Here is a 144,179-nt window from a genome sequence, read left to right as displayed (position 1 = left end):
GTCAGAACAACGTATTTCTAGTAGGTTAATAACGGCAAAAAAATTCCATACAAATTTTAGCAATTTAGAACTGCCTCAGGGTCGACTAATCTGATAGAGAATAGTTGGCCTCATACAAACTAATGTCGTATCCAGATGTCGACACCATTCCGTCGTCAACGCGAATTATTCAAGCCTAAAGGCCCATTTATACGTTGCTAGTAGCTGACTTGACAATGAGCAGCTACTGACCCGGTGGACTCGCTTGACAATTGGTTGACTCGCCTTGTCCGTTCACACAGTGTGAGCTGCTGGCGAGAAACTAGATACTACGGCACGGGTTTACCAGGGATGCCAGGCGACTTTTCAAATGTCCATCAAATAGTCAGAAACAGCAATCAGGTCCGAATTTGTCAAATGATTGGTCCAAAATCGACTTCTTTATTGGCAGTTTTCATCTTAGGTTTTCAGTTGAATGTATCATCACACAATTTTATAGCAAAACAAACGCTGATCGTGTTTAAAAATACATACTTTGTGCTGAATTTCTTTGAACTGAAGGTACTATCCGAAAAAGCAGAAAGAGAAAAGGATTCGGGCCAGGAATTAGATGCAAAGAAAAGGAGCAACAAATACAATATTGAAGGAACTCTACGATGAGGATCCCCGAGATTACAGAGCAGTGTTGATAATAACACCTGAACAAGTGAAAAAACTGTTGGATTTAATTGCTCCACGAATACAACGCCAAGATACAGTCATGAGGGATGCTGTACCTGCAAGAGTTAAATTAGAAATGACATTGATGTGCCTTTGTTTTGGAATATCGTTGGGATTGTTGTCGATATTTTTTAGAATCTCGAGAACATCCATAGCTCAGATAATTCCGAAAGGATGTGATGTTATAAATGGTAGTCTAAAAGATTTTTTTTTTAATTTTATTTATTTTGTGAAATGAAAATGATAGTCGATTTGCAGGTGCAATAAATACGCTTCAAAAATTTTAATAATGAATGAAAATGTACTTTTTTAAATCGAATATGTATTCTGTTTCTTAGAACAATACTTTTTTTTGTAAGTTGTGATCTGATAATGATTCTATATTAGAGATTCTCAAGAAAACTATCTCAAAAAGAAAGCGTGCCCCGCCAGCGTGCAAAACGAAATAACAATTATTTCGTTTAGAAACTATGAGGGTTTTATTTGTTTTTCCAATAATTTTCAAGTCTATAAATATCTTCACATATTTTCAAATATCTTAAAAATAGAGACATTTCATTACATTTGGCATCACTGATTCGAACGCTAAATTCTGTTTTTGACGTTGTGAAGCATGCAAGTGCGAGTAAATTCAAAAAACTTTGAAGTAGCTCGCACGCCGGATCACACATGACAATAACTGGCATGATGTGTTCACACGGTGTGAGTAGCTGCACTGCAGTAACTGACTAGACCGACTCGTATGCTTACTCGCACCGTCTGAACCCGGCTTAAAGTGCAGTGGCATCCTCAAGCATTTGGTAACCGACAGCGAGAACAAAGAATGATACGGAACGTTGTTACGAAATTCAATTCAAGTCAACTTGGAATGTACAGCCATCAATGCCTCAGTTCCGACTCCTAAAAAAGAAATTAAACCGAACTACGGGAAGAACGGTCAAGAAAACGGGTTCTGGAATTAGACCAGAAATAAAATTATTTCAAGTTCTTATGAATAAGTTAGAGATGATACTGAAAGTGTTCACGTGTACGTTTTGCGAGCGTAATCACGAAAATAGCTTTAGTACAGTGGTAAGATATATCTCATCAGCAACGAATCCTGAGTTTATCAATAGCAACGGTAATCAGTACAAAGGGGTTTATCCATTTTAATAAAATATTTTAAAACTCATGATTTTGTGTTGGTGGTGAAATGAATGATGCCAAGATTTTTTTTTCTCAGGACGAATTTATTTCGTGTCATATTATGAGGTGATTGGTAATACTATTGGCCATGCTAACCAGATAATTATTCTGCACCATGTTTATTTTAGAATTATATTTAATGTATCTTTTAAAATTATGAAATTACAATCTTTTTTACTATCAATGTCTGTTTACTAAAAAAAAATATTCGCTCGATTAGTCGAATACTGAAAGAAAATTATTCGAATTAATCGAATATTTAAAAATTGCCCCACGATTTATCGATAATCAAAAAAAAGAAAAAAATTAGGCACCCCTAGCCGCAATCATGCAGAGAACCATTGCCAGACACACACACACACTCGCACTCACCTTCTCAGCTGTTGAAACTGTGACTCCGCGTGGTCGTGACTCTCTCACCAACTGGTTCTCTCTTTCTTTCCTTATTCCTTCTCCTGCTGTACTCTTTTCTCCTTCTTCCTTCTCGTGACTATACTCGCGATCTTCCTTTTCCCGGCCGGATGCCAGTCTCCAACTTTAGCTTTCCTCACTTCACTATTTCTCTCACTTCTCTTTGATTTGCTCTTCTCATCGGAAACTGTGCGGCTCCTCACCACTCATCTTCTTTCACACCACGCGTGTCAACCAGCTTAGGTTTTGTTCACTGCGCACTGCGTATGCAACCCGCACAACCCACTCCCAAAATGGCCGCTGGGTCGCTTCTTGCTATATTCTGTATCCGTTTCAAATTTTTTCACATCCTCTTCTGGATTTCTTCATAAGCCACTTTTCGCGAACTAATGCGCTTGATAGCAGCCATAACCAAGCACAGTTCACGCATTGAATCACCTCGATGGTGAGCGAAATCGATCTTTTTGATCGACACACAAGCGGATTCTTCACTCAACAAAAGCACACGGTAATACTCTGCAATGGCATTACTTTGGGTCGTGCCCGACAATTGCCATTGATAAAAACTCATTCTTTGGCCACACCACGTGATTATAAACAAGTTTCTTTCGCGCTCTAATGCCTATTTAAATTATTATTTTCACTCGGTATCGATTTCTTATTGATTTTTCACCCAACTGCATTTGAGCCACACCACACTACAGCAGCCACAGCCGAATCCTACACAGCATAAAAATGTCACTGTGAAAAAAAACGTCGTCAATTGAAGTTCTCTCGTACACTCTTTAGCCGCATCGGCTCAAAAACTCATTGATTTGAGCAGACCTCAACAACTATCAACCGCTCTCGACGGTAGAGATGGGCAAACCGTTCACGAACGGTACGAAAGAACTAGTTCGCCGAAAAGAGTGAACGAACGGTCGTTCTTTTTCAAAGAACGGTAGTTCTCCCCACGAACTGATTGCGAGCGAACGGTTTGTGAACGAACTGAATCCGAAAGAACGGTTTGCGAGTGAACTGTTTGTGAACGAACTGGTTCAGAACGAACTGTTTGCGAGTGAACTGTACGGGAAAGAACTGATTGAGAGTGAACTGTTTGGGAACGAACTGTTTGAGAACGAAGTGTTGGCGGGCGAACTGTTTGCGAACGAACTAGTGCAGCTGAACTGATTTGCGCTGGACGGAATGGATAAATATAACGAGAACGCTTGTAAGGAAAATAAAACGATATTGTCATTTATGAGCAAAACGCATCTAACGCAGGGTTTATTTTGTTAATGTATACTCAATTTTGGGTTAAAAATTAAATAGATTTCCGTAGTTTTAAAAGCAAAACTATATATTTTCAATTTCATATATTCTTTCAATTCCGCGTAACATTCATATATTTCCTGATTATCAGAAAAAAATCTTGGCGATCCTGGGGCGATTGATGGATTAGGTAAACATAACATCTTATAGTGAGGGCAAAGTTTTTTTGTTGCTTTCAATTAATTGTTTGGCCTATTGCGTGTACGTGTTATCGTGATTGTTTGTATGATTGATTATTAGTGAAAATCGCAGCTTATCTTCCCCCACTAAATTCCAAAAATATAATCCAATCCAACGATATCAATTGATAGCTGTCTATTGATGTTGGGTGCCGGCTAACATTCTATGTTGTTCTTCTTCTTCTTCTTCAATGGCACTAACGTTCCTAGAGGAACTTCGCCGTCTCAACGTAGTATTACTTGCGTCATTTTTATTAGTACTTAGTTGAGATTTCTATGTCAAATAACAAGCCTTGAATGCATTCTGAGTGGCAAGCTCTAGAATACGCGTGATCACAGTGCAAGTCGGAGGAAATTTCTTTGACGAAAAATTCCCCCGACCAGAACGGGAATCGAACCCGAACACCCGGCATGTTAGTTATGACGCTAACCACTCGGCCACGGGAGCACATGTTGTTCTTAATACCGCCGAACGAAAGAGCGAAAGAACGGTTCAAAAGAACTGATTCACTTAGATGAACGGTTAATGAGTGAACCGTTCATCAAAATGAACTGTTTTGCCCATCTCTACTCGACGGCGGACAACGGTAGAAGAGACAGATACCCTTAGAAAAATCCTTGGTCGAAAACTACTAAATACATTTGGTAATGCAAAATTAGTAGAATGTACAAATTTTTTGTACATATTGTCAACAAACCCGCATTCCTACCAGAGATTAGTATATTTTACTCGATAACATTAGTAAGCTTGGATATTGTCATATCTGAAAATTGGTGAGAAAAGCGCGTATTAACCATTTTCATTGTTCCCATAAGGCAATACGGAGGTATAATAAGGATATAATTCTGATACGTGAATTTTCGGCGAGAAAATGTAGCCGATATTGGGCTTCCGAATCATGGTTCTGCTTGACATATGTGTTTATTAGTACGGTCGAAAATGACTATAGATTGGTAGTATTTACCAAAAAATTCGTTATATTTACTAATTATTTCTCTCAGTGTACGAAGCCAGCTACGAAGTTTGAATATAAACCAATGAGTACATATCGAGGTGGAGCAGTAGGTGAAGTATATCTGTATTGGCAAGCAAAATATCGTGTCGTAACTATTTGCATTCAATACGGAATGTATATGCAAGAAACGAAACAATGTTCAAAGTACTCACGATTGCATGATAATTCGAGCAAAAATTCTCATGAAATCATTCAACTGTTTGTTTTTTAACAGATGGAAACTGTATTGTGGCTTATTTGGATTATTTATGTGGTAATAAGGTCCAGAGAGCAGCCGTGTGCTTAGTTCTTGAAAACAGTAACATTTCTGGTGATTTTTTTTTTAAATTAACGATTATTCTCTCACAACATACACACCGACTCTAAGAGCCTTCGAAACATCAACTTCGTAACGTTTAAATAATGAAAATTCGTTTGTTTATATGATCGTGGGGGAGTGAAAATGGCACATGGAAATACCACTTTTACCCGTCTTTTTCGACGTGATTTCACAAATATTCACTGCACGCTATCACATTCGCCTCATATTCAGCGGGAACTCTAAAAAATGTACGTTTTTAATTGATAAATTACTTCCCGAAAATAGCATTTTCACATGAATGCGTTGGGCAATCATAGATAAATACAACGACTGACGTCACTATTTGAGAAATAGTTATGGCAGCGCATGCTATGTCGCTCGAGACTCTACCATTTTCATTACCCTTTTTCCAGGACATTGAATGTAAACATATGATGTCAATGCGAGACGGAAAATGAAAGGTGGGAAGATTTTTAAATCTGTGACGTCACAGATTTTGGTTATGCATGTTACTTTTCTTATAATAGTCCACTACATAGGAAAAGTGTTGTTATTACAAGTAAAAATAAGCAGATGAAATGAACGAACAATTTTTTTTCTTAAAAACAATGTTAGCGTTTTAAATCATAAAAGCCCAACTGACAATTTAGCAGAAACTGAAATTTCAGTATTATTGAGGTATTCTAAACATAATTTCAATTCAATTTTTCTTCTCGTTCGTCGACCAAAAACGTAAATGAACAAAGTCAGAGTCACATTATCTTTTGTTCCTTTAACGGAGAAACATTCAACAGTGGATGGGAAAAAAGGTTGCAAGTTTTTTCATGTAAAATTCACTTGAAAAATAAATTTAATTGACTCCGTATGAACTTGATTGAGACGAAAAGTTTTGCGCTTGTGTCTTAGTTTTAAACGAATGAAGTGTTCAACACCCTAATTGTGAAAAAAGTAATTACAATTGCTGACAAGAGAAAAACTTCCATGAAGTTGCTCTGAAATCCAAACGTAGTAGACATTAGAATACTATTTCTGATATAAGAAGAAATCAAAGAAAAAATAAACATTTTAGTTTGTGACATGTTCTGTTTTTTATATAATGCGAAAAATATATTTTGGAAATATGTAATTAGTTTCTATATATCCTCTTTCAAATTTATTCGCTGACACACTCAATGTTGTAACATTTGAGTAACTGACTGGTATGCCTGATATGTGAACTTCCAATCTTCCAGGCTACTAATACAATCAAAGTTTAACTCAACCAAAACTCGTGAATCTTCCCACCTTATATTCTTCATCTCGCGCGTTGACGGCATTGTGCTTCATGTGTTCGAATTGTGAAGCGAAAATGATAACAGACAATGAAACATGGAAATATCAGGAAATTTATATGAAAACAGCTGATGAAGGTTCAGTACGACGTGTTTTAATTAGTAAATTAACAAGAAGTAAAATTTTTCATTCAAATTTTGACAATTTAAAACTGCCTCCGGGCCTACAAAACCGATAAAGATTAATTTGCCTCCCAAAATGGTTATCGCCACCAGACGTCGACACTGTCATTCGTCATCGAGGATAAAGTGACAGCCAAGCTGTCCAGTTGCTGAAAATGTGTATTGGGCACCTTAAGCGGACCTTACACGGTCAACTTTATTGACAATATGATGACATTTGAGAGCATAATGACAGCTGAACATGGCCGACGACGCAGAAATTCAGATTTTCTGGGCACCTTACACGATCAACCGGATTGACAATAAGTGTCTTCAATATCGTGACAGCTAGGCTTTCAACATCTGATCTAACCTCAATCAATATTTTTCTACCTTACACGGTCAATATCGCCCTCAACCCGAGACAACGAAAATATCCGCGATGGCTAGTGACGACATTTGAGTTTGGGATCCAAACTATTCTCTATCAGATTAGAAGGCTAAAAGGCAATTTTCAATTGGTAAAATTTTAATAAAAATATCTACTACGCGCTTCAACTAATTAAATAATACATTTAATTAGTTGAAGCGCGTAGTCCTAACCTTAACTTAACCTATTTCTCCTGAATTTTCAGATATTCCTACTAAAATGTATTATTATAATATAACGTCAATTTCAGACATAATTTTTGTATGGGGTTTTCCCACCACTTGCAGAAAAAAAGTGATTTGCATTCACATAGAATACTAATTTGATTCGTAAAAGTTAATTTTCATTCATAATTTACACTTTAGAATTCGGTTTTTTTTCTCAAAAATACATCATAATACTCGTTTCACAAATACAGACTGTTCCTTTCAGTTTCAGAGATGCCAGATTATTTTAGTTTACGAAAATATATGCAAGTTATTTTATCTGCAAGCAAATGTTTTTATTCCATAAATGAGACTATGACAGTAGAACCCCGATTATCCGCGAGCGGGTGATCTGCGGATTATTCGTGACTGCGAGTTCCATAGTAAATCAATAGGCCTTTCCGGAATTTGTTAGTGAGTGGTGGGCCCATGCTCTTTTGTTGTGGTCATGGCTTTTACATTATTTAGCCACTGGTGTACACGACCTTATAGATGGATAGTTGATTGATTTCTGTATTGATAGAACATAGTTTTTATGTTGAAACATCTCTTTTCGTGTTTGCATTTTCTTGCCCTTTAATGGGTCATCCGCGATTTTCGTTAATCGCGGTGAGTTTGTCCGACTATTCCGCGGATAATCGAGATTCTACTGTAGCTTGAATTAACACATGATGTTTTTTCATCTGTGATTTTCCCAGATCTTCTCATTCTCCAAATTTTATAGCGGAGTGTGAAGAAACACACAAAGAATGAACGAGTTCAACGTTAAAAAATTCCTAAAACGTTGTTAAGTTTCATCCACTCTCTCATCATCACATTGTCAGTTTACTTTGAAGTTTTGATTTGTATCGTGAAAAGTACCGTATTTTGCTATTCAAAGTATCGGTTTTCCAAACCAAAAGCTTCCATTTATGATTCCTACATTTTCAGTAGTTTATAAATTTTAATTGCAATCGCAAAAAAGACTAACAAAAATTAAATGTGCGCTTGCATATCTGGCAACTCAGTCTGGAAGTCCGTGAGGTAAAACGTCAACATCATGCATCCATATGAAATGTCTTGATATTGATGCTCGAAAATCAGAAAATCCGGATTTCTGCGTCGTCGGCCATGTTCAGCTGTCATTATGCTCTCAAATGTCATCATATTGTCAATAAAGTTGACCGTGTAAGTGTTTTCAATATCGTGACAGCTAGTTGACAATAAGTGTTTTCAATATCGTGACAGCTAGGCTTTCAACATCCGATCTAACCTCAATCAATATTTTGCCACCTTACACGGTCAATATCGCCATCAACCCGAGACAACGAAAATATCCGCGATGGCTAGTGGCGACATTCGAGTTTGGGATCCAAACTATTCTCCATCAGATTAGAAGGCTAAAAGGCAATTTTCAATTGGTAAAATTTGAATGAAAATACTACTTGGTATTATTTAATTAGTTGAAGCGCGTAGTCCTAACTCTAACTTAACCTATTTTCTATGAATTTTCAGATATTCCTACTAAAATTTATTATTATTATATAACGTCAGTTTCAGATACAATTTTTGTATGGGATTTTCTCACCACTTGCAGAAAAAAAGTGATTTGCATTCATATAGCATACTAATTTGATTTGGAAAAGTTAATTTTCATTCATAATTTACACTTTAAAACTCGTTTTTCCTTCTCAAAAACACATCATAATACTCACTTCACAAATACAGACTGATCCTTTCAGTTTCAGGGATGCCAGATTATTTTAGATTGCGAAAATATATGCAAATTATATTATCTGCAAGCAAATGTTTTTATTCGATAAATAAGACTATGACATTAGAACCCCGATTATCTCCCAGCAAACATTAAATCGTATACTTTTGCACGTACCAAGTCTTACAAGAAATCCGAATAAATTATAATCGCATATAATATCAATCAAAGTATGTATCGTGTATATTTGAAATCGCATAAATTGTAAAAACTCGATTTTATATACCCTTATCAAATTAAGTCGCAATTCGGTATAATGAACATCAATTTTATTATGTACATTGTCGTAAAATATATTTAATCCGCATCATATGCGTATATTACGCTGATGCAGTTTGTGTGTCGTATAAGCGTATAATTTAAATCGATTTAGTACTGTAGTCAATCGTGTTGCATGCTGAAGGAAATCATGGAACAGTAAATCATATTAGATCTCAATAAAGAACATATTACATCATATTGAAATGTCAATGAAATGCTGATGCACTCGAAAGTTTTAACCGCTGTTGAATTTCAGATAGTCGCGCGAGATAGCTGGTGGATGATAATCCAGACGACCGGAGTTCGAACCCACATCGGAGCAGTTTTCACCAAACATAAATACCATTGCCATTTTAAACATTCATATTCCACTCCCAACACAAGTCAATCAAACAATTATTATTTCTACAAACATAAATACTCATATATAAAAATGGCGAATCGTGAGGCTATAACAAACATTTTACGAAAAAATTGTGCGCCATTTGTTTTATTTTCTATGTCTGTAATAAATCATATATGAGTATGGCAAAAGTCGTATTTGGTGCTTTGACAATTCATGAATATATTCATATTAGATCGCAATTCAGTTTCAACATAATCGCTATTATAGCCTGTCAAAGTTGCATATTCATCCAAACAAATTCGGTAAGCATTTGGCATGTATGTATATAGCCTCCACTTTTGCATGCATATGCCAGTTAGGCGCATTATATGCCAACCAAATTTTAGGGCATATGATGTTATACATACGCTTGTTATGCGATTTAATGTTTGCTGAGCTGTATTTGTATCTGTACCCCGATTATCTGTATCTGTATCTATTTCTGTATTGATAAAACATAGTTTCTATGTTTAAACATCATCCCGACTATTCGCGGATAATCGGGATTCTACTGTAACTTGAATTAACACGTGATGTTTTTTCACCTGTGATTTTCCCAGATCTTCTCATTCCCCAAATTTTATAGCGGAGTGTGAAGAAACACACAACTTAGACTAAAGTGGCTGCCCCGCTCGCTAGCGCAGAGAATGACCGAGTTCAATGTTAAAAAATTCCTAAGACGTTGTTAATTTTCATTCACTCTCTCACCATTACATTATCAGTTTACTTTGAGGTTTTGATTTGTATCGCGAAAAGTACTGTAATTTACATTTAATGCGACATTTTTCTAATTGGACAGACATGTATGCGACACGTTTAGTTAGACATTTTTGTGAACATCGAGTTCGGGCCCAAATTATGGCCCCACATTGAAATTCGCCGCCAGACGTCGACGCTTCACCACTCTCATCTTCAATGTCCAATTACTGGTCAAATCGCCTCCAATGCGACACTGAGTGGTTCTCCGGCATGTCGCATTGAATGTAAATTACTGTATCAGTTTTCCAAACCAAAAGCTTTCATTTATGATTCCTACAATTTCAGAAGTTTATAAATTTTAATTGCAAGCGCAAAAAAGACTAACAAACTTTAAATGTCCGCTTGCAAATCTGGCAACTCAGTCTGGAAGTCCGTGAGGTAAAACGTCATCATCATGCATCCATATGAAATGTCACGATATTGATGCCCGAAAATCAGAAAATCCGGATTTCTGCGTTGTCGGCCATGTTCAGCTTTCATTATGCTCTCAAATGTCATCATATTGTCAATAAATTTGACCGTGTAAGGTCCGCTTATGAACGCACATCACCAGTCAACCGGTGATCTAAATATGGCGTGCCGTTGACGTTCAAGTAACTGGCGCCAATTACTGGTCAATGTGTAAATCAGCTATAAGGTCCGCTTCAGCAGAGAAGAGAAGTGGAAAGCGGACCTTACACGGTCAAATTTATTGACAATATGATGACATTTGAGAGCATAATGAAAGCTGAACATGGCCGACAACGCAGAAATCCGGATTTTCTGATTTTTTTATGTGTTCCGAAACCATATAAACTATAAAAAAAACGGTTACAATTGTTAATCATGAAAACAAATTTTTTTTTTCGCAATGGAAAAATATTGCCAAAAAATTCTAGCTCATTGGCTTTAATTTGATATATCGATCATCACGGTTAAAATTATAACTCAAAAAAGAAAAAAAAAACACATCTCATTTTGAGTAAAAAATGAAAATGTGTAAAAAATCATCAGTTTTCAAAAAAATTTATAGAAAATTATAGCGCCGTTGGTCCCGAGACCATCTAAACTATGAAAAATGGATACAATTAATAATTACGAAAACAAAATTCAAATTTCAAGTTTGATATTTTCCCAAAAAAGACTAGCTAATTAACTTCATTTTGATGTGTCGATCATCTGAATCGGCTTAGTGGTTCAGAAGTTATGAGTTTTTGATAAAAGTCATTTTTGGGAAAAGTGCAAAAAAATCGAATCACCCAAAAAAAAAATACAGGTTCAATGTTTTACCATATAGAAAACACGCTACCAATTTTCACGAAAATCTGAAAACCACTGTATCAGTTTGGCATGGAATGGCTGAAATAATACTGCAATAGATCACAAATTTCAAAGTAAGCGTTTTTCTTGTTGTTTTTCATGCCTTTTAGTGCGGCCATAATAATAATTAGGATTACTGCATTTGGATTGATGCTAGAAAATATAAGTATCATCAACTTCCTTTAATAGTGGATGTGATGTAATTCATTTTATGTTTGTATATATATTTCTATATATTTTTAAACGAACACATTTGTTAAACAAACTGCAAAACTAAAAACTTTTATACTGTGCCTTCATTTTTTGAGTTTAACATTCGAAGACTAGCAAAGACAAACTAGCGAACCACCAATTAAAAAACACTCTAACTAAAAAAGCGCCAATAAGCGAATGTGTACTGTAAAACTGTAAAAAAAATATAAAAAATACACAATCGAAGACTCTTTTTGTCGTTTATGAGTTTGGTTTTTTTTAAGTTGCTACTAGACATGTTTGCGGATCAATAGAAAGATACGATATGTTGATCCTTGAAATAAGTTTGAAAGTTGAGAATTGGAAAAATATATAAAATTCATGTGAATGGAGACGACTTTTGTGTACAGCACATGACACTGGGACCTATTGCTGATTAAGTAAGTAAGATTTATTCCAAAACGTCATAACTTTTAAACCATTGAGTCGATTTCAAAAATCGACATATAAAATGAAATCTTATTCTTCTATGAATCATCTTCAGTCGGTCTTTCAAACAAACTCAGAAATTAAATACTACAGAAGAACTTTAATTATAAAGCTTAGAAAATTTGCCACTTAATTTTTCACAATTCGTTCTTTCACACGTCACGTGAATTGTCAAAATGATAGGTCAAAGCACGAAAAGCAGGAAAAATTAACAAATAATGGGGGGTAAAAAATAATGCCATGATAATCATGGATTTTTAATAACCATCTCAGAAAAATATTGAAAAAAAACATTTCTTTTTTAATTTCTCTTTGAAATTTCGATAAAATTGCACTGAATAGTTAAACAACGGCAATAATTATATTCGAATAAACTTATTTAATTATACACATGTTTATATAAACCTTCCCATCTTAGCATTCTTCATTAAAGACCTTGCGTCAAGACAGCTAGAATTCAATACACTCTCAAATCAAGTGTGCCTGAAAAAATTATATTCTTCACGTAAACAAGCGATGAAAATGTGGACACTTCTTAGTTAGTGAATTGCATGGAGTTCCACTGCTCTGGCTTTAGGCTAAAACCAAGGAAAGTGAAGTGGAAGTTAAAACGTAATGTCAGAATTGCCGTTCGGACGTATCCCGTAAGTTTGAATTTATTTACATAGATGGTATCCAAACAACATGAACATTGACTACAGTTTCGCCGGCACGGTTGATTGCCGTTATGAACCAGCACAAAAAACAAAGCTGCAAATTATGCGCCAGTGGTGGTATCACGATCAAAGCATTCCCTGAATAAATCATACGTCTTTTCTAAATAGTGTAAATTACGAGCCACCTGTTAACTTCACCATCTTGGCTAAATCCAAGGCGCCTAGAAGCAAGATGCTGAACTATAGGTGTTTCGTTCTTGACACTTTCAGGACATGACGTGAGACGAGTAGCGAGACGTAACTTTCCGAATTATTTACTTTTTGTTTGGGTGTGTGGTTATGATTTCAATGTCAACTCGCTAAGGAAAACAATTGAAGGAAAAAATAAACAAATATATATTCGTGGAATATAGTGCACAACCTCCTTTTGCTCTAGCCAATTACTTGTAACGGCCCTTTCCGGATCTCCTTCCCGGTATATGCACAGCATTCTCCTCCTCCCTGAGCGAAATCAGTAGAGCCACAATCAGCGTTATTTTTTGTCACCAACGCCGTAAGCTGATAGTACTCTTTTCCCCGCCGATGGGAACCAAACAGAAGTACATTTTGCTTGGAAAGAAAGGCGAAAAGATATACTAAAACATCCTTCTGCACTGTTATGATTCGACAATATAGCGCGAGCAGCTATTTTGCCAACGAATACATTTGTCACCAAAAGATACGACTTGTTTTGTAAACAAATTTGTTTTTTCACGAGCAATGGCCGAACAGCAATTTTGACATTGCGGTCCACCTATAGTACAACGCCTTGCCTAGAAGTATATACTAAGGTGGGCCAACTTGCTAAACCCATGACGGATCTATGGTACTAGGTGAGGCCGGTATATGGAAACAGCACGGAAGAAAGTAGAAGGGGAATTATTTGCTTGTAGAGTTAAAGAGACCGACTGATCACGAGCGAGCTTCGGCAATAGCGTTTACAAACAAAATACAGTAGACTTCCAAGATGGCTGAAGAGTGGTTTTAGCCAAGGCGCCTCGAAGTATATCCTAAAGGCCCATTTATACGTTGCTAGTAGCTGACTTGACAATGAGCAGCTACTGACCCGGTGGACTCGCTTGACAATTGGTTGACTCGCCTTGTCCGTTCACATAGTGTGAGCTGCTGGCGAGAAACTAGATACTACGGCACGGGTTTACCTGGGATGCCAGGCGATTTTTCAAATGTCCATCAAATAGTCAGAAACAGCAATCAGGTCCGAATTTGTCAAATGATTGGTCCGAAATCGACTTCTTTATTGGTAGTTTTCATCTTAGGTTTTCAGTTGAATGTATCATTACACAATTTTATAGAGATTACAGAGCAGTGTTGAGAATAACACCTGAACAAGTGGAAAAACTGTTGAATTTAATTGCTCCACAAATACAACGCCAAGATACACTCATGAAGGATGCTGTACCTGCAAGAGTGATAATATAAATGACATTGATATGCCTTTCTTCTGGAATATTGTTCAGATTGTTGTCGATATTTTTTAGAATCTCGAAAGCATCCATAGCTAAGATAATTCCGGAAGTATGTGATGCTTTAAATGATAGTCTAGAAGACTTTTTAAAATTTTATTCACACGCGTCAAAAATTAAAATAATGAATGAAAATGTACTTTTTTAAATCGAATATGTATTCTGTTTCTTAGAACCTTACTTTTTTTCGCAAGTTGTGAGTGAATTTTGAATGAAAATTGTGCCTGATAATGATTCTATATTAGACATTCTCCAGAAAACTATCTCAAAAAGAAAGCGTGCCCCGCCAGCGTGCAAAACAGAATAACAATGATTTCGTTAAGAAACTATGAGGGTTTTATTTGTTTTTCCAATAATTTTCAAGTCTATAAATATCTTCGCATATTTTCAAATATCTTAAAAATAGAGACATTTCTTTACATTTGGCATCCCTGATTCGAACGCTAAATTCTGTTTTTGACGTTTTGAAGCATGCGAGTGCGAGTAAATTCAAAAAACTTTGAAGTAGCTCGCACGCCGGATCACACATGACAATAACTGGCATGATGTGTTCACACGGTGTGAGTAGCTGCACTGCAGTAACTGACTAGACCGACTCGTATGCTTGCTCGCACCGTCTGAACCCGGCTTAAGGTGGGCCAACTTGCTAAAACCACTCTTCAGCCATCTTGGAAGTCTACTGTGTTTTGTTTGTAAACAAAAAACAATACGCTAGTGCCGAAGCTCGCTCGTGATCAGTCTGTCTCTTTCACGCTACAAGCAAATAATTCCCCTTCTGCTTTCTTCCGTACTGTTTTCATATACCGCTTCACTACCAACTTAGTGACGAAACGGCCTCACCTAGTACCATAGACCCGTCTTGGTTTCTCTCTAGCCTCCGTTCGTATAATAGTTGTTTGTTTTTGTTCCGCTTGAAAACAAAAATGTTGAGTGAGACAGTAGAACAAAGAGTTATTGTGAAATTTTGTATGAAAAATGGAAATACCGCTACTGAAACTTATAATTCACTGAAGAAAGTGTATGGTGATGATTGTATGTCGCGTACCCGTGTTTTCGAGTGGTTCAAGCGTTTTCAAGCTGGCCGAGAGGACGTTGAAAATGATGAACGCCCAGGTCGCCCTATCACATCCAGAACGGAAGACAATATCGAAAAAATCGGTAACCTGGTTCGATCCGACCGTCGGTTGGGTATTCGTGAGATTTCTGAAATTGTTGGAATTGACAGGGAAAGCACACGTCAAATTTTACGTATCAATTGGAACTTGCAAAAAGTGTGCGGACAAATGGTCCCAGAAGTTCCCACGTTTGAACAGCAAGCAGCTCGCCAAAGTGTTTGTACGGATACTTTAAATGCCATCGAAAGTGAGCCAAACCTGTTGGAAAGGATAATAACCAGTGGCGAGTCGTGGATTTTTGCTTATGACCAACAAATAAAGGAGGAACCCGAGAGTCCACCAACATCACCATCACCATCACCCAAAAAAGCTCGAATCAGCAAAACAAAAGTCAAAGTAATGATGATAGTGTTTTTCGATATTCACGGAATTGTTCATCTTCACTGGGTTCCCGAAGGCCAAACTATCGATCAACACCACTATCTTCACGTTCTTGATGAATTCTGCGAGAGTATGAAGGAAAAGCGACCCGAATTGTGGACGAACAAGGGCTGGGTTCTCCACCAGGAGAATACGCCGGCTCATTCCGCATTGTCAGTCAAGAGATTTCTAGCCGAGCGCAGCATCCCAGTGTTAGACCATCCGCCATACTCGCCGGATCTTGCGCCTTTTGACTTTTATCTGCTTCCCAAAGTGAAATCTGGATTGGTAGGAACACGATTTGAGTCCGTTGAAGCTGTGACAGAGAAAGCGACAAGCGTCTTGGAGGCGTTGACACGAGAGGACTTCCGGTATTGTTTCGAGAAGTGGACATCTCGAATGCAACACTGTAGAGATGTAGGAGGATACAAATATTGTGGGTGGTTATAAATGAAGATGTTCAGAATCGAAATAAAATGTTTCACAGTATGATTCTTGTTATTTGATAGATACAATTTATGATGTCACTAGGAACTAGTGGTAATGAGACGGAGAAGGACCATAAGAAGCAAACACACACTCACAAGGAGAAACGTCCATGTCATATAGGTTTGCAAAGTGTTGAAACCGATCTTTCCGGACACGCATGTTTTTAACGATACGGGTGCATGAAACAGGAGAGAACGACGTTGTGCGTCAGATAAGGCTCAAGATCGTGTTTTTGAGCGGGGTGCAAATGCGGTTGAGTGAATCCGGTTTAGAGGCGAATGAACTGCAAAAGTTTAAAGCCTCTTAAAAACAAAGAAAGAAAGAAAGAAAGTGAATCCGAATGAGCTTGTAAATTTTGTATATCTCCTTTATTTCCTTTGCTAGTTTATTTTCTCTACCCGAGCGCGGTTGCTCTGAACGTCCAAATACAAAATATGATAGGTAGATCGGGAGCTAGAACTAGAGGAGTGAGGAAATGTAGCACGCATTTTTGGAATGATTCACTCAAATTCAAACTTCATGTAACAGTTCGGCTGAAAAGTTCATAAGGTTGACGTCTAGACGGCGCCTCTTGCAAAAATCTGCTTGACTATCACAAAACACCATCTTTCAATGGATACGTGTCAAAGTTTGACAGCAATCGGTCGATTGGTTCGTGAGTTACAACATTGAAAGCTAAACAACTTTTGTTATTGTGAAAAAAATGGAAAAATCACATCAATGAAAACGATGGCGAAATTGCATGAATTGGGTTTCGAATTGCTTCCGCAACCACCGTACTCACCAGATCAGGCCCCCAGCGACTATTTTCCGTTTGCAGACCTGAAGAGAATGCTCGCTGGCAAGAAATTTAAGACCGATGCTGAAGTGATTATCGAAACTGAGGCCTATTTTGGAAAAACCAAAAGAGTACATACTATAAAAATGGTATCGAAAAGTTGCAAGATCGCTATAATCGCTGTATCGCCCTCGAAGGCAATTATGTTGAATAATAAAACAGAATTTTGCAAAAAAAAATAGTTTTACTGTGCCCCCTTATACATTTTTCAGCCGAACTGTTATATTTATGATTACTTTCAATTAAATCAATCCGTTTTTCATCAATTCATATTCATATATCAATTCATATTTAATCCAAAATCAAGTATCAAACAATAAACAATAAGAAAAATAATGAATGAAGTTTCATAAGCAGGAGGTGTATCTATATTTATCTCATTGGGAAGAATAAAGAATACACTTTTGAAATGAAAATTATGAATAAAATTTGACTTTCCAGTACCGAATATGTGTTCTATGTATTAGAATGCTACAAAAACTGTATCATATGATGATTCTTTCATTAGAATGGAAAAACTAGCTGACCCGCCGACCTTCTTAATGTTTCTCTAGTTGAATGGGCCAAATTCGTCCCGCCCAAAATGGATGTTATCAGTACCTTCAAATTTCACGTATTCTTACTAGACGAACGTTCATGGGTCCAATCGCGGAATTGTTCATTGATTGGTCATCTAATTAGAGATGGGCAAAACGGTTCATTTCAGTGAGCGGCTCAGAGCCGTGCGCTCAATGTAAAATGCCGGCTCATTTGAGCGGCTCGACGGCTCTTTTCAAGAATTGGTTTATTCGGATATGTAAAGAATGGAAGACGTAAAAAATAAGTTTTAAAACAATAATCAGTGCAGAGAAAGTAAAAATATTTCTTTACTGAAGGTTTTCTCTGATATATTTCCATCACAATGTAAAAAGATCATTTTTTTTATTTATAAACATCTTTTCAATGTTATCTGACGAAAGTCGACTACATCTTTCACTGCAAACTTGTCTTGCTTTCGGAAAAACTCGCTCACATGGTACTGAAGTCGCCGGAATACACAATATTTTCAAAAAAAAAGATCCATATAATGTTGATCATGTCGAATTATCAGTCGGGAGAATATAGCAGTTTTCGATAACGACACAGTTTTCTCCCCGTTTTGTATCCCAAACGTTTTTAAAATATTTCGAATCGAATGTTTTCATGAATAACTATATTATATTAGTCAAATCAATTCATTCGATAACCATATGCGGGTTGGATTTATCATACATAACTGTGATTTACTAGTCAAGCCCGTTCATCTGATACCCATATGATGGGGTTTTCAAAAGAAAAGTAGTCTGTCATTTCGTGACGGTCGCTATTTTGGATTTACATTTTTCACGAATAACAGTGTTCTACTAGTCAAGTCCTTTTATTTGATACCCATATTATGAGGTTTTGACAAAATATGTAGTTTGTCATTTTATAACGGCCGCCATATTGGATTTCCATTTTACATAAATAACTGTGTGCTACTAGACAAGTACTTTCATTAGGTACCCATATCGAGGGGGTTTTGAAAAAAAAATACATATATCGCCATGTTGAGGTGGCGGCCATTTTGGATTTACATTTTTCATAGATAACTGTGGTCTACTAGTCAAGCCGTTTCATTTGATACCCATATTGATGGGGTTTTGACGAAATTAGTTGTCTGCCATTTTGTAACGGCCGCCATCTTGGATTTCCATTTTACATAAATAACTATATTCTACTAGTCAAGTCTTTTCATTAGATACCCATATTGAGGGGTTCTGAAAAAAATACATATCACATAACACAAACTTCTGCATTACTCAAGAATTAATCAAGCAAATGAAACCAAATTGGGCATATTGAGGTTTTAGGGTGCAATAAATGTTTCTATGATAGTTAGACTCTCCACCCCTTCTCTAAGGAGGGGCTGCCATACAAATGAAACACATATTTCTGAATTACTCGAGAATAAATCAAGCGAATGAAACCAAATTTGACATGTGGAGGTTTTAGGATACAATAAATATTTCTATGGTGGTTGGACACTCCTCCCGCTCTCTAAAGGTGGGCTGTCATACAAATGAAAAACAAATTTCTGCATAACTCTAAAACTAATCAAGCACAATTTGGGATGTGAGGGTTTTTGAGTATGAGGAATGTTTCTATAATGGTATGACACCGGGTCAGCTAGTTTTTCATAAATAACTGTGATCTACTAGGCAAGCCCTTCATTTGATACCCATATTGATGGGGTTTTGACGAAATTAGTAGTCTGTCATTTTATGACGCCATCTTGGATTTCCATTTTACATAAATAACTGTGTCCAACTAGTCAAGTTCTTTCATTAGATACCCATATTTATGGGGTTTCGAGAAAATATGTAATCCGCCAAAATTTACAACAGTTTACAGTTAAATGAAACCTCTTAAAAAGCAGCATGGGAAACATATATTTCTTCCACACTGCCGCAAGCCACACTGCCGGTTCGCCAGAACGAGCGTACGATTCACTGTTCTTTATCAATAAGCTGGCTCTTAAAAGAAACACGGTTCTTGTATGAACCGCAGTTCTTTTTTGAACCGTGGTTCTCAAATGAACGGCTCTTAAATGAACCGCGGTTCAAAAAGAGCCACGGCTCATAAAAGAACCGTGGTTCATTCAAGAGCCGTTTATTTGAGAGCCGCGGCTTCGTGGATCGTACGCTCTTTCTGACGTACCGGCTCAAATGAGCGGCTCGTGAGCGCTCGCCCATCTCTACATCTAATTGACCCTTCACAATTTTCTTTTACAATAAATTTCCTAGTACTTCTACCAAAACTCGTCATTATAAAATCATTATTTTCAGACAAAATTCTCGTTCAAGATTTTTAAATCACTTGCAAATAACATGTTTCTCCCTTACATTGAATACATGTTTGACACAGAAAATATAATAAAATGATGACATCCCAAATCGGACAATTCCTTCCTCGAGTTTAGCGGCTACCCCTTGGCTCGATAAGTTCTTGGGAAATGCAGAAGGGGCCTGGCTGGGTAAGGAAGTAAAAAGTGCTCCCAAACCAAAGTCATCCGGTCTAATGAAAATATTGTATAGGGTACTAAATAAGAAATTTTGACTATTGTTTTGAATCCCTTAGAGGTTCAACATAGGATATTTATAAAAAAAAACGTAGTTTTCAATGTTTTGCACGCTATTCTCGATAGCTTTGAGATAAAACAGTGAGAAATACTAAAAGTGCATCTATGATAGTGTATCGAAAAATATTATCAAAAAAAATTAAAGTAAGGTAAATTATTTTGGTTTGTCCGTTCGAAAATATGCTCATGGTTTGTCCACATTTTTGAATGCTATAATTCAGCGCACCAGTGTCAAATCAGGTATTCGAATATTTCAAAACATATTTGAAGCAGTTTTACAAGATATTTACGGATTCACATGTTTTAAAGGATTATAAAATCCACCTTCTATTGGTGCCAATGCGCCCCTCATTTGAGCTAACTTTTAATCAATGATTTTTTGATTATTTGATTATTATTTGGCACGTATTCAGACCTTTTCTGGATTATAACACTTACAAATATAGTAAACATCATGCTTGCATACCATTTGTATCAGATTTACATAGCTAAACCATTAAATTAACGCATTTTGATTAATTCAATTCTGATCATGAGTTGTCCAATTCAATGATGTTATTTTGTCCCCATGATTTATATGGCAACCGCTTGGCGCGCTGCAGTTTGTTTATGGTGTCCTTCGCGCATACACTTAGAAAAATCCCCGGTCGAAAACTACCAAATACATTTGGTAATGCAAAATTAGTAGAATGTACAAATTTTTTGTACATATTGTCAACAAACCCGCATCCCTACAAGAGTTTAGTACATTTTACTCAATAACATTTGTAAACCTGAATAATGTCATATCTGAAAACTGGTGAGAAAAAGTCGCAGGAGGGTTGTGTCCGAGACACAACCGCATAGCTGACGTAGGATTCTGTTAGGCTATTTGTTACATGCTGATTTTGGATATGTTTGAAAAATTACATTGTTAAACTCTTCGATAGTGATTTGGTGGCCCTGAAAAGGGCCGTTTTGTCTGGTTGTTAGGTATTGTTTGTTCACTCCACCAATGTCCATAACCGAGTGATAATGATAGAAAGATGGTGATTAGTAATTTGATGGTGCGTATCACGATAGAAGATGCCTAAGTGAAATGAGATGAAAGCCGCCCTCGGTGGCCCTAGGTGGCTACTGTGTTATGTATGGATGAAATAAGGAAAGAAAAAACCTCATCAATGTAATATAAGATAATTATCATTATCGAAAACAATTATCAAGTTTTCTCACCAGAAAAAACGAGTTTTATTTTTTATAGAGAAAGTATATTTGAAATGGAAAAGGTAATTTCATTTATAATTCTTACTTTCTAAGTGTTTACTCAACCCATTTCCATTTTCGCTTTAAACCTAACGGAATGCGATGCGACATGCCTCAATGCGAATTTAAATTGGACATTGATATCGGTCATTGATATGAAATTTCACGAAGTAACCAACATAAAAGTTCCAAATTTAAATTTTATTTATATTCTATCAAACATTAGTTCTATTCAGTTCATTGAAATATCATTTTTCAATTAATCCATCGAAAGATTCTTATTGGAACGAAAATAAAAAAAACACTTATCGCTCCCTACTTATTCGCCAGCACGTATGCAATCAGCAATGCCCACGCTAGTTACAATGAGCACTATCCATTTGTGCGCGTCGTTAGTCAAATATCGACCACGAGGTTATCTACATGCTGATTTCCCCCAGACACCTTGGATTTGAAATCTCTGTTAGGTAATACATGTCGGTAGAAACAAAAGCTCCCCCTACTTTCATGTAATTGCAATTGCAATGATTTCCCCCAGGCAGCTTGGTTTACATGTCTCTGTTAGGGAATACACTTCGATGGGAACAAAAGTTCCCTCTACTTTGATGTGCCGATTTCTCCGTATCTTCAATTTCGACCAATCAGAACGAGGTATTTCCGTTTGGAGATTTTTTGATTGTTTGCTAGCTAGTTTCATATGATATTAATAAATTATCAATTGTGATGGATTGTTATGGCGTGCTCAGATCGATTGATGCAAATGTCTCGTAAATCCATCAGGAAATAACTGACCAATAATTGTAAGTACATGAGCCGCCGCATGTGTCGTCAATTTCGACCAATCAGAAGTGGGTATTTCCTTTAGGATAGAGGTTGAGATTTTCCAATTTTTCGATGGTTAGTTTCATGACATATATAATTTTATTCAATGTTAAAAATTGTTATGGAGTGCCCAAATAGATTGACACAAAAATCTCAACATGCCATCATGAAATGACTGAGCAATAAGCATTTGAAATTGGACAATTTTCACGATTTGCTCGATTTTAGATTTTCAGTTTGTACCCCAATATGTTCCCGACAGACGTAATCCTACGTCAATAAGCAGTATTTTTGATCATAGTTTTATATAGTTTTTGTGGTAAGTGGAAAACAGTAAAATAAACTCTTTTGTTTCAATACAAATTGATAGTCCTGAGAAGGACTGGAATGGTTTAATGGGTTGTACGGAATCTGCTGCGTTTCAGTCGGTTTAGTTTTGGGAGCGGTAGCTTTTACGGATTCGCTGATGCTTTCCTTGACTTTGGCGCCATCGGCTTCTGTGCGTCGATTTGCGAGGGTTTGATTGGCAAGCTAAACGACGGATAGCGGGTGTGATACGATGCGATGCAATGCACTTCGCTCCTCTGTCTCCTTTGCCGCATCCAATTGTTGATGTGAAGAGGAGCGCGCCAGCAATGCACACTAGATTTAATTCGATGCTCTCCGCTGCTTCCTCTTCTTTGCTCCCTTTGCCGCACCGCATCCATCGTTGGTTGCCGATGGCTTCCTTTCCTTTGCCGCACCGTATGGTGTTGGATAATTTGTAGAGCACTGCACACTAGAAGCCCAGATGTTTGCCGATCTGAGCGTTGAACGAGAATGAGAAATCAAGGAAGGAAGGAAGGTATTGAATTAGAGAGACTTTAAACTCTGAGAGTTCATTCGTCTCTTGCCCTTGAGGGCGGGAAATTTAACTAAAGGAAAACTAAGAAAAACTATTGCAAAATTCGTTATTCTCGCTCGACTCAGTCTTAGTAACCGCTATGGACGTATGTCGTATCGCCGCACCCTACACGGCTCTGGGGCCAAAAACACAACCAAACAATTGGAGCAGGGAAAAAGCCCATTTTAGTGTGCTTGAAGAGCTTGCTTCTAAAATGGGCGTAAAAACCTGCTCATCTTTTGCTGAAAATAAAAGAACAGAAAAGGAAAATACTTTTAATGTGTATTCATTTCGTTATTATATTATTAAATTCTGTCGAATAAACCTGTATCCTTTAAGAATTTTATGGTCCGGTCCTCTTCGATGTCGTCTCTTGCTAATGCAGTTCTGATGCTGTCTCCAACCTGAAATTTTGTTCTAGAGATGTTAAAAACTGGGCAATTGATTAACAAATGCTCTACTGTGAGCCTTACATTGCACCATGTGCAGCGCGGTTGATTTGCGATCAAGAAATTATGTGTTAAGAGAGTATGCCCGATACGCAAGCGTGTCAGGCATACTTGAATGGGGCGCTTAGTACTGTCCATCCAAGGATGGGTGGTATTCTTTATCTTTCTTAGAAAGAAGTCATTAGAGGTGTTCCAATTTATATCCCAACACGATCGTAGGTTGTTATCAACCCATCTGATGATGTCTTCGGACGGGGGGATATCAGTCCATAGTTCAGAATTTCTTCCTTCTTTGGCAAGACGATCAGCTAATTCATTTCCTTGAATTCCGCAATGTCCCGGGATCCAACAGAAAACGATGTCCTTTCCCTTGATTCCAGCTTCAATGCTTTGGGTCCAGGGGTGCTTATTTTCGCCACTCTGGAGTGCAAGCAGGGAGCTGTAGGAATCGGAGAAAATCACCGTTTTCGTGTTATCATCACATAGTGATATCGCAACGAGGAGGGCAGCTGTTTCTGCTGAGAAAATTGAACAAATGGATGGTAATTGGAATTTTATCTGAGCATTGTCGGAAAATATTCCAAATCCTACTTTATCACCATCAACAGATCCATCTGTGAAGATTTTGCGATGGAAGGGGAACTGTTTATGTATGTGATTGTTGAAGATAGCTGTGACTATACTGTTGGCTTCACCAGCTCTAACAGAGTTTTTAATAGTCCAGTCAAATTTTGGTCCTTGGTCGTACCATGGACGAGGGCCTTCTCTAGTTAGAGGAGCGGCTCCCGGGAGAGTGATATTGCAAATGTCTTGAAGCCATTTGCTAGCTCTCGTGGTGGTTGATGTGAGATTTGGATATTTCTGTGAGATTCGGATGGCTCGATTGGCCAAGGCTCTGGTGATGAACATTTCGAAGGGAACTTGGCCAGCCTCCACAAGCAAAGCTTTTATTGGGCTGGACTTACAGGCTCCTGAGGCATATCTGATTACGCTATGGTAGCAAGGTTTTAAATGATCAATTGATTTCCAGGATGCACTGCTGAAGAGTTCAATCCCGTATAGCATTTTTGTGAAGACGATACTTCTACCGATTTTATAAATGGTTTTACGCGCGCTTAAGCGGCTGCGACCACTTATTACCATCGTTAACCGGATACGGCTTTTGATATCTGCTTTTGTCTTTTTGATGTGGTCTGTGAATGAAAGATTTTTATCTATTGTAACACCTAGAATTCGAGCTGATTTAACTCGTTTCACAAGTGCACCATTAATTTTGCATGGTTTGAATTTTTTCTTGTGACCTTTTAGACTGCAGCAATGAAGTATATTGGATTTTTGTGCTGAAATTTTGAAACCAATTGAATCTGCCCAGCTGCTGATAGCAGAGATTCCTATCTGGAGTCTTCTGCGTGCAAGTTCAGTGAATGATGCTCGGGCCATAAGCAGTATATCGTCAGCATATGCCAGTATTTCGATGTTTGGTGGAATAACATCGAAAACTGATTGCATTGCTATTAGGAAGAGAGTTGCCGAAAGAACAGAGCCCTGTGGTACTCCGTTTTCTTGAACTCGGCTTTCAGATATTGACCCTCCGAAGAAAACTTGAAAACTTCGGTTGAGGAGGAAACTTTGAATGATTTCGAAGAGGTAACCTTCGAATCCCCATTGGTGGAGTTGATCTATGATATTATGCTTCCAGGTGGTATCGAATGCTTTGGAAAGATCAAGCAAAGCAAGTTCATTGTGTTGTCTCTTCTGTGTGGAGTCATGAAGAAATTGGTTGAGATGGCAGAAATATGTACTTGTGCCTTTTCCTCGACGGTAAGCATGTTGTCTGGGGTCTAGTAGTTGTTGTTCTTCGAGGGTTGTTATCAGTCTTCGGTTAATCATCCTTTCAAAAAGTTTCCCTAAGCAGCTGAGGAGCGTGATAGGGCGATAGCTATTCACATCACGTTTGTCCTCTTTTGCTTTGGGGATCGGGATTACCATGCCAGCTTTCCATGAATCTGGAAAGTATCTGTTTGTCCAGCACTCGTTGAAAATCTGCAAAAGCAGGGTTTTCGCATGGTGGGGCAGGTGTCTTATCATCGGGTATTCGATATTATCTGGGCCGGCTGACTTACCTTTGGACCTTTTAAGGGCCCAGAGCAGCTCGTCCATGGAGAAAGGTTTGTTGTATTCGTGCTGTTGACCTGTAGCAGAGGGAAACACTTCTAGTTCTGCTTTGGCTTTGATATTCTTAAAGGCATTGGTGTAATTCGAAGTGGATGAAGATTTGGCGAAATGATCTGCCAGATGTTCGGCTATGGTACCAGGGTCTTCAGTAGTAATACCGTTGATCTCAATGGAATAGCAGTTAGAAGCTTTCTTGCCACTGAGAGCGTTGACCTTGTTCCATAGTTCTTTTGAAGATGTTGAAGGATTAAATTCATCAAGAAATTCAGTCCAGCTTTGGGTTTTTGCTTCGGCTATTGCTTTTCTGGCATTAGCTCTAGCTTCCTGAAAATTGGATAAAGCAATCCTTTTGCTGTTGTTTCCATCTGGAAGACGTCTGAGAAGACGAAGCAGTTTTCTTCTTTTTTTGATGGCAAGTGCTACTTCATTATTCCACCAGGGGACAGCCTTACGACCGGGGTTCCCACTTGTTCTGTAGATATTTACTTCTGCAGCGGAGAGAATGGCTTGAGTAAAGTCATCAACAGAGTAGCTTATGTGTGCTTGAAGTAAGCTGTCAATTGAAGATTCAAAGCCTTCCCAGTTGGCTGATTGGTATTTCCATTTTCTGCGAAGTGTAATATTGGGATTCCTTGTTAATGTTCTGATGTGAATTGGGAAGTGATCACTTCCTCTGAGGTCATTGTCAACAAACCAATTTAGTCTGGGTGCCAGTTCCCAAGATGCGATCGTGAGATCGAGGGCAGACGTTGATCCAAAACGTGGATCGAGTCTGGTATGTTGATGATCGTTGATGATAATGAGGTTCAGTTTTTGGATGATTCTAAGAATCGTATGACCTCTTGCGTCACATTTTTTTCCTCCCCAGGAAGTATGGTGTGCGTTGAAGTCACCCATGATAATAAATGGGTGTGGTAATTGTTTGAAAGCATTTACCAAATCAACTTCAAAATCATTGATATTGTGCTGAAGGGATATGTATATTGAAGCAAGGGTTACCTGGAAAGGTCCCTTGAGTTGGACTGCACATATTTGTAGTGGTGATGTTATGGGGATCACAGTATGAGAAAGGTGACTTAGGACAGCGAGGCATGTTCCTCCTTGTTGTGAAGATAGTCCGTCACAAAAATACCATTTGAATTTGCCTCCTAGGGCACTATTCATGTTTGTACCAGTCGGTACTTTAGTTTCTTGGAAAGCTAGGGTTAGTGGGAGATGTTTCTCTTCCGCTAACATTAATTTTATTTCGTTCATTGAACTGTAAAGCCCACGCAAGTTCCATTGAATGGAAAGTTTGCGATTAGGGATAGGGTCTCGAGACGATGGTGTATGATTAGGTGGGGGATTGAATGTTAAGATTGGAAGGGGGGAAGTGGGCTGAGGTGTGGAGGATAAATTGGAGATTGGTGGAGTAGAAATCAGTTGAAATTAGTTGTGGTTGGGTTTTTCACCCTTGGATTGTTTGAGTTTTAGTCTCGGATCATTTTTGGAAACATTAACAATTGGTTTGTTGGTAGTAGGATTGGGTTTGTGTTGGGTAGTAGGTGGATTGGATCCAATTGGTTGGGTTGAAGTGCTGGGTTGTGATAGGTAGTTCTGGTGGGATTGGGTCTTCTGTAGGGTTGGGGTCGATTTCTTATTTTTAGGTTTCTTCCTAGAAGATTCCTTCTCAATTGGTTGTTCATCTTCCGATGATTTGAATTCATCTGAAGTTGTTGTTTTCGAGATGATTTTTCTTTTGTTTGAGTAAGTTGATTCGATTTCCATTGGAGATTCAGAATCTTCCTCAGAGTCAATTGGAATGATGCTGGATCCCTGTTCAGATTTTTTATTGGCCTGAATAGAAACAGTCTTATTCGATTTAATAGGAGCTGACTTTGTTTGTGTACAGTTGCACTTGCATTGTTGGCATCCTGTGTTTTGGATATTGTCGAGCCGCTCTTTCAATTTACTAGCGTAGGAAGAACCATTATTGTTTTCACAAATGGATTTAGCTTCCTTGTAGGAGATTCCTTTATCAATCCTAACTCGTGTTATTTTGTCCTCGGCGATCCAAGCTGGGCACTTCCTGCTAGTGGAGGAGTGATTTTCCTTGCAGTTCACGCATGAGGCAGGTGCATTGCATTGAAACTTCTTCGCCTTTTCTTTATCGATTTGGTTTAGTTCTGGGTGTGCTACACCACAGTTACGGCATAACTGTATTTTCTTCATACACTTCTTGAAAGTGTGTCCATAATTATAGCATCCGAAGCATTGCATCGGGCTTGGATAGTAGTTTCTGGTTGGTGCGCGAATGAAACCGAAGTTAATCGCTTCGGGAATGACTGTTCCGTTGATGGTTAGGATTAGGGTAGAAGTTGCTACCTTTTCCTTTTTAATTGTATCGTATCTAAATATTCTTTTGACACCGATAACTTTTTGCTCAGAGAGTTCAGTAAGAAGTACATCCTCTGGCATGGAAACAACATCCCAGCAAGATACAACACACTTGCGTTGATTAAGAGTGGGATGAAAAATTATTTCAATTGGGGTCGAGTCAGTTAGCGACTTCATACCCAGTAAAGGTTCAACCTGTTTGACGTTGCGTATTTGTAGAACATATTGAAGGCGACCTTTATCATCGCGTTGAGGTTTTGCATCTTTAAATTTATCTCCGATCACACCTTGGATCGATTTCGATACAACGAAGGGGTTGGGTGGAAGAATATTACCATCAGTTGCTCTCAACAATAAAATTTGCAAATTTCCGCCAAAGGGATCAGCCCATTTGGGGGAAGTGTGGGTGGTGGGAACACCATTGTATATATTTGTTGGCCTTCCGGCGCCGGAGCTGCTGGAAGCCATGTTCAAGCCTGGCTATACCTAGGTACAGCCAGGTAAAAAGTTTTTAAATTTTCTTATTCTATGTACGTTGTGCGTCGGGGGACAATAACAGCGGGGACGAAAACGGCGGAGGACGGTAACGGCGGGGGACAATGCCAACGCAGTTACAAGGACGAACACCGCAATCACTTGGCTGAAAAACACTTGGGGCAGAAAAGCACTGTTTTAAAAACACTTGGAAAAGTCACTTTTAAATATCTGTTATATAAAATTAATTTGGGATATGTAGTAAAAATTTCCTAACCTATACCCTTTGGGCGTCCTATCTTTCACTAACTCCTGGTAAAATGAAAAGTTTGGTCACTCACCGATCGTGTTGAAGGACCTCCTCGAAGATCACCACCTAATGGTAGTGGGGTAGCGGGGAAGGGACCGGACACCGCCGACGGCAGGGCAACAGCCGCAGCGGCTCGAAACGACGAAGCGAAAATAACCTCCTTTCACACCTTACACCTCCTGAGCTGCTGATGACTGATGAGAAGAAGATTGCGCCAAAATCGCGCGTCGCTGGCAGGGGAAACGTTGCTGATGAAACAGGCGCAAACAGCGGGACACGCAAGGGGCAGTGAAAACTGCCGGTCAAAGTGGCCAATCCGACCGAACCAACTTCCTGAATGGCTGTTGGGGGCTTCTCGGCTGCTTCCTCCTTTCCTGATGTCCGGACAACTGTTGCTGAAAAAGAACGCTTTATTTAGTACCGAATACAGCTTTGAAAAAAGCTATGCATCCGGTTGTAGGAGAAAACTTTTATTTCTATGCTTCTCTTTTAGAATGGCGCTAAAAACGTAACCGTTGCGGTCGAGTGTCAGTAGCACCATGAGAAATCAAAAATGCTACCGTCCTTTTATATCAGTTGGTATGTGAGAAATAGGCGCCCCCCACTCGCTCGCCATGCAAATATTTGACTTATCGGGGAACGAAAGAAGCGAAGCAGGCGAAAAAGAAATGACGTCAATTTCGACCAATCAGTACCGTTTGGATAGGGGTTGAGATTTTTCAATTGTTTGATAGTTAATTACATGATATAAATTATTTTATTCAAGGTGAAAAATTGTTATAGAGTGCCGCAATGTTTTGATGTAAAAATCTCATCAATCCGTCATGAAATGACTGAGCAATAAGCGTTTGAAATTGGACATTTTTCACGATGCGATCTATATTCGTTTTTCAATTTGTACCCCAATATGTTCCCGAAAGACGTAATCCTACGTCAAAACGCGTATTAACCATTTTCATTGTTGCCATAATGCAATACGGAGGTATAATATGGATATAATTCTGATACGTGCATTTTCAGCGGGAAAATGTAGCCGATATTGGGCTTACGAATCATGGTTCTGCTTGACATACATGTTTATTAGTACGGTCGAAAATGACTATAGATTGGTATTATTTACCAAAAAATTCGTTATATTTACTAAATATTTCTCTCAGTGTAGCAGAAATAAAGTTCCTCTGTGTTGAATGTGTTTTTTTTCCCATTTATTTTATTTAAGGCTCATTAGCATTTTAGCTGTAACAGAGCCTAATTTTAATCGTGTACATGTCACATGGTTATCATATATCTATAATTAGCACATTACACAGTTGCCATTCGCCAGTATTCCTTCTATACCATTACATATGGTACATTCACACAGTAGCCATTCGCCAGTATTCCTTCTATACCATTACATATGGTACATTCACACAGTAGCCATTTAGGCGTTAGAGTATTCTTTCTGTTCTTCCATTATCCAGTGGGATCACCAGACAGCGGAGACAGTTGATTGCTCATTGTTGAGTTATTTATAGAACAGCAGCCCGATATGTCTTGCAGAGCAGAGCAGTTGTATGGATAAATCGATCTTATTTCGACCGTGGATCGATCTCCATCGCTGATGATTGTTGCGTGGTCGTAGCTATTCTGTAACAACACAAAGATGGTCAATGAGGGTCCTGAGTTTTGAACTCACGATCGATCGCTTACTAAGCGAACGCGCAACCAATGTGGCTACGGAGACCCCCCGAGTGTTGAATGTGTTGAGGTGGACATTTTTAAAATGCCCAAGAAAAGGCAATATTCTGAAGAAAGCCTACATTATGAATGATCAATATGATGACAGTAAACTCAAGCATTTAGAAATGCAACATCTACTTGAAAATTTGAATTTTTGACGTAGAACTACGTCTTTCAGGAAGGGTGCCAAATCAGAAGACAGGTCACGTTCTTATGAAATAAAGTTAACGGTAATAACTATTTTCACTGTGAACGAATTCTCATGGTTTGTATACCAATAGATTCGGAAATTCTCTAAGATTTGTTTGATATGCTATACATTAGGCGTCGTGCACAAATTACGTAACGCTAAAAATCCGGATTTTGGACCCCCTTTATTAGGCAATGGAATTCGGACGGGAAATAATTAAACACCGGCTTACAATCTTCCATGCCGAACCTACGAAGAAGGCTCTCCAGATACGCACGCTGAGTAATCCGCAAAACTCAATTCTGAACATCTCTCTCGATGCGCATACCAAGAAAGCTTCCGACTTGCCCTAGGTCAGACATCTCGAACGTAGCTGCAAGACGCTTCTTCAGCTGTACGATTTCTATCAAACTCCGGCCAACAATGAGAATATCGTCAACGTATAGTAATAGAAACAACTTCGAGTCACCTTCTCCTCGCATGTATAGACAACGATCGTTTTCGCTACGCAGAAATCTCAACTTAATCACTAGCTCGTGAAATCTCTCGTTCCAGGCTCTAGATGCTTGCTTCAAGCCATACAACGCTCGATTAAGCCGACAGACAACGTCCGGCTCTCCAATCAAGCCCTCTGGCAAAGTCATGTAAATTTCTTCACGAAGACTCCCATTGAGAAACGCTGTTTTAACGTCCATCTGGTGGACCTCCAAGCGTTCCTGGTTCGCAACTGCAAGAACTGCACGAACTGTATCCAGTCTCGCCACCGGAGCATACGTATCTGTATAATCGTATCCCAATCGCTGGGTGAACCCACGTGCCACCAACCTAGCCTTATACCGATCAACATCACCATCTTCCCCGCGCTTGATTCGAAAAACCCACTTGCAAGATACTGGTTTTCTCCCTTTTGGCAATTTACATAATGACCACGTGCCATTCTTCTGGTGAGATTCCATCTCTTCTTCAACTGCAGCCTTCCACTGCGACCAGTCATCGCGCTCTTTCATTTCGTTTAACGTATCCGGAAAGTTCTCTACAAAATTCATTGCGCTCAAAGCGTAAGCATAATTCATATCGTAGTCCTTATGCCACCCTGGCGGATCTCGTTTACGGACACTACGATCAGCCTCTCGTGTTTCCTCCACGTGACCTCCGGATGCCCCTGTTGAATCGGAACTTCCTCTTGCTTCTTCGCAATCCTCGTACTGATCGATCGACTGATCCAACTTGTTGTGAAAATCTTCAGACTTATCAAGAGTACCTGTCTCGTCAATGATCACATCACGCAGCACTACCACCTTCCTCCATTTCGGATCCCAGATACGATAGCCATTACAATGGTAGCCGAGGAAAATCCCTTCTCACGCTTTGCTGTCGAGCTTTCTACGGTTTTCTTTTGGTACATGGCAGTATGCAGGACTACCCCAGATACGCAATCCGGATACATTAGGTCTGCGACCCTCCCACATCTCTGAAGGAGTCTTTCCGTCTTGAAGAGCACTCGCTGGACTTCTGTTTATTACATATGCAGCTGTCTCCACAGCTTCGCACCAGAATTTCTTGTCCACCTTGGAACCTATAAGCATCGCCCGCGCCTTCTCCACCAACGTGCGGTTCATCCGCTCGCTGACGCCATTCTGTTCCGGCGTTTAGGGCACGGTACACTCCATCTGGATTCCCTTCTTGCGACAAAAACGCCCAAAAAGTTCATTTCGGTACTCACCACCGTTGTCGCAACGTATACGCGAGATCTTCCGCTCAAATTTAGCTGTTACCATTGCTTCGTAGAGCTTGAAACAATTCAAAACTTGATCCTTAGACTGCATCCGGTAAATCATCGTAAATCTACTCCAGTCGTCGATAAAACTCACATAATAACGACTGCCATCGTGGCTCACCGGTGTTACTGGTCCACATACATCTGTGTGAATCAGATCCAGTACTCGAGAAGATTTCTTCTCCAAACTTTCAGAAAACGGCTTCCTAGTCTGCTTTGCCTCAATGCAAGATTCACAGTATATTTCGCTTTTATCACTACTGCCACATAGCGACACGAATGCCATAGTAATGGTAAAGTGTCTTTAATAAACAACAACTACTGCCACTGTTGTCAATACCATTCACCATTTTCTTCTTCATTATGTTTTCCAGATTCTTCTCACTTAAGTGCCCGAAACGCTTGTGCCACAGTTCATTGCACTTCTGAATCTTCCCACATGAATACATTAACGAAGTATCACCTTTCTTTGCGTAGAAATCCATCTCATACTGTAATCCATGACGCTGACCACACGCGACTACTTCACCGTTTTTCAAAACATTAACACCACCGTTCTTGAAAACTACTTCCATGCCCGCCATATCCACCTTACGGATCGAAAACAGATTACACCGTAGGTCTGGGGCGTACAGTACGTTTTCCAACGTGCACTGGCGTTTCACATTTCCACTCGCGGCGATCATTTTAACATTACCATGAAATTTCGCTACAGCGGACTTTCCACTCAACGCAACCGCAATCTCAATCGGTTCCTGTAAGGGTACTAACGTTTCGAAGATGTTCTTATCATTTGTCATATGTTCCGAAGCACCAGAATCTGCTAACCACTTTATTTTCATTTCGTCATAATCAGTTCCGGCAGCAAAACACAATCCACCACTTTCTTCCGTTACGTTCGCACTTGGTTTCTTCTTGTCGATTTTCTTTTTCTCGCGATCAGGGCACTCTGCCGCTTTGTGACCAATCTTCTGGCACACGAAACACTTCCATTTATTTTTCGTGCCTGTCGACTTACCGACAAAAGCAGCTGGCTCACGCTTGGGGGCACTCAAACCGAAATCTGTTCCCTTATACTTGATCTCCTCATCAAGCAGTCTGCATTAGACAAACTCTAATGTCAAATTCTCCTCCGGCATCGTTTCCAACGCAGTAACGACCGTCGCAAACTTGGGTCCCAGCGTCAACAGTAGATGACAAACTATATCGATGTTGTCAATCACCGCGCCTGTCGCTTTATATTCACGCACAACTCGATCGAAAACTAAAAAGTGCTCCTGCAAACTGGTTCCACTCTCATGCCGCAAAGTAAGCAACTTTTTCTTCAAGTGTAATCGGCTCGCAATACTTTTCCTTTCGAACACTTTATGCAGAGCCAACCACATAGCCTTCGGTGTTGCCTGATCCTGTACGTACTCTAAATGGCTGTCACAAATCCGGGAAATAAGTAACGACTTGCACCGGCGGTCTTTCTTTCTCCGCTTTTCCGCCTCCTTTTCCTTTGCTTCCTTGTTGGCTGCGCTGTCCTCCTCCTTGATAGTCAACGCCTCCACTTCCTCCACCTCCTGTTCCACACATTCCTTCAAATCATGCTCCTCTAGCACGATCAAAATGCGGAACTTCCATGATGGGAAGTTTGTGCCATCAAACATCGGAATCCGCACAAGTTCTGACTCACGTTCCATTTTCTCGGATTATCACCCGCGGAATACGCACTTAATCATAAACACTTCCCTAACACGCGAATTCTGGGCCCATAACCTATTAGGCAATGGAATTCGGACGGGAAATAATTAAACACCGCGATTAATAGCTACAAAGTACAAAAAAAACGTGTTTATTCGTGTGTAATGCAAACTGTAATAATGGAACATTCTAGAAGCTGTTAAAATATCTTTTGTTCCTTTTCATCGCACCAACTCATGGGCGCCGTACTAAATGGGGGCTAAATCATACACTGAGCTAAATGCAGATATTGCTCCTCAACACCCTTCCCCCCTACGTAACGCAATTTCCTAGAGAAATTGCGCAGAAAGTAACGCAACCTCGACCCCCCTCCCCCCTTATCGCGTTACGTAATTTGTGCACGACGCCTTACAATTCGCTAATCTCTAAACGGTTTAAATTCATGAAAACTGGAAGAACTTCCTTTTTTCCCATACATTTGTTCTGCCGATTTGTGTGCTAACCCTACCCGTATTTCGAATGCTTATAACTCGAACATTTCTTAACAGATCGGAAAGATGTTTGCAACAATTGATAGGAAATATTTCTACGCATCTATCACAATTAATAAATGTTATCTAAACGCCCTAACTGCCAAGTTTTGATTGGCCCGATTTACGGTTTCCCCAACACAGACTTCAAAATCGATGTACCTGGGGAAATCCGCTTTGCAAATATACATGCAAGTCGGGGGTATTTTTGTACCCACCGAGCTGTGTTTCCCTAACACGGAAATTAAAATCAATTTGCCTGGGGGAATCCGCTTTGCAAATACATGCAAGTCGGAGGTATTTTTTGGTGTTGAGTATTTTTGTACTCGCTTGTCGTTGTGCAGACCAGAATATGTTTCCCTAAAACATACTTTTAAACTGAGAAGCCTGGAAAAATCGTCATTTGAGATACTAGGGGGCGAATGAAATTTCGCGGTTCGAGAATTACGTAAACATGAAATGTGAAATAATTTCAGAGGCAAATGTAAAATACAATGATAGTTTGACAATATTTCCGTTCATATATTTTGGTAGTCCTAGGCATAATATCAAACGTAAAAGGACGTTAATCAAATTTATTTGTAACGAAGAGCATAATCTATTACAAAAATTTCGATGCATTCTAAAATAATATTCGAAATGGTAAACAAGTGGATTGCATAAAATAATTGCGTAGTTCTACGTCGAAAATATGCGGTCGTGTCCTAGATACAACCCCTTACAATTTTTTCATTCAAAAACGGACAAACCATGACCAGAGGTAGACAACCATGATCATAATTTCTCTTTCAGGAAAATCGTTAAAAAACATAAAAGTGAATAATTCAATGCCTTATGGTAGTATTAGAAACTCGACACTTGTGGCTTTTCAACAAACCCAAACTCGTAGAGTAGTGCGGGGTAAAAATGCACACGGGGCAAAAGTGCGCATTGGCCTTTTTGAAGCAAACGAGCATAAAAATTCGACAACAGTGTATTCGTATGATAACATATTACACCAGCAGCTCACACATGTAAACAAGATACATTTCATGAAAGTGGCAAAAAGTTGTAGCACGGTAGCCAAATGTAACGCGCGAGTTCGTCGCTACCGGAGGGTTTACGCAGGTAAGCGGTTGGCTTAAGCGCCACTCCCGCGAGGGAGATCAACCGCCGTGTTTTCGCTTTGCCCGGCGATCAGACACCCAACACCTAAGGGCGGGTTTGTCCTTTCCTTCCAAACCCCGGCTTGTTCAGCGACTTTCACCTGCGCTACAGTCAGACCCGCGACACCGTTTGTCCGCGTTCCGCAATTCTAACAATAGAAAATCCTTCGACCGGTCAAATTGATACCGATTATGCCGAAAAGTTCTCCCCACTGGACCAACTTAATTATGTCCGCTCCACCCACCTTGAAAAACCAGTTTCAGAGACGTGCGCGGGGGTTGCAAAGCTTCACAAGAAGAGGAGTCCCAACCCTGGACTCGTGACCAACTGAAAAATTAATCGGTTTGTCGGGTTTTTAGGCTACACCGCCAGCCAATAAATGTAGAGCCTTTTAGATCTACTCTACTCTATCTCAACATTTATTTATTTACATAAATTAACTCATTTAAACACTACACAACTAAACTCAATCACGAAACTCATTCATAACATGAACCCAGAAAACGTTTAATGCATCATAAATTTAACTCTAAACATTGAATTTTATTTGCTACGTATAACTACTATCGGTTTCGAACCCTCGAACCATAGCGCTCAAAAGATTCAGAATGGTGCGTTTACTATCATGACTATTCGCTCATATCGATTTTGGGAGTTCTATACCGATGGGCATTGGTCTACCATCGGCGTAGTGCTTCGCGGTGTGGCATTGTTGTGTGGTTTTTATTGTTAGTGGTGTGGCTTTCTATTCTTATCCTACATGCGCATGTTCTTACGGATCAAGAAGGTTCTACTCACGACCTAGGATTTACGCTGAGTTGTTCTGCTTTATCGCCGTTCCCAGCGATGAATGGCGATACTTTGTACGATACAGGGTTTTCTTGTTCTTTAAATTTCAAAACCCGGCGAGCGCTTCGACTTGAACTGTGCTCGGGAGGTTGAAGGGCATTGCCCGCGAATGCTTGAAAGCGCAGGGGAATTTCGGTGTGAATACGGAATAGTTAACATCGTTAACTATTACGTAATTCCGGTTCCAATGAATGTTTCGCTGATCTGAGGATCTTGAGATATGCTTGCCATTCCGACTTCGACAGTGAAAACGGCAGGAGCGGATAAGTTGTTCTGCATCGCGAGTGGACGGTAAAAGGGTACTGTAGTTTAAAGGCTACATGTGCTAGACAGTGCATTGAATTGTTTAGTTTTTTTTTGTTTCTTTGTTTTCTGTATATAATTTAGTTAATATTAGGAAATAAATAGTATCCCGAGAAATCGGAAGAGGTTTATTTCCCGCTGGTGTTCCCCCGAAGCAAAACTAAGAGGTAAGCTTCGAGTTCCAAGGCACGTGGCTATTATAAAAGTTAATTGTGGCGTATGTGTGGTGTTTTTTTATTCTTTGCGATGTGTAGAAAGGAGCCGTTTCCTGACCCCATTAACGAAGTTTGGAGAGGACCACGACTTTCGTTAATCCACGTGGTCGCGCAGAGCAACCGTCGTCATCACTTGCGCATAAAGGGGAAGTGCGACACGACACCGCTACACGTTGTGCGCGCACGCGACGTCCCATCATCTACGCCTACAGACTCACCATTCATCGCCTGGCGTGGAACGGCGTAGAAAATTACCACTAACAGTGGTAGGCTACCTGGTGAGTGGCGAAGAAACAAAAGATTCTTATATTTTATTCTTTTATGCTACTTTTAGGTAGCGGCTCGTGAGAGCGGTACAAAAAAAATCAGTAAAAGCGATTTAAGGTTAATCAAGCAGATAACGATTAGAACCGACACTTGACAGCAGTACGCTGTTGTGTGACACTTTTTGGCAATGGAAAAGTGGGAGATTCCGCAGTTCAAATTTAAGCAACTACCGCGGAACAGCATCCGCAGTGAATGGCTCAAATATAAACGGCATTTTGAGTACATTGTAGCGGCGACCGGAGAGACAGACAAAGCAAGAATCAAACATGTGTTTTTAGCAAAAGCAGGACCTTCCTGTCCATACCAGGTGCAGATGTTCAAGAGAACAGAGAAAAAACAATTGACCCCTACCAAGTGGCAATTTCTAAACTCGATACGTACTCCTCACCAAAACAACACGACACTTTCGAAAGAAATGTGTTTTGGACGCTGAAACCGGATTCTGATGAAAGTTTGGAAAAATTCATGCTCAGATGTCAGGAACAGGCTGGAAAGTGCAACTTCGGTAAGACGATGGAAGAAAGTAGATCGATAAGTGTGATCGATAAGGCGAGAGTGTTTTCGGCGCGGTAAAGTAAATCATACTGGCTATGATCCAATGTGTCCAGCTAAGACAAAAGAATGCAATAAATGTAAACGAATTGGACATTTCGCCACGAAATGTCGTACTGGCTCTCTGAAACGGAATTCCGAACAATCATTCCCACCGAATAGGCGACCGAAAATCGAACGTGTACACGAAATTGCTAATAGAGAAAATGCAACCGATACCCGCAATTTTGTATTCAGTATTAGTGATGGCGACGACTTCATGTGGCTCAAGCTTAGAGGTGTGATGACACAAATGATGATAGATTAAGGGTGCAAAAAGAATATTGTTAATGAAAGATCATGGCGGTACCTGAAAGCAAATGGAATTAATGTATGGGATCAGTCGACTGTGTGTCCTGAGATATTTCTTCCTTATGGTAGTCCAACTATGCCATTAACTGTGCTGGGAAAATTCGATACAACGGTGTCGGTCGAAGATACAGGAAAAATAATCGAATGCCAAGCATCCTTCTATGTTATACAGGGTGGCCAGCAGTGTTTACTGGGTCGTTTAACTGCAACTAAATAAGGCGTATTGCACATCGGTTTGCCCAGCACATATGTTAACGCGATTGAATCGAAGGAAAGTCATCCTTCCTCTAAAATCAAAGGAGTGCTAGTTCAAATTCCAATTGATAAATCAATTACACCAGTGTGTCAGCAACCTCGTCGTCCTCCAATTGCGCTGATGACCAAGATAGAAGAGAAACTCAGGTCGCTATTGACTAACGATATAATAGAACCTGTCGAAGGTGGTTGTCAATGGGTTTCTCCATTGGTCACGTTCATCAAGGACAATGGGGACCTACGTTTATGCGTGGAAATGCGCCGAGCGAATACGGCGATTTTGCGAGAACGACATATAATGCCTACCATTGAACAGTTTCTACCACGATTTGCTTCTGCGAAAGTTTTCAGCCATTTGGACATAAAAGAGGCCTTCCACCAGATAGAGCTGGATAAAGATAGTCGTTACATCACAACTTTTATTACTCACATGGGATTATTTCGGTACAAACGTTTAATGTATGGAGTGGTGGTTGCGCCTGAAATATTCCAACGCGTAATGGAACAGATTTTAAGTCCATGCAGTAAGAATGCAGTGAATTTCATCGACGATATATTGATCTTCGGTAGTTCCGAACAGAAACACGATGTAGCTCTGGAAAAGGTGTTAAGCATCCTGAATGAAAGAGGAGTGCTGCTGAACCAATCGAAGTGAATTTTTAAAGTATCGAAGCTCGAATTCTTGGGGCACACAATCACACCAGAAGGAGTACAACTATCGGAATGCAAGGTTGAAGCTCTACAAAATTTCAGAGCTCCTTCGACTCCGGAGGAGGTCCGCAGTTTTTTAGGCCTTGTTACATACGTTTGCAGATCCCTCCCTCATCTTGCTACAGTGGTAACACCTCTTCGTGAGCTCACGCATTCAGGTGTCAAGTTTTATTGCGGCACCGAACAAGAGAAAGCGTTTGTGAAATTGAAACAAATGATATCAAACGCTGAACATTATGGTTTTTTGATAACACACTTCGAGCTAGAGCGATAGCTGACGCCGGTAGCATTAGGGGCTGTATTAATCCAATTTAAAGGAACAAACGACCATGAACTTCGCCCAATCGCATATGCCAGTAAAACCTTGACACAGACGAAGCGTCGATATTGCCAGACTGAAAAAGAGGCGCTAGCTTTAGTCTGGGCAGTGGAGAGATTTTCAATATACCTCATTGGTCGCGTGTTTGAACTGGAGACCGATCACAAGCCTCTTGAGGCTATTTTCCAACCAACGTCTAGACCCTGCTCTAGAATCGAGAGGTATGTATTACGCCTTCAGTCCTTCTCATTCGTCGTGAAATACCGCAAAGGAACAGGCAATATTGCGGACCCACTTTTAAGATTGGTCAACAATCCTACATCGAAAGAATTTGACACTGAAAGTACATTTATGATACTTGCCGTAGTAGAATCAGTTGCCATTGACGTTACAGAAATAGAGGAAGCAGCGAATTCCGACGATGCTTTGAAAGTCATAAAGGAATGTTTGCGATCTGCCCAATGGGATCATCTGGAAGCAAAGCCTTTTCTACCATTTAAAAAAGTACCAAAAGTTAGGATGCATAGGAGAGTTGGTCGTGCGCGGGAATAAGTTAGTCGTTCCAGGTAGTTTGAGATCTCGAATACGTAGACCTAGCACACGAAGGACACCCGGGAGAGTCCGTAATGAAACGTCGACTTAGAGACCGAGCTTGGTGTCCTGATATGGATAGAGACGTCGTACAACGCATTACTTCGTGTGAGGAATGTCGTTTGGTAGAATTACCTAGCAAGCCAGAACCGATGAACCGCCGTTTATTGCCTACCAAACCCTGGGTGGATATAGCTATCGACTTTCTTGGACCGATGCCATGTAGTAATTACTTACTTGTAGTGATCGACTATTACAGTCGCTATAAGGAAGTAGAAATTATGCTGAAAATAACAGCAAAAGAGACGGTCGATCGATTTGACAAAATTTTCACGAGATTGGGCTATCCACGCACGATAACTTTGGATAACACTAAACAATTTGTTGGAATTGAATTCGACGATTACTGCAGAAAACACGGCAAAAAAACTCACTTGGCAGAGATTGGAAACAAGACCTTCGAGATTACCTCATGATGTACTATACGACACCACATTCCACTACAGGCAGAACTCCGACTGAACTGCTCTATGGACACAATATTCGATCCAAAATTCCAGCTCTAGAAGACATAGAAACCGTTCCAGCAAGTACCGACTATCGAGTATGGCCCTGCGAGATTAAACATACAAACCTTAGTACTGCCCTGACCGAAGATAGGTTTGACAGTTTAGATTGGAAGTGAAGAGAATAAACGTGCCTGATAAGCGTGCAATAAATGGGTAATTATTTCTTGGCAATACCTGAGTATTTATTTATATGATATCGAATACCACACCAAACATCAAATGGACTAGCAACGCTTGTCACTATGTAATTGTAGAACATATGGGAATTAAATTTGCCGAATTTTCCCATTTTCCGTCATAGTTTTCCGAAAATTTTCAATTGTCATGTTTGGTTGAAATATGTGTATTATTTTTATGGGACTCCTACTCTCAAGGCGCCTAGAGGTATGTCCTAAGGTGAGGCCGTTTCGTCACTAAGTTGGTCAGGGGAGCGGTATATGAAAACAGTACGGAAGAAAACAGAAGGGGAATTTTTGCTTGAAGTATGAAAGAGACAGACTGATCACGAGCGAGCTTGGCTTCAAGCGTTTACAAACAAAATACAGTAGATTCCAAGATGGCTGAAGAGTGGTTTTAGCAAGTTGGCCCACCTCAGGATATGCTTCTAGGCGCCTTGCCCTCTCCAATCCGGAAGAGGAGTGTCATACCATCATACACTGGAGGAAAACATTAGTAAATGCAACTACCAAATCTTTAGTAGTTGAAACATTGGTAAAATGTACGCATTTTTTGTAAATATTACCAAAACTTTGTAAAACGGATGTCTTATGCAATACACATCCCTACTAAAGATTCGTACATTTTACTTCATAGCATGTGTAACCTTGATTGTTTTCATTTCTAGGAATTGTAATGTGCGTACTTCGCAGTCGTCATTCCTCTTGAGGAAACAAAGCTATTCGGAGGTAAGTTTTTTTTGGTTTTTATTAGATTCAAATATATGTAACTTCTGTTTCTCTTCGGCGAAAACATATTCTCGACCACAAAGATATCGAGAACTTGTTTTCGCTGCGGAAAAACAAAAGTTTAATTCCTTCTACTGAAATCTTAATACACCGAATCTTATAAAATAAACTTCAACACAATCCTTTCCCTTTTAATTTTCAGCTTCTAATCTTGGATTAAAATTGCACAGTTGACTATTCAATGTATATTAGACTGAGCATGTTTTTGAGTTTTAGGTTACATTAGCATCATTTTCTTAGTTCAAAAACAAAATCCAGATGTCTCACCGATCGTTTACATTTTGCGTTAGATCGCCAATCATTATCTCTTACAAATAAAAAACAACGTTTTCACTAATGCTGCTCCAATGATGGGCCAACATGCCACCATCCTACAAAAATAATGCCTACCAATTTCTTTTTGTAAGATGTACCAATGATTAGTAGGGTAGAAAATGACTAACGAATTGGTAACATTTACGAAAAAAATCGTCATATATACAAAATTTTCCTCTCAGTGTAGAAACATTTCTCACCCTCACACCCCAAAATGGCCCCCTTTGCTTGATCAGTCCCTTAGGGATATACCGATAGATAGATTTCAATAGAAAGTTAGCTAGGGTGGCAGCGAAATGGTCATGTCAAATTCAAAAAACCGACCATGTACATTTTGTTTATTGGCCTGTGCAAAATATCAGCTCGATCAGACATGGGGGTGCCTCAAAGCTCTCAAAGTTTCAGTGCCAAGATAGTTAGAGTGCCAATGCCCAATGCCAATGAATTGCATTGAAACGGTTCACATTGAGTTATGTTATGGCTGTCATCTGAATAAACTCGCTCCTCTTTTTGAGATTGATAAAATATGATGTAATTAAATGAAATAATATGGAAATAAAGAAATGTTCGTGCACTATTATCTGTAATACGACTGCGACGCAGAGCTCCCTAGTGTTCATTTGCGAAAGACATGATCGTGGACTTGATAATATCCAGGCACTCATCCAGCTGTTCTTCGGTGATCGTGAGTGGAGGTGCAAATCGAATAATATCACCATGGGTGGGCTTGGCGATCAGTCCGTTGTTCTTTAGCCGCAGACAAACGTCCCACGCATCGTACTTGGAATCGATCACAATGGCGTTCAGCAGACCCTTTCCTCGCACCACCGGTACCAGGTCTTTGGGAAGTTCCGAGAGTGACTCCCGCAGCTTGCGCCCCATGCGTTCGGCATTCTCAGCCAGTTTCTCATCAACCAGAACTTGCAGAGCTGCCAGGGCAACCTTGCATCCTAGTGGGTTTCCTCCGTATGTGGAACCATGCTCTCCTGGTTTGATGCACAGCATCACATCGTCGTTGGCAAGTACTGCCGACACCGGATACATACCGCCGGAGAGAGCCTTGCCCAGAATCAACACATCTGGCTTAACCTGTTCGTGATCTACGGCAAGCATACGACCGGTCCGCGCTAGCCCAGTTTGAACTTCATCAGCAATGAACAGCACGTTGTACTTTGTACATAACTCGCGAACCTTTCTCAGATAGCCATCGTCCGGAACCATGACGCCCGCCTCTCCCTGAATCGGTTCCACCATGAAGGCACAAACGTTGGGATCCTGGAGAGCTTTTTCCAGCGCAACGGTATCATTGTACGGAACCAACTCGAATCCGGGCATAAACGGACCGAATCCTTCGAAGCTCGACGGATCATTGGAGGCGGAAACAGCAGCCAGAGTGCGGCCCCAGAAATTGCCCTCGGCAAAAATGATTTTCGCCTTGTTGTTCGGTACCTTCTTGACTTTGTAGGCCCACTTGCGTGCGAGCTTGCACGCCGTTTCACCGCCCTCCACACCGGTGTTCATTGGAAGAACTTTGTCGTAGCCGAACAGTCGCGTGATGTACTCCTCATACTCGCCCAAAACGTTCGAGTAGAATGCCCTATGGAGAACAACAAAAAAAAACCGTTATAGTGCGGAACAAATGAAGCGATCAGGTTGAGGTTATCTCACCTAGATGTTAACGCCAGAATCTGGGCCTGCTCGGTGAGGGCTTTCACTATTCGGGGATGACAGTGACCCTGGTTAACGGCCGAATAGGCACTGAGGAAATCGTAGTAACGCTTTCCCTCGACATCCCACACGTAGACTCCTTCGGCCCGAGCCAGTGCCACCGGAATGGGGTGGTAGTTGTGGGCCCCAAATTTATCCTCCCGGTCGAATACTGCTTTCGATGCCGCGCCAGGGCTGCTCTTCAGGACGACATTCTTCGCGCCGCTGTACAGATTGTCGGTTTTTGTCACCGTAACGATTGAGGACATTTTGGCTATGATGGGAGAAGGACAAAAATGTACGTTAGAACAAATAAAATATAGATATTTGGTATGATTCACAGAAAATAAATTTAAAAAATCGGTCGTCATTAGATTTAGTTAAATTAGATCTATAGCTTGAGATGCATATCGCCCAATATACCGATGTCAGTTCGATTAATTTGAATACTGACTACATTAACCGGTTATTAATCAAACGATTACTAATCAAACAATAATCGAAGCGAACGTTGATAACTATTTTCACTACGAACAAATCCTGATGATTTGCATACTAATGCACTATGGTCCAGGAGGTGCATTTAAGTGGAAATTTGCATCTAGAGCTCGACAGTGATTCTCTAGACAAAAACTGTCTTCGACAAAGTTGTTACATATAATAGAGCGCTCATTTTTATGTTATCAAAAGTAGGGTGACCAAAATTGTCGATGAAATAAAAAATCTAACTTTCTTATCTTTATAGATAGAGGTAAACACAGTTCGACAATATTGTAGCTCTGGTTATTTTAAGTAACTTTGTCGAACAATATTTCTTTCTATCTCTTCAAATAACCGATATAGCGCTTTTTCTCTAGGTTGAGTTAGGGTTATCATGAAAAAAACGGTTTTTTTGCTCTAATTTTTATATGTAAAATTCTACATCAAAACTGTCTTCGAATGACTTTTAGAGCTTTCCAGTCCACGCATTTTACGGTACATAACTTGTATGTATCTTAATTCTACTCAAAGTTATTGATGTTTTTTTCCCTGAAAACACGATCTTTTCATTTGCTAGTCGTTCTTTTTGGTTCAACATCCATGTTGACTGGCTATAAGACTGAACTGAAGTGATGCTGCTTTAAAGTCTACGCTTACTATATGCATTTAAAAATTGCAACTTGTTCATTTATATGCAAAAACTCATAATTTCAAATTTAATTTACTCAAATACAAAAAATAACACTCTTTTAAAAGTTTCACCATATGTAGAGTCAAATGTGCTCTTTAAAATGCCATCAATAATTTTGTATTATGTTTGCCCCAAAAAGAACGACTAGCAAAAGAAAAGGTCGTGTTTTCAGGGAAAAAACATCAATAACTTTGAGTAGAATGCATATGCATATGCTGAATTTATTAAAGTTATATATACCTCGAATAAGTGTATCATATTTATTCTCACCCGTTTACACCTATTTTCACGTGAATAAATCCATCTATAGCTATAGATCTCCCTAATGTAAACCCGCCATAAGACTTGTTTGATATGCAATACATTACAATTCCCTCATCCCTAAACGGTTTAAATTAATGATCTGCCGTTCTGCCGGTTTGGGTGCTTACCTACCCGTAGTCGCGAGTGAGATAGCAAGCACAGCACAACGAGCGGGCATCATATGTTTATAATGCTGATTTCACACACATAAACACACGCAGCTCGATACAGGAATGAAAAGAATGGAAGATATAGGGCTCTTGCTACACATACATGCAGAGTATCTGTTGGGCAAATATCATTTGTTTACATTCGTAGCTTCTATGCAGCAGAAGCGGATTCATTATCAATCGTCGTTCTTGTAGATGATTTCAATATAGTTGCGATCTTTCTATTAGCGCGAAATATTTCATAGAACTAACAAGAACTTTGTGAAACAGTTAGGCAAGCTATTTACCGAATAAGAGCTTTTGTGTGACGCATATTGCTTAACTTACTAGCACCTATTCCGCGATGTTCACTGAGCGACTTTCCCACTAGATTTGAATCGAAAAAATAACAGGAAAGGATTATCAGCATGTTCGGACCTAGATACAAGACACAGAGGCTCGAGCTCACGTTCGAATGCTTCCTTGTATTTTCCATGAATTAGCCAACTGATGGATTTTCTTCGTTTCCGATCAATTTTCTTATAACCATATTTCACTTCTCCGCAGAGCATTCAGGTACCCGGAAATCATATCTGAGGGTTGGTTCATCCTTCTAGCTGAATATGTTCTTAATTTCAACATAATCATCTGCTTTTTTGGCGAAACTAACCACCGATTAAGGATATCTGCACACGAATATTCATTATAGTTTACTTCTTCATGAGACCTGCATTTCAGGGCAAAAAACACATGGCCTAAATTGGAGCACACTTCACCTAATCCGGCTATACAAAGGCAATGTGCAATTTGTATTGTTTCTGTGAAACTTTTTGAATACAGCAATTCCAAATGAAATCGTCCTAAAAATGCAGATTTTAAAAACTTGTATTTTTGATTCCAATGAAAGTGTGTATTCCGTTTGGGTTGGAGGAAATAAGAGTTTTTCACAGCAATTGAGAATTTTTTGACTCAAGCGTAACTTTTGAAAAGGGCGTATCGATTTTGGTAAGAGAAATCTTTGATAATTTATATCTCAAAAACTATGAGTCGTACCGAAATAGTGTCTTAGAAAGAGTTATAGCGTATTGATGGTTGAATATGGAAAAAATGTACACTGAGAAAATAAAATAGTACTCTTTTTTTATTTACAAAATAAAAATTCAATTTGCAATATCCAACATACAATTTTTTTAATTTTTTTTAAATTTTTTCATACAAAATAGAAGTCATGTAGAAATTCAAAAAATGGGCCCAAGATGGTAAAACTATTTTTGACGAACTTTGTGGAACATCGAATTTTTAGGAATTTTCGAAACTTCGAGTTTTTGTATGTTAGCAGTCATTTTTAATCACAAATTATGAATCCTGATGTTATTCAAAACAAAAAAGGTTATTATTAATCTCCTTCTAAATGCAACCATTCTCGAGATATTTAAAAAAATATTTCTGATTTATTGTCTTTTTTATAGTAAATAATCCCTTTTAATATGTTTGTCGTGTTATACCGTCATGTTCATGAAATTTTATGAATTTTCTTATAATTTCCAACAATTTTTCCAAATACATCATTATGGTTCATTTTTTGACTCAAGTGTAACTTTTGAAAAGGTAGTATCGTTTTTAGTAAGAGAAATCTTTGATAATTTATATCTCAAAAAATATGAGTCGTACCGAAATAGTGTGTTAGAAAGAGTTATAGAGTATTGTTGGCTTAATTTGAAAAAAATATACACTGAGAAGAAAACTCTTTTTTTATATACAAAATAAAATTTTAATTTGCGGTATCAAAAAATATATGTATTTTTTTATATTTTTTTCAATTTTTTCATATAAAATAGCAGTCATGTAGAAAATTTAAAAAATGAACCCAAGATGGTAAAACTATTTTTGACGAAATTTTTGGAACATCGAATTTTTAGGAATTTTCGAAACTTCTATTTTGTATGTTAGCAATCATTTTTAGCCACAAATTATGAGTCTTGATGTGATTTAAAACAAAAAAAGGTTATTATCAATCTCCTTCTAAATGTAACCATCTCGAGATATTTAAAAAAATATTTCTAATTTATTGTCTTTTTAATAGTAAATAGGCCCTTCAAATATGTTTGTTATGTTATACCATCATGTTCATGAGCTTTTATGAATTCGCTTATAATTTCCAACTACTTTTCCAAATACATTGTTATGGTAAAGACATATGTTTAGGAGTTACGTTACGAAACATCCGAAGACATGTGGGTTAATACAAAACGTAGCGAAACTAAAAAATCTTTTTTATCTAAATACAAACTTCAATACAAAAAAATTGTTGGAAATTATAAGAAAATTCATAAAATTTCATGAACATGACGGTATAACACGACAAACATATTAAAAGGGATTATTTACTATTAAAATGACAATAAATTAGAAATATTTTTTCAAATATCTCGAGAATGGTTACATTTAGAAGGAGATTGATAATAACCTTTTTTGTTTGAAATCACATCAGGATTCATAATTTGTGGCTAAAAATGAATGTAAACTACAAAAATTCTAAGATTCTAAGAAAAATAAAAAATTCCTAAAAATTCGATGTTCCACAAAGTTCGTCAAAAATAGTTTTTCCACCTTGGGCCCATTTTTAAAATTTTCTGCATGACTTCTATTTTGTATGAAAAAATAAAAAAAAATTAAAAAATAGGTATTTTGGATATTGCAAATTGAATTTTTATTTTTTTCTAAGACACTATTTCGGTACGACTCATAGTTTTTGAGATATGGATTACCAAAGATTTCTCTTACTCAAATCGATACGCCCTTTTCAAAAGTTACGCTTGAGTAAAAAAATTCCCAATTGCTGAGGAAAACTCATAGTTCCTCTAACCCAATCGGAATACACACTTTCATTCGAATCAAAAATACTCATGTTTTGCCATTTGTCGATTTCATTTGGAATTGCTCAATAATCAATCTGCTTACATTGATATGGATCATAGCCATAACAGAAATTTCTATTTTTCTCCGTGTATATGGCTTTGACGCTAAAAGTAAATATTTTTATAAAAAGAGACATATATTCGCATGTTATTTATATAGTGTAGCGCGAAATTTCTATAACTATTTCGCTAAAATAATTACTTAAACAAAGCTCAATCTTGTCGATCCATATAAATCCTATGCAGCGATCTCTCTTGCCTGCCCAACAGATCACTAATACATATGCACGCTGCAAGCGCCCTATTCATTCGTAAGTTTCTGTCATCGCTTTAAAGCCCATTTATACGTTGCTAATAGCTGACTTGAGAATGAGCAGCTACTGAACCGGTGAACTCGCTTGACAATTGGTTGACTCGCCTTGTCCGTTCACACAGTGTGAGCTGCTGACGCGAAACTAGATACTGCAGCATTGGCTTACCAGGGATGCCAGATGATTTTTCAAATGTCCATCAAATAGTCAGAAAAAGCAATCAGGTCCGAATTTGACAGATGATTGATCCGAATTCGACTTCTCTATAGGCAGTATTCGTCTCAGGTTTCCAGTTGCATTTATTATATTTAGTTGCACAATTTTATCGCGAAATACACGCTGACCGTGTATAAAAATACTTTGTGCTGAATTTCTTCGAACTGAAGGTACTATCCGAAAAAGCAGAAAGGCAAAAGGATTTGGGCCAGAAATTGAATGCAAGGAAAAGGAGCAACAAAAACAATATAGAAGGAACTCTACGATGATGATCCTCTGGAATACAGAGCAGTGTTGAGAAAAACACCTGTGGAAACACTGTTGGATTTCATTGGTCCAACAATACAACGCTATACCTGCAAGAGTGAAATAAAAAAAACGACATTGATGTGCCTTTCTTTTGGAACATCGTTCAGATTGTTGTCGATATTTTTCAGAATCTCGAAAGCATCCATAGCTAAGATAATTCCGGAAGTATGTGATGCTATAAATGACAGTCTAAAAGATTTTTTAAAATTTTATTTATTTCGCCTTGCCAGCAGCTTCGTGTACCAATTTGTGAAATGAAAATGATTGTAGATTTGCAGGTGGAATATACAAAAATTAAAATAATGAAAATTAAATTAAAAATTAAAAATCGAATATGTATTTTGTTTCTTAGAACAATACTTTTTTTTTGCAAGTTTGCAAGTGAATTTTGAATGAAAATTGTGCCTGGTAATGATTCTATATTAGAGATTCTCAAGAAAACTGTCTCTAAATGAAAACGTGCCCCGCCAGCGTGCAAAACAAAATAACAACGATTTCGTTAAGAAACTATGAGGGTTTTATTTGTTTTTCCAATAATTTTCAAGTCTATAAATATCTTCGCATATTTTCAAATATCTTAAAAATAGAGACATTTCTTTACATTTGGCATCCCTGATTCGAGCGCTAAATTCTGTTTTTGACATTTTGAGGGATGCGAGTGCGAGTAAATTCAAAAAACTTTGAAGTAACTCGCACGCCGGATTACACATGACACTAAAACTGATGTCACATTAGGCGGATTCGCCGCCGCGGATATCGCGACGGTTTTTTTCTCGATATGAATTCGCTTTCAAAACCGCCCGCTCTGTGTGACATGGCTCATTCACAATACACTGTAGATCCTCCGCTGCGGTTTTACTCGCGGAATCCGCGGCGGCGAATCCGCCTAATGTGACATCAGCCTAAGTGGCATGATGTGTTCACACGGTGTGAGTAGCTGCACTGCAGTAACTGACTGACCGACTCGTATGTTTACTCGCACCGTCTGAACCCGGTTTTACTCTCGTTTCCTGATCCGATACTATGTGTTGAATCTTTCGATCGAATCACTTTGTGAGAGATTTGTGTCACGCTCAGAAGGAAAATTAACCGCAAGGCAAACACCCAAAAACAAAAATTCTAAAAGTGATAGAACGAATAAAATACGGTGAAAATATTACTTTTAGATGTGCAGTGGACATTGACAATGCTCGAAAATGTAATTACGCACGAAAATGTAATTAGCCAAAGTGATTTTGAGAACGGACAAGGCGGAAATGCTCATATTCTGGTCAATGATGATGACGACGAAGAGAAAAACAAAAACAAATTTTAAACAGCATAGGGTGCGGTGCGAATGATGTCATCAAGCAGTACAAAGCAAGATTGAAACAGATGAATAAAATTTGCTTGACAATGCACCACAAGAATAATAGAGAACTTTTTGTGTTGCATAGAACCCTCCAACCCCGCAGGTGAACGAAACCCGTTGGGGTGTATGGTTCATCCTACAACGTTATCTGCTGAGTTATATGTGATTAAGGAACAGGGAAATACATTGGCAGCAAACTTTCCACATCAATGGAAAAAAGAATCCATAAACTAAGAACCAGCATGGCCTTCAAGACCTGTTTGTATCTTGATCCACGATTTAATTTTGCTGGATCCGGTCGATTGAGTCCATGCGATAAGAAAGATGCACAGGTAGAAATAATCCTTATAAAAATATACCACACGTTATATTCTGAATATGTTGTGACTTTTAGGAATATCTCATCGCATTGAACAAGCGACTCGATTACATGTAAGGATCGCGAGAGGAACAATGTACCAAGGCAGCAACGTTAAATAACAGCGGCTTCGTGGAGGGCCACTTGATGAACTTTTTCAATGAAGGAAGCCAAGAAGCGTTTGCATCCAGTTCAGCTGATAGTTCATCGAAGGAATCCTTAAAATTTGATCTGATGAAGCTAGAAAACTGAAAGAAAGTTAATATCATGGTCGGTAATACTGTGCAATCATCTGTTAGCTTCAACAATTCTGTCCAGCAATCCACATGTGCTATGAACAAAACTCAATCAGATGCACCTGCGGTTCACTCATTCCAAAAAAATGGCTACTGTGTAATATACAACATGAGAAAAAATGTACACGATAAATTCGGCTTAGTTACAGCTGAATAGCTAAATGAGCCGAATAAAAATAAAACTGATATATGATTTTTATATTTTTTCTCGAAAGCTGAGGATTTACATAAAATATCTCAAAATCAGATATGTGTTCTTTTTCTTTTTTATGTTATGATTTTCACAGTTAGGCGGTAGTTCAAATTATAATTTTTCCCATTCTCGAAAATTCATAGCTTTTGGACTACTAAACCGATTCAGATGATCGATAATGTCCACGTGGACACGTAAAACAATTTTCTTAAAAATACATTCATATCTGTTTTTAAAAATAAATTTTCAAGAATCTTTGAGGCGAAGGTGGAAGCTAGACACAAATGGCTGTTACAATGGCGCTCATTTCTTTCATCTCCCTCCCTCACCCCTCGCCCGAAAATCAATAATTTTGCAAAACAGTGTGAAGAAAATGATCGTTTTCGCACACTTCCCATCAAGTCATACCAACTAAACTCTAATCGATTACTCACAAGATATTAAATATTCATATGCTGTCGCACTGTAAAGTGAAAAACGTCGGAAAACTCGAGCATGTGCTCTGAAAGTTAAATTTTCATTTTTCAATTTTCAGTAATGGTTTTGTTTGTATTGGTGAAAGCATCGTTATTTTTTCGACACTGATGCCAGACAACATCATCGAAACAGCTATAAAAACTACTCAATAAAATGTTGTTCCTGAGTCATAGCGTTTCATGTCATGAAAATCAATAGAATAAAATTGTGTTGATATCAATACAATTATTATTTTTACGTTCAATGGGTCTATAATGTAAGTTTTAGCAACTTTAACATTGGGTAAGAAAATTGTATTGCAGAGCTCGGAACACTGCCACGGCTGCCTATGCTTTCAAAAACTGTAAACGGAAAAGTATTACATTCAATCAAAATGCCTCGACCAACGAATGGAAGGGTTAAGGCTCTCCAACGTGAATATGTGAAAACAATACGATCAACGAAGGAAAACATTAAGGAATTATCAACATCGAGTTACTATGCGGAAGAACTTGTCAATACCAAAAGAGCCCCAATTCGCATGTGTTATAAATTTGCTCATGTTACGCTCGCGTATAATCAAAATTTTACTTCATATGCAAATGCACCTTCTATATTTATTTATATTTGCAATTGTTCATCGGAACATATCGTTCATACATTTTAATTTAGTATTCAATTGTTATTTTTTTTTCAAATGTATTCAAAGACTCGTGTCAATGAAGCGTCACACAGTCTGATAAGTGAATTGATCTATTTACGTGTGTTTTGCTCTTCTCTCACAAACACTATTACCTTATTTTTACACGTGGGTTTACCTATACTACTACAATGACTAGCTTCCACCTTCACCTTAAACTTTCCGCCCATTTTGAGTACTCTATATTTATCCATAAAATGGTGGTTATGTCGAATATTTTTCCATATCATCGAACCTCTGAAATATGTATTCTGCATGAAACTCACATAAACGGTGAGCGATCAAGCTTCTATTGGTAGTAGATGATCATTGTTTTCAACTTCTAAGCTATGTCCTATTTAAGCATGAACTGATCTCTGTGTTATAGGTCCAGGTCAACTTAAGAGTAAATCTGACATGGTGAACTGCTGATACATTTCTATCTGCAGAGTACATGTGGGATGTTGATAACATGATGAAATGACCGGAATATTTAGAGGATTTTTTAAATAATTTGAGAAGGACTTAGCGAAACGAGTGCTATACAAAATTTTATAATACCCATTCAAAAACAGAATTCATGCGCAGTACTTTGTAATTAAACTTGACAAATCTACGTTCTATGGAATTAAACGCATCGAAAATATTTTTCTTCAAATTGAAGCATTTTTGGCACTATTGACTATTGTTTTCTTTGTTCTAATTTTCGCTTCTAAATCTGAACTGGTATCTCGCAGTCAAAGTTCAGTGAAGAAGTATACCTAAATCTAGTTGTTTCTTCATTTGAATGCTTTCGACACATTTTTTTTAAATATTACATCGATTAGCTTCAAATAAAACTACATTCAATTGCGCTAAATAATTACAGAAGTCTTCAGAAAAACTCTTTTCGAGATTCGTCTCTCGAAGATTTTTTGCAGGTGAACGATTTTATTGCCAAATACATTTTTTCAGATGTTATTTCATGCTTGACTGTAACATTTTTTGCTTGGTTGCGCAGTTTTACTGTTATACAGTCCTTTCAAGTCGCCGAAGAAATGTTTCTAATTTCAGTAGGATTTTTTAGAGTGCAATCCTAATATCGGATGGAATTAATGGCGTTTTTGTGTTCACTTTGGAAACAATCTCCACGTTCAAATAATTAAAAAAGCAAATATGTATGTGTCGTTGATTCTTTCGAATGTTCTCGAAAAGCGATTTTGAAGGATTAGTATTTTTGGGCAGTTATCATACTGGGATTATTACATAAATGATAGAACCGATTTCCATACGCATTAGAACAAATGGGATGAAAAATAACGAATTTTTGTTTTAGTAACTTAAACCCACAAATTCATACAATTGCCATAATCGAGCGTTTCCTGAAGCCAACGATTCCACATATTTTCAATCTCTCAGATATATTGGTAGTTCACCCGTAGAATGTACCACAATGGTTACTATTATGCACGAGTAGCGAAAAAATCTGTAATTCGAATTTATGTGGTGCATTTCGATTTTCACTCTTGGAAATTAAGAGCATCATCTGCCAAACTGAAGCAATAGACGCCCATTGTGAAAATGGCGCCTATATGAAAAAAGACATATCTTCGAAATTAACTGTCAAAAATTAACAATTCTCGCGTAACTTTTGAAAAGATCCTATGTAACATTCACATCAACTCGAGAAAAATGAGGTTGAAGACCGAAACATTGGTCCGCGAATTGTTTCAAAAGGAATCGATCTTTATCACTACTTTTATCACTAACAGTAAATAATAACTCTGAAAAAGCTATCGTAAATGTTGTTATGTGATTTTAGTTTGAAATTGAAGCCTCCGAGCGAAAAATGTGGTGTGGTGTGATATCTATGGTGTGATATCTATCTTCTATCAATCTATATATATAAAAATGGAGTGATGTCTGTCTGTCTGATTCTTATAGACTCGGAAACTACTGAACCGATCGACATGAAAATTGGTATGTAGAGGTTTTTGGGGCCGGGGAAGGTTTTCGGGATATTTTGAGACCCCTCCCCCCTCTCTAAGGGGGCTGCCATACAAATGAAACACAAATTTCTGCATTACTCGGAAATTAACCAAGCAAACGAAACCAAAGTTGGCATGTGAAAGTTTTAGGGTGCAATAAATGTTTCTATGATGGTTAGACAGTCCTTCCCCCACTCAAAGGGGGGGCTGCCATACAAAAGAAACACAAATTTCTGCATTACTCGAGAATTAATCAAGCAAATGAAACCTAATTTGGCATGTGGAGGTTTTAGGATGCAATAAATGTTTCTATGGTGATAAGATACTCCTTCCCCCTCTCTTAGAGGGGGCTGCCATACAAATGAAACACAATTTTTTGCATTACTCGGAAATTAATCAATCAAACGAAACCAAAGTTGGCATGTGAAAGTTTTAGGGTGCAATAAATGTTTCTATGATGGTTAGACAGTCTTTCCCCCACTCAAAGGGGGGGCTGCCATACAAATGAAACACAAATTTCTGCATTACTCGAGAATTAATCAAGCAAATGAAACAAAATTTGGCATGTGGAGGTTTTAGGATGCAATAAATGTTTCTATGGTGTTAAGATACTCCTTCCCCCTCTCTTAGAGGGGGCTGCCGTACAAATGAAACACAAATTTTTGCATTACCCGAGAATTAATCAAGCAAATTAAACCAAATTAGGCATATGAAAACTTTAGGGTGCAATGAATGTTTCTATGGTGGTTAGATACCCCTCCCCCTCTCTTAGGGGTGGCTGCCATACAAATAAAACACAAATTTCTGCATTACTCGAGAATTAATCAAGTAAATGGGCGGGACGAAGTTTGCCGGGTTAGCTAGTACTACATAAATGAAAGGACCAAAAAATAAAAGACAACCGTTACTACTAAAAAGCCCATTGGTACTATTTTTTTCAATTTAAGATTATTATCAGGGTAAAACGCTTTCAATGTTGCAGGCCCCGAAAGTAAAGCTTTTCATCTAAAGAAAAAGGGATTGCCTAGTGTCATTTTGCCTCATGAGCACTCTGGAAATCATCTGGATATTCAATGCAGAATGGTCGCTGGGAATTTGTTAATAAAACATATTTTCAAATCGCTTTTAGCCCATATATGGAATGGAACGTGTCCTCTGAAAATTTTACTAACGATGACGGGAAAGGTTTTGTATTGGGCTGACAACAACAGTCAAATTGAGGTACTGTAGCTGGACGAAGTACAGTTGAGAAGCTTTTGAACTTTTGCCTACTTATTTTTTTGAATATGTGATTTGCGGAGACGCATGAATCGAAAGATTTTTAGTCTCCATTAACAAAAAAAGAACATGTTTTTTTCTTGAATAATTTTTATCATTAAAAAACACCAAATATAAAATAAGACTGATTTAAAATTGAATATATGCACAATGCAATTATTTCCTTTTTTCAATTGAAATACATGGAAGATTGTCCACGTGGACAGCAGGGAAGGAGTATAGTCAATGTCCACGCTTGTCCACGGAGGGGGAGGGGGTAGTCTAAAATCGTGCTTTTACTGTCCACGTGGTATGTGGACAGACCCTTAGTATTTAGTTGAGATTTCTATGCCAAATAACACGCCTTGAATGCATTCTGAGTGGCAAGCTCTAGAATACGTGTGATCACAGTGCAAGTCGGAGGAAAAATCTTTGACGAAAAATTCTCCCGAACAGAACGGGAATCGAACCCGAACTCCCGACATGTTAGGTTTCACGCTAACCACGCCACGGGAGCACATCTCTACTTTTTCCATATACATAAAATTTTGATGAAAATACTACGGCGCAATATTTTTTTTTGTATTAACACGTTGAGTACCACGTGGTTTTATAGCAACTTTCCCGTCAGGCCAACAGCAATGCGAAGTGCAATACTGGACAATTTGAATTTACTCGATGGAAATATTTGAACGTATTAGGGCAATCGTTTCTTATCGTAAGCAGGTATTTCTGTCCTGCAGTTAAAGCAGTTAAATTTCTGCGAAAATAAAAACAATTTCTACTTTTGTTAATTTTGAACCCCACTGCCAGACAACAGATTATATATTGAAAGCATTTCTTTTTGAAACACTTCTCTGAGCACAGTTTGACTGTACTGCTTCCAATCACTGAATATGTCCTGCCCCCATTCCCTAAAGAACTGTTTCTAATGCCTCAAAACCACCAGATAAGTATGATTACCTAATAAGCAACGTAATATTGGAACTCTTTCACCACTATCAACGGTAAGCCACACTTCTCTTCCTATTCGCACTTCTGCTCCAATCAGCTGTTGGCGAGCAACTGAGATGACGCCGGGGGGCTGGTGTTCTTTTTATAAACTTGACCTTGGCGCTAGGGAGACCGGCCAGCCGCTCGGTGCCTATGCCATCGTTTCGATTCATAAGACGCGAAACTACCAGGAAGAGCAATCAGAGCGATTAGAAGCCTTAGAAACTGACAAACAAGAATTTGTATGTGTTTTTCTCTGGCGTTTCGATTCGACGTCAGCAATGCTGTTTGTCAATGGTGGAAAACAAATTGATATCAATTTGTGTTTCGAATGCATTCGGATGATTGCGCCGCTAATCAATGCACATGCAAATGGGTGTTTTGATTGGCTCACATGGAAGTCTCGTGATGTGCAATATTTAGTACATGGGAAACGTTGTGTTGCTGATCTCGTAGGAAGAGAGAATAAAGATCACTGATACAGTAAAATTAGCAACATTACGCATGCTGTCCACTGATACGAGAAAATCTGATGCAATCCATTAAGAATTATTAGTTAATTGGCCCCACGAGTGTTACAAATATATTGGTGAAATAGCACAATATAAACAGTAGTCACTAGTCATACTGTATCAGCTAATGAAAAAAGATTTTGAATGCATACAACTCAACCAGATAGATCGCAAAGATGTTTGCATCAATTGATTGGATATATTTCTACGCATATATCATAATAAAGAAAATTATATATTTTTTGAGATACACAATTGAATAATTGTAAAATGTCAAGGGGCTGTCCACATACCACGTGGACAACTTTAAGGGGGGGGGGGGGGGTAGGGGTTACGAAAATGTCTATGATGGTCCATGGTGAGGGGCGAGGGAGTATAGATAATTTCCACGTGGACACATTAAAAGATTTTTTTCAAATACATCTACAATACATTACAATACATTTCGAAGTAGCTAGCAGAGCCCGAAATCTTCGAAAGTGAAAAATGAAGACCGACTTTACTCTCAGTAGCTTCTCTTCGATTAGAACTGCTTCGGCAGTCGCCGGCAACAAAAAGTGACTTGACTAGAAAATGAATTGACTAGCGAGGATGACCGGTGAACTAGTGCAGTTAGTGGTTATTTTAACTGACTCGATTAATGAATACAAATCTGCCTCTTCATTCAACTGACTTCAATCCACAATACCATTTCCCCCTGACACTAATTTTACACCCGCCTACGCAACATTTTTTTTACGTCCATATAAAGAGGAACGAAAACATGATTTCTGATGCAAAAAGAAGTTACCCCATCAATGGACGGTTTATTGTCTACCCATCGTGAACCCAAACCAACGAACTTAGACATTTACCAAGTATGCTATGAAGGTGCTCGCGTTCTTCTTCTTCTTCAATGGCACTAACGTTCCTAGAGGAACTTCGCCGTCTCAACGTAGTATTACTTGCGTCATTTTTATTAGTACTTAGTTGAGATTTCTATGCCAAATAACACGCCTTGAATGCATTCTGAGTGGCAAGCTCTAGAATACGCGTGATCACAGTGCAAGTCGGAGGAAATTTCTTTGACGAAAAATTCCCCCGACCAGAACGGGAATCGAACCCGAACACCCGGAATGTTAGTTATGACGCTAACCACTCGGCCACGGGAGCAGGTGCTCGCGTTGGTATTAGTAAATAGCGAGCAGAATAGCGCACACACACACTGCACGCTGTTTTATACGTGATTTTCGTGTACGATACAAAAGAATCTAGCTCACCTGTAAGAGGAACGAATTCGTTTTGGGGGAAGTCACTTTAAAATGCAATGAGGACAATTTGACTGGGAAGAATGAAATGATATAGTCGAGTCGGTAGAGGGAGAGAGCGACTAAACGCGCGACTGACTGTTTAGTCGTTTTGGCGGAGAAACTGCGTGAAGAAGGCAGAAGTCATTACTAACTGAATACGGGTATAGTCAGTCAGATAGTTAGCTGACTATCCTCAGTTGACTATGACTATGCAGAGCCCTGATAGCTAGGATGTAATTTTCAGAAAAGATTCGCATCAATTAGAATTCGACCGATTTTCAGTTTCTGGCATTGTGTCGAGAACTTCCAAGGTTTTGCGACAAAGGAAGTCGAACAACGACCTCTCTGGAGGAGGTTTCTAGCAGCGATATTTTTATTTCTTTGGAATGTGGAAATTCCTGGAATACTTTTCTATAGGGTGGCCCGGAAAGTTCATGCATGCCGCCATTTGATTGTCATCAGAATCAAGACGTCGTTGGTACACGACAATTGAATTAACAGATTTGCTACAAAGATTAAAAAACCCATACTTGAGCATTTGTTTGAATAAAATCGCTTTTTGATGCAATTCGTGAAGTGTGATGAAAAGTTAAATAATTCACAACAATTTTGAACGATAGAATCTTGGGACAATCGATATAAACCATTAGCTGTTCCTAAAGCCGATCTTCGCGCGAAGAAAATCATGCTATGTGTCTGATGGTATTGAAAAGAAATTATGTGTTATGAGCATTTATCAAACAACCATTCGACAAATTCCAATAAATTAGAGTAACCAGATGGTCAGAGATCTAACGCGGGACACAAAAAAACAAAACGTTATACATATATGTTATGTGAACATAAACCATAGTTTAGCGAGTCTAAACTGATCTGTGTTATTTCTTTCTGAGTATCGGCACTCGATTGTGATTTTTCGGTGGTTTAGATTTTGCTTACGCCTGGAAACCACTCGCTCAATCAGAGTATTTACGTCTGGCAAGCAAGATTCAAATTCTACAATTTTCTTCAAATTATCGAATGAAATGCTCGAAAATTCCAATTCATTTTTCTTAATTTTAGTGTTAACGTATGCATTAAAAAAAAGGACTAATTTCGGATGGCGATGAAAGATAATTTAATGGAACAAATTTTCCTTAAGTTTTACGTTTATTAAGCCTATAACAAAAATGATTCAAGGCTGTTGATTCGCAGCAGCAGCACTGTCAAGCAACTTGATGATTTTTTTCATACTGAATGTTCCACCCTACAGCGAAGGATTTGGACATCCTGAGACACTTTATGTCTGCCAGATATAGCCGATCCGGTGTTTACAACATCATCTTCCTGCCGCTCCTTAAGCCGGGAGATCGAAGCAACCGGCCAAACGGTGAAGGAGAATCATGCCAAAATGGACATTTTTATGCGGAAGCATCAGACGAGACCGGCCGTATCTGAGCAGCAGGCAATCACACAGAAGGAGTAGCTTGAGGTGTTGGTTGAAAAGTTCTTTCCGGCGAAAGAAGTGAAAAACTTCTTTTTCACTGGGGAAAACTTCATTTCGTGCTCATAATGAAAGACGAGACGTACTTGATGCTAGAATTCAACGGGTACTTGGCGTATATCATCCACATCAAGTTCTCGAAGAAGATCCTTCTCTGACAGACGTGAAGCGAATGTCCAAGCCGATCTTCTTTCGAGTCATATGGTGAACGGAGAGATATATAGTACGAAGTGTTTACCGGAAGTTGCGAAGGTGATGTGATCTTTATGCTGAACCTGGGATCAGCCCATTATGTCAAAAGATCACTGGAGAATGGATCGGCTGGAGATAACCATTGTCGCGAAGACCGTCATCCTTCCCAACATTCCCCAGATGCGACCGATAGAAAACTTTTGGGCGAATGGCCAAAATGTAGAGAGGGTCGACCACGAAAAGCCACGAAAAGGTAAAAGAACACGTCGGGGGTCTTCGTAGCTACTTGGTTACGCGTTCACTTACTAAGCGATCGATCGTGAGTTCAAACTCAGGGCCCTCAATTGACCATCTTTGTGTTGTTATAGAATAACTACGTCCACGCAACCATCATCAGCGATGGAGATCGATCCACGGTGGAACAAAGATCGATTCATCCATACAACTGCTCTGCTCTGCAAGAAACATCGGACTGCTGTTCTATAAGTAACCCAACAATGATTTGCGGGACGTAATCTTACGCGGGACATTTTATTGGAATGCGAGACTGTCTGGTCAGTTTACAATAAATACAGCTCGTAACTGGACGAATTAAGGAAGGGACTCGTTTAGTATTAGTTAATATTATTGAAATCCTGTTACACCAGAGTAACGTCAGACCTCATTTCTTTTTGACAATCCGGCAAACAATTTTGGAGTTCGGCTGGGATGTGCCATTCCATCTACCATGGTCACCAGATATAGCACTTTTAGATTATCACTTATTCAGACTAATTCAGTCTAATTTTCTCAAGCACAAGAACTGCGACTCTTTGAATAATATTAAAAACATAATGACAGTTTTTGACGAAAGATTCTGGAATGAACTGGTATAAATTAAGCTTTTGAACTTTTCCTTGAAATCGGATATAACCAAGCAGTTGTTCCAAAAGATCAATGGTAGAAGAACCTATTGCAACCACTAAGCTCAGTGGCGTCGAGTGGAACTTACGCACCCGGGGTGGATGTGTCTGGCCACACCCCCTCCCCTTTTCGCAATCTGTGTATGATGTATGCCGAATGGTGCAGTATTTGTTATTGTAGGGGTCTGCACCCCATAAAATCGTGTACACGGGGACGGTCCGCACCCCCCGAACTCGCCAGTCGATGTCACTGACTAGGCTACTGCCAGGTTAATTTTTGACAAGGTTCCTTGTAGCCACTAGGCACTAGTTTCGTGTTTTGTAAAAGCAGGAGTGTACCATTGTATCTTAGGGGCTGTCCACATACCACGTGGACAACTTTAGGAGGGGTAGGGGGTAGGGAAATGTCCACGCTTGTCCACGAAGAGGGGGAAAGGGGTACAGACTGGGTCCACGTGGACAGGAAGATTTGCTATAAAATACAACCACCTATACATTCAAAATGAAATTAATCAACACATATTCAAGAATTTCAAAACTCTGTATTTATCAAAAAAACCGATTGAGCCACCTGAGAGAACTGCCCGGTCAAATGTTCATATATTTTTATTTTATCATTGATCATTGATCTTCGGTGAAATCTGTATTATGAAAATATTTCACGTAAACTGTGAATGACCAAACTATTTCCTATGATCGAACTTTTGTAGTTACGGGGTATGCATAGACCCTTATAGTCCAAAACCAATTAAAATTAAACGATCCATATCATGAAATCTCAACCATTATGAGTTGAAATTTCATGATATGAGTAAATGATTTTTCATCAAATACAATTTTCTATACATTTTGTTATATCTCGAGAACAGCTAGGATAATAATGTCTGTATAGTTTCTCATACAGAATTGCGTGTGAAATCATTGTTATAAAGTATTTTAATTTCAGAAATTTCTAGGAATCAATATTTATATTTGCATTAGATTGCCCATGCATCACTAGCCACTAGGACATTGTTGAAGTTTTCTTGAGCCTAATTTTATGTCTTGAACTGACTAAAATTTTGAAAGTACACTACATAGAATACTTATGCTGCTCATTTGAAAGATTAGAAAATTTTGCGTTGAATGCAGTTGTAGAACATTGGAATGAATGAAACCAAGTAACTTTTAGATGTAGCGAAAAGAAAAAAAATTAAAATATTGTGTTTTTTTTGTTAATTTTCCAAAAGTGCATGATAAACTGGTTTGTTTCTATCAACTAAATTAAAGCTCTCCAACCACTCTACAACTCCTTCCTTGACACCACACTGTTATCCTTCTTGTTACCTTCTACTAATTTGAATGTTTCACAACAGAATTTTATGCAAAATTTCCTCAAATTGAATTGTGATAAGCAGCGTACTTCTCGAATTAAAGTCAGTTTAAGGTAAAAACCGGCCTCGAGGAAAAGTTCAATAATTCTTTCGTAGTTGAGATTTGACCATAGGCGTGGAATATTTTTTACGATCCTCTATCACTTAAATATTCCGGATCAGCAGTTTCGTATTGCGCTGACGACTGAAGGTGAATCGAGTGTGTAAATGAACCGACATTTCCTGTGATCGACCGTATTCCGAAGTGGGCAAAGAACTACACTCGACAAAAAATAAAAATAGAGGAGCAAAATGCGACATCGAAAAAAACGCTATAACTCTGTTATAAAATCATGCATTCGTCAAAGCCACAACTGGACCTTGTATAAAATATTTTCAAGTTTGCGGTGGGTATATTTGAACATCGATTTGTTGTGCGTTCATTATTTCATGAAATATTCTTAATTCAAAATGAAAGCATAATTTTTCATTCGCTAGAGAATACCTCTGTAGAAAATAGTTCTACTGAAACTTTCTATGAACCAAATGGAAGCAAAAAAATCAGGTTGATTGGATTGTTATTGGGCATTTATTTTTCAAATCTATAGAAGCTTTGAAAGCAAGCAAAAAACGCATTATCTTTTCTTACAATGTCTTTTGTTTACAACGAATATACACATCACACAAAAAATATGTACGTACGATATCCCTGAACTAAAAATTTGTAGTCTGAAAATGCTGTATTTTTTATCTTCATGTCATCATTTATATCGAAGCTGCAGGTGTTCCAAAATCCCTTAAAAATTCGACCTTTTACTCCTCAATCTTGAGTGAGTTACAAGGTCTTTACAATGGAGGTCAACAAATAGGAAATTCGGTACATTTTACACTTTTGCTTTCATAAATGCAAAAATGCAGCCCAGGCTGCTGAAATAGTGATTGGTGTGTACGGTGTCAAAACGTGCAACTTATTTTATTTTTAAATTTTTTCAAATATAATTTTTTTTTAATTTTTCATTTCAGTGCAATATACTAAATTGAGTTCTCTACTGTCAACAAATGGACCGTTTGAAGCTAGCGATTGACCAGAAACGTTCAAAACTGGCTAACAGAAGAGGTTTTGTGTTCCATCAGAACAACGCAAGGCCACAGCTTTCCGAGAACTTGATTGGGATGTTTTTATGCATCCACCATATAATCCGGACCCGGCACCAAGCGATTACCACCTTTTCCTCGCATTGCAAAATTTCCAGAGTGATAAGAAATTGGGATGAAAAGAAGATCATAAAAATCTATTGCTAGAGTTTATCGCCCATAAGCACTCAGACCTCGATGATATAGACATTATGAAGCTACCTTTAGAATTTTGCAACAAAACGGTACATATTTGACCCAAATCGGACAATCCGAAGCATAATAAAAATAGTTTTGAATTTCACCCAAAAATAATGGATTACTTTTTCACCAACCTAATATTTCACAGTACTAAACTAATTTTAATGGAATGACGAGTCTGCGAATCAGCTAAGTAAATGGCATCCGAAATTGGCCACTGATTAATTCATTTACGATCAAGTAAATTGATAGTAAGTGGTAGCTAACTAGAATAAGCTATCATTTGATACCAAAACATTACCATATGGTTGCATTTCAAAGCCATGAAAAATTCTTGAAGCTACTGTTTTTTGTTTAAAAAAAACTAGAAGTGGGTTATGCCTGTGATATAATCGCAAGGTAGACGTAGGACTACCGCTGGCTCAGTAATTATTTATTTGAAATAGCATCTGAATCAATTCTCAATGAATGAATGAATATTTCGAAAGATTGCTGAATTTTTCTTGCTAGCGTGTGGATGGATGAGTGTAAATATAAAATTGTTATTGACATAAAATTCAACTCTTTCGAACTCGTTGCTGATCCTGAAAAGAACCGACGGGTTTGAGTGGTTTTGTAAAAGCAACTGATGATATTTGATACATGGTTCGTTTTGTTTTCGTGAGAATAATACACGAGATTGTTCATGGCCATTCCATGTGAAAGTAGAATAAAAACTGATGCTTATGGATTACATCAGGGAACACCTAGCCGAATGCGCAAATGTGTGTGAATATTCCTCCACTCGGGCGCATTCATAAGCAAACCATTTTCCAAGCTCACTTCATGCGAAAGTGAAATAGAAACTGAGAGGGGTTGGCGTCGACATCATGCATCATGCCTCAACCGCAGTCCAATCGCGACTGAAATGATATTTTAAGTGATTGTAAAATTCATAGTGATTTCGATAGTATGTTTCGAAGCAATTTTTCAGCTATTGAAACAATTTTTTCAATCAATAAGCTGCAATCATATACATCTTGGACATTTTATTTTTCGAATTAAGTGATTTTCATACCACTTCGTTAGAGAGTTATTAACGTTCAAAACCTTGCACTCCAAGCGTCACGCTCTCGCTTCCAAAACTTTGAACGAGCACCCGGTACATAAATGAAAGACTTAGTCCTACGTCAAAACAAAACAGAAAATAGAAATATGAAAAATTAATTTTCCAAAATTTCATTTTTTTCCCAAAAAAACAAATAAGAATGTCCACGTGGACAAAGAGGGACGGGTATGAAGATTGTCCACGCTTGTCCACAGAGGGGAGAGGGGGGGGAGCCTAAAATCGTGCTTTTTCTGTCCACATGGTATGTGGACATCCCCCAAGCATTATCTAAACGCGGTAATTCCCTCGTTTTGATTGGCCTAACTGGTGCTCCTCGAACAGGTCTGACCAAAACGAGCAACTAGAGTAGCCATACCCAGCCTCTTCTGGTTGACCCATCTGGTATTACTTTATTTTATACAATTGTGTATGTAACAATAACGTAAGCCTAATAAATCGTTACCTATTTTCCTGACGTATGATTACGTCTTTTAGTAATAACGCCAAATTAGAAAACAGGCCCTGTACCACATCATTTCTGTATTTAAACTGGAGTGAAAGAGGAAATGGTCGTGAAAGCAATATAAATATTGTGCTCACCCAGGCCAACCTCTGTTTCTATTATGTTACCGTATTGAACGGACTTGTAAAATTTTTCACCTCAGAATATGCGCGAAGTGAGTGTAGTGCAGAGCTTACACTGACGGGTAGAAGCGAAGCAGAAGAAAAATATTAAATAGGTGACGTTTTCATACCATTATGTGGAAATTGGTTGTGTATGATTGAGTCAAGCGTACGAATAGATTGATTTTTGAGAAATTGTTGATTTTATCCAATATCCGGTATCCGATCGAATAGCAAGTATTGGCCGGATAGGTCGGATATCCGTTTCATCTTTAGTATCAATGTTTATTGTGTAGTTTCTATGTTTGACTCACTTTATCTTCAAATGGGATTTTGTTCTTGAAACATGTTTAAAGTTATGTTAAAAGTTTTAAAAAATGCAATAATAATACCAAGTGGAAAGACCGACCAAACATATCAGGTTGAAGGCATGCGTATTTCATAATAGAATTTGTTGTGAACTTTAATACAAAACAATCTGTATATTTCTTCGCAATAAGTTCCTTCTTATTAAAAATAATCAAATAAATTCAGGTAAAACTAATACGAATCAATAAACAGATTTTCTGAAATGTTTCAATCAAATTCCGTTTGTGAAATGTCCATTCAGTACAAATTCAACCATGTATCGATATGCGTCGGAGGATTTCAGAACTAAATTAATTCAACTTTATAGAATAATTATGTTATCCAGATTGAGATTCAAAACGAAAACTGGACGTGGGACATTTATTTAAAAAGTTAGAAGTTTAAAAAAATGTGAGCTTAATTTTTTTTCTGTTACAACAAGGGTAGTACTGCCGTTCTACGCATAGTTGTCCCATGTTACTTTTTGCCAATTTTCACTTTTCTCCATAAAACGATGTTTTTATACCTAATGTTCCACAAAAACATAGAAAAAAAAGTTATTGTTTGTTCCCAGCTTTTAAAAAAACAACATCAAGCTCATTTGTCCCATGTCTTTGTTCTAGGCATAACTGTTCCTCCATGTTTTTTGTAGATCCATAATAAATGAATCGGTTCAAGTACAAGATTTTCATGGTATGCTTTCAGCAGGGCTAATGCACTCATTTCTGGTTTGGAAGAATGAACTAATTCTCAAACAAATAACACGTGTACACATTGTAAGCGGGTGCCTAATAACATTGAGATTTATATTCTGTTAGAGGTGTTGCAGATCGCTCACTTCTTTATAAAACTATGTTTTTCTGCACATTATTTCGAAAAAACGCAAAAACAACTAATTGTTCGTTCCCAGTATTAAGAAAAATAACATCAAGTTCAATTGTCCCATGTTATTATTCTAGGCATAACTGTCCCACCATTAATGTTAAGCCCGTAATCAAGCTTCATGAATTAAATTGAGGGGATCTTGTCACATTCCATTAGACAAAAGGTTGATTTTGGAACATGGGACAACTATGCGTAGAACGCATAGAGTAATAGTTTTGAAAATATGAAACATGGGTTTATATAGGACATGTTCACAATACTTTGAGAAAATGATCAATGCTACCCCATTGCACGGTACTTGTTCGTTTGAAAACTTACTAGGAACATTTATTCGAAATAATTTATACTCCAAAAACTATTTCAGTATTGTTTATTTTTAATTCTAAAACATATTAAAAAGTTACGTTATATCGAGGTATGACTATATAACGAAATAAACAGAACCAGTACAGCTTGAAACATTGAGAATCCGGAATCACTGTTCATTTTATAGCAGTTGTCGTAGTAGGCGTATTTGAAAATTTTGACGTAGGACTACGTCTTTCATTTCTATACCGGGGTGTAAAATCAAAGTTTCGAAAACGAAAGCGTTACGCCGGAGACCGAGATTTTGAGCGTTAATAGCTCCTAAACAACTGAACGAAATGGTATGATAAACACTCCATTCGAAAGATAAAATGTCTACGCGTTCTATACTTGTTACTTTTTGATCCAAAAACTTGTTTCAATAGTCTTAAAATTGCTTTCAAAACAGGCTATTGAAATCACCAATCGGTATATAAGCGAGCGCCGCTCGGAAATCCACTCAGTTCTAATTGAACAGCGATTGGAGCATGTTGTCGCTGTTGTGGTGAAGCTCTTCGTTTATCATGAAAGCGCGGATGAACGGTGTCACCAAGAGCCTGTTTGTGCACCCTAGGCCAGAAGGGAATCCATCAGGAAGAGTGATGCCACAAACGGTTCCCCGGGAAGACATCGCTACACACACATACACGCGCGGAATTCTTTCCGTTTGGATGCCATTCAGCATCGAGAAAGTTCCGGAAAGATCTAATCATTGCTGGAAAATAATCTGCCAGTTCCTCTGGGAATTTAAAAATACATTCATGTGAAAGAGTTTATTTGAATGTTTTCTATCCATGTAACACTTTGACCAAATATTTTTCAATCAAGTGCTATTAACAGGTGGTTATCGAATTAGTATTAACCACTGGTGGCCTTCCAGTATCGAGGAAAATGTGGAAATATCTAATCGTTACTGAAAATAATCTGCCAGTTCCTCTGGGAATTTAAAAATACATTCATGTGAAAGAGTTTATTTTAATGTTTTCTATCCATGTAACACTGTGACCAAATATGTTTCAATCAAGTGCTATTAACAGGTAGTTATCGAGTTAGTATTAACCACTGGTGGGCTTCCAGTATCGAGGAAAATGTGGAAATATCTAATCGTTACTGAAAATAATCTGCCAGTTCCTTTCGGAATTTTCAAAATATATTCATGTGAAAGAGTTTATTTTAATGTTTTCTATCCATATAACACTGTGACCAAATACATTTGGTTTTGTGATTTTTCAATCAATCGCAATTAACAGGATAGCTTCAGAAGATTATTCTTCCCCATCAGTAGGATATTTCCGTATCCAATATTGTATGCGCCCGCAATCGATTATTGCTCAGTCGCCGAAAGTTCCGAGCTCAGAGAGTTCATTCCTCTCTAGTTTGCCTTCCAAATTACCATCGTAAACCACACCTTCTCTCGATTCAATCACACACAAAAAGCATACTTAAGCGATATTCTGGTGGTGAGACACATTCATTTTTCGTGAGGACATCGACAAGACAACATCGTTGCCTAACGTGCTGGAGGAGTGGACGGCGAAGGATCGACACATACACTCGCAGATTTCTTTCCGTTTGGATGCCTCTCAGCATCGAGAAAGTTCCGGAAAGGTCTAATCATTGCTGGAAAATAATCTGCCAGTTCCTCTGGGAATTTAAAAATACATTCATGTGAAAGAGTTTATTTGAATGTTTTCTATCCATGTAACACTGTGACCAAATATGTTTCAAGCAAGTGCTATTAACAGATGGTTATCGAATTAGCATTAACCACTGGTAGGCTTCCAGTATCGAGGAAAATGTGGAAATATCTAATCGTTACTGAAAATAATCTGCCAGTTCCTCTGGGAATTTAAAAATACATTCATGTGAAAGAGTTTATTTTAATGTTTTCTATCCATGTAACACTGTGACCAAATACATTTGGTTTTGTGGTTTTTCAATCAATCGCAATTAACAGGATAGCTTCTGAAGATTATTCTTCCCCATCAGTAGGATATTTCCGTATTCAATATTGTATGCACCCGCAATCGATTATTGCTTAGTCGCCGAAAGTTCCGAGCACAGAGAGTTCATTCCTCTCTAGTTTGCCTTCCAAATTGCCATCGTAAACCACACCTTCTCTCGATTCAATCACACACAAAAAGCATACTTAAGCGATATTCTGGTGGTGAGACACATTCATTTTTCGTGAGGACATCGACAAGACGTTGCCTAACGTGCTGGAGGAGGTGGACGGCGAAGGATCGACACATACACTCGCAGATTTCTTTCCGTTTGGATGCCTTTCAGCATCGAGAAAGTTCCGGACAGATCTAATCATTGCTGGAAAATAATCTGCCAGTTCCTCTGGGAATTTAAAAATACATTCATGTGAAAGAGTTTATTTGAATGTTTTCTATCCATGTAACACTGTGACCAAATATGTTTCAATCAAGTGCTATTAACAGATGGTTATCGAGTTAGCATTAACCACTGGTGGGCTTCCAGTATCGAGGAAAATGTGGAAATATCTAATCGTTGCTGGAAAATAATCTGCCAGTTCCCCTTGGAATTGAAAATTACATTCAAGCGAAAGAGTTTATTTTAATGTTTTCTATCCATAAAATATCCATATAATACATTTGGGTTTGTGATTTGTCAATCAAGTACAGTTAGCAGGTTAGCTTCTGAAGATTATTCTTCAGAACAAGGTTTTTCGTATCCTATATTGAATGCATAAAACCTTGTGCCTCCAACGTAGCGCTCTCGTTTTCGAAGTCCCCCAAATATTCATTTTTTCATTCATTCAGAATGGATTTAGATTTAACTTCAAACAAATGATCTCTAAATCAACGATAGTCCTACGTCACCCTTGCGGTTATACCATAGATATAACCCACTTCCTGTTTTTGACAGTTTTTTTATATTGTTCGGAAAACCTGTGTCTTTCGACGGTAAAAATTTCACGTTGATTCGTTTTGTTTTCAAAAAGTTGTGCTGGATGGAAACCGAGAGAAGAAATTTGATTTTATCATGTACTGAAACGTTTCCGTGAATGTACAGCTGTTTTTCGGATGGATCAGAGGACGCGTGGTAGTGGAACTTATGATCGGAAGCAGTGGTTGAAGATATTGGGAACAATATACGAGAAGCGAGAAGGTTATTGTAATTTCAATGCCTGCAAGAAATCAAACTGGACGCTGTAATAAAATCTGGTGGCCAAAAGACGCACTCGAAAATTGTGCAACGTTTTGACGAAGTACGAAGAATGCATGCTGATGGATGCGAACGTACGTGAGAATGAATTTTGCACAAAATTCAATTCTATAAGACCACTGTCAGGGGAAAAGTCGCCAGCAAATTTAAGTTCGTTTTCGCTGATAAATTTGCCAGGATGTTCTTGATTTGACAAGGGATCTGCGGCTGTGGACGAAAAACAAAGGTTCTCGCCACAAACAAGACAATGGGCTCGAAAAGTATAGGGAAGAGTGCCTGGAGAAACATCTCCTTCCTCGCAAAGGTCGGATGAAGTTTTGGCCTGATTTGGCAAACTGGCACTACAATCGAGGGGTGCTTCAGTGGTACCGTGACAATGGGGTCGATAGCGACATTGGAAAAGACTTTAATCCTCCCAATTGACCTCAATTCTGCCCAATTGAAAAATATTGGCCAATGGTCGAGCGGAAATTGAAGAAGGGTGCCAAAGTGACCCGGGATGCTGCAGATTGACAAAAATATTGGCAAAGTTGTAGCTGCAAAAAGGACAGACTTCCAACTTTAATTTTCCATTTCTGAACAAGCAAATGTGTTTGATACACATCTTATTCTCAACCTTCTGCATAGATAGGACACACAATTGCACAAACACAATCGTTGCAGTGTGCAAAACATGATCGATTACATTGGACATATCTAGAACATTCCACCTATTTGACTTTTTTTTGAAAAGTACTATGATAATTGTGTTAATGGAAGCAGATTGAATAATGGTGTTGCGGTGAAATCACGCGATTTTGGAGAATCGACCAGAGACAATCCATTAAGAAGAAAACCCGAAATCTGATTACCAGCGAACCAGTGCAAATATTCCACACAACACTCAGCGTTTATCAGCAGATATGATAAGGCTAAAAAAAGAGATAATATTACCTAAATTTTCCACAGCGTGGTGCCGCGCGTTGATTGTTGATAACCCCCCATGGATTTGATTCGAATGAATGAAGTTATCAGCACTGGGGCTGAACTGATTATTTGCAATTATTTTCCCGATGCGTATGTCAATATTTTTAACTGTACCCGAGATACGCAAGGGTGGCGTTCTGGTTCGAAAATATGTTTGCTTCCAATAAATTACGCGTAGGAACGTATCAAGAACACATTCTACGCCTGATAACGGGTCAATTTAATTGCGAAACCAAAATTAGCTTTTACGTTGCAAAGGATCCCCCGGAAAGTGAAGCATCTCCCAAAATGTTCCTGATAAGACTGCTGACGGACAAAGTCGCGTGCGATTATTGACTGCTCATTTGTATGATGTAAAAATGCTGTTATCATTCCGGAGTTGGCGCGCAAAAGTCAGTGATCTACTGAACCTTTGTGAGAATTGTCAACTATATTTTAACAGATTATGCACGATAAAGTCAACTTGAAACACACAAGCAACCTTCAAATGTGAATTATACATCTATTCAGAACGAAGTAAGAGATATACACACATCCTTGCAAAAAGCAATTGCATTTGGTGATTAAAAAAACAAGATATCGGATCCAAAATAAATTCAAACGAGCAAAATAAAAACACTTCATAACGGTTCCCGAAACAGACGCACACACACAAACAGCAAACCAGTTTCCCGGACGAAAATAGATAGATTTTTTTTGCAAAACTCACCATTCTGGCTGGCGAAAGATGACGATTTGCGTTTTGGGTCATAACTGGGAGAGGTTCCATTTCGGCTCAACAAAACGGCTGCCGGTTGTCCTGAGCGCACAATTTGAGCATTCGCCGATGCAATCAGTTTGCTGAACTGCTTCAACAGTTGGATGTTTTCCACACTCTTGATCATGTTTGCTATCGGAAATGTTCCAATATTTTTTCACTTCACACTTTTAACTGATTAATTCACTTCACTAATCCCGTCCGTCCGAACGCAAGCAACGCTTCACATCAACTGTTTGTCGTCCTTAAGCTGTTGGCCACTTTTATTCCCCTGTCCGAGAGCTGTTTCCCAGTTTACGGTGTTTGTGTGCTTGAGGGGGGACAGAATTCTTGAGTGATACCAAAACAATGACGTGGGCAAATAACAATAATAATTATTCGGTAATCGCCTCCGCAAACGGACCGACCCATTGTCGTGTTGCTACTTCGATGGGATTCTTATCATCCACCCGTCCTTACCTGCTGGAAGAAAAGCGAACCCTTAGTCCACACCCGGGCGAGGCTAGAAACAAACAAAATAAGTCCAACAGAAGTGTGAACATATGCTAAAAATGAAAGTGCATATTGTTGTGATTCACAGCTCTTCAAAGATAACAACGGCTCTAATTGTGTTTGCGTTACCTGCAGTTCTGCAGCTACCCTGGGATGCACACTTGGTTAATCTTGATGATGAGTAAGCACTATCCATGACCTAGTCGGAAATCATGAAAGAAAGAAAATACATCTCATTCTAGGAATACATAGAATATCCACATAAAATGATAAACAAAAAAGAAATAGGTTCAAACGAATTTCAGTTTGAAACAAAACACCAAAATTTTCCCAACAAACGAACACATAATTCTTCGACAATGGAACTAATTCATATAATCTTATTTTATAGTAGCGCCTATGGTAGCTATATCTTTATCAAAAAAAAAAGTTTTCAACCAACCGGGTTTATCTCCACATTTCTATAATGTCTTGACATCACTTTGTTTCGAAGTGAACCTTTTCCAGTGGTGAAATTAAGTTACGAACCGTTTTGTTAGTTTAAAAAATGTTGTGTGTAATGGCGGCTGAAAAAAATTACTTCGAGCACCCACGCCGAAAATATGATTTGGTCATATCGAGATAGTAAAACAAGTTTAATTTGGATGTCGACAAATTTTGACATATTTTACACTTTTTCTTTAACAATGCGTAGATGTCAGCCAGACGGCTGAAATTGTGAATAGTATTTATGATTCCAATCCTGTAATAGTCAAACACAGGCATTTTTGGTTTCGTCGATTTCGTTCCGGTAATTTTGATGTCAAAGACGGCCAATTGAAGACAATGTCGATAACACAATGGAAATCGTTAAACACGATCGTCCTATAAGTACTGTGTCGATTACCCAAAAACTTACATTGTACAGAAATTGTTTAGGACCACCATGAATAAGGTTTGTTTATAAGGATCAAAGAGATTCGAAATGATGAAGGATGCTTTATTTATGAGTACCATACGAGTTAATGCTAAAACCTAATTGGACTGAATCTGCGAAACTCTGGTGGATTGCAACAAAACACACTCATATGCAAAGCGAATGGGTGCTGGTGATATAAAAAAAATACTTCCTACATCGGGCAGAAATGAACTGTACTGTCAACAATTGGACCTGTTCCACTTGGTCTAAACACCTTGCTCGCTGTGCTCCTTGTCATCTAGGACTCGACGGATTCCCTATGAACACCATTTTTGCAGGATAGTAGTTCGGCATACTTGTAACATGCATACCAGCGAATCCATCTAGCTTCACTACTGCCTAATCGCCTTGTCTAATGGGCTCTTTCGTACTCGGATCCGGAAGCCAGCAGACATATGATTTAGTGGCATTAAATGTCTAACTCCCTCTGTTACTTGCTTAGGTCTGGTGTAGTGTTTCGTACGAACTACGGTGCAAATGAGCCGATAACCGGCATGTGCAAGACGTTCAACAAGTGTTAGGCAAGGCGCAAATTGAGACGCATATAGCGCGAGTAACTTGGCGCGATACTGCGCCTGTTTTTGTGGCTAATGAAAACAGATAGAACGGCGCAAATTGGCCAGATGACGCGACTCGCGCGACGCTGTGGCTGAACCACAATTTCTCGTGCTGGTCATGCCGGTTGTGGTAGTTGTGTTGGTGAACAATCATATAGCGCCGTGGGTTTGACACTGTATGGCTGTACTGGTCGGGTGATTGTGTTAGTAAATAAATATATCGCGCATCTCTGTGTTAATCAGTCATTGTATGCGAGTGGCATGTTATTTACACCAAACTGCGACTCAATATGCGCTCCACCACGCTACGTTTGTGGCACGTATGAGTCGTGTTGGTAGTCTCACGTTCGCTTACGAGCGCTATACGCTTCTCAATTTGCGCCTAGCCTTACAGTTGTTTCGATTTCATTGTGTTCCGTGTTAGGCTTAAGAATTTGTTTACGGTATTCTTCTAATTTATTTATTGTTTTTGTATCCAGACCTATTTTAATGTGTTCGCGTTTAGTTTAAGATTAGGTTTAAGCAAATGTATCTGTAGGATTTTATATAGTCTGTTGATACCTAAAAGCGCCCACTTTGTTGACTTTTCCCTCCAATAAATGATAATAATAATAATGTTCTACTACCGTCTCAAATGTACTGCCGGCATTGTCTACGTTAAAAACATGCATTTGCAGCACAAATTCCCGGAAGTTGCCTCCTTCATCCAAAAATATCATCCGGACGATGATGTGGTGTTTTGGCCGGACCTGGCCTCCGTCCATTAAGCGACGAAGTCGGGGGAGATAAACCACACGAAGATAGATAGCTCCGGCCAACTGCCGGAACTTCCACCCACCGAAAATTGTCCATTTTTTAATGCAAGCGTTATCTTTCTGAAAAAATTCGAGGGATTGTATCCGAGACACGACCGCTTAGGACGTAGGACAACGTAATATTTTTTTTAATTTGTTAGTTTATCATTTCGGATATTATTGGCGAATGCGTTGAAATTTCATAAATAACTCTTTAGTAAACCCTGAAAACGGACCCTGAAAAGATTTAATAGCTTGCGTGGTTTTGTAGAATCATTTCGAGAAGCAACGATTCTCTGTTGCCTTTGCGAGAACAATACACTAATTGTGTCATATGTCACAATTTGTTTCTGTATATCAGTGCATGCATTACACTGAGTATTTAACTAAAGGCATCTTCCGTGCATCGCTATTCAACAAGCATCAAACACGCGTCTAACAGATGCACACAGTTGCAGCGGCGATTTAATGCAAATCTTCGCAAATATTCTCTTTTCGCTATCTCCTTCCGTTATTTCTATTCTAGCGATTGCATAAGTTGCTCGTTATTGACAGCTCTATTCGGGGAAGCACACAAATGGACAGAACAAATAAAGGCCGTTTTATATTATCCAGCACGTAGCGTAAACGGCACGTACCGACACCGGCAGACAAATACATGATGTATTCATATCATCAGACATAGCAACTTCTCTGTACGGACCGGCAGCGCGGACAAAGCGGAGAAATGCTACTGGTGATTGAACCGATGTCGTACCGAAGAGCGACGAACGCACCCATACCACGAACTTCGACGTTTGATTTGTATGTATGGTGCTACTCGCCCGTGTAGTTCGTGCCCGGCACCGGCAAAATATTCTTTTCGAGAAATCCTTCATGCATTTGTCTGAAACGTGCTGTGTATGTTCGGAACCGTTCCGCTATGTATACGCATACACATTTGAAACACATGCAATAATATTTGTCTTGCATGAAACGTGCCGTGCCGGTTACGCTACGTGCCTGATAATATAATATTACCTTAAAGGTAATAGGTAATACGCCTCCCGAATGAAATGATAATTATGGAATTTCAAGTGACGAACCAGTCAAAAGTGTGGAAAGTCACCATAATACAGGCATAATACTTGTAAGGTAGACACATGTTATTTGCAAGTGATTGAAAAATCTTGAACTAGAATTGTGTCTGGTCTGAAAATAATTTGATATTATAATGATGAGAAATTTGTAAAGAGTCAAAATTAATCAATAAACAGTTCTGCCATTAAACCCATGGACGTTCGCTTGGTAAGAAAACGTGAATATTTGAAGGTATTTATAACAAACAACCATTTTGGGCGAGACGAAGTTTGCATGGTCAGCTAGTGCTAAATAAACTCTTGCAGTTTGCGTAAAAATAATGTTTTTTTCCTCCGTCCCATATTTTCAAAAATTAGTGGAACCTCAATTATCCGCGAGCGGATTACATAGACATGGGCGTACGCGACCAAACTAGAGAGCGCTATATTTTTTTTTATTTTTTCTTGAAAGCTAAGGTTTTTTTTACATAACCAGGGTGGCCACTCACTTTCAATTTTTGAATTCCCGCATGATTTCAAAAAATTCCCGACTCAAAAATAAAAATTTAATAATATTGTATAGTTAGTTGAAAAATTAATTTTTGAATCAAGAATTGCGAAAATATTATATGCTTAGCAAGAACAGGAGCATATGAGACGAGATGAAGTAAATAACACGAAGTAAGTAGCACTTTTTAATGACCCTGAATCTGACTCCTTTTTCTTTAAAATGCGTTCTATTTTTACTCCAGAACCTTGATTTATTTTAAGGATTTGTTTCAACCCGTATGCTGGATCTATATTTCAAATATCAACTACTATTTTTTTTTCAAAGATTCGAATGTTTCTATTGGATGCCATAAGAAAATCATAAGAGAAAAGAATGTGAATTAATCGTATTATTTTTATTAACACTTTTTGAGCATTTTAATTTTTTCGTCCATCAACGCAGCATCTCTCTGAGCCTCAGCCAGCATCTTAATTTTTTTAACCTCAAGTTCCTTCACTTCTTTTTCTGCTTCCCGCTTTCGTTTTGCAGAAATTTCTTTCTCATCTACTTCAGTTTTCTTCGCTTTTAAGGACTCCACGTATCTTGAGTGAGCATTGTAACCATAATGGATGAGCGATTTCGTTACAACAACACCAGTAACACCTCCTGCATTCGTGATTGCATCATATACGATTCTCTGAGCCGTAAGACTCTCCTCGGTTTGGTTTACTATCAAGCACTTTTCGTTGACAGAAAAACCTCTCTCCAATGATGCATTGCCCTTGCGATAGAATCAGAAATTTTTTCACAAATAAGGTCAACTTGGGAAATTCCATCTTTGACTGAGTGAGAAGTTCAATCCAAAAATTGTACAATCTTTGATCTTTTCTTCGACATGCAGATAACATAATTTTAGCAGAAGATGTTGAACACAATTGTCCGTATTCATTCTTTGCTTTATCTGCACATGCGCCAGGTAAATGTTGTTTATCAACGAATACTTCCAGGCATAACTCCATCCGTTTCTTTGCTATATCTGGAAAGTTGGAAATCACATCCGGATTAACACACGTCAGGTAACGAGTGATGGGATATGTCAAAGGTGATCGTATGAACAATTTCTTTAAAAATCCGCAGTAGGAATCACGACAGCTGGTACGAAATATTAGGACATCTTTATCGGATATTTTAGCTGTTTTGATTGCGGATTTCGTTACATATCCAACATCCATATTTCCAGGTAGCAGTAGATTGGTTTCGGTGAGTTCAAGTTCACAAAGTGATTTAGGTTTCACTTTCAGTCGTTCGGGCTTCATAATTTTCTCCATAACAACTCTTACAAGTCCCGTTAGATCATCAAAAAGGAAAGGAACCATCGGTGCCTCTGACTGATATTCACACAAAAACGATTCAACTGTCGATGCTGCCGTAACACAAAAAGTCAACTTCCTATCATCCACAGCATTGGCGACAATCTCGAATACCTTTGACCGGAAAACTGATGCAAAACTCCGTTTAAAGTTTGGATGACTCTCCTTAAGCTTGATAACATATCCAAAAATCAGAAATCAGATTTTTGTTTCGTTTTTGAGTAATGGTTTTTCAAAGTTAACCAATCAAAAAGTAAATCAGTTTTTTCTCCATTTTTCCAAGGACGTCTTTTTTCAAATTCATCACTTTTGAGTATCATAAAAACCCTCTCTGATTTTCGAATTTGCAATGTAAAAAAACCTCAGCTTTCAAGAAAAAATATAAAAAATATAGCGCCCTCTATCCTCTATCTAATATTTAAGGGGGGACCCTTGTCCTAGCTTCGGCTAATTTTGGAACGTTAAGGAGGGACCCCTGTCTGGAAGGTCTGAAAATAATGAATTTTTGTGATTTTTTTTCGGATGTTAAGAATAGAGTGAAGTGTTCGGGTTCGGAGTTTGGGATATTGTTTAAGGTACATTTGAAGATGTATTTTCCATTTTTGAGTGCACGAATAATGATTATCACGTAGTTGACAGCTGTATGCGTAGATGCTGTCTGAAAACCGGTACCTTGCTGGTGGTATCAGTTCTAAAGCATCGGGGTGTCGCAGAACGAATTCCAATGAATATTTTGAAACTTTAGGACAATACCCAAAGCGTTACATAGGAGTTTTTAAAAATTTGAAAAATTGCCGAACAGGCAGCCTTTTTGTGTGAAAAATGAAACACAAATTTGTGCATTACTCGAAAATTAATCAAGCAAATGAAACCAAATTAAGCATATGGAGGTTTTAGGGTGCAATACATGTTCCTATGGTGGATAGACACTCCACCTCCTCTCTAAGGGGGGCTGTCACGTAAATGAAACACAAATTTCTGCATTACTCAAGAACTAATCAAGCAAATGAAACGAAATTTAGCATGTGGTGGTTTTATGGGGCAAAAAACGATTCTATGGTAAATAGATACTCCTCCCCCCTCTCTTAGGGGGAGCTGCCATACAAATGAAGTACAAATTTCAGCATTACTCGAAAATTAAACAAGCAAATGAAATCAAATTAGACATATGGAGGTTTTAGGGTGCAATAAATGTTTCTATGGTGGATAGACACTCCACCTCCTCTCTAAGGGGGGCTGCCATATAAATGAAACACAAATTTTTGCATAACTCGAGAACTAATCAAGCAAATGGAGCCAAATTTGGGATGAGAGGGTTTTTCGGTACGAGAAATGTTTCTATGATGGTATGAAACTCCTTCCTACTCTGGAAAGGAGAGGGGGTCCCATAAAAATAATGCACATATTTCAACCAAACATGACAATTGAAAATTTTCGGAAAACTCTGAAGGAAAATTTGAAAATTCGAAAAATTAAATTCGCATGTGTTCTACAATTACATATTGACAAGCGTTGTTAGTCCATTTGATGTTTAACGGTAACGGTAACGAAATTGATCTGCGTTCGGAAGTGGAAATGGATTTTAATGCGATAAAACGCACTCCTATATCGTCTTATATCTATATAAATAAAAATGGATTCATCGTCGAATGTGTTGATAAGAGCAAAACTCGAAAAAGGAATTTTCCGATTTAGGGCTATCTTCATTCTATCATTATTTGTGTATCAAACATTTATTCCATGTAACGGCAAAACATGTTATTCGCAAGTGATTGAAAAATATTGAACGAGAATTGTGTCCGAAAATAATCTGATATTATAATGTCGAGTTTTGGTAGAAGTACTGAAATAATTTTAAAGAGTAGATTAGAAGTTTTTTTTATTATGAACATTATTTATTTTATTTTATTATGAACAGTTCTGCGATTGGACCCATGAACGTGCGCTTAGTAAGAAAAGGTGTATGTGATAACGAAAAATAAATTTTGGGCGGAACGAAGTTTGTCGGGTCAGCTAGTGACAGATATAACGTGACATAATACATCAATATTGAAAAGAGATTATTCACATTACGACTGATTAAATAAAAAAAATTATAAGAGGTTGTGTCCAAGATACGACCGCATTGTTGACGTAGAACTACGCTGTAATTTTATATAAGTTGCTCATTTATACCTTCGGATATTATTCTATAATGCTGTGACATTTTAGAAGCAACTGCTTAGTAGAATAATCTCCGAAATTGTTTTTTTCATTGTAGAATCAGTTGACGGTAATTGATTGATGATTCATTCTTGCCCTCGCAAAACAATCGTATGTCGCAATTTATTTCATGTCAATGCATTGAAAATTTACCTCGAACGCTATTCCGGTGGACTTGTTCGCAATTGAGATAGACTCGGTTACAGTCGATTAAATATATGTTGCACCAGATCCATTATTCCACATCTCATAACTACATCAATATATCTTTGGCACCGCATGGAAACAACAACAATGACAACACTTGCAAGTATCAAATATCATGCTACATGTTATTTTATATTGCCTCAAAGAAATCGCACCTCTAGGCATCGCATGCCAAACAAGCGTTCGCCATAGAATGCATACAGAGCCATGCATTGGTGGCTTGAAACTACTAGAAATATAAACACTTCTCATCATTTTGCGCTATTCTCAAAAGAAACGCTCCTGTTAATATTACTGGCCTCGAAAAAAGTTGCATTACTTTCTCATGCTCGAGAGAAGCACACCTTAGTGGAGGAAGTTTTGCTACTGGCAAGCGAAACCTAATCACATATAAAATTCAATAACGACATTTACTTTCTTGGTGACTGAACACGCGAAATAAACTCTTTTTGTAAATAACAACCTCGAAAACAGTAGCAATGCTTCATTATGAACAATATTAGCGCAAATGCAATCCTAGTTGAAGGCAGGTTTGTGATTGGCACGCGAACTCAAATAACTTATAACATTCTAGTAAGACATTCAAGATGCTTGGTATTCCCCAAACAATTGTTTGGCGCCCAACCTTAACGCCTGCTTCACCATAACGTCAGTTTAATGCATTGATACATTCTCAAAGGCACCAACAAAGCCCTTATGATGACAGAAAACAAACAATGTTAATGATTTTGGTAGCTGCCTGCGTAACGGCGTTTGCATTTTCGACCGACGCGCCGAAATCGCCTACTTCGTTGTTGTTCGATGCGGCGTCACACTCGCGAAGGCTCGTTTCTGTACGAGCGCTTTTCACTGCACCAACATCGCGTGCATCATCAGATGACGCTTGCCTCGAAATTTTATTGCCCCTGGCAATGTGTTCGTTTTTTGCAGGGTTCGAGCCTGTCTTCCTCTTCTTCTTGCTCATCACACACTACGCGAAGCGTCCAATTTTTGACGCGGAAAGGAAACACACGATACAAATAACGCAAAAAAGGAATAGAAAAACCAAACGACGATATCCAAGTTGGATTACCACTGATGGGGTCCAAACTTAGATCGAAATGCAGCGAAAGCAAAGAGAACTGCATTGCTCAACAGTCCAATGCCGAATAAAAGTTTGCCTCAGCGAGATCCACTGTTTATACTCTAGGCAAGTATTCCCCTTCATTCTTCTACTTTTCCTTTGTTCACGGAGACTTTTAATCCTACGATTTCCCCTCCGTTGGTCGTCGATAAGTTGCTCGTTATTGACAGCTCTGTTCGGGAAAGCACACAAATGGACAGAACAAATGTATGGGAAAATGGAAACGCCTCAAGTTTTCATGAAGTTTAACCATTTACAAACCAGGGGATTCTAATGTATAGCATATTAAACAAATCTTACGGAATTTCCGATTCGTTTAGTATGTGAATCGCCAAAATCCGTTCGCGGCAAAAATAGTTATTAACGTTAACTTTATTTCATAAAAACGTGACCTGTTTTCTGATTTGGCACCCTTAATGAAAGACGTAGTTCTACGTCAAAAGCTATATGAATGGAATAGGAGAGGTGGGGGAAAATATTGATTTCCTTATTCCATAACTAATGTTGGATAGTTATTTTGAAAAATTTGTAAATTCTGTATGAAAAAAAAACAAAATCTGTGATTTGTATCTAAAGATTATTGGTTCTAAAAACTCTGGATAATCTGTAGAAATACAGATTTTTCAGAATTTTAAATACTTAGACATATTTATCAAATGCACTGAAAATATATGTTCTTGACTAATTGAATTTGTGAAAAAAAATCTACTAGAAGGTTGTGGTGCCACACAGTATGCGGTGATAACCACTCTGAATTTGTGAACTGTGCTCATTAAATGATGCGGTAGTGAAAAACGCGTAACAATATATCAATCTTTAGTCGAAATATCAAATAGCCCGAACGATAAATCAGGCGAAAAGGTTTGGCATGAAACGTGTTGAACAAACTCTCACATTTGGACAGGTCCATTTCTGAGCTAGCGAGACTGGGATAAATATCCCAAAAAAAATATGCCCTAGTGGCATTAAAATTCGGTTCAATTCGGATAGTTCAGAACAAAATAACATTCACAATCGTTATATCTACGTCCTAATATAATTGTAGCACTTTTGTTTGTGAGAACACAGTATCGCTATAGATAGAAGAATCATAATCTTCTAGCAAAATCGATGAAATCTGGCTTAACAGAAACTTGTTGATTCTTACACTACTATACTAAAACAATAATTGTATGTTTACAAAGCACAAAAACATCCGAATCATGAATCCTTAAAATAGAGGTGAATTATTGCATTGTTGTTCGACTTGATTTCATGCTTTCTTAGTATCCTTAGAACACTTTGTAGAATAAATAACAATATTTTGGTATGCGCTACATGCGGAGAGTAATTACGTTTAAATGTTTGTCTTTCTTGTCCTCAGGTGTTGAGCCGTGCAATCGATCATGTGTCACGTCAGTCGGCACAAAGTTCGGTTTCCCTTTCTCAAAATTCAATCAAGAAACACTGACCTGCGTTGAGAGCTAAGTTCAACAATAGTGGCTATTGATAAACGATTCCCAACTGTGGTACTCGCGATACTGTCAAATGAAATGAGGACCTTTAGTACTATTTATACCGCTTCGTTGTCTACATTCTGAACTTTATGTATATTGCAAGATAATACCAGGAGAGCATTGTACTGAGTAATGTTATTCATTTTTCATCCAACGAGTAGTAGAAATCATTCACAAAAACGAAACGTTGATACCATCCAAATCATCGTATTGATGAAGCAATACGACACCTGGACGATCGGCAAAGGTGCTCATACAAAATACAAATACGAGTAGAGATAAGCCCACCAGGATGTTTTCGGGGTTCCTCCACAGTCCTCTGTTGATATGGTGGCCGTGGTGGTGGCGGTCGTGATGGTAGTACTCGCCAGCTGGGATGACGCTTGGCTGGTCTTTTGGATCTCTCCAGACTTCGTGGCATCGCTTCGTTGGGTCATGGGTTCTTCATCGACTTCCGTCTTCAGGTGGGATTGCGGATTGGCTTAGAATGGGCAAATATTGAACGTTATTATTTTGATTTCTACAACGAGCATGATTTGGAAGCAATTAAAAGGAAGAATGAAGCGTGAAATGCGTCAAATGAGTTCTAACCCCATAGAAGATGGAGAAACTGATTTGAGGTTAAGATTGTTCAGTTCATTGAGAAGATACCATCTATCTAGTACTAAAAAATGGAGATGTTTTGTTAGCAGGGGATAGCATCAAATAAACCCCATGAAAGTATTCAATAGAATGTCTAAAGAGCTACAAATTTATCTGGATGTTGATGTTAATGATTTATAATATTTCATGACAAGGACAGCGTGTCTGGGCGTTATCATGAACATTGCATTCGATTACTGGGACCATTCGTTTAGTTATTATTTAACAAGAATAAATCTTAAGCCACCCTTATCGTCACATTCTAATTCTTCGTTCTGGTTATAGCTTGGTAGTTATTCATTTATTTACTAGCTGACCCGGCGAACTTCTGAACTTTTCTGATCATAACATTGTTCTATGGGCAGAATACAACAAACACAACAAAATGAAGACGGTTCACAAGAGACCTTTCCTTCTTTGGTTTTTGCGATTAGCAACACATTTGGCCTTCCTTTTTATTTATATAGATAAGAATGCGTTATTCCGCCAGAAAATCCATTTCCACCTCCAAACTAAGATCAATTTCGTTGGCGCAAACATCGAATGGACTAACAACGCTTATCATGATGTAATTTTCGAACATATGGGTATTCAATTTACCGGATTTTTTCGAACTTCCTTCAGAATTTTCCGAAAATCTTCCGTTTTTTCTATCCGCTATATTGATCTATGGGCCAAAACAAATACAACAAAATAAAGACGACTCAAATCGGTCCATTCCTTCTTCAGGTTTTGCGCTTAGCAACACATTTGGTCTTCCTTTTTCATTAATATAGATATAGAAGATAGAAGACATGGGAGTGCGTTATTTCACCTGAAAATCCATTTCTCCTCTCAAACAACAATTTCAATAGCGCGAATATTGAACGGACCGACAACGCTTATCATGATGTAATTTTAAAACATATGGGAAATCAATTTTCCGAATTTTCCGACCTTCCTCCGGGTTTTCCGAAAATTTTCCGATTTTTCTCTCCATAACATTAATCTACGGGCAGAGACGAATACATCAAAATAAAGATGGCTCAAATCGGACGATTCCTTCTACGGGTTTCGCGCTAACCAACACATTTGGCCTTATTTTTTTATTTAAATAGAAGATTTACAACGATGCTGTGTTCTAGTTCATAGTGTGAGGCTCATTAAGATGGGGCTTCGGGTTCGATTCCCGTTCCGGTCAAAAGCTCTATCGTCAAAGATCGTTTTTCTGGTTTGCATTGGTTCAGGGTAACTGCCTAGGGTGTGATGGGATGAGCAATGGATATTGCCAGTCTCAAAGAAGCGTCAGATCGTGGATAGAAGCGGTGGCAGAAAACCCAAATCTTTCGTGAGAAGAAGCGCCGCCAGGAAGAGGAGTGTGAAGAACTAGAACAGCTGCACCGTATCGCTGATGACGTGGACATTGTCGGCAGAACATTTGAGATGATAGATGAACATTACACCAGACTTAAGCACGAAGAAAAAAGAGTTGGGCTGAGAATTAATGCGTCTAAAACCAAATAGCTTCTGAACCCGAGCACGACAGGGTTCAATTAGGCAGTAGTTTAGTAATCGACGGCGATGAACTCGAGGTAGTAGACCTGGGCTCAATAGTAACGTCTGAAACCAACCGCGAGATCCGAAAACGGATTATCAATGGGAGAGCCCACTATGGTCCCCACAAACACTTGAGGTTGAACAGACTTAGCAATCGTGCGAGATGTTCCCTGTACAAAACGCTCATAAGACTAGTTGTTCTCTATGGGTACAGGTTGTGGACAATACTCGGAGAGAACCCGCGAGCAATCGGAGTCTTTGAACGACATATGTTAACACATTAAGGACCGCACGTTTTGGGGCAAACTTTTACGATTCATTTGTTCGGATTGAACGAATGAGATCGTTTCTTTCGGCGTGGATGGGACGAAGGCAAGCCATCGATAGGCCATGTTAGATTCTTGATACATCCGTATTAGACGAAACGTGAAACACGAGAAAACTCGTGAGCGGTCCGCAATATGTTAAGAACGATCTTCGGAGGTGTGCAGGAGGACGATGTATTGAGACGAAGGATGAACCATGAGCACACGCAACTCACCGGTGAACCCAGTATCCATGAAGTGGCCAAATTGTTGGAAGATACGCTGGGCAGAACATGTTGCAAAAATGCCGAACAACATCGGGAATCCGAATGGTACGAAAAGACGAGGAGCAATGTGGTTAGACCAAGTGGAGCAATTACGCATTTCGTATTCACCCATTCAAGGCAGAAACATGCTTTCAAGTTTGGTAACCAGTGGTGAGACGGAACCCGTGTTCCATGCGGAGGATTTCACAGGATAAGGAATGTTGCCATCGGAATCTATTCTGAAAAAATTACCGATCATTCATGTCATGCGCGAGAAAGCCGATCGGCATTGATATCAGCTTCAGATTAGCATAGTGGACAAGAAGGTATGTAGTTATGTAGAGGTAGTATTGAAAAGAGAAAAGGAAATATTTGTACTGCGCCTATGTTCAATTTTAAATTAGGCTTATTTTATATTTTATGTTCTTTATTATAAAAAAACCAAAAAAAAGGAATTAAAAAAAAAACAAATCATGTGTTCTGTTTTTTCTTTGTTAGCGGAATCTTCTCAACTTCTGTCTTCTGCCTTCTCAACTGACGGACCTCACGCCAACTCGTCTATGGGATTGGCATGACCCTCTCAGAACTTGATGAAACTTTCTGGGCGTGAAGTTTTCCGAAAGTTTATCTAGACTAACATATGGGAAGGACTAAATATTTTTGATAATTTTTTTATAATTTTTTTTTTGCTCGAAAATGGTAAGTCCTACAAAAAAGTAATCTATGGAAGAGTTTTAGGAAAATAATTGAACTTTCACAATGTCACACTTCTCGTTATTGGTAATTTTTAAACAACTGCAGACAAATTTTATTCATCTTTTAGATATCTAAACAATCCATTTCTTATTATCATATCTACAGTGACTCTTAATAGATACCTAAATCTACAACAAATATCCGATACCTGACAGACCGATCAAGAGATTTTTGGCAGATGGTTATTGATTGGGAGCTGTTGTTGCTCTCTGAATTGAAACATATTGTAATTGACTACAAAAACAAGCTGAAAACTGTACCTTTGCAGTATAAATCCATTTCTATAACTTTCTATGAGGTTTTGAAAAAAATATATATGAGGTGTACCGGTAAGTTTCTTCGATTTTACAACAGATGGCATAACTTGATTATTATTCCAGTGAATCAAATTTCCAGACATTCCTTGAAAAGCTATTGCCATTGCGCGTCTTTTTCAGTATATGTCAAAAAGTTGCAGCGTAAACAACATAGGGCCTGATTCTCGAATACACTTCACGGTGGAAACGAAAAAAAATGTATCCGCGATGACAACGGTACGGTGTCGACATCTGGATACGAAATTAGTTTGCCACTAAAACTTAAACTAAAACTTATTATTATAATTATCTTCAAATAAAACTTTTGTATGAGATTATTATACCACAGGAAGAGAACAAAGTTTTCCAATCACATTGAACACCAGTTTGATACGAAGAAGTTAATTTTCATTACCTCAATTTCTTTAGCAAATTTTAATAGTCTTGACTCGTTGTTGGATCGTAGATCTTTCCATTATGAAATGGCAAACCTTACCGAAGAGAAATGTCAAGAGAGCTGAATAAAATATGGCTTTCCCTATCGGTCTTTTGTAGCGTCCCTATTGAAATGCCCGTTATGGTGGTTTCACAATCCTTCCCCCTCTCTAAAGGAGAAGGTGCTTCGGTCTTCACCCGAAGAAAGTCATACTCTGTGTCGAGATTGGGCAGGAATTCATTCTATTATGAGCCTCCTCCACCAAGCAACCAGTAGATAAATTCCCACAAGCATTGCTCACAACTGGACACATTAAAGGCAGCGATCCATGACAAACTTCCAAAATTAGTCAATAGGCAATATCTTTATCTTTATTATTTATTCATCATTTGACATCAAGGTATTTATGAAACTTACTACATAAATTAAAACGGACACGCGGGAAATAAACGTTGACGAAATGTACAAGTAGACACATTAAAATCAAACAAATTGTATGCTACATGAAGACGTCTACTAACAAAATTAATTGGATCGTGTGAGCCATATCGGGTAGCTTGGATAATTTGCCTAGATCGCAGAACTCGTTAAGGTGCATATATGCGCATGCGACCCAGTAGCTCAGAACTGTCAATTTCAGCCCGTATGATCTTCAAATGCATGCAAATGCAATGCATGAAAATGGAGTTGCACAAAAGAGCTATACTGACTTATATCTGGGGGTATGTATAATGCACCAATCAAAATATCACCTCCTACTACCGATACTTTTACCCATAACTGCTCTATAGTTATGACATTACTATAACGGACAGCTGCAGAGCCATACACCTGCTTCACTGCGATTAACACCCCTCCACCACGTCGACGGATGCTGTTAGTGTCACAGCGATCTACTCGAAACACTCTGTAATTACTGCTGATTGGATACAGTCGTCGAGCCAAGTTTGGGTGAAGACATATATATCATAGTCCAGTTCAGCAGTAGCGAGGAACACCTGGTCAATTTTTGTTCTCAGGCCACGAACGTTCTGATAATAAATCCGAAGCGCAGGAACCAAATCGTTATTCACTGTCAGCACAGGCTGAACAGACCTTCTGTCTCTTTTGCATTCCCAGAAAAAACGACATGAACTTCCCGGACAACCCGATATGAGTAATTCTGATTTCTTCCTGAATTGATACAGCTGGCAACCCTAACTACTAGAACGCTGAATTTCATCTATATGAATGAATTTTTGTCTGTCTGTTCCTTTTAGACTAGGAAATCACTGAACCGATCGGTGTGAACATGTTTGTGGAGGGGTTTTTGGGAGCCGAGGACTTTCTTATGATGGTTCGAAACCCCTCGCCCCTCTGGAAGGGACGGCTTCCACATAAACAAAATACAAATTTCTGCAAAAATCGAGAATTAATAGAGGAAATAGAACCAATCAAGTATGGAAAAGTTCATTCGCTCGTTTCCCCACACCTAATTATAAATCACTCTTGTATCTGCTTGGAATAATCATGGCGAAAAGAATGCAGCAAGCAATCGTGAGATTGCACGATGAATCATTTTTCACTCTCCGACCATCTTCACTCGGGACTGAGAGTGAACATAACAAAACAAAGAGTGGAAAACAACATTCAATACATGAATACTCCTTTGAAAGGATCGCACGAAACAAAATAACGAATGAGTCAAAATAGACTCAATCTGCGTGTATGTATTTAATTTTCCCTTGTACTGTTTTCCTTGTCAGCATTCAAGTGCACATGAATCTACCTTCCCGCTCACCAATAACTTGTGTTAATATGGTCTTTTCCGTTGGCTTAGATCGTTTCATCCTAGAAACTAGAGATGGGCAAACCGTTCATGAACTGATCAAAAGAACTAGTTCCCCAAAAAGAGTGAACGAACTGCAGTTCTTTTATACAGTTTATATGCACTGTATACCCAGTTCAGAACGAACTGCGTACGGTAAGCGGTGCATAGAAGGAAAGAAAACGAACGGGTGATAGATGAATGGTGCTGCAAGGTAAATAGTTCTCAAATTAACGAATGGAAACAAACGATAGCCCCATGAAACAACAAAAATAATATGTCGGTATTGTCGCTTTCATAAAAAAACGCAACAATACAGGAAACGATGGTTTTAAATTGGATTGTTAAATTATTTATCACATTTCATATTTTGAGGTTGAGGGTAAATACTTCAGTCAGTTGATATGCAAATCTAGCTCACTTAGAAAATATAGTTGAAAGCGGAAGAATTTGAACAGTCTTGTTAAACAGAAAAAAATCGCGTGGCTAATATGAAATATGTTTTATATCATATTGTGTTCGATAATTTTGAGATGGACGTTCGCGGCTTGGGTACAGTACAGTGGGACTAAGTTTTGCTTTTGCTTATGTAATACATCGTAAGCAAAGCAGCACAATGCTAGTTTATGCTGAAAATAATTAATAACGACTCGAACGAAATCAAAATTTCAAAATCAAAGTTAGATTTGCTATTGTGCTAAGTTATTTCTAACAAATATCGAACGAATAATGATTAAAACGGCATTTTATGAATGAATAGTCCTACATAACATCCCACACTTTTTATACTAGCTTTGACATATCCTGCCACTATACAAAAGAGTGAGTGAACTGCTCAAAAGAACTAGTTCGCTTAAGTGAACGGTTCGTTAGAGTGAACCGTTTTGTCCACCTCTACTAGAAACAAATAAAAAATCATTTCAATAGTGCACAGGAAAGAACTCGATTTCAACTATCTACCTTTTACTGCCGCGATCGATGTTTCAATGATTGCTATTTGAGTGAAAAACGAATGATTTTACAGAGAGACTCGCTGGCTCAAGCAAAAAATTTCAATTTGATTCTCTCACCATCTAACGTCATTCCGAGAGACAAATGAGGGAATGCAAAATTCTCTGAGAATAGATGAGCGGAATCGAGACAGTATTTTTCCGTCCAACTCGAGAATGAACTTTGCAAAGATGATAGGTGAATGTTTTCTGTCTGAAATAAAGTAAGGCATAAACGGAGAATAGAAGGATGAGTTTTATCTGTGAATGAGTGTTGTTGAACGAATTTCGATGCGATTTTGCCCATACCTGGACCAATATTAGAATGTGAGGATTTCAGAGTACAAGAAATGTTTCTATGATGATCTGATACCCTCTCCTTCTGTCTTCACATACAAATGAAACAAATATTTCCACCAAACATGACAATCGAGAATATTCGGAAAACTATGAAGAAAAATGGAAAACTTCGGATAAATTGAATTCCCATGTGTTCTACAATTACATCGTGATTGTACCCCCAAAACCTGTACCAGGATGCGATCCCCTCAGACGACGCCATTGGTACGAAGAGTCATGAGTTTATGAGTCATTTTAACCATTATCATTTAGTCAAGGGGATATCTAACTATTTTGGGCAAGAGACCCCTTTACCAAACTTTAGTGATACCATCGACCTCTTTAGCCAATTTTCTTTAAAAAATTTATCTTTATTTTATTCATACAAAAATATCATCAAGCTCAATTGTCCTGTGTTGATATTCTATTTATAACTGTCCCACAATGTATTTTTTTGTATATCCATATCGAATAAATACAAGAATTTCATGTCTAACTTTCAGCAGGGCTAATGCACTCATTTCTGGTTTGGAAGAACGAACTAATTCTCACACAAATAAGGAAAAATTCAACAGAACACGTGTACACCTTGTTAGCGAATGCCTAATAACAATGAGATTTATATTCGGCAGTGCAGTGCGGTGTTGCAGATCACTCATTTCCTCATAAAACGATGTTTTTATGCATAATCTTTCGGAAAAACACAAAAAACTTATTGTTTGTTCTCAGTATATCAAGAAACAACATCAAGTTCAATTGTCTCATGTTGATATTCTAGGCATAACAGTCCCACCATGAATTTTTAAACCCGTAATCAATCTTGATTGATTTAGTGAGGAGATCTTATCACATTTCATTAAACAATAGTATAGTGCTTATAAAAACCCGGTGTATTGCTAAATTGAAATGCTTAAAGCTTTTGGTAGACAAATATGCGAGAGAACATTGATTGCGTTTTTTTCAGTTGCTGATTTTTGAACATGGGACAACTATGCGTAGAACGGCAGTACAATTAATAATTATTAATACAAATTATTTCCAATACAATAACACTTTCCACTAAAATATTAGTCATTCTTTTAACAAGTTGGTTCTCATAACTCAACATATGAGGGGCTTAGAATGAAAGGGGTGTAAGTGATTTGATCGATTTCTCTACATCGACTCTCTCTTTGGGACATAACTCTACATAACGTGGAAAATAGGTCAGAACCTCATCTATCGGATTCTATAGCAAACTTAAATTGGAAAGTTTTGCAGTTGAGTTATTAACTAAATAAAAAGTTGATGAAGAGAAAACGATCAAGTCACTTACACCCCTTGCACTCTGAGCCCCTCATATATAATATCTTGAAAGATTCAAATAAGAACATGTGTTAATTAATAGGGATCGACTCCTGGGAAACCGATATCGACGGACGATATTGACCGCTATGATAATCCCTGATTATTCCATCGTTATTTTAACATAAAAATTAGGGACAACCAATCTTGGGGCCTTCGAATGTTAGATAAATGTATTTGTCTACAAGAGCAGCTAAGAAACAAAAACACAAGCAATAAATATCAGCGGCTGATAATCACCTTTCTCGCTTACACTACTGGACTGTATCGACAAGAGATGTTAGTGATTCACTTGATTCTAAACAGAACGTATCGCCAGAATTTCAGCTTCTTCTCAACCTCTACGCGTACAGTTACACAGGAGCATTAATCAGTTCGTATACAAAACATAAACACGGCACGCCAAACGTGGATGATCCGAAATGATGAGTAAGCATCGGGAAGATACGAACGGAAATCGAGAACAAGAAAGAATGGTAAGAATGAGTTCGATTTGGGAAACAGGCAAATAAACTCCTAACGTTATCACTGGTTGACTAGCGTCCGCTGATATAATTTTGAAGGGAAGTGAACAAAGCGTCAGACTATTCGTACCTGCTTGAAGACTAGTTCGTTCCTCGTTTTTGTTTTGTGCCTGCAAATAATCCTCATTGGTAAATCCGGTCAGCGTATCGGGGGGGTACTCGAAGCCTGGGTCTCGGTATTTGTCCCAGAATTCCACCTAAGCATAGTGATAATTGCAATCAAACAAAAGAAAGCTTCAGCGCCTACTACTCACAATCCTCGTTTCGTTGTGCTTTTTCGCGGCTGCATAATTCAGAGTCGCCTTGTGCAGCTGACTTAGGAAATCGGGCATTTGTTTTCTGGCAACCCAATTTGTGATGTACTTCGGTATCGAAAGTCCCGGATTATCGAAATAGGTCAGGATGAATGATACGCCAGGTTTGTTAAATGAACTGGTTGGTTTGATGACCATGAAGCTCCAATACTCATTCACCCGCTGGTTGGTCGGTTTGGCGGGGCATTTAGGATGCTGCACACTTTTGTTCACAATCAGGATCACCTTCTTGGAACGATCTACGAAATAGCGTCTGTTGTACACATAGTCACGATTGGCGAAGAGTTTCTGAAATTATTTCCGTTCTCATTTCCTAAATCAAGAGTATTCATGGGTTTCTTAGTTACCGGCCACAACATTTCCCAATAAATAATGTGGCTATTGGAGCCTTTGGCAGTATCCTCATCGATCACTTCCAAACTGACCGCAGTATTATCCCATTTTTTCCTATACTCAACATCGGTTTGGACATGTAGGAAATCTTCCGCCGTGATATCAGGATATTCTACAAAAACTACAAAAAAAAAACAAACAATGAGTCACAATTCCAGCGAGCGTCCAATGCACCAACGAACCTTTGTAGGCATAGAGTCCCGATTTCACTTCCTTACGCCAAGTGATCATATCCTTCTGCTCGATATACGGCTCCCAGGCGGTGAATTCGTTCTGTTCCTTCGGCGGCTTTTCGGTATCATTGCGGGGACAGCTGCAGTACCGAACTCCTTCCACTCGGCAGTCAATCTCTTTCCGCTTCTGGCACCTCGGACAGAAGATGGTCTCCTTCTGCAGACGCTCCAGAAAGTTGAAATCGTCAAAGTAGTCCTTCACCTGTTCGAACTCGATTCGTTCCCGATCCCAATCAAATGCGAGCAGGGTGGCAGACGATAGGAGGAACCCCTTGGCGTGTCGTTGCACCTGAAACAATGTTACAATTGAAGCTTCTGAACTGTCAACAATTCCTAAATTTAAGATGAAACATGTCCAAGCGGCGCCGGCCGCTGCAAGCGTTATCATTACAACAATTGACGTCGTTGTTTACGTTAGCTTTTCGCTGCTAAAAATATCCAATCGCGAAGGTGTTTCCATCTGAACAGGGCTCTGGCCCTGTTCACACCGAAGATATTTCGCTATTGTTGTTAAAAGCTAAGTGTGCACGTGAGATAGCAGCAAATGCAACTCATGTACAACAAACAATGAATTCGTAGCCCGTTACGTAAAACCCTGGGTCACATTTACCTGGCCACGAAAGCGTTTCAGCAGCTCCCGGAGAGCTCGTTCTTCCCAAATTTTTGCGTAAAGCGTAAATATCTGCTGGCTCCGTCTCAACTGCTGGGCAAACACAAACTCACACTGGGTGGCCCAAAGTCGCAAAATGTTCGGCGACTGATCCTTAACATTCTTGTGCAGATATCGATTGATTTTCCGCAGCACCAGCGAATTGGTGAACAGTTTCATTTTCTACAGCAAAAACGATATCAACAGCAGCGAGCTTCGTCTTTCACCGGCAAATTGCGCATATTTTGTTTGTGGCTTGGCAGCAAATAATGTTCCTTGATGTTTGATCTGCACGACAATGAAAACACTTTCTCGAAAGTTTTGCAAAACGGCTTACTTTCTTGGTAGGAAAGAAAAAACAATATGATGAGATTGTGATGCAACGTCTCACGGAAGGTCGCTTTTTTCGTGCCTTGCTCGCTCGAAATGTCAAAGTTTTGTCAGCTGTGAAACTGTGTTGCACAATGCAGCGATTTGGTTGGGTATCAACCAAGGCGCTTATATCAATGTATAACAGGTGAAGCAACATCATCCCTTCAATAAGAAGGGTATCACGGTTTGTGGAGCGGGGGTTGTTTGTTTTGTTATTGCTAGGATACGCCATTATTGCATTTTCACATGCGAGAGTAGTGGATGAACTGGATGAGAATGAAATTCTACAAAATCATTCCTTCTTTTTCACATAAATTCGCCAAAGCCGAATTCCAATATGGCTGAAAGTGCATTTCATATGATTGTTTCACCTGGTATATATAGAGGCGCCTTGGTATCAACAGCGGCGTCAATTGCAGGGTGACTCAATACGTGCTGCTGAAATTAATTTTTATATTTTGAGTTGACGGCATTGAGTGATCCGTTTGTGTGAAGTATGATTGGGCGATCTTTATGAAAAGATTGATCTTGACGAATCGATTTTCTAAACGGCGTAAAGCTCGATGCACCGATTAAACCGGTGCTGGAGAATCGATATTTGAAAAATTCAAAGCCTTTTTCCAAATCGTCTACTTATTCTATATTAAGGCGGGTGTACAGTTCTCGTGAACGTGAACAAACACTTTTTTTTATAGTAATTCATCAGTCCATACATAAAACGCGAGGAAAACAACTTGAAACGATAAGGTGAAACATTTTGTAGTTGAAAAACGTATTTTAACACAACTCATATTAATATAAATGGATTAAGAGAGTATTCTAGTCTAGAAATTTGAAAAAATCAAAATTGTTTTCATCATATTTCTGAAGCTTAGTCATCCAAGAGTATGCCCTAGAAAGGACTTTTTGAAAATCCTATTATTTAGCGAGCTATAGCCATTTTAGTGATGTGGTATCTAACCTTGTACGGTCAAAACAATGAACTTTAAACTCGTTTTTCTCTTTTCTGATTTTTCAAGCGTTGACCTTCAAGTATCTTGGTGTCAGGGTTAATTCAAAATGCACTTGGAATACCCACATTACGTATTTGAAGCAAAAATGTCAGAAGAGGGTCAACTTTCTCCGCTCGATTTGCGGCACGTGGTAGGGAGCTCATTCGGGAGATCTCATAATGCTTTATAAAACAACTATTCTATCTATTCTGGAGTATGGCTCTTTATGCTTTCTCTCAGTAGCTAAAAGTCAGCTTCTAAAATTGGAACGAATTCAATATCATTGTCTGCGTATAGCTCTCGGCTGTATGCACTCAACGCATAACATGAGTCTCGGGGTTCTGGCAGGATTAGCTCCTCTACAGAACAGAATCTGGGAACTTTCTCTCAGAATATTGGTGAAATGCGGAGCCACGAGCATACTTGTAAATGAAAACTTTGAAAAAAATTCTTCATGCGGAGTCTAAATATACAATCTCGATTTATGAGAAATTATTATCACTATATCTCGTCAGATATTTGTCTTCCATCGTTTACTCCAGACCGTGCTCACTTCACCATCAGCAGTTCCTCAATTGAAAACGATCTGTCGATGAAACAAGCAATACTTGGGATTTCAGATCAGCTTCGACCGACTTTCATTCCCCGTATTTTTAACCGAAAGTACCAAAAAGTCAAATGCATGAAAAATACTTCACTGATGGGTCTCGCCTCAATGCATCCACTATTTAAATCGATTTTTTTTCTTCAAACGGCCACCATTTTGTCAAAAACATGTTTTTGACTTGTCCAAGTTCATACAGTAGATACATCATCACTGATTCAGAATCTGTTCGATTTTTTTGTTTTTGATTTTCAGAAGGGTTGGAATCGTGTACGCCATGGCACAACTTTTTTTTGAACCCCCTCACTTGATCAGCTTGTACCTATTCTAATTATGGATATATTTTTTCCGTTAAATTATATTTTATTGTTGAAAGACAGATGAACAAATAATGATAGAACGGGTAGTAAAAATATTCTTTTTTTTATTTTTTCGGTGCTCGAAGAAACCTCCGAAATTCGTGCCTCTACACTAGAATACCCCCTTAACTCAATATTTTACCACGATTCTGAACTTCCACCGTGGAATCGAGATGTTGGTGAATTCACCATAGTTCGCCGGCTTTGGTGAACGTGAACACGAAAACAGTGGTGAATATAGATGTCAAAATATTTCCCCGTTCATGTTCACGTTCGAATGTCCCAAGGCATTCTAAAAATTATTTTTCAAAAGAAAAATTAAATTGTAAAAGGATATATCAAGCAACTTTTGAGTTTTCAGTGAAAATTTCCATATGGATGGTCCATTCAATCGGATCTCCGCACGGATCGAAAAACTTAGTTGCTTCGGGTTGCGTCGTAAACAATTGAGGGGCTTAGAATGCAAGGGGTGTAAGTGACTTGATCAATTTCTCTTCATCAACTTTTTCTTTAATTAATAACTCAACTACATAAACGTTACAATTTGAGTTTGCTATAGAATCGAATAGATGAGGTTTTGACCTATCTCCAACATTGTTAAATACAGCTGGGAATGAGTTTGCAGTTATGACCAAAAGAGAGAGTCGATGTAGAGAAATCGATCAAATCGCTTACACCCCTTTCATTCTAAGCCCCTCAATTGTATACTTTATCCGAATTACTTTGTTGAAGCTTGATGTTTATTTACTTCACGTTTACTGACGAACTTTCAATGTGAACGTGAACGTGAACAAGAACATTCTATTCATCACGATATTCTGAGTTGTTTATTCGCAATGTCGTTCACCGTTTGTAGTGTCGCCTTTTAACAGGGAATAAAAATGACATATTTCTATTCCAACATTAAAAGCATATTGTTTTGTTTCTCAGCATGTAGCTCACGAAAATCATTAAAGACCAAAAAACATTTTCCATGGCATCATCTTGTACCTTCATGGAATCATTTAAATCAATAAAACTTGTCAGGTGGTCTTTAGTGAGATTAACACACATTTTCCGGAACCCGGACCCGGAACTAATTTTTTTTCGTGATAACAGTAAATCCCGACGTTTCATGAAATTCTAAGACATTTGGCATCAACAAATTTTTTTTTTCGAAAACCCAGATTTTCTTTATTCCTTGGGTGATTTTTCGATTTTCAGAAAACTTAAATTTTGACATCTGCGACAATAGTAAATGAAGTCCGAATGAGCTAATATTTAGCAGAGGGTATTTTATCGTCCAAATCAACATTTCGCAGTTAGTCCCGCATGAAAAATCGATATGACGATTTTCATTTCATTTTCATCCTAAACCATACGTTTTGCCCCGTATCCCGAAAATACGACAAAATCCCAGAGCGTTGATTTTTGACAATTTTTTTTTTCAAGATGACAGTAGATCTCGATGTTTCATACAATTTGAAGACATTTGGCATTTAAATTTTCAGAAAACTTAAATTTTGACAACTGCGACAATAGTAAAGAAGTCCGAATGAGCTAATATTTAGCAGAGGGTATTTTATCGTCCAAATCAACATTTCGCAGTTAGTCCCGTATGAAAAATCGATATGACGATTTTCATTGGCTCCCTAAACCATACGTTTTGTCTCGTATTCCGAAAAAACGACAAAGTCCCAGAGCGTTGATTTTTGACAATTTTTTTCTTCGAGATGACAGTAGATCTCGACGTTTCATACAATTTGAAGACATTTGGCATTAAAATTTTCAGAAAACTTAAATTTTGACAACTGCGACAATAGTAAAGAAGTCCGAATGAGCTAATATTTAGCAGAGGGTATTTTATCGTTCAAATCAACAATTCGCAGTTAGTCTCGTATGAAAAATCGATATGACGATTTTCATTGGCTCCCTAAACCATACGTTTTGCCTCGTATTCCGAAAAAACGACAAAGTCCGCGAGCGTTGATTTTTGACATTTTTTTTCCAGATGACAGTAGATCTCGACGTTTCATACAATTTGAAGACATTTGTAATCAATTTTTTTTTCGAAATCCCCGATTTCCTTTACTCCCTCTTTGGGTGATTTTTCGGTTTTTAAAACTCAAACTTTTACCGCTGTGCGACACTAGTAAATGAAGTCCGATTGAGCTGATATGTCGTGGAAATCAATATTTTTAATCAAGTTCGCTTCAAGATGTCCATTTTCATATGCACTGTATATATCTATATATATATATATATATATATATATATATATATATATATATATATATATATATATATATATATATATATATATATATATATATATATTCGATGGAGCTTAAGAACAACGTACTCAGCAGCAAGTAAGTTCTAACTAATAATACTGCTACATGTTCTAACATAATGTGACATCGTTGCACCTCAACAAGCCCGGTCTCATCGCTTGCACATGGAAGAGTTGTGAGGAAGAAAAAAATTGTAAGGAGTTGTATCTAGGACACGACCGCATATTTTCGACGTAGAACTACGCAATTATATTATGCAATCCACTTGTTTACCACTTCGAATATTATTTTAGAATGCATGGAAATTTTTGTAATAGATTATGTTCTTCGTTACAAATAAATTTGATAAACTCCTTTTACGTTTGACATGATGCCCGGGACACCAAAATATGTGAACGGAAGAATTGTCAAACGATCAAACGGTTCTCAAACCGCGAAAGTTCATTCACCTCTAGTATCTGAAATGACGATTTTCCCTGGCTTCTCAGTTTAAAAGTACGTTTTAGGGAAATATATTCCGGTCTGCACAACGACAAGTGAGTGCAAAAGTACTCAACACTAGAGACGTCGGTTAATCGTTCGATTAATTCAAATAATATAATATCTGCAATTTTATCCGAGTAATTTTGTATCGAATAATGAAAAATCAAAATATGAATACATCGAATAATTATCACAGTAATCGCGATTAATGAAAAAGGAAACAATTTTTTTCAAAAAATACAGTGCAAAATTTAAACTTTGTCGAAATTCATCGATTATGCTAAACCACTTACGATTGAAGCATAAAAATAATTCCCTGATGGTGGAGGAGACTGGGGAGAAGAATTCAGCGTCTGCAGGAGTAAATAGCGGAATAGAAGGATGTGATCTAATCTCCCGTACTAAAGTGGTAGTGTTCAAATTCAGAGTGCCAAGGAAAATACTAGTGGCCAATGATTCTACAAAAATACTTCTTTTGAACTAGTAGTTATAGGGACCAAGTAGAAATTTTCAAATAAATCTGCTATTTCAACAACATTCGAAGAACAGGTAGTTTTGAACACAAAAAATTGTATGTTGGTGCAATTAAAATATTTTGCATCATTTGCATGATGTGCTCTTTTTTCAATCGCCCGCAAAAAAATCACGAAATGGTAAATTTATCAATCTACTGAATTACCATTCAAAAACTACTATTCTGCATATTCTGCATAATTTTTTTTTATTATAAATGTCTGTTCATCTCGATTACAAGAAATAAATATTCGCTCGATTAATCGAATTCTGAAAGACAATTATTCGAATGAATCGAATATTTGGCCCCACGATTAATCGATAATCGAATAAACGAAAAATTTAGACATCTCTACTTAACACCAAAAAATACCCCCGGCTTGCATGTATATTTGCAGGTACATTAATTTTGAAGTTCGTGTTAGGGAAACACAACTCAGTGGGCAAAAAATACCCCCGACTTACATCTTTTTACAAAGCGGATTCCCCCAGGCACATTGATTTAGAAGTCTGTGTTAAGGAAACACAGCTTGGTGGAAACAAAAATACCCCCGACTTGCATGTATATTCGCAGAGCGTATTTCCTCAGGTACATCGATTTTGAAGTCTGTGTTGGGGAAACCGTAAATCGGGCCAATCAAAACTTGACAGTTAAGGCGTTTAAATAACGCTTGACATTTTACAGTTATTCAATTGTTCATCTCATGGAAAATAATATTTTATTAATTGCGATAGACGCGTATTTCCTATCAATTGATGCAAACATCTTTCCGATCGGTTAAGAAATGTTAGAGTTATAGGTATTCGGAATATGGGTAGGATTAGCACACCAATCCGCAGAATAAATGTATGGGAAAAAGGTTCTTCCAGTTTTTTCTGAATTGAAACCGTTTAGAGATTAGCGAATTGTAATGTATAGCATATCAAACAAATCTTAGAGAATTTCCCATTCGATTGGTATGCAAATCATGAGAATTCGTTCACAGTGAAAGTAGTTATTATCGTTAACTTTATTTCATAAAAACGTGACCTGTATTCTGATTTGGCACCCTTCCTGAAAGACGTAGTTCTACGTCAAAAATCGATATTCGTCTCTCGAAATATAAGCGCGCACAGGAAGTCTGCTCGCCTGGCTGCCTTCTGCCTCGCTCATTTGTTGCAGACAGCTCCCAATGACTTTGTGAGATGAGAGGCTGGATAACGCAAAGCACACTGTCTTTTGAGCCTTCTGTGCGAGATCTCGGAAAGTCATTTGGCTCATCAAGCTAACCACAAATGCCACCCTGAAGTCCCCGAAATTTTGTTTATGTTAAACCAACGGCTTATACTGGATTATACTGATCGGTTTGACATTTGTTTACCAATGTTTACGCTTAATATGTACAAATAATTCGTATTGCAAAAATTGACTAAAATTGACATGCCGGGGCCGCATGAAATATAACTTACTGTATATTGAATTTTTCCTCAGTGCATTTCCCGTGATCTATCTTTCCACGTGGTATATGGATGATCCTTCACAACTAATAGTGTTGCTTCAGCTTAATATAAACAAATTCAATTTCGCAGCGCGCGTCTTTCAAATTTCATTTATCGTTCACCCACACTCTCATCTTCTCATTTTAATTGTCGACATACACAGCCACGCTTGCAGAATTGAATAAAAACATATTTTGCACCTAGCTTGTTTTCATACATTCTTGACCAGATTCGTTATTTTTCGATTTAATTTCATTGAAGAATAATGGACAAATCAACAGATGGTGAAAACAGTACCCCAAGTAGCGGAAAATCGACCAAGAATGGGAACGGTAAGGACAAACCTAAAGCTCTTCAGCAGCAGGCTTCTCCAAAGGCGGCTATCAAGCGTAAGCGTAAGAAAATCAAGGATGCAAATGCGCCAAAGCATCCGTTGACAGGTATATATGCTAATAAGGTCCTGTTGGATGTTTTTTCACTGATTAAGACATTCATTTCGATAACAGGTTACGTTAGGTATATGAATGAAAAACGAGACGCCTTCCGGCTGAAACATCCCACGCTGACATCTGTCGAAATAACGAAAATAATCGCCGAAGAGTGGGGAACACTTTCGGATGAGGTGAAAAAGCCATATCTGGAAGCGGCGGAAGCCGATCGGACACGCTACTACCGCGAGATTTCCGAGTACAAACAGAACAGTGGAGCACCCGCAAACAAGAAGCTTAAGGCGAATGGTGACGATTCGGACCACAAAGAGGTTCCCTATCTGAATGGGAAAGAAGAGAAGCGGGAGATTCGCGTCGGGGACTATGAAATACCGATTTTCACCGAGGATTTTCTGGAGCACAATAAAGTGATCGATTCGGAGCTGAGAATGTTGCGGAAGTCTAATATCGATTACGAGCAGCAAAATTCTGTGCTCGAGAAACATGTTGAAAATATGGACAATGGAATTCAGAAGTTGGAGAATGAAACCAACAGTCTCAAATCGAGAAACGATGTGCTCAAGAATTATTTACAGAAGCTGAGATCGGTGCTGGCCAAAGCATTGGCGGGATTACCGATTGGGGCGGATAACAAGGGTGCGACGGTGGAAACCATCGATAATTACATGTCGGAGTTACATCAGATGGCAAAATCAAGCACACACGGCCATACACTGAACAAGGCGAAGGACATCATCCGGAAACTGGATCTGCAGAATTTGACCACGTAAGATAGTGCAAGCTTGATGCAAGATGTTTCTAAATATAATTATGTAATATATTATCAAAAAAAAAACATCTTTATTCCGAAACCCCATACAAATAGAATTTTGTCGGAGAGATTGGGTGGTTATATCAAAAATTTGTTTGATATCCCACGCTCATTGCAAGAGCTATATTGACACACGAATGTAGGAGTAGTCACTCCCGTCAAACATATATGATTGCGTTATATTTTAAGAGCAAAATGTCCGACAATTCTTAAGTTTCAGCACTGTTGCATAATATATTTTTCACTTTTTGAACCATAAAGCTAAATATATCTTCATGTGATTTATGCTATGTCTACAGTTCCTCACTTCTTCGACGGCTTCAGATACAGATACAGAAAGAGAAGACCGAAGCTGGCATAGGTGGCCTTAGCAACCTGGAAGAAGAGATTTTATGAATAGTGTTTTCGACCGCCCCAAAAACAATTCCTCCGAATGCTTACATTTGCCCGTCCTCTCATTGTCTCACCGTTGAAATACTTGGACAGTCCCGTCAGCTTGGATTCGTCCACATGATCACCAGCCATTCTGATAATGAAAGTTTTGTGTTTCGGTTACCCACTTCTTCCGTATTTTCACAAAAATTCACTTACTTGAGTGCAGATTCGATTGACTGTTTTCAACGCAAGAACAATATAAAATGTCAAGAGTACCAGGTTCTTTGAGGTTAAGTTATGTAATCCTTTGAGCAGTGACAGATGAAATTCAATGTTGAAAAGAGGACATCAAGCGAGTTTTCGGATATCGGGTGGAGCCATCTGTTGATGAACGGTATTGATTTGTTTAGAAACAAATTCGTTTTGACCGTTATATTTATCCGGTAATCTAAAAAAATCTCGTTTGAAGTTGTACCAAAACAATAAAATGCTATTCGCGCTGAAGGCATTGAGCTTTTTTGACGTAGAACTACGTCTTTCATTAAGGGTGCTAAATCAGAAGACTGGTCACATTTTTATGAAATCAAGTTAACTATTTTTACTGCGAACAGATTTTAATGATTTGCATACCAATCGAGTCGGAAATTTTCTATGATTTGTTTGATATGCTATACATTACAATCCCATAGTCTGTATATGGTTTAAATTGATGAAAATTGGAAGCGTTCTTATTTCCCCATACGTTCTGTTCATTTGTGTGCTTTCCCAAACAACTTATGCAACCGCTCTAAAAGAAACAACGAAGGGGGATAGTGAAAAGAGAATGTTTGCGATGTAAACTCCACCCTTGCATAGCAAGTAAGCTGTCGCTAGCGTATAATAGCGAATTCGTTTTTGTTCAGTTTCAACCCCAGTGCCGCACTAACTGCTGTCAAAACGTTTTGACGTAGGACTACGTCTAACCGGAAGATATAGGGGGTTAAATGGAAATCTAGGCACTGAACAAGTAGGAAAAAATGCAAGATTTGGAACGCTTATAACTCGAGCATTTCTCAATAGATCGCAAAGGTTTTTGCATCAATTGATAGGAAATATATCTACGCATCTATCATAACGAATAACATTTCATTTTTCTTGAGATAAATAATTGAATAATTGTGAAATATCAAGCATTGTCAAAATGCACTATGTGCCCATTTTTGATTGGTCCATTTTGTGCTCCTCAAATCGTACCGACCAAAACGGGCAACCAGAGCAGCAGCGAAATAGAATGAAGCACGATTGGAAAGGAAAATGAAAAAAATGAACGAAACATTGGTCGCAGTCTCACACATGCGTAATTCTCGAGCCAGCCAGTCAGCTTAAAAATCCCCGCTCCGCTGCCGTAACGATCATTCTCATTCAAACCGTACACCACATCGGTTCGCATCACAACACATCAACAAACCAACCCAAGCAGCCATGTCTGGACATGGTAAAGGAGGAAAAGTGAAGGGAAAGGCAAAATCCCGCTCGAACCGTGTTAATCTGGAGTTCCCCGCATGGGTAGCTAGGCCGAGCGCGTTAGTACCAGTGCACCAGTCCACCTAGCCGGCGTTATATAGTTTCGGTCGCCGAAGTGATCGAGTTAGCTGGCAAAGCTGCTCGCGACGATAAGAAAACCCGCATTCGGAACAGAACACATTCGGTTCGGTGGACATCAAGACAACAGGCAGTTGCAGCGAGTGGCGAGTGGCAAACGCAATCGCAAAACGGCATCAGGTAGCAGAAGAAAGAAGTTTGTTCTTTATACAAACTGCTTTGGTTGCAAATCCAGAACAAGGCGGCATCGAGGGCGTTCGAAATGGTTTTTTTTTCAAAACCACGAGTACTAAGTTTTCTAAATTGGAACCATTCCATAAAATAAGGCGCTTTTCAGGGCCATTAAACCTTCCAAAAAAGAGTTTAGGAAATACAGTTCAATGCTTTCTAAAACATTATCCAAAATAATAATAAAACACAAATTGATGTTTTCATAATTTGTTGGCCAGGAGCTGATGAGTATGTGAATTTGGCAGTTGTTCTTAGCTTATTGATAGTTGGGGACTTTCCTGATTATTCAATTTTCACCAATTCTTAAATCATTTCCAGATTGAAAGTACAGTAATTTACAATTAGTTCGACATTTAGCTAATTGGACGGACATGTAATGCGACTTATTTAGTTGGACATTTTTGGACATTTTTGATCCAAATTATGACCCCACATTGAAAGTCGACACTGTACCACTGTCATCGCAAATGTTCAATTACAGGTTAAAATCGCCTCCAATGCGACACTGAGTGGCGCTTCGGCACGTCGCATTGAATGTAATTTACTGTCACAAAGCTGGATGGGAAGAAATTTTGCAACTGTGAAAGCTGTGGCGAGTGGCAACAAATCGCTAAACAGGAAGGTTTAGCCGAACAAGATGGTGATATCGAGTGATAACAAAACAATAAACTCTTTAGAGTCAGATAATTTTGTGATCCTGAAAAGGACCCTTTTTAGCCTGCATGTGAATCCAACGAGCGAACAAATCGTAATGAATGTATTTTTTTGCCATCGCTCCCTTTTAACGCCCATTCGTTCGTCTCGTTGGACTCGCCCCTCTGGCTGAGTCTGCCGATTTGACTCTATCCTGTGAGTGTGTACCGCTAGAGTATAAAACACGCGGACCCCAAAAAAATATCTAAAACATCTCCTTCTGCTGGATTCCTGGTCACTCAGGAATCCGCGGAAACACAGCCGCCGACATACTGGCCGGCAAGGGCAGCAAAATAGATCCCCCAGACATGCCCTGTCCTCCATCTGACATTGTCCGCTGGGTAAAACAGCAAGTCCGTGAAAGCTGGGACATAGGCTGGATAAACAGCCGTCCCACTCATCTTCATAAAATTAAAAATTCCACTCTCCCTTGGGATGACCGCCTCAATAGTAGGGAAAGGCAAGTCTGTACCCGTCTTCGAATTGGGCACACTAACTTCACCCACTCACACTTGTTCTGCAGAGCCGAAAAACCCCAATGTGCTTGCAACGAAGCTCCGGTTTCCGTTAGCCATCTTTTACTTGAATGTCAACATACCAAAGATGCTCGAGTCCGACACAACATAGGTCAGAGTCTCCGAGATATCCTCAGTAGAGACGAGACCCAAGAAACCAATTTAATTGCGTTTCTGAAAGAAACCGACTTCTTTGGTAAAATCTAAACCGAAATACTAAATACCTTGGAAAGTGCTTATTAAAGTTCGCCACTTCACAGTCATGTATGCGTGTTTATGTGTGTATACACATGTATGTACGGGTCGGAAGGAAGGTATTCATACATGTATATACACGCATTCAATAATATTAAATAACAAATAATATAATATATACTTTCATACCCACATCTATCTTCTGTCCATTACATTATACTTTAATCAACTTCCTATTCCTACAGCCACACTCACCAAGGAGAATAAATTCATTAAATAAACCTCTCCATTTTTCAGCTATACTATATACCATTAAATTCAAAACCACTATATTTTATTATCTATTCAAACTGTATTTCATTTCATTTCACCCCACCCCACACCTACTCCTCCCCTCTTTCCTTCCCATACCACTCCCACCCCCTCCCAATCCACTAATCCCACCCAAATCCTTTCCACTCCTTTCCTTCCTATCCTCCTGAGAGGGGCCGTTTTGTTTTTTGGCTTTGGAACACGCCTTTCGCTAGGTCACTTGTGCTTCGTTACTGCTTTGGTCCTCGGATCAGTAAATTTTTAATTTTCTTTACAGCATATATCAAATATCTTATGAAGCATAGGATCCCTTCCTACCTTCTTCTTTAACCGAGAGTCGAGCGGACGGGTCTGATGAGTGATTTTGTTGGTTTCCCTTTCGCCAGTCCCCTCTGGACTGGTTTTATTGTGGCTCTTCACTGGGCTGGAGGCGAATGAACTGCAAAGTTTAAAGCCTCTTAAAAACAAAGAAACAAACAAACAAAAATATCTTATTTTCTTTCAAACCGTAAACCCGTGTGGTTGTACGGCATCGGCATCGTAACAAAGGAGGACAAGTTAAGGGAAAGGCAAAGTCCCACTCGAACCGTGCAGGTCTCCAGTTCCCTGTTGGTCGCATTCACTGATTGCTCCGCAAGGGTAACTAGGCCGAACGGATTGGTTCCGGAGCACCAGTATACCTAACAGCGATTAAAGAGTTTCGGCCGTCGGAGTGCTCAAGCTGCTCACGAAGCAAAGCTGCTCACGACAATCAGAAAATCCGCATCAAGAACAGAGCAGCTTCGGTTCAGCGCTCATCAAGGCAACAATTAGTTTCAGTGAGTGGCAAAATGTTTCTCCGGCACGTCGCATTAAATGTAATTTACTGAACAACATGTCACAAGCTGGATGGGAAGAAATTTTCCAACTGTGGAAGCTGTGGCGAGTGGCAAACGCAATAGCTAAACAGGAAGGTTTAACCGAACAAGAAGGGAATATCGAGTGATAAAAAAACACAACACCAAAGGTTCTTTTCAGAACTATCAACATATTCATAAAGAGTAAACAGTAAACTAATCCATTTTTCAGGTAGATAGGTAGGTATTCACGTAGGAGAAGAAAATAAAACAATATATTTAAAATATATATTTAACAAAAGCTGTCCCCTTTGTATAGTCCTACGTCACTCCGGTTATGTCCCCGACATTACCCACCCGTCTTTTTTTATTCACTCAGTGTCGCACTAGTTCGCCCCGAAAGCTGTTAGTTTCGCACTGAGATGTTTCACGGGTTGGCACTCGGGTTCACCAATACAACTATACTGAACTGTCAAGTTCCGAGTATTGTTTTGGAAAATCTAAAAATAGAGACTATGAAAATGGAAAACCTGCTGCTCTTGCTTTTGTATTATTTGAATCGTAATCCAATTCGGATTCTGATTTTGAAGAGTATATTCGTGTAGATGACATTAAGCTCCGTGTGCTTTCATTGGGAGGCGAAAATTATTATGGATATTCAGGAGGAATAAACATGCTCTCAAAATCAAATTAGGAATGAAAATTTACTTTAACGTATCGAATATTTATTTTATGTGATGAAATAAGAGGGTTTTTTCCGATATCGCAGAAACATTGAACGAAAACTGTGTCTAATGATGATTTTATATTATAATAGTAATTATTTGTGGAACAAACAGGAAATGCATCGACAAATGGTTAAGTGAGTGTCAGGACTACATGTGTTAGGTAATCAAACAATATGAAGTAAAAATTTTCATTCAAACTTTTATATTTTTACACTGCACTTGGCCCTTCTGATCTTATAGAGAATACTTTACCTCCCAAGCACTAATATCTCCACCAGACGTCGACACTGTACATTTGTCGTCGCAAATATAAACAAATCAGACTATACAACGCACACCAACAAACCACTTCATTCGTGAAACTGAAAACGTTTTTTTAATACAGAGTCAGTGTGGCACTGACTCAGTTTTAAAAACGAATTCGCTATAAGTATCGCATCTCCTCTGAGGAAAATTTTCAGAATCTTTCTGTGCCCGAAACAACAAAAGTCGCTCATTTTGCTCATTGTGTATTTTATGTTTCCCTTCGATCTGTGAACGCTAGCGAATATTTCACTTGAAGTGTATCTGGCACTGCAAGAGAAGAGTGCAAATTATTATAGGTCGCTTCTAGCCATCATAGTTTGGCTTTGTGTGTATGGCTTTGTTTTCGTTGCCCGAAACTTAGAACTTGTTCATTTCCTGTACATGTGAATAGCACACCTCCGATACATTTAGTTGCCATTCGTATTTGCTCTCGTGCGCATCGGCTCTGTTCTGATGCAACAAGTTCCTAGCTTTGTAGACGGTTTTGACCGAGAGTCGAGAAACGATTTTTCATAAACGGTCATTCTCGCGATGTTTCATATTTATCGCTGCAACTGGGTGCATCAGTTTGACGCGTGTTTGATGCTTGTCGAATGGCGATGCACGGAAGATGACTCTCGTTAAATACTCAGTGCATTGCGTGCATTGATATAAAGAAACAATTTGCGATATATGATCAATGAGTGTGTTGTTCTTGCAAAGGCAAGAAAAGAATCGTTGCTTCTCGAACTTTTTATTTATGAAATTTCGACGTATTCGCAAATAATATCCTCAACAAATTAAAAAAAAAAAAAGATTGCGAATTTAATATATTTGCTTCGTGAGAAAAACGTTTGAACAAATGCCATATAAGGTCAATTCATGCATTGTCATAGATTATGTTCTGCGTTACAAGTAAATTTAATGACAGTCCTTTCACGTTTGGTATGATGCCTACGACAAAATATGTGAACGGAAGAATTATCAAACCATTATTTTATTTGACATTTCCTCTGAAGTTTGAAGAGGGTCATGAAGACATGACCCTCTGAAGTTTGCATCTCTCAAGTATACGTACTTTCTAACCACAAATTTGCTTGATTTGATGAACTTCAGGCACAACCTGAAACAACTTGAAAGTTTATTCGCCTCTGTACGAATTTTACCAGGTTCCTATGTTTAGAAGACCGTGTTGGGGAAACATATTTTAGTCTGCACAAAGGCAAGCGAGTACTCGCAGTTTGCATTTATTTGCAAAGCCGATTTCCCCAGACACCTTGGTTTTGAAGTCTGTGTTAGGCAAACACATTTGAGTCGGAACAAAAATGCCCCCGATTTTGCAATGCTGATTTCCCCAGACTCCTTGGTTCTGAGGTCTGTGTTGGGGAAACACATTTAAAAAAAAAAAGACGGGTGGGTAATGTCGGGGACATAACCGGAGTGACGTAGGACTATACAAAGAGGACAGCTTTTGTTAAAGATATATTTTAAATATGTTGTTTTATTTTCTTCTCCTACGTGAACCTGAAAATCTACCTGAAAAATGGATCAGTTTACTGTTTACTCTTTATGAATATGTTGATGGTTCTGAAAAGAACCTTTGGTGTTGTGTTTTTGTTATCACTCGATATTCCCATCTTGTTCGGTTAAACCTTCCTGTTTAGCTATTGCGTTTGCCACTCGCCACAGCTTTCACAGTTGGAAAATTTCTTCCCATCCAACTTGTGACATGTTGTTCAGTAAATTACATTTAATGCGACGTGCCGGAGAAACACTTTGCCACTCACTGAAACTAATTGTTGCCTTGATGAGCGCCGAACCGAAGCTGCTCTGTTCTTGATGCGGGTTTTCTGATTGTCGTGAGCAGCTTTGCAAGCCAACTCGAGCACTCAGACGGCCGAAACTCTATAATCGCTGTTAGGTATACTGGTGCTCCGGCACCAATTAGTTCGGCCGAGTTACCTGCGACCAACAGGGAACTGGAGACCTGCACGGTTCGAGTGAGACTTTGCCTTTCCCTTAACTTGTCCTCCTTTGTTACGTCCACGATGCCGATGCCGTACAACCACACGGGTTTACGGTTCGAAAGAAAATAAGATATTTTTTGGGGTCCGCGTGTTTTATACTCTAGCGGTACACACTCACAGGATAGAGACAAATCAGCAGGCTCAGCCAGAGGGGCGAGTCCAACGAGACGAACGAATGGGCGTTAAAAGGGAGCGATGGCAAAAAAATACATTCATTACGATTTGTTCGCTCGTTGGATTCACACGCAGGCTAAAAAGGGTCCTTTTCAGGATCACAAAATTATCTTCAATCTAAAGAGTTTATTGTTTTGTTATCACTCGATATCCCCATCTTGTTCGGCTAAACCTTCCTGTTTAGCGATTTGTTGCCACTCGCCACAGCTTTCACAGTTGCAAAATTTCTTCCCATCCAGCTTTGTGACAGTAAATTACATTCAATGCGACGTGCCGAAGCGCCACTCAGTGTCGCATTGGAGCCGATTTTAACCTGTAATTGAACATTTTCGATGACAGTGGAACAGTGTCGACTTTCAATGTGGGGTCATAATTTGGATCTCTATGTTTACAAAAATGTCCATCTAAATAAGTCGCATTACATGTCCGTCCAATTAGCTAAATGTCGAACTAATTGTAAATTACTGTATTTTCAATCTGGAAACAATTTAAGAATTGGTGAAAATTGAATAATCAGGAAAGTCCCCAACTATCAATAAGCTCAGAACAACTGCCAAATTCACATACTCATCAGATCCTGGCAAACAAATTATGAACAAATCAATTTGTGTTTTATTATTATTTTGGATAATGTTTTAGAAAACATTGAACTGTATTTCCTAAACTCTTTTTTGGAAGTTTTAATGGCCCTGAAAAGCGCCTTGTTTTATGGAATGGTTCCAATTTAGAAAACTTAGTACTCGTGGTTTTGAAAAAAACCATTTCGATAAGTTTGTATAAAGAACAAACTTTTTTCTTCTGCTACTTGATGCCGTTTTGCGATTGCGTTTGCCACTCGCCACTCGCTGCAACTGCCTGTTGTCTTGATGTCCACCGAACCGAATGTGTTCTGTTCCGAATGCGGGTTTTCTTATCGTCACGAGCAGCTTTGCTAACTCGATCACTTCGGCGGCCGAAACTATATAACGCCGGCTAGGTGGACTGGTGCACTGGTACTAACGCGCTCGGCCTAGCTACCCTTGCGGGGAACTCCAGATCAACACGGTTCGAGCGGGATTTTGCCTTTCCCTTCACTTTTCCTCCTTTACCATGTCCAGACATGGCTGCTTGGGTTGGTTTGTTGATGTGTTGTGATGCGAACCGATGTGATGTACGGTTTGAACGAGAATGATCGTTACGGCAGCGGAGCGGGGATTTTTAAGCTGACTGGCTGGCTCGAGAATTACGCATGTGTGAGACTGCGACCAATGTTTCGTTCATTTTTTTCTTTTTCCTTTCCAATCGTGCTTCATTCTATTTCGCTGCTGCCGCTGGTTGCCCGTTTTGGTCGGTACGATTTGAGGAGCACAAAATGGACCAATCAAAAATGGGCACATAGTGCATTTTGACAATGCTTGATATTTCACAATTATTCAATTATTTATCTCAAGAAAAATGAAATGTTATTCGTTATGATAGATGCGTAGATATATTATCTATCAATTAATGCAAAAACCTTCGCGATCTATTGAGAAATGCTCGAGTTATAAGCGTTCCAAATCTTGCATTTTTTCCTACTTGTTCAGTGCCTAGATTTCCATTTCACCCCCTATATCTTCCGGTTAGACGTAGTCCTACGTCAAAAATTATCCCAAGGCATGTCAAGAAAATTTCCAACCCGGGAAGATCCTTGACCGATCGGGAATCGAACCCAATGTCTTGAAGTTTCCACTAGATGCTTACTCTGAGATCTCCCACAGCACAGAAAAAACCTCGTTATAACCATCTGCTAATACGATAGCTTACGAGTATTCCGTCGGGGCTATCCCAAGTTCGAATCCGGTTTCCACTGTAGACCCTATAAACTTTCATTGTATGTCGGTTTTCGCCAATGTCCAAAATCTAGGTTATTTATGTCTATTAGAACGCGCGTGGCTCAAACGTTTGTAGACTACTCATGTATATATCTTTTTTAAATCTAATTTAAAAGCAAAAATAATGCAAAAAATCCATCATCATCAGTACGAACATAGTAGCTTATGTACACGCAAAAAAAATCATAACTCAGATTTCACATGTACGATACACAACGTTTTGAACTCAGCCATTGTTGCCGCTTGCTTAATCTTTCTGGGCATCGAATTAAAGGAATTCACTCCTTTTTATAATAGTGAGTTTTGCGACCTACTAAATAAAATCATTCGAGTTTCTTGTATTATATCAATGTAAATCACTTCCTCATTCTATTCGATCACACAAGTATCGAGGCAACATACCATTCAAAATTTTAAAGATGAACACCATTGTCAAGTAATAAATTCTTCGCTTAACAGATAACCACTGTAGCAGAAATCTGTTAGTTTAGCTCTTTTGAAACTCCAAATGTTAGCCGTTCGATATATGTACAGGAAAACCTGTTTTTGTGCAATTTTTTTGTGCGATATACATGAAATCATGAAGTTGCTTTATTTTTAATGGATACCTAAAGGGTGTGTCACATCAAATTGCATCACGGAAAAAACGCTGTAGAAATTCGCCCAGTAGACCGATCCTTTTGAAAATTTTAGACAGTGAAATAAAAACTATTAAACAACTTTTGGCATTTTCTTTTTATTCATACTTCGAGCCCAAGCCCGTATGCTCGCACCTTCCTCTTTACCCCGTCCATAAGGTTCTGTACAACGTCAGGTTATAGTTTTTTTTAACAGAAATCCATTTTCTCTTGAAGTCCGCCTCCGATTTGACAACTTTTGGGTTCTTCCGGAGGGCCTGCTTCATAATCGCCCAATATTTCTCTTTGGGCGAAGCTCCGGCGCGTTGGGCGGGTTCATTTCCTTTGGCACGAAGGTGACCCCGTTGGCTTCGTACCACTCCAACACGTCCTTTGAGTAGTGGCACGAAGCGAGATCCGGCCAGAAGATGGTCGGGCCCTCGTGCTGCTTCAATAGTGGTAGTAAGCGCTTCTGTAGGCACTCCTTATGGTAAACCTGCCCGTTTACCGTGCCGGTCATCACGAAGGGGGCGCTCCGCTTTCCGCAAGAGCAGATCGCTTGCCACACCATGTACTTTTTGGCAAACTTGGATAGTTTCTGCTTGCGAATCTCCTCCGGAACGCTGAATTTGTCCTCTGCGGAGAAGAACAACAGACCCGGCAGCTGACGAAAGTCCGCTTTGACGTAGGTTTAGTCGTCCATTACCAGGCAATGCGGCTTCGTCAGAATTTCGGTGTACAGCTTCCGGGCTCGCGTCTTCCCCACCATGTTTTGCCTTTCGTCACGGTTAGGAGCCTTCTGAACCTTGTATGTACGCAGGCCCTCCCGCTGCTTGGTCCGCTGGACGAATGAACTTGACAAATTCAGCTTATTGGCGACATCCCGGACCGAACTTCTCGGATCACGTCTAAACTGCTTAACTACGCGCTTGTGATCTTTTTCACTGACGGAGCATCCATTTTTGCCGTTCTTCACCTTCCGGTCGATGGTTAGGTTCTCGAAGTATCGTTTTAGTACTCTGCTGACCGTGGATTGGACGATTCCCAGCATCTTACCGATGTCCCGATGTGACAACTCCGGATTCTCGAAATGAGTGCGCAGGATTAATTCACGACGCTCTTTTTCGTTCGACTACATTTTTCCAAATTTACGAAAAATTGACAGTGAAGCATGGCCAACGTGATCTATACACTCTTATCTGATTATAAGCGAAAGCTGAAGATATAATTCCTAAAAATTAAATTTCTACAGCGTTTTTTCCGTGATGCAATTTGATGTGACACACCCTTTATTGCTTTTGCTGTTTTGCAGTCCAGTTAGCGAATAAAATCTGATTCTGATTACTTCAACATGTTTACATTCGAAAAAAATCTTGCTAATTTGTTTGATAGAATGAATTATTGCACACCATTTTGTGTTGCATACAGCATTCATGGGAACGAAGTTGAAAAAAAGAATGCATAATACATGATTTACCTTCGCATTCGCTCGCAAAAAATACCTCTTTTATTTGTCAAATTGCTCACTTGTTTTATTATTTCGACTGTTTATGTCTCAGGCGAGAAAATTGCTGGATAAATTTGCTTTCTAATGGTACCGTACTGAATCATATTTCGGACAACATCATATTTCGGACACTTTGTTCTAATATCTTGAAATGCTTAATGCACTGATGGTATAACTATAAAATTAATATTACAATTGCTTCTTCAGAGTAATCCCTTGGTTTCACTATCATTTCATATGAGAACTACATTTAAATTATAACATAATCGGCAAAAATCTATCAACACTACACATTATCGTTTGTGTTTGACGTTTACTTAACGTGAGCACGTAGAATTTACCCGTTCATAAATATTTAAATTTCTTCCGTGTTTCATCAGTTCTCATCATCGTTAACAGTTTACTGTGATTGCTTGGTAAGTGTTTCGCAGTTGACTATAAAATATTATCAAGTGTAATGTAATTTTCGTTCAAAAAATGACAAAATAAGGTGTCCGAAATTTGAATTCAATCTTTCCGAAGATTGATTTTTATTCGCTTCATTTGAAAAGCATTTTATTCGATGATATTTTTATGTTTTCAATCAAATAGGTACCAAAGTAGAAAGCTTAAAAGCATATTGAACCAATTTATTAAAAATATCAACCAAATAATACCTATGCATAAAGTTTAGACCGGTTTTCTGTATCATATACCTTAAGCGTCCGAAATACGATTCAGAATGGTATATATTATAACATACAGGGTCTTTCAGATTAAACACTCACGCAACAAATTTTAATAACTTCTACAAAAGTGAACCGATTTTTAATTTTATAAAACGAAAATAAAGCTTATTTTAGGACTTTTTTTATGTGACCACCCCTTTTTTCGATAACGCATTTTAAACGGTGAACCAAATTCTTCGTGCACAACTCTAACATTACGACTTCGATGCTGTTGAAAATCCGAGTTATTTCATTTTTAAGTTCCTCTAAATTTTGTGGCTTATTAACATAGCAACGGTCCTTCACGTACCTCCAGAGGAAGTAATCGACGACGAGAATGTTGAAATTCTTACCATAAGAGGACAAAGTTTCATTAAGGCTACGGTTGCTCGAGTAATATGATTTCACTAAAACTACACGTTCTTGTAAATTGTACATCTTGACACTTAAAAATTATAGGAGGTTGTGTCCAAGATACGACCGCATTGTTGACGTAGAACTACGCTGTTATATTATAAAAGTCGCTTGTTTAAACCTTCGGATATTATTCTATAATGCTGTGAAATTTTAGAAACAACTGCTTAGTAGAATAATCTCTGAAATGCTTTTTTTCATTGTAGAATCAGTTGCTGATAATTGATGATTCATTCTTGCCTTCGCAGAACAATACACTAGCTGATCGTATATCGCAATTTATTTCATGACAATGCATTGAAAATTTACCTCGAACGCTATTCCGGTGGCCTTTTTCGCAATTGACATTACTCGGTTACAGTTGATTATACAAATATATATTTGGCACCGTGAGGAAACAACAACAATAACAACACTTGCAAGCATCAAATATCATGCTACATGTTATTTAGTATTGCCTCAGTGGAATTGCACCTCCAGGCATCGTTCGTACAACGTATACCAAGCGCCAAACAAGCGTTCGCCATAGCATGCATACAGAACCATACATTGGTGGCTTGAAACTACTAGGAATATAAACACTTCTCATCATTTTGCGCTATTCTCAAAAGAAACACTTCTGTTTATATTTCTGGCCTCGAAAAAAAGTTGCATTACTTTCTCATACTCGAGCTAAGCGCAGCTGTCACCCTTAGTGGAGGAAGTTTTGCTACTGGCAAGCGAAACTTAATCACATACAAAATTCCTGAACGACATTTACTTTCTTGGTGATTAAATAAGCGAAATAAACTCTTTTTTTTAATATCAACAACCTCGAAAACAGTAGCATTGCTTCATTATGATCAAGACTAGTGCAAATGCAGTCCTAGTTGAAGGCAGTTTTGCGACTGGCACGCGAACCCAAATAACTTATAACATTCCAGTACGACATTCAAGAGGTTGGTATTCCCCAAATGATTTTTTGGCGCACAAACTTAACGCCTGCTTCGCCATGACGTCAATTTAATACATTCATGCAATGTCAAAAGCACCATCGAAGCCCTTATGACGGAAAACAAACAATGTTCACTGCTTGGAAAAAGACTGAATTATGCCACACAGCTTGTACTCTGCTGTAACACCCATCGATGCAAATTCGCTGATGAGTTTGTCAAGAACAACCGCGTTCACTACCAGCGGGGGGAGCTGATTGCTGCCTGGGTAACGGCATTTTTAGGGAATTTCCGATTCGTTAGTATGTAAATAGCCAAAATCCGTTCGCGGCAAAAATAGTTATAAACGTTAACTTTATTTCATAAAAACGTGACCTGTTTTCTGGTTTGGCACCCTTAATGGAAGACGTAGTTCTACGTCAAAACCATCCGATCAGACTGAACGAGTAGCCAAATATTATCGTCCCGAAGTGGGGAATGCAGTGTTACCATCGACGGAGCGAAAAATAAAGAGCTATTCGATTTTTTTTGCGTGAAAGTTTAATCTGAAAGACCCTGTATATCGTAAGAACGATTCTGCGTAATATGCATTTGAAAACAACTCCTAATAAACGTTACATTTTTCGTAGAGTTACCCCCCTACATAAAAATTAAAGACGTAGTCCTACGTCAATAAAAGAGATGATTTTTGAACATTACACTTTTATGTGGGGTGATTGGATAGACTGTGGGGTGATTTGGTCATGTGTGTGTGTTTCATCGAAAAAAAAAACATATGCACTTATGTTTCTTCTTAAAATGGCTCTAACGTTCCTAGAGGAACTTCGCTGTCTCAACATAGCATTACTTGCGTCATTTTCATTTGTACTTAGTTGAGTTTTCTATGCCAAATAACACGCGTTGAATGCTTTCTGGTTTGGCTTCTGGTCAAGACACTTGGTATAGATCCCAGAACACTGTTACTAATTGTAATATTAACCTGAATTACTTTTTATGAACATAAGCATAAATGTGCTCCCATGGCCGAGTGGATAGTGTCACACCTAACATGCCGGGTGTTCGGGTGCAATTCCCGTTCTGGTCGGGGGAATTTGTCGTCAAAGAAATTTCCACCGACTTGTACTGTGGCCTCGCATTTTCTAGAGCTTGCCACTCATACTGCATTCTAGGCGTGTTATTTGGCATACAAATCCCAACCAAGTACTAATAAAAATGACGCAATACTATACTACGCAAGTAATACTACGTTGAGACGGCGAAGTTGCTCTGGGAACGATAGTGCCATTTAAGGAGAAGAAAACATACGGTTCAACAATAAAAGGAGATGACATTATGAAAAATCAAGTTGAGCCGTACTTTTCGAGATAAAGAGGTGGTCCAAATCACCCCAACTTACCCTACATCTACACACACTCAGATAAAAATGTGTTCATGAAATATTCTAAAACTTAAAAGTTGAAGCTTAAAAGGTATATCAAGATCAAGAGGTATATCCCATCTTCATGCGTTGATTTTTCACGAAGTTTCAGCATTTCTAAAATAACCTGAAAATTTCGACTTCGCACTCTGTACCCCTAATGTTTTCTCGAGTGTATAGATTGGAACTTAGGGTAAGACGCACCGTGTCGGTAAAATGCACCACCATGAAAAATCATGGGAAACGCAGTATTTGGCAGGGTTTTTCTGTGCCTATAACTTCATTTTTCATTATGAAAACAACAAAAAGTTTTTTTCCAGCAAACATTAAATCGTATAACTTTTTCATATGCTAGGTCGCATATTAATTCGTATCAATCGTATACAATCGTATACAATCGTATAAAATATCAATCAAAGGATGCATCATGTGTATCTGAAATCGTATTAAATGCCAAAACACGATTTTCTATATCATTGATGTATTAGGTCGTATATCGGTATAACAATCATCCTAATATCGCGATGTGCGGTATTATATACGCACATTCTGTTCATTTTATTTGACATTGTCAGGTCAAATCGCATATCAGTGTGACAAGCATCGTATATCGTTATATACGGCTTTGTATACACATATTATATGACATTTTCGTATTTCGACGTAGAACTACGCAATTATGTTATGCAATCCACTTGTTTACCACTTCAAATATTATTTTAGAATGCATCGAAGTTTTTGTAATAGATTATGTTCTTCGTTACAAATAAATTTGATGACCGTCCTTTTACGTTTGATATGATGCCTAGGACTACCAAAATATGTAAACGGAAGAATTGTCAAACGATCATTATATTTTACATTTCACTCTGAAATTATTGCACATCTCATGTTGGCGTAGTTCTCGAACCGCGAATGTTTATTCACCTCTAGTATCTGAAATGACGATTTTCCCAGGCTTCTCCGTTTAAAAGTATTATTAGGGAATCATATTCCGGTCTGCACAAAGACAAACGAGTACAAAAGTACTAGCAGCTTGCATAATCCATTCTAGCAAAACACATTACGGTGGGAGCAAAAATACCCCCGACTTGCATGTAGAGACGTCGGTTAATCGTTCGATTAATTCAAATAATCGAAAATCTGAAATTATAATCGAGTAATTTTGTTCGAATAATTTAAAATCAAAATATGAATACATGGAATAGTTGTCACTGTAATCGCGATAAATGAAAGAAGAGATTTTTCTCAAGGTTAATGCATTTTAGGTTAACAATTAAGCTATATAATTTTTTTTATCAAACTTTTTTTTTATCCAAATAATGGAACATCGACAACCTGATAGACCACGCAACCAGAATGACAACATGATACGTGATTATTACAAGGAAAAAATATTCGCTCGATTAATCGAATATTGAAAGACAATTATTAGAATGAATCGAATATTGAAAAATGCCCCAACGATTAATCGATAATCGAATAAATGAAAGGTTAAACATCACTACTTGCATGTACTTTAAAACGGATTCCCACATTTTGAAGTCCGTGTTAGGGAAACACAACTCGGTGGGAACAAAAATACTCCCAACTTGCATGTATATTTGCAAAGCGGATTTCCACAGGTACATCGATTTTGAAGTCTGTGTTGGGGAAACCGTAAATCGGGCCAATCAAAACTTGACAGTTAGGGCGTTTAGATAACGCTTGACATTTTACAGTTATTCAGTTGCTCATCTCATGAAAAAAAAAAACTTTTTATTAACTGTGATAGACGCCTGTATTTCCTGTCAATTGATGCAAACATCTTTCCGATCTGTTAAGAAATGTTCGAGTTATAAGCATTCGAAATACGGCAGGACAAATGTGTGGCAAAAAAGAAAGTTCTTCTAGTTTTAATGAATTTGAACCTTTTAGAGAATAGCGAATTGTAATGTATAGCATATCAAACAAATCTTAGAGAATTTCCGATTCGATTGGTATGTAAATCATAAGAATACGTTCACAGTAAAAATAGTTATTAACGTTAATTTTATTTCATAGAAACGTGATCTGTTTTCTGATTTGGCACCCTTCCTGAAAGACGTAGTTCTACGTCAAAAGAGCTAGTCAGGTTCAGTGTTACCAAATCACTATGATATTTTCTGTAATTGTTTTATGCCTAAATAGTTTCAAAAATGCATAAAACCATTTTCACATCTCTCCTTTCACCAGAACAAATTATTCCAATGTGACTGACCACTATCATTCGTCCATTATTAAGAATAATAAAAACCTTAGAATTAAATAAAAACTTATAAATCTAACGGCCAAAAGTCTGGCAGCCTATTTTGAGAACAGCGGCATGTAGCAATACAGCCATTCCATGCCAAACCGATATAGTGGTTCTCAGATTTTCGTGCTTTTGTTTCTTAACGCAAAATATTCGACCCGTATTTTTTATGGTTATGGTGGTCCAAAACATTCTTTTTCCCCCTTTCTCCAAAAATCATATTTTTGAAAAGTTCCTTCAAAAAGACTTCAAAACTTCTAGGGCGATTCAGATGATCGACATATCAAATTAATACTAATTAGCTGGCCTTTCTTGAAAAAATACTATGCTTGTAAAAAAATTGAATTTTGTTTTCATAATGATTGACTGTATTTGTTTTTTACAGTTCACATGGTCTCTACAACCAAGGGCGCTATATTTTTTTCATGAAAGCTGAGGTTTCTTACATACCATATCCAGAAATCAGAGAGATGTTATGTTTTGTTTTGAGTTATGATTTTTCAAAGTTAATCAATGGTCCGAAAAAAACAATTTTTCCACTTTTTTTCTATCACAAAAAAGACGGGTGTGTAATGTCGGGGACATAACCGGAGTGACGTAGGACCATACAAAGGGGACAGCTTTTGCTAAATATATATTTTAAATATATTGTTTTATTTTCTTCTCCTACGTGAATACCTACTTATCTACCTGAAAAATGGATTAGTTTACTGTTTACTCTTTATGAACATGTTGGGGGTTCAGAAAAGAACCTTTGGTGTTGTGTTTTTGCGTTTTTTTTTACAAACTTCTTTTGGCGTATTTGGCACATATCGTACAATCAAAATGATGGCTGTGATAGGGAATGCATAGGTGGTCATCAGCTCATTTACTATCATATATTTCTCTATTGAGCACATTACCGTACCTTAAACTGTGGTATCGGAGACGAATGAATTGTAAGATTTGTAGTCTCCGCAAACAAAGTAAATAAAAAAGAAAAAGAACTGAAGTTTTGGAGACGAACTCTACGATCTGTCGAGAAATAAACGAGCTATAAGCGTTCTGAAAAACCAACAGTAAATACAGGGACGGATGACATTCGGATTAAAGTCCTTTAAAATAAGAACAGAGCAGCAGGAACTACATAGCTCATCATCTTGCTCCTTAGTTATTTTTCTATACAATGCAGATGTAACGTCAGTCAATTTTCAACATCAGTTATCATCCAAAGAAAGCAGTTCATGCTACCGAGAAAATTCGTTAATGCCATCCTGCATACAATGTATTGTAATTTGAAGCCACTTTTAATTCGGAAACCATGTATGGGTTTGTGAAAACTGAATGATCAATTTAAAAGACCCCAACCATCAATAAGTTCAAAAACACGCATAAACAAAATAATTCAGTTCATATTATATGTTATATTATGTCACTTTAGAATGCATTGGTATTGTAAATAACTTTTAATAACTCTTCTTTGAATGGTTTAATGGCCCTGAAAAGCGCCGTGTTTTACGGAGGCTAGTTTTGCCACCAAAGCAGGTTGTATAAACAAACTTTTTCCTTCTTCTACCTGCTGCCGTTTTGCGATTGCGTTTGCCACTCGCTGAAACTAGTTGTTGCCACCGAACCGAATGTGCTCAACTCGAGCACTCCAGCGGCAGAAATTCTATAACCGCTATTAGGTATACTGGTGCTACGGCACCAATCCGTTGATGCGGTGAGATGTGAAATGATGCCATACAACCACACTGATTTACGGTTTGAAAGAGAATGATATATTTTTCAGCGGATCTGCGCGTTTTGTACTTTAGCGGTACACGCTCACAGGATAGAGACAAATCGGCAGACTCAGCCAAAGGGGCGAGTCCAACGAGACGAACGAATGAGCGTTAAAAGGCAGCGATGGCAAAAAAAATACATTCATAGAGCGAATGAACTGAAAAGTTTAAACCCTTCTTCTTCTTCTTCTTTAATGGCACTAACGTTCCTAGAGGAACTTCGCCGTCTCAACGACGAAGCGTCATTTTTATTAGTACTTAGTTGAGATTTCTATGCCAAATGACACGCCTTGCAATGCATTCTGAGTGGCAAGCTCTAGAATACGCGTGATCACAGTGCAAGTCGGAGGAAATTTCTTTGACGAAAAATTCCCCCAACCAGAACGGGAATCGAACCCGAACACCCGGCATGTTAGTTATGACGCTAACCACTCGGCCACGGGAGCACAAGAGTTTAAACCCTCTTAAAGCCAAAAAGAAGAAGAAGAAAATACATTCATTACGATTTATTCGCTCGTTGGATTCAGATGCAGGCTAAAAAAGGTCCTTTTCAGGATCACAAAATTATCTTTAATCTAAAGAGTTTATTGTTTTGTTATCACTCGATATCCCCATCTTGTTCGGCTAAACCTTCCTGTTTAGCGATTGCGTTTGCCACTCGCCACAGCTTTCACAGTTAGAAAAATTCTTCCCATCCAGCTTGTGACTGTGACTGTGAGTTACTGTACAACATAAATTATATTTAATGCGACGTGCCGAAACACCACTCAGTGTCGCATTGGAGGCGATTTTAAACTGTAATTGAACATTTGCTATGACAGTGGTACAGTGTCCACTTTTAATGTGGGGTCAAAATTTGGACCCCGAACTCTATATTTACAAAAATGTCCAAATAAATACGTCGCATTACAGGTCCGTCCAATTAGCTAAATGTCGAGCTAAATGTAAATGACTGTACTTTCAATCTAAAATCAATTTAAGAATTGGTGAAAATTGAATAATCGGGAAAGTCCCCAACCATCAATAAGCTCAGAACAACTGCCAAATTCTCATACTCAAACAAATTATCTCCTGGCAAACAAATTATGAAAAAATAAATTTGTGTTTTATTATTATTTGGGATATTGTTTTAGAAAGCATTGAACTGTATTTCGTAAACACTTTTTTGGAAGGTTTAATGGCCCTGAAAAGCGCCATGTTTTATGGAATGGTTCCAATTTAGAAAACTTAGTACTCGTGGTTTTGAAAAAAACCATTTCGAACGCCCTCGATGCCGCCTTGTTCTGGATTTGCCACCAAAGCAGTTTGTATAAAGAACAAACTTTTTTCTTCTGCTACCTGCTGCCGTTTTGCGATTGCGTTTGCCACTCGCCACTCGCTGCAACTGCCTGTTGTCTTGATGTCCACCGAACCGAATGTGTTCTGTTCTGAATGTGAGTTTTCTTATCGTCGCGAGCAGCTTTGCCAGCCAACTCGATCACTTCGGCGGCCGGAACTATATAACGGCGGCTAGGTGGACTGGTACTAACGCGCTCGGCCTAGCTACCCTTGTGGAGCAATTGGTGAATACACCTACGGGGAAATGCAAACCAACACGGTTCGAGCGGGATTTTGCCTTTCTCTTCACTTTTCCTCCTTTGTCATGTCCAGACATGGCTGCTTGTGTTGGTTTGTTGATGTGATGTGATGCGAAACGATGTGGTGTACGGTTTCGATGAGAATGATCGTTACGGCAGCGGAGCGGGGATTTTTAAGCTGACTGGCTGGCTCGAGAATTATGCATGTGTGAGACTGCGACCAATGTTTCGTTCATTTTTTTTCTTTTTCCTTTCCAATCGTGCTTCATTGTATTTTGCTGCTGCTCTGGTTGCCCGTTTTGGACGGTACGATTTGAGGAGCACAAAATGGACCAATCAAAAATGGGCACATAGTGCATTTGGACAATGCTTGATATTTCACAATTATTTAATTATTTATCTCAAGAAAAATGAAATGTTATTCGTTATGATAGATGCGTAGATATATTTCCTATCAATTGATGCAAAAACCTTTGCGATCTATTGAGAAATGCTCGAGTTATAAGCGTTCCAAATCTTGCATTTTTTCCTACTTGTTCAGTGCCTAGATTTTCATTTCACCCCCTATATCTTCCGGTTAGACGTAGTCCTACGTCAAAAATCACAACTTTTGAAATACCTAACCGATTCAGATGATCGACATATCAAATATTACATAAAATCTGGTACTGAGATTCTTCATAAACTACTACTCCACCCCGTATCTTGTTGCCCGCGTACGCATTCATATTTTAACGTCTATGTAAAGTGAATAGAAAACTTGGATTTTGATTCAAAAAAGTAGTTAAACAATTAATGGATGGTTCCATTGTTTACTCATAGTGAGCTCATACACAATTTGCAGATGAGTGAGAGAGAAACGAATTCAGTCTGGCGGGGTTATTTCAAAAAGCCGTGAAGTTTGTTTGACAATGAACAATGAATTGAACACGGACCATCGCAAAGCATATAGCAATGAAAGCACCCGAATGACTCTTGATTTATGTTGACGATCCTCAGTTGAAAATCACGTTGCCAAGTCCTGATGGCACCCTAATGGAAAGATTAAAAATACGGGCCAAATATTCTCCGATAAGGAACAAAACTACCAATTTACATGAAAATTTGAAAACCACTGTATCGATTTGGCATGGAATGGCTTTATATGTAAACGAGTCGTACGTTTATCATAACTTCAAATTACATGAAAAAGTTGATCAATATATTCATTACTAGCTAACCCGGCAAACTTCGTCCCGCCCATTTACTTGATTAATTCTCGAGTAATGCAGAAATTTGTGTTTTATTTGTATGGCAGCCACCCCTAAGAGAGGGGGGAGGGGTATCTAACCACCATAGATACATTCATTGCACCCTAAAGTTTCCATATGCCTAATTTGGTTTAATTTGCTTGATTAATTCTCGGGTAATGCAAAAATTTGTGTTTCATTTGTACGGCAGCCCCCTCTAAGAGAGGGGGAAGGAGTATCTTAACACCATAGAAACATTTATTGCATCCTAAAACCTCCACATGCCAAATTTGGTTTCATTTGCTTGATTAATTCTCGAGTAATGCAGAAATTTGTGTTTCATTTGTATGGCAGCCCCCCCTTTGAGTGGGGGAAGGACTGTCTAACCATCATAGAAACATTTATTGCACCCTAAAACTTTCACATTCCAACTTTGGTTTCGTTTGCTTGGTTAATTTCCGAGTAATGCAGAAATTTGTGTTTCATTTGTATGGCAGCCCCCCCTTAGAGAGGGGGGAGGGGTCTCAAAATATCACGAAAACCTTCCCCGGCCCCAAAAACCCCTACATACCAATATTCATGTCGATCGGTTCAGTAGTTTCCGAGTCTATAAGAATCAGACAGACAGACAGACATCACTCCATTTTTATATATATAGATAGATAGATAGATAGATAGATAGATATAAATCTCGCGCCAGTGAAAACGATTGATGCGATTTTTATAAATCTCATGATGTTTCTTCACCTAAATACATCACTAATGTAGAGGCCATAAAAAATGAGGGGGAATAGTTATTCCACAGACATTTGTGAACACTCAGCGACAGCGACAGGAGAAATGGCGATTTCTAAGATTGAAATAGAATGAAACCAAGCAGCAGAAGCATTCCTTTCAATAGAAATAATCTGAGATATACTCCTATATCAAAATCAATCTAAATAGCATCATTCGTACGCCAACGCATGCGGTGCAAACCTCAAACTTTATCATTCCTGTTGGTGAATTTCCCAGCATCTTGGAATGCGCCCACTCGGGAGCAATCGCCATGCATCACATTCCCCAACTTCTCATCATGATTCTCTCGTTATCGCACCAACAATGCGAGCGATGATGCACTCAGCCCCTGGGAAATGCTGCTTTCTATGACACTATTCCGCCATTGAATTGTGCACCAGAACAAACCACATTCCTCCCCGGCTTGGTGGTCCCCGCAAATCATCCGTCCGTCGTTATCCTTCTGTTTTGAGTCGAGGAATTTGGCAAAGACGGCAAGATAAACTTCGCATGACTATTTAATTAGCAAAACCAATTTTCGGATTTCGGTCCTAGGGGTTTGGGTTCGGTGTCACTGTCGGCAACAATAGGTCGCGTCAATCTTGGAGGAGTTAGGGGGTGAACCGATGTGAATGTTTGAGTGGCTCCCGAGAACAGATTGAGTTTGTCTTGAGCGCTGTTTCTGGCAGCTAGAAGTTGGGATTATTTTGTTTTACCCAAACACTATTCTAGACTTTTCACATGCTAAGTTTTGCTTTTCAATAGATTATGTGGGTTAAATAATAACGCAGCAATTATCTCTTGAATGGCACAAAAACATGTAGAACCAGTGTTGCAACATTCTCATCTGTACCAGAAGGGGAACGAAAATTCCCATCTGTACTTTCTCTTTCAAAAAATTGTACAAATTATATTTTATTTATATTTATTGTAGAAAAAAGTCATGAAGCATGAAAAATACTCATTTTTGGAGGTGATCCGGCGTAGTGGTAACATCCGTACCTCTCACGCTCAAGGTACGAGTTCAATTATGACTCCGGACATTTTTCCAAAAATGGAGAGAAAGTGACTAACCAACCAAAAGTGTTGAAAGTCACTATTATACAGAAAAAAAAAAACCCAAAAACATCTACTACAAAATACTATATCTACTGACTGATTCTTTTGATCCTAACGTTGCGTTCATCTTGTCATTGCTGAGCCGATTTCGAAGATTATTCCTGTTTTGATTATATTCCGATGAAAAACGCTCGACGGTTGTCGATGAGTGAGGCATAGTGAGAACGTTAGAAACAAGGCACCAAAGCGCAGAAAATGCGAACCGTCAATTCTTTTTAGGCATTCAATTTTTGTCCACCAATCTTACACATGTTCGTTTTCTGAAACTTTCCTTCCGGAGCAATTTTACTTTTAGGGTACAGGACAACATTGGAAGCTCGCATGAATCACAAATCTGTTCTTCACATCATGCTTCACCGCTACTTTTTGTTTTGTTTTCATTTATACCTAGAGATGCATCTCTAGTAATTTCAAGTGATAATGGGCCTGATCACGAACTTCACTTCACGGTGAAAACGAAGTGAATTGTATACAACCTTATTACGGCTGTCACCGTGTGTGTAGAATCCAAGAGTTCATCCATCGAGACAACTGAGACAACTGTGATGAACTCGGTGTTATTATGAATATCACGATACTGTCATGTCACGGAGAAAAACAGGTATATTTGTCACTTGTGTTTTAGATGGTGAAAGCTAGTCACGCGGAATGGAGTAAGTTCAATTTCGTATTTATTTAGCTTTTTTGCTAACATTTTGAGTTTTGTCTAGTCTTGTTTAAGAAACGAAAGATAAACAAACAGCAATTTACCCGCCTGGTGGCATTTTTAGATCGAAATTCTGACGTATCCAGAGGACGTAAATTTGTTTATTTGGATTCGGTAAATGCGGTATGGGATGTAATTAAGGATCAAAAATGTAGTTCCCGTAGGCCCATTGAAACATGGCGGAGGTCTACTTCCGATTGTCCTGAATGAACAGAAATTTCTATGTTTAGGATTAGACTAAGAGAGAGTTGCAACACCATAAAATGGTAATGGAGGCCACTGGCCCAAATACGATCACGATTGATTATGTATAATATTGATTTGTTGATATTTTGAATATAGAATAATAACTGTAAAGCTTTCCCAACATTGCAGAGCTAGTTTTTTTTTGTAATTCAAACATTCAGAATTGGCATTCAGGAGTCTATCATTGCAAAGCATTCACAAGATACTGTTTTTAAATTCTTCTCTAGTTCTTTTTCCATAATTTTGATATCCGCCAAAAGAAAATCTGAATCACTTTCCGCTTTTGTCAAATTCCATGAAACCCATCAGATGTTTTCTATGAGGATTATGCTTCTGACCGACGCTGCTGACCAGTTTCTGTTTTAATAATTAAATCAAACCTCGTGTCCCGTATATCAAATTACACGAGAATGGGAAGGATAAGAGGATTAAACTTCAGAATCCCATATGGGAGTAGCTCAGATTATACTGATCGTGAGGTGGATAAATTCGGGTTTGTTCTAAGATATAGAAAGTATTATTATTCATCAAAATTGTAGAAACTGTTCATAAAAAAATGATTCTAAATATTCCTCACTATTCAAACGAGTAAGACAAAGCTAAGTACAAGAGTATGCGAGATTTCGATTATTAAACATAATAGTCATGTTTTATCTCTAGCATAGAATTACATTCCCATATGTTCAATTCCCGAGCAACTAAGTATTCCTCCTCATCTTTGAGGCAGCATTTGATTCAGCAAACTAATCATTGAGGTATAATCGCAAACTTGTCGTTCTAAAATATACGATTAATTAAATGGAATGTTATCTCATACGCTGTATTAATTTTACCTACATAACGTTCAAACGTCCGAAATTATGCAACTGACACAACGTTGAAACACCCGACATTATGCAACCAACATGTCTCTTATAAACGGAAATGAACACTTTCACTTCATGGAGTTCATTTTTACACGCAGCTGTCCGTGGCAATGATGATAGACACAAAAAGATTAAGTGAAGTGTAAGCGACGTGAAAGCGTACGTGGCAGTGATGTTCGTGATCAGCCTCAATATTGACCAAAAAAAGTAAGAAATTCGAAAAAATCTGTACTAATCTGTACTTTTTGACGAAAATCTGTAATCTGCATCGTACAGAATCTGCACCAAAAATAACGAAAAAATCTGTAGCTTTCCAGATGAATCTGTACGTGTGGCAACAATGCGTAGAACCGCTCATATAAACAGTTTTTCAATTAACTGCTCTGGCAGTCAAAAAAACTTTCGAACAATATTTCACGCTCAACTTTTCAATAGGACCTATCTGTTTTGATCGATTCTCTTCATTGACTTTCTCTTTCGATAACAATGGCCTTGCAAACAGATTTTGCATCAGGTTTTTCATATTGTTTGATAAACGAGGTTTCCCTGTACACTCCTGATTGTCGAATATTATTGTGCGATTCACATAGAACGTTACGGAAAAGAACGTCCACGTTCCGTCAACGTCTCGACCAATTCACACATGCAGTCTATGTTTGCAGCAGAACCGTCACGTCAAGTGTCAAACGAATGATTTATTTAATGTTATTCATGGTGTCGCCACCTACAACAGTTTTGAATTGCAATGCCCTCTTTCGAATCAACATACCTAGAACCAGTACTAAATTTATAAATAATCTACGAAAATCATTGAATTCTATTATTTAAATGGTTCAACCCCGTAGTCCCGAGCCTTATTCAACAATAATAATATATAGGCTATATATATTTTTCTAATATATTTTTCTCAGCTAGTCGCGAATGATTTTGACTCCGAAATTTGGAACTAAGGGATATGTTGGCATAAAGAATACAACCAAAATCAAAACAAAAGCCGAGACACAAAGCCCAGACAAAACCCCAACGAACCGTCCGTCTCCGTCAAATATTGTTTTCTACAAATCCTGCCGGTCGTATTCGATGAACGGTCGCTGACGGGTTGTTATGCCGCCGGTGTATGTGAATGGTTTCATGAGAATTGCATGGTAGAATAACTGACGTAACGTGACGTGACGGGACGTGAACGTGACGTGGATGTTGTATGTGAATCGCACTTATATCAGGAAATGCTTTTACCGCTAGATTATTAACGGTAGAGGTTGTCGGTGAAGAGAATCGATCAAAACAGGTCCAATTGAAAAGTTAAGCGCTTTCGACATTGATTGAATACTGATTCAAATGTGTGCCCTAGCTTATTTTGAGAAATCGCGTTCAACGGAAGCTCCGAATGGCCTTAACATCGTAAAAATGCCGTTATAATTTTGACGTAGGACTACGTCTAACCGGAAGATATAGGGGGTGAAATGGAAATCTAGGCACTGAACAAGTAGGAACAAATGCAAGATTTGGAACGCTTATAACTCGAGCATTTCTCAATAGATCGCAAAGGTTTTTGCACCAATTGATAGGATATATATCTACGCATCTATCATAACGAATAACATTTCATTTTTCTTGAGATAAATAATTGAATAATTGTGAAATATCAAGCATTGTCCAAATGCACTATGTGCCCATTTTTGATTGGTCCATTTTGTGCTCCTCAAATCGTACCGTCCAAAACGGGCAACCAGAGCAGCAGCGAAGTAGAATGAAACACGATTGGAAAGGAAAAAGAAAAAAAAATGAAAGAAACATTGGTCGCAGTCTCACACATGAGTAATTCTCGAGCCAGCCAGTCAGCTTAAAAATCCCCGCTCCGCTGCCGTAACGATCATTCTCATCCAAACCGTACACCACATCGGTTCGCATCACAACACATCAACAAACCAACCCAAGCAGCCATGTCTGGACATGGTAAAGGAGGAAAAGTGAAGGGAAAGGCAAAACCCCGCTCGAACCGTGTTGATCTGGAGTTCCCACTCGTGTTGATCTGGAGTTCCCCGCAAGGGTAGCTAGGCCGAGCGCGTTAGTACCAGTGCACCAGTCCACCTAGCCGGCGTTATATAGTTCGGCCGCCGAAGTGATTGAGTTAGCTGGCAAAGCTGCTCGCGACGATAAGAAAACCCGCATTCGGAACAGAACACATTCGGTTCAGTGGACATCAAGACAACAGGCAGTTGCAGCGAGTGGCGAGCGGAAAACGCAATCGCAAAACGGCAGCAGGTAGCAGAAGAAAAAAGTTTGTTCTTTTTACAATCTGCTTTGGTGGCAAATCCAGAACAAGGTGGCATCGAGGGCGTTCGAAATGGTTTTTTTTTTCAAAACTACGAGTACTAAGTTTTCTAAATAGGAACCATTCCATAAAACAAGGCGCTTTTCAGGGCCATTAAACCTTCCAAAAAAGAGTTTAGGAAATACAGTTCAATGCTTTCTAAAACAATATTCAAAATAATAATAAAACACAAATTGATTTTTTCATAATTTGTTTGCCAGGATATATTGAGTATGTGAATTTGGCAGTTGTTCTGAACTTATTGATTTTCTCCCAATTCTTAAGTTGCTTCTAGATTGAAAGTACAGTAATTTACACTTATCTCGACATTTAGCTAATTGGACGGACCTGTAATGCGACATATTTAGTTGGACATTTTTGTAAACATAGAGTTCGGGGACCAAATTATGACCCCACATTGAAAGTCGACACTGTACCACTGTCATCGCAAATGTTCAATTACAGGTTAAAATTACCTCCAATCCGGCACTGAGTGGTGGTAATGCGATGTGCCATTGAATGTAATTTACTGTACAATATGTCACAAGCTGGATGGGAAGAAATTTTCCAACTGTGAAAGCTGTGGCGAGTGGCATACGCAATCGCTAAACAGAAAGGTTTAGCCGAACAAGATGGGGATATCGAGTGATAACAAAACAATAAACTCTTTAGATTGAAGATAATTTTGTGATCCTGAAAAGGACCCTTTTTAGCCTGCATGTGAATCCAACGAACGAACAAATCGTAATGAATGTATTTTTTTGCCATCGCTGCCTTTTAACGCTCATTCGTTCGTCTCGTTGGACTCGCCCCTTTGGCTGAGTCTGCCGATTTGTCTCTATCCTGCAGTGTTTGCCAAATGATCCACTCATTGAAAAAATCGCTTTCGTTCGTTCAAATATGATCTTTCAGGAAACATTTCCCCCAGCGGTATTCTATTATTGTTATGTGCTGCAAATCACAACACAAAAGAGAACGAGACAACTCTGCATCGGCTCGCACTTCATTGCACACCAGCATGCAAGCAAAGCTATCATATACGCTTTCAGTGCAGAAAGCTTATTTTCTTCTTTGCCTCTAACATATGCATACCGACCTCTCCATGCATCATGAAACAGCAGGATCATACGGACAACGCAAAGCGAAAGATTCATATTCAGCTAATGTAGCAGATCCTGATTTTTAAGTCTCAGAGAGTGCAAACTATATGATTATTTAGCTCGATAGAGGCTAAGGGAAGGGTAGTCAGATTATATTTTCCATTTTTAACGCCGCTATCCCTTGAAATGTGTATATTCATATAGACCGCATAGTTTTACTAGCAACACCGCTCCAGTGAGAAGCAAAAACTCTCGCGTTTTATCTCTTTTCCCATTCGCTGCTCTCCGCAAATGGTGACGTAATGATGACGTAATTTTTCTTGTATCATTTATTGCTTTACACTTGTCTGTGCAGTGGGTTTCGCTATAGTAAAATGAGACGATATATGCGGTTCAAACTTGTATGCAGGCTTCGAAAATAGTGTGCCATGTTTGATACAACTCGAATATGCAAACAACAGTCTTCGTTCCTCTCTTAGTTTAATCACTAAATGTTACAAAAGTGATTGCTGACATTCATACAAGTATCTGAATGATCCTCTCATATTTGGTTATATGTTCGTGAGAGTTTACTTGCATGACACATTGTGTATCATTTGATTTTGATCGAAATCCAAACACTGCTATCCTGTGAGCGTGTACCGCTAGAGTATAAAACGCGCGGACCTCAAAAAATATCTCATTTTCTTTCAAACCGTAAACCAGTGTGGTTTTTTTTTTTTTTATTTAAATCGTTTATTTTTACAGGCTCAGTTACATAGGTTTAAAGGAGCCGAACTCCTTACTGTATTGTTACTAGTATATATACATTTTTCCTTAATTCTAATGTTAATAATATAGGAAACCGATTACTCGCGGTCAACTCGAGTTTAGAAGGGTGACATATTTTCTTCAGGAAAAGGAGGGGATATGAGGATATGTTGACATTGATCACACTCACACTCTCAATCACACTCTCAATCACACTCATCACACTCAATTCTTAAACCTATCTTATATCTAATATGTATTTACATTTCATCTTATTCTTAAGAAGGGATCCGATCTCTCACAAAGGAAAAGCCAGTGTGGTTGTACGGCATCGTTTAACATCGCATCGCATCACATCATAAAAAGAAAACAAGCAGCAACGTGGACGTGTGGACGTAACAAAGGAGGACAAGTTAAGGGAAAGGCAAAGTCTCACTCGAACCGTGCAGGTCTCCAGTTCCCAGTTGGTCGCATTCACTGATTGCTCCGCAAGGGTAACTAGGCCGAACGGATTGGTGCCGGAGCACCAGTATAACTAACAGCGATTATAGAGTTTCGGCCGTCGGAGTGCTCGAGTTGGCTTGCAAAGCTGCTCACGACAATCAGAAAACACGCATCAAGAACAGAGCAGCTTCGGTTCGGCGCTCATCAAGGCAACAACTAGTTTCAGCGAGAGGCAAACGCAATCGCAAAACGGCAGCAGGTAGAAGAAAGAAAAAGTTTGTTTATACAGACTGCTTTGGTGGCAAAACCAGCCACCGTAAAACACGGTGCTTTTCAGGGCCATTAAATCTTTCAAATAAGAGTTATTAAAAGTTTTTCACAATACCAATACACTATAAGTGACATAATATGACATATGATATAAACTGATTTTTTTTGTTTATGCTTGTTCTTGAACTTATTGGTGGTTGGGTTCTTTTAAATTGATCATTCATTTTTCACAAACCCATGTATGGTTTCCGAATTAAAAGTGGCTTCAAATTACAACACATTGTATGCAGGATGGCATTAACGAATTTTCTCGGCAGCAAGAACTGCTTTCTTTGGTTGATAACTGATGTTGAAAATTGACTGACGTTACATATGCATTGCATAGAGAAATAACTAAGGAGCAACACGATGAGCTATGTATTTCCTGCTGCTCTGTTCTTATTTTAAAGGGCTTTAATCCGAAGGTCATCCGTCCCTGTATTTACTGTTGGTTTTTCAGAACGCTTATAGCTCGTTTATTTCTCGACAGATCGTAGAGTTCGTCTCCAAAACCTCAGTTCTTTTTCATTTTTATTTACTTTGTTTGCGGAGACTACAAATCTTACAATTCATTCGTCTCCGAAACCACAGCTTAAGGTACGGTAATGTGCTCAATAGTGAAATATATGATAGTGAACGAGCTGATGACCACCTATGCATTCCCTATCACAGCCATCATTTTGATTGTACGATATGTGTATACGCCGAAAGATGCCCGACGTTGAACATTTAATAAGTACAAAGCCTTCAGAAAAAAATCAAGAATCAACTTTGTAAAAAAAAAACGCAAAAACACAACACCAAAGGTTCTTTTCAGAACCCCCAACATGTTCATAAAGAGTAAACAGTAAACTAATCCATTTTTCAGGTAGATAGGTAGGTATTCACGTAGGAGAAGAAAATAAAACAATATATTTAAAATATATATTTAGCAAAAGCTGTCCCCTTTGTATAGTCCTACGTCACTCCGGTTATGTCACCGACATTACCCACCCGTCTTTTTATTCTTGGAAAAAGGGAAAAGTCACAGTGTTCCAATTAGGAGACAAGGTCTCAATGATTAAGCAAGGGATCTGTTTTCGTGGCAAGAAACCGGTATTTGTGGCGGATGAGTTAGGAATTCGGAAGATTGCAAAAGTGAGTGCCTCTACAAACGATTTTCACCCTTCATTAAGTCCCATGTTGGTCCGCATGAATTAAGAGTTCCGATTTGGCTAGATCTAGTCAACTGCTATAACAGCAAGGACCTGCTTCAATGGCATAACTACAATGTAGTCCAGTTCACTCCAAAGAAGCTGAATTCTCCACATTGTTCCTAGTTCCTACCAATAGATAAGTATTCTGGCGATAACTCTTCTGTTGATAATGAAGGAAGACGATGGATACAAAACGTATTTACCATGCTACCACAAAGGATAATGATTTTCTGTTGTTTTTCTTTGCGATATGTCGACATCGACTGTCCATGTTCTACTGAACGTCATCATCAGACCAGCTGATCACACAAAAAGCTCCACATCGCATACATATTTGTATTTGTGCACAACGAACAGAGCGCATGCTCACCAATTTTCTCCTCATCACATCTTCCAAATATATGTTCGTATTTCATCTCACAATGAACTTTGGCTCGGGTCAGAATCAAGCCAGAATAGCTTGGGCCAGTTTAAAGCATTCCGTCGCTATGCTTCTCCACCTCAGAGAAATGATACCTACCTCAACGCTGGCCTTAACCTTGGGAGATGGGAGGCTTTCGAGATGGTGTCGAACCGTTTTCTGTTTATACTTTAATCGTATATGATGATGAGGTATCCATTTTGAAGCACAGAGTTTCTCCGGTACAATAAATCGAAGATACGATGTGAACGAGAGCTACGAAAAGGATGGGTTTTCTTAATTTTTATATTGTTTTGCGCTTCTTATGACTGGTCATTCATTCATTCAAAAATTTTTGTTTACTTCATTAAGGTGGCTTTTGCTACACAATCTTGGGCGCTATTTGGTCTGTGCAATTTCTCTGGAACGGATGGTAACTATGAACTGTGGAGTTAAGCTCTTCAGAAGTACAGAGAATTCTTTCATTTTATTAAAAATTATTGTTTTTTGTTCCAAAATATATATTTTTATCAAGGCTCCTATGGCGTTAGCCTGACGGGGCCGGAGTTCAATATTTAACAGTTTTTCTTATTATCTATGTTAGTAATATGTAACCGATTACTCGCGGTCGGCTCGAGGTTAGTATTACAAGTGTTCTCGTAATTGGGATGTTGCTGTCTCCAATGCTCTGTACGTGTGCCCGACACGGGATACTTCCTATTGGGATGCAGCTGACCATTAATCAGCAACGCCCCCCTAGTATGTACCCCATATCTAGCGTGGTGCGTCTCGATTCGAGGAATCCAGGATAGAATGGTCACTAGCCGGCGCAATCATCAGCTCGTGTAGAGTTGTCATGAGCGGTACAACCTTTGGCTCTTGTTGAATCATCAGTGGACTGCACAACCTTTGGCCCGTGTATCTGTAAAGAGTGTGTGTATGTATTGCCGCGACTAAGTAAAAGTTTATAGATCGGATAGGAGGGATATGAAACAGGGACACAACGAAGGAAACATTATTAAACGTTGACATCGGCGTTTCTGAGGAACAGGTATAGATGAAGCAGAAGATCAGGATCACGGCTACCTAAGATATCCCGGACGGGGATATCCGATTGTCTGCCTTTTGCTCTCAGTGCTCTAGAGAGCTGAGAGCGAGCAGCATGGAACCGGATACACGACCAGACAACATGCTCGATGTCGTGGTAGCCATCGCCACAATCACAAAGATTGTTTGCTGCGAGCCCAATGTGATAGAGATGCGCGTTTAGGTTGTAGTGATTGGACATGAGCCGAGATATCACGCGAATGAAATCACGACCTACATTCAATCCCTTGAACCATGCACTCGTCGAGACCTTAGGGATAATCGTGTGTAACCAACGACCGAACTCATCACCACTCCACATGCGCTGCCAACTAACGAGTGTGTCCTGACGAGGAATGTGAAAATATTCATTATAGGCAATTTGCCTTTCAAAAAGTGTGCCTTCTGAAGCGCCCACCTTAGCTAGCGAATCCGCTTTCTCATTCCCCGGAATCGAGCATTTATTATTGTTAATATTGCAAAAATTATTGTTATCTCAAGTTCCTCATACACTGCATATTTAAACGACTGCGTTGGCCCAGAACCATTGCGGTTTGCATTTAAGCGTTTCTGTGTGACACAAAAAGCGCAAATAAGTACATAAGTGTATGCAATCCACTCGTTATTTCATCACAAATGTCTCAAATCCTGAAATCATGGCTCATTAACATAAAAGGTTGCTCGTCGTAATCGGAGATTATTTCAGCTTCATGGGTGACTTTTGCGAGCGAGGCGAAAGCGTGTGAAGCTAGCAGAAGAAAACAGGATAACTTCTATCCTTTTTTTTAAACTTTTCTTCTTGCTCTGAAGAAGTATTTCTGTGACATCTCGGTCTCAGTGAAAATGAGCTTTGCGTATTTTTATAACGGTGCTTTCGCGATTTGAGAAAATAGTTTTACACTGTGGTCTATTTTTCGTCTTCGCTTATAGAAAATGTAAACAATTTGGGTTCGGAATCATTAATGAACCTACCCAGCATCTCTGCTGCTTTCGAAGTTCTTCTGCTGCAGGCATTCAACACTGTATGGTGAGATCAAGCAAATGAATCAAGTTGGCATAAGCTGGGATAAAGTGTGGTTTGCGGTTGAAGTCGATTCGTTGCATTTCAAGTTACTGTAATTCACTAGCAGTTAAGTTCAGTAATAGTTGTTTTAGGTTTATGATATCATGTTTTTCAGAAATTTGTGAACAGGGTTGCCACATTTAATTCTGTAAAGTTTTCGGGAAAAATCTGTATATCTGTATTTTCAGAAAAAAAATCTGTATCAAAAAACTAGCGGAATGAAATGAAACGAAATACATAGTTTTGTTGAACTTTGCCTTAAAATTTTTCGCCAATTTCATCCTTGAGACGATACATAGTACTGAGCTTTCACAATAGAATCTATCATTGTGGGAGTCGAGTGATTTCTGGACGAAAAGTCTGTGAAATACAGAATATTCTGTATATGTGGCAACCCTGTTTGTGAATATGATGAAATTATTCAGTTTAAAAACTCGATAATAAACTCGAATACTAAAAAAAAGACGCAAGCAATACTACGTTGAGATGGCGAAGTTCTTCTAGGAACGTTAGTGCCATATAAGAAGAAGAAGAAGACGAAGAAGAAGAAGAAGAAGAAGATGAAAAAGAAGAAGTAGAAGAAGAAGAAGAAGAAAATAGTTGAGGGTTTGTCCGTTTATACTGCTGAAATGCACAATATTACTTATAGGTGGATAAATTCGACTTTTTTTTATCGCGTATCGGACATTCGTGATGGGTTCAGAACTTGGTTGAATAAAACTATTCCTCTCATGAGCAATAAACCTCTACGCTTCGTATAATACAAACGTGTCCAATTTCCCCCACTATATGTCCATATTACCCAAAAAAGTATTATTAAGAAAAAGTAGTTTTTGGTCTGTTTTAATTTCAGTAAAAACTTTGAATAGCGCTTTTTCGTAAAACATTTGGCCGGTTATTTCGAAAAACCAGTATAGTAAACCTTAATAAACTGCATTTATTTTTTTGGGAAACATGAGTTCCCAAAGATAAAATTGAAGTTCTACTTAACATGTCCGTCTTACCCCCACTTCCCCTTCTTCTCGTATGTTTTTGAAAACATAATCCTGCGTCAAAACGTCTCGATGGTTCTTTAAGGTATTTGAATAAATGAATTTTCACGGCAATATTGACGCGCTTTTGAAATTTACAATTTCTGTGTTTTAGTAAGAAAAAGATAAAAAAGTGTTAATTATTTATTGTAACGCTAACCGATAACGCAGTCGTTTGCATCAGAATGAAGGACATCACGCTACATATGAATGTCGAAAAGAGATGATTCCCATTTTTTTTATCTCATTTGTTTATTTTAGGCTCATAAGAATTAGCTGTAACAGAGCTGAATTTCAATCGTGTACATGTTTATCATATCTATAAATAGAACACAGTAGCCATTTAGGCGTAAGAGTATTCCTTCTGTTCTTCCATTATCCAGTTAGACCACCGGGACAGTTGATATGATCATTGTTGAGTTATTAATAGAACAGCAGCCCGATGTTTCTTGCAGAGCAGAATAGTCGTATGGATGAATCGATCTTATTTCGACCGTGAATCGATCGATTTCCATCGCTGATGATTGTTTCGTGGATGTAGATATTCTGTAACAACGCAAATATGGTCAATGAGGGCCCTGAGTTTTGAACTCACGAACGATCGCTTACTAAGCGAACGCGCAACCAATGTGGCTACGAAGACCCCCATGATTCTCATTTAAATAGATTCAAAAGCCATATGAATAAAATGGGTGAGATGGAATAAAATATATTGCAAGAAGTTTGTATCAAGCCAATGGAATGGATTTTAAAATCTATAAATTTTGTATTAAACCTAAAAAATCTGTAATCTGTATCTGCAGATTCTTGGTTGAAAATCTGTAGAAATACAGATTATTCTGTTAATATGGTAACCCTGATGGCCACTTTACATCATCGTGTGAGAGGCACTGTAGTGTGCCGAGGGTTGTAAGCTTTATGTGAAGAAATGGTCGTTGGTCGCTCTCCGCTTGTGGCGGAACAACCTCTCTGAAGATGGTTGATCATGCGGTGGAAGCTGGGCGGAACATCGTCCCGTCAGCCAGCGTATGAGTTGCACGATAGAGCGCATGACGGAGTCCGTGGCAGAATAACATTTTGTCAGCCTGCATGCGAAATATGGTCTAATCTAATGGTCTAATGGTCATACGATTGCTCCGTGTGAGTATTTGAACGACACAGTGTGTTCGTATCACATACTCTATGATACATGAGGGCGACATCAATTACGAGAAACCCGTTCGTTACCCTATAAAGAGCGAATCCAGGAAAAGCATCACAGGAGGCGATATGTGAAAATTATTGTTAGCCATAGCTATAGTATCAGAGTTTGAATAGACTAGACGTAAAAATAAAATCGTGTTCAGTTAGAATAGAAGCGAGTTCAAAAACCGAAAACCTACAAGCCAATCAAGACATTGAAGAACCCCTGCATACAGTGGCGTCGATTCTCCGCCATTCCACTCCAGCATCCACCCGTTATCGAACACAGTGGATGCCAGATATAGGAACTCGCGCAAGATAGAGTATCTATTCTGTGTGGATAGCATGAAGGTGGTAATGAATATGCTATTCAGTATGGTGCCAGACACTTAGGAGGCAATTGGTCAGTGAGGTTAAGAACTTTCGAGACGATCTAATACTACAGTTGCTACATCAATCCACCCAACTGTCCTAGATTTCACCCAAATGATAAATATTGAGGTGTTGTCAATCAGAAGTTGAAGGCGAGGGAAAGGTGTCACGGAATGCGACATGGTAGAACAAAATGGTTGCTCAAGTTACCCAGCAGAGTGTCTAAAATATGATGAGTGGTTTACGAGGAAAAGTTCCAGATTTCTTCAAAACCAAAACGGAATATTTTTTTGCTATTTTTCATTTAAAGTGTAATGAATGACCTTCATTTTGAGTACTCAACATTTTTGTTTAAATATTATTGAGAGATAGAGATTGTTGAGAATTGAGACTCCTTTTGTAGCAGTTCGGTTTGAATCTGGACAGACTGTGCCAATGTCTTCACCAATGCCAGTACTCGTTGGTGCTTTAACCCACCGTCGACCCCTCATATGGGGAGCCTATGGAAGCGTATGGTACGAACGGTCTAGACGACTATGGCAACATTGAATACGAACCACAGAATGAACGATAGAACCCTTTTGACCGCTACCACCGAAGCCGAAGAGATCGTTAACTGTAGACCATTGTTCTACACGCCGCAAGAGTCAACGGACGCCAAGGCGCTCACACCCAATTATTTTTTGCGTGCTGACGTTACAGAGTTGAAGGAACCTTGCATCGCACCAACACGTCAAGATGGAGCGCTTCGAAGCACTCACCAGAGGTCTCAGTAGAGCAAGAAACGTCAAGGGATGCCATTCTTTTTCGAACATTGAAGAAGCAAGTAAAATAAAGACTGCTTGTGAATTTCTAGAACACGATTGTAGTTGATGTGTGATTTCTGAAACTGTATGTGAGTTGAGTTCGGTTATTTTCTTCTTCTTTTTCGGCTTTAAGAGGCTTTAAACTTCTCAGTTCATTCCTCTCTATCATTATTTTTGTTATACCTTCGGATACTTACCATCCTTAGGGGAGGTGGGGGCGTAGTGGTCACCTTAAGGAATATGCTCATTCCCTGCGTCCACTTCCCGCTTCAATCGCCGTTTTTGGAAGAATGTTGTACTTCAACTTATTGTTATTTAAGATACGGTTTTTACTATGAAAAATTTCAAAAGTACATTTTTGAAAAATCGAACATTTGTTTGGCGTGGAGGTAAAGTGGTCACCCACACATATCATGCCAAATGGAATAGATTTATGCGTTTTTTGTCCGAATTAGTTTAAATCATTATTGAAATAGTAGGTTCATGAATGAAATTTGCTAGAGCTATTCTCCTAGAGCCGTTATTAATTTTTTCTCATACATACAAAACGTAGTAAGAAACATATAACGTTTCACATAATAAGGCTTGGTTTAGTTGGTGTGGCATGTTTTTCCAGGATCAAAACCACAAAAGGGACCTCTCCAAGAGCAGAATGTGATGAGGTATATCACCTTCTGTAAATATAACATCGTAAGTCGTTATCCACCACTGACCACTTTGCCCCCAAACATCATAGTAATTCTTATGCGAATTAATCACTGAGATTGAACAAAATATCTGTTCACTTCACATAACATATATTAAACACTCTTCCAAACTGATGATTTTTCGAAGATATCAGTTCGAATAAACTATATTTCACGAGAAATTCGTTAAATACGATGCGCACAAAACTACGGCCGAATGATAACCGGTTACCGAGTAAGTAAATTTTGTTTTTATTTATAGTTTTTCATGCGACAGCTCGAATTCATGACTCATGACTCAAATGTCATGAAAATCCTCAAATATAAGGTAACTATCAATACGGTATCTGTAGTCAATAGTTATAATACCAAACAAGCTGGTGACCACTTTGCTCCACATGACCAATTTGCCCCCTTATTTGATAACTTTGAATCCAGACGCATTTATTGGAGTAGGAGTAAAAAACAAAATCTGTGTTTAGTACAAAAAATACTTACCCTTACTTTTTCAAACTAAAAATAAATTCATATTTTTCCAGTTTGAGCAGATTCAAACCGAACTCCTATAAAAGGAGGTTTGATTCTCAACAGCGATAGATCCGTTTTTTTTGCGTCCTTACATTAAATGACTCAAGTTTTAGACCTAAATGGTTTTCTTCTGTTTATACACTTGTTCACTAAGAGCCTCCGCAGATTGCAGACCAGTCTTCCATGTTTCACAAAAAACACTGCGTCCGGGATAAACATGTCCACGCTGCTGTTCGTAGTTTTGTGTTTGAATACAAACATGATTTTTGCGTACCTATGTTTGAAAATGTGATATGTTTGTATTCGTAGTAAGTTCGGACATACGATGTTTAATCCTAATGTTTCACATGATGTTCGAACATGGTGTTCAGTTTCTCTTGTATTTTCACCCCAAGCACCGGCAGTGCGTAGAGTAGAAGGAGCGAATCGGACAGCACACCACCACAACTCAATACGTGGTGTGTTGGTATGTAGACATGGAAAAAATGCTTTCCTATGACAATGGGTGCTTCGTCTAAAATTTTGGACAAATAAAATAATCCTTTTTATCTGTTCTGAACAAAATAAACGTCGATTGATATCAGCGTTTTTCACAATTGATATCAATATTTACTGCACGTATCAATTTATATATTGAATTCATTCGCTATTATTAGTTATTTGAACAAGTACTAAAATTGAATAGAGCGTGGCGGAGATGTTTAGTTACCCACAACAAATTTTGATTACAATATTTCTATAATTTTAATCGAATATAAAGTACCAGAATTATTCAGCAGTGACATGTTAGGCGTGACGCTAATCTCTCGAATACGGGAGCAACAATTTTGACTGGATCTTTGTATGTTTACAAATGGCTAATACTGCTTGTTCGCGACGAACGCGACCCGAGCTTTAAAACGAGCGAAGAAGAAGAGAAGAAAGGATGATGCAATCGCATACACAAATAGCATATGTAGTGTAGTGTAAGTATAGCTTTTAGTTTTTTCCTTCATTCAGTTTGTGATAACATCGAGAAATAAATGGCTTGCTACGGCGACTGATATGTCTCTATGCGCAGTATACCTGTCATTGAAGCTAACCTTTCCTCCAACACCCATTTATAATGGTATAAATATATAGAGTATCGAGAACCATAACATAGATTAAAGGAGGGTTGATTGTAATTCTTCCACAAATCATCATCGCGAAAGCTAATCATGAATATGGTACATATTTTTCCATGATAATTTTGCAGGTGACAATTGGTTTCAACTCAACTGATTTTATGCGTTTGATGCAGAAATTTTTCAGAAACATTACACTGCAAAATGAATTTTTCGGAATTGGTTTTTTGAACGCCCTAACCTGGACCGCCTTAATCAAACTTTCATAAAAATATAAAAAATATCAAGAATATCTATAAACATCCCTGAAAACATGCATCCAAAACAAATTTTTGGGTATTTATTCATTTATTTGGCCAGCATTTGTACGACGTCGTCCGCTGTGCAGTCGATTTTCCAGACTTCAATTGGCAACATGCACGCAAAAAAAATCTTATAGAAAGCTTCTTTCTATTCAGAGAATGTTTTCTTTGCACGAAACCAAAGATTATTTAATCAGACTTGCAAAATGTGCATGAACTCATAGCCTCTTAGTTCATGCAATTTTTGTAATGTGAACTAAATTTCATGTTCGTTTCTGTGGAAAAGTATTCTACGAAGAAACGTTTTAGGATGAATAATTTCTTTCCGTGCATGAAAAGAAACGAAACGAAAACAATGAATACTGCGACATCGGGTGATATGTTTGTACATGATGTTCTTGGATTATAAACATCGTGTTTGTTTACATATGTTTATGTTTGTGTATCATTGTTCGTGTTTCGGATAGACATCCAACACTAGCGAAAATCATGTTTAAGTTCAAACAAAAACATGGAATTTTCACATCGCGTGGACATGTGTAAGTGTTTTTCGGAAGACTGCTGCAGACTGATTTGTGGGCCGATAGTTTGGTCGGCTTCTTAATCAGTACGGAGAGATATGCATGTGTGCACATTACGCCGATTCAGTTGGGTCGGTTTTTGCACCAGAAGGCCGACCCGACCAAACTGTCTGTAGTATGCGGGATCTCTAACTGGTTCTTTAACTTGGTCGCTTTCTAACTGGGCGCATGCTAAATGGGCTATACTACCGTTCTACGCATAGTTGTCCCATGTTCCAAAATCAGCAACTGAGAAAAACGCAATCAAAAATTTCTCGCATGTTTGTCTACCAAAAGCTTTAAGTATTCAATTTAGCAATACACCGGGTTTTTTATAAGCACTATACTATTGTTTAATGAAATGTAATAAGATCCCCTCAAGCTTGATTGCGGGTTTAAAAATTCATGGTGGGACTGTTATGCCTAGAATATCAACATGGGACAATTGAACTTGATGTTGTTTTTGATATACTGGGAACAAACAATAATTTTTTGGTGTTTTTTTCCGAAAGATTATGCATAGAAACATCGTTTTATGAAGAAATGAGTGATCTGCAACATCTTCGCAGAATATAAATAC

The 144,179-nt window shown here is 38.5% G+C and overlaps 4 protein-coding genes and 1 long non-coding RNA gene across 8 annotated transcripts; 2 read left to right on the top strand and 3 right to left on the bottom strand.

The window, feature by feature from the left end:
- Positions 1 to 41,417: 41,417 nt before the first annotated feature.
- On the top strand, positions 41,418 to 44,637 carry LOC129764590 (uncharacterized). Its single transcript, XR_008741176.1, has 3 exons — positions 41,418 to 41,466; positions 42,158 to 42,218; positions 42,421 to 44,637. It is a non-coding gene; the product is annotated as an uncharacterized LOC129764590 (long non-coding RNA).
- LOC129764588 (ornithine aminotransferase, mitochondrial) lies at positions 43,101 to 72,838 on the bottom strand. The gene is made up of 3 exons (XM_055763806.1): positions 72,452 to 72,838; positions 44,262 to 44,574; positions 43,101 to 44,190 (listed from the first exon to the last, which is right to left on the bottom strand). Exons 1-3 carry the CDS (start codon positions 72,624 to 72,626, stop codon positions 43,203 to 43,205), a joined length of 1,476 nt encoding a protein of 491 aa, XP_055619781.1. The 5' UTR covers positions 72,627 to 72,838; the 3' UTR covers positions 43,101 to 43,202.
- A 333-nt stretch (positions 72,839 to 73,171) lies between these two features.
- On the bottom strand, positions 73,172 to 94,499 carry LOC129764589 (stAR-related lipid transfer protein 7, mitochondrial-like). Of its 3 annotated transcripts, none has more exons than XM_055763810.1 (7): positions 94,037 to 94,499; positions 93,376 to 93,715; positions 93,148 to 93,314; positions 92,741 to 93,088; positions 92,557 to 92,683; positions 92,203 to 92,303; positions 73,172 to 73,190 (listed from the first exon to the last, which is right to left on the bottom strand). In XM_055763810.1, the coding sequence occupies exons 1-6, from the start codon at positions 94,253 to 94,255 to the stop codon at positions 92,251 to 92,253; spliced, it is 1,254 nt and encodes a 417-aa protein (XP_055619785.1). In that variant the 5' UTR covers positions 94,256 to 94,499; the 3' UTR covers positions 73,172 to 73,190; positions 92,203 to 92,250. The 3 variants fall into 3 exon arrangements, with proteins under 3 accessions (XP_055619785.1, XP_055619782.1, XP_055619784.1); XM_055763809.1 differs by lacking the exon at positions 73,172 to 73,190 and adding an exon at positions 83,590 to 83,727; XM_055763807.1 differs by lacking the exons at positions 73,172 to 73,190; positions 92,203 to 92,303 and adding an exon at positions 82,768 to 83,727.
- Positions 94,500 to 101,264: 6,765 nt separating this feature from the next.
- LOC129768036 (high mobility group protein 20A) lies at positions 101,265 to 102,577 on the top strand. The gene is made up of 2 exons (XM_055769400.1): positions 101,265 to 101,590; positions 101,657 to 102,577. Exons 1-2 carry the CDS (start codon positions 101,416 to 101,418, stop codon positions 102,367 to 102,369), a joined length of 888 nt encoding a protein of 295 aa, XP_055625375.1. The 5' UTR covers positions 101,265 to 101,415; the 3' UTR covers positions 102,370 to 102,577.
- Positions 102,578 to 102,616: 39 nt separating this feature from the next.
- On the bottom strand, positions 102,617 to 103,084 carry LOC129768037 (ATP synthase membrane subunit K, mitochondrial). Of its 2 annotated transcripts, XM_055769401.1 has the most exons (3): positions 103,002 to 103,084; positions 102,852 to 102,936; positions 102,617 to 102,785 (listed from the first exon to the last, which is right to left on the bottom strand). In XM_055769401.1, the coding sequence occupies exons 2-3, from the start codon at positions 102,933 to 102,935 to the stop codon at positions 102,714 to 102,716; spliced, it is 156 nt and encodes a 51-aa protein (XP_055625376.1). In that variant the 5' UTR covers position 102,936; positions 103,002 to 103,084; the 3' UTR covers positions 102,617 to 102,713. The 2 variants fall into 2 exon arrangements, with proteins under 2 accessions (XP_055625376.1, XP_055625377.1); XM_055769402.1 differs by lacking the exon at positions 103,002 to 103,084 and having other exon boundaries at positions 102,852 to 102,995.
- Positions 103,085 to 144,179: the final 41,095 nt, after the last annotated feature.

Source organism: Toxorhynchites rutilus, chromosome 2, assembly GCF_029784135.1.
Source record: "Toxorhynchites rutilus septentrionalis strain SRP chromosome 2, ASM2978413v1, whole genome shotgun sequence".
Lineage (NCBI taxonomy): Eukaryota > Metazoa > Arthropoda > Insecta > Diptera > Culicidae > Toxorhynchites > Toxorhynchites rutilus.
This window is presented reverse-complemented; position numbering and strand designations above follow the sequence as displayed.

Excerpts from the sequence above, each read along its gene's own strand:
- LOC129764589 (XM_055763807.1), bottom strand. The coding sequence starts at position 94,255 with ATGAAACTGTTCACCAATTCGCTGGTGCTGCGGAAAATCAATCGATAT. Across the intron at positions 93,716-94,036 it reads TGAAACGCTTTCGTGGCCAG|GTGCAACGACACGCCAAGGG; the intron begins GTAAATGTGACC and ends ACATTGTTTCAG. Across the intron at positions 92,684-92,740 it reads AGCACAACGAAACGAGGATT|GTGGAATTCTGGGACAAATA; the intron begins GTGAGTAGTAGG and ends CACTATGCTTAG.
- LOC129764588 (XM_055763806.1), bottom strand. The coding sequence starts at position 72,626 with ATGATCAAGAGTGTGGAAAACATCCAACTGTTGAAGCAGTTCAGCAAA. Across the intron at positions 44,575-72,451 it reads ATCTTTCGCCAGCCAGAATG|CCAAAATGTCCTCAATCGTT; the intron begins GTGAGTTTTGCA and ends CTCCCATCATAG. Across the intron at positions 44,191-44,261 it reads ATTCTGGCGTTAACATCTAG|GGCATTCTACTCGAACGTTT; the intron begins GTGAGATAACCT and ends TGTTCTCCATAG.
- LOC129768036 (XM_055769400.1), top strand. The coding sequence starts at position 101,416 with ATGGACAAATCAACAGATGGTGAAAACAGTACCCCAAGTAGCGGAAAA. Across the intron at positions 101,591-101,656 it reads GCCAAAGCATCCGTTGACAG|GTTACGTTAGGTATATGAAT; the intron begins GTATATATGCTA and ends TTTCGATAACAG.
- LOC129768037 (XM_055769401.1), bottom strand. The coding sequence starts at position 102,935 with ATGGCTGGTGATCATGTGGACGAATCCAAGCTGACGGGACTGTCCAAG. Across the intron at positions 102,786-102,851 it reads CAATGAGAGGACGGGCAAAT|GTTGCTAAGGCCACCTATGC; the intron begins GTAAGCATTCGG and ends CTCTTCTTCCAG.